General features: G+C 43.0%; 1 protein-coding gene across 3 annotated transcripts; it reads right to left on the reverse strand.

The window, feature by feature from the left end:
- Window positions 1-16208: 16208 nt before the first annotated feature.
- On the reverse strand, window positions 16209-104675 carry ahr1a (aryl hydrocarbon receptor 1a). Of its 3 annotated transcripts, XM_060921790.1 has the most exons (12): window positions 104072-104675; window positions 89703-89890; window positions 65117-65208; window positions 64843-64932; window positions 64577-64700; window positions 61039-61169; window positions 38364-38566; window positions 36139-36248; window positions 35746-35887; window positions 34264-35644; window positions 26093-26239; window positions 16209-18758 (listed from the first exon to the last, which is right to left on the reverse strand). In XM_060921790.1, the coding sequence occupies exons 1-11, from the start codon at window positions 104134-104136 to the stop codon at window positions 26111-26113; spliced, it is 2655 nt and encodes an 884-aa protein (XP_060777773.1). In that variant the 5' UTR covers window positions 104137-104675; the 3' UTR covers window positions 16209-18758; window positions 26093-26110. The 3 variants fall into 3 exon arrangements, with proteins under 3 accessions (XP_060777773.1, XP_060777774.1, XP_060777772.1); XM_060921791.1 differs by lacking the exon at window positions 16209-18758 and having other exon boundaries at window positions 24005-26239; window positions 65117-65205; XM_060921789.1 differs by lacking the exon at window positions 16209-18758 and having other exon boundaries at window positions 24005-26239.
- Between the last annotated feature and the right edge of the window lie 10023 nt (window positions 104676-114698).

The following is a 114698-nucleotide window of genomic DNA, read 5'->3' on the forward strand; positions in this document are numbered from 1 at the left end:
GGGAACCCTGTTTTATTTAAAGAACAGGGATCTATCAAAGTCTGATCTTCACAACACGTTTGTGGAAGTGTATCATGGCACGAACAAAGGAGATTTCTGAGGACCTCAGAAAAAGCGTTGTTGATGCTCATCAGGCTGGAAAAGGTTACAAAACCATCTCTAAAGAGTTTGGACTCCACCAATCCACAGTCAGACAGATTGTGTACAAATGGAGGAAATTCAAGACCACTGTTACCCTCCCCAGGAGTGGACGACCAACAAAGATCACTCCGAGAGCAAGGCATGTAATAGTCGGTGAGGTCACAAAGGACCCCAGGGTAACTTCTAAGCAACTGAAGGCCTCTCTCACATTGGCTAATGTTAATGTTCATGAGTCCACCATCAGGAGAACACTGAACAACAATGGTGTGCATGGCAGGGTTGCAAGGAGAAAGCCACTGCTCTCCAAAAAGAACATTGCTGTTCGTCTGCAGTTTGCTAAAGGTCACATGGACAAGCCAGAAGGCTATTGGAAAAATGTTTTGTGGACGGATGAGACCAAAATAGAACTTTTTGGTTTAAATGAGAAGCGTTATGTTTGGAGAAAGGAAAACACTGCATTCCAGCATAAGAATCTTAACCCCTTCTGTGAAACATGGTGGTGGTAGTATCATGGTTTGGGCCTGTCTTGCTGCACCTGGGCCAGGACAGCTTGCCATCATTGATGGAACAATGAATTCTGAATTATACCAGCAAATTCTAAAGGAAAATGTCAGGACATCTGTCCATGAACTGAATCTCAAGAGAAGGTGGGTCATGCAGCAAGACAACGACCCTAAGCACACAAGTCGTTCTACCAAAGAATGGTTAAAGAAGAATAAAGTTAATGTTTTGGAATGGCCAAGTCAAAGTCCTGACCTTAATCCAATCAAAATGTTGTGGAAGGACCTGAAGCGAGCAGTTCATGTGAGGAAACCCACCAACATCCCAGAGTTGAAGCTGTTCTGTATGGAGGAACGGGCTAAAATTCCTCCAAGCCGGTGTGCAGGACTGATCAACAGTTACCGCAAACGTTTAGTTGCAGTTATTGCTGCACAAGGGGGTCACACCAGATACTGAAAGCAAACGTTCGCATACTTTTGCCACTCACAGATATGTAATGTTGGATCATTTTCCTCAATGAATAAATGACCAAGTATAATATTTTTGTCTCATTTCTTTAACTGGGTTCTCTTTATCTACTTTTAGGACTTGTGTGAAAATCTGATGATGTTTTAGGTCATATTTATGCAGAAATATAGAAAATCCAAAAGGGTTCGCAAACTTTCAAGCACCACTGTAAGTGTGATGAGCAGGTGCCCACATACTTTGGCTCTATAGCGGAGTTAGTTAGTTTTTCATAATTCACATATACATCATACAAATCAACAATTTGTTTAAAAAAGGATTTTATTAAGCCAGAGTATTACCTACTAAGCTAACTACAGGTTGGTTTGTACAGCATGGTTTAATGACAGTACACAGGCCGTAAACGGATTCCATTCACGATGACGTTCTGTTGTTTGCTGGGAATTGTTTTGACAATCATGTCTGAACCTTGGTCATAAAAAGCATATCTGTAAGTTATTGCTCTGTTGAGTAACAGAACAGAACAGTGTGAAGGATAGTGGTTGTACAACATGTTCTGTGTAATGAAATTGTTTTTTGGCAGGCTTAAGTAAATAAAGGATAAATAAGTTGTTGAGGATACAATCATGCAAACTGTTCCCCTGATACGAGAGAAAAAAAAAACATTTTTTTGAGCTAGTTTACTAAGTGTTACGTCTCAGCCTAGCCTAGAGAACACAGCTGTATAGATAGCATCAACTTTAAACCGAACCATTATAGACATGAAATTGTATTGAGATGCTGAAAATTAAACGGCAAGACTGGATTGTACTGTACTGTAATTTCACCAACATTCCATTTCTGCACTTTTTTTTTCAGAAAAAATAAGCAAATAGCTAATATTTTACTACTATTACTGATGTGCTTTGTGTGCTTTTGTGATTATTGGCTAAGGTTCAGGACTGATCTTTTGGCTCAGTGCATGCGTCCCATTAATGTCGGGCGCATGTTGACTCAGGTCTGTACTTCATGTCTTTATCTCTAATCAAAAGCTTTTTGTTTCTATGTCACTGCTAGCTGCATTTCTCGCATGAAACGTTTGTATTCCTGTCCCTCAGTCCCAAAGCTTACTCCTACTCCCTCGTTTAGTTGGATGTCTCAGGGGCTCCACAAGAAGCAGAAATGAAATAAATTTCGTCAGCACACATTCCGTTCCATCCTCAATCATGCATAATTTTTGTCTCGCTGTAAAAAAAGGAGAGCGGGTGGTGTAATGAATGGTGCAGTTTATTGTGCTGAGGACATGTTGTAGGAGTGGGAGAGCGGGTGTGCTGGTTTGTGCAGGTGGAGGAATGCTGCATTAGTGTTTATTCTGGCTCTGCATTGTGTCTGGAGCAGACTCTCGGGCTGAGGCTAAACATTTCCCCACGGCCTCGCTGTGCACTATTCAGAAAGGAAAGAGGTGCAACTCACAGTCGTAAGTAGTGGGTCAATGCTGGTTGCATGCAAGTGTCAAAAAGTCTTTGAGCTCAAGACCAGGAGTGCACAGTTAATCCTTTGTTTAAAAAAAAAAAACACACACAAACAAACCGAAAAACTGTATTTTTCCGTCCACACCGCTTATCCAGCAGGGTTGCGGGTGAGCCGGAGCCAATCCCAACAGACTTCAGGCGAGAGTTCACCCTGGACAGGTCACCTAACTGTCACAGGGCTAACACAGACAGACAGCCATGCACACCTATGGGCAATTTAGAGCAGCTAGTTGACCTAATCTGCATGTCTGTAGGAGAAAACCCACACAGACACAAGGAGAACGTGCAAACTCTACACAGAAAGGCGCCAGTCAGCCATGAGGTTCGAACCCAGAACCCTCTTGCAGGTTCTGGGTTGCTCTTGAGGCAACAGCACTAACCATTGTGCCGCCTGTATTTTATTTATTTTATATTTTTTGTATTTTTAAATCAATTATCTGCAACTTTATGGAGTTATGAAACAGCAAACTATTTTTGCAACTATATTTAATGTCCAAGTCAAATCAGTTTATTCGTATAGCCCTTTTAACAACGGGCATTGTCGCAAAGCAGCTTTCGAGAAAAATAAAGTCTTTAAATATATGAGCTAATTTTACCCCTAATAAATATTTATTTAGCCCTAATGAGCAAGCCTGTGGCAACGGTGGCAAGGAAAAACTCCCCCAGACAACATGAGGAAGAAACCTTGACAGGAAGCAGAGTCAAAAGGGAACCCATCCTTATCTGGGCGATAACAGATAGCACGATTATAAAGAACTCACATGTGCATAAAGCTTATTTTATTAGATCATTAAATAATATTGGCTGGCGTTGAGTGGTCTATCAGATATATTTCATTCAGCTAGTATGATATTTGAACGAGTCGAAGACGAATCTAGATGAATGGAATATATCTGATATACCATGAAAAAAGCCATTATTATTATTATTATTATACATACACATTCCTTTCAGGAGGTGGCATGGTGGTGTAGTGGTTAGCACTGCTGTCTCACAGCAAGAAGGTTCTGGGTTCGAGCCCAGCAGCTGGCGAGGGCCTTTCTGTGTGGAGTTTGCATGTTCTCCCCATGTTTGCATGGGTTTCCTCCGGGTGCTCCGGTTTCCCCCACAGTCCAAAGACATGCAGGTTAGGTTAACTGGTGGCTGAGTGTGAATGGTTGTTTGTCTCTATGTGTCAGCCCTGGCGACTTGTCCAGGGTGTACCCCGCCTCTTTCCCATAGTCAGCTGGGATAGGCCCCAGCGACACTGCACGGGATAAGTGATTACTGATAATGGATGGAGGATAGATTCCTTTCAGGTGCTCAACACGTCTTTCAAAATCTTCTGTACTTAACGAAGCAAACCTGGCGACCATGCTTGTTTACAAATTGTCGCTCGCTAGCACGGAAGTTTTACGTCTCCGACGTAATGTGCGACGTCATGTTGTCTTGACAACCATGCAATATCGTAAACCATATTGAACGCTCATTCTCCATCGGGTAGAGTGGCATAATACACATAGGATAAGCGATATGCTAACAATATTGCATGCTATCAAACCAAATGAATGAAACCCGCTAGAAGGGACTATCAGATATATTTCATTCAGCTAGTATGATATTTGAACGAGTCGAAGACGAATCTAGCTGAATGGAATATCTCTGATATACCATGAAAAAAGCCAGCTATTATTATTATTATTATACATACACATTCCTTTCGGGAGGCGGCATGGTGGTGTAGTGGTTAGCACTGTCGTCTCACACCAAGAAGGTTCTGGGTTCAAGCCCAGCAGCCGGCAAGGGCCTTTCTGTGTGGAGTTTGCATGTTCTCCCCATGTTTGCATGGGTTTCCTCCAGGTGCTCCGGTTTCCCCCACAGTCCAAAGACATGCATGTTAGGCTAACTGGTGGCTGAGTGTGAATGGTTGTTTGTCTCTATGTGTCAGCCCTGGCGACTTGTCCAGGGTGTACCCCGCCTCTTTCCCATAGTCAGCTGGGATAGGCCCTAGGGCGTAATTTTGGGTAGGGACACTAGGGACGTGTCCCTACCAATATTCAGCCGTTACTGTGTAATCACGATCAATAAAACCGATGTCCTAACCTGAGCAATGATTATATGGCACACAAAGGGTTAAATGTATGACACTGCTAATAATCCCCCCCTCTAACGTAGATATACATTCTCTGATTAGCTACCTGTTTCTCGCTAACTTACATGGTTGGCTATCCCAGCTGTCACTCCATCTGCTGTAAAAGCAGCACACTTCCCACAGCAGCCATGACTACCCGCCCATCAACCCCTTGTATCTCACATGTACACACACAGCCATGGATGGAGATGTATGGAGAGGTAAGGTAATTTGAACCTAGGATCCAAAGACCAACTCCCTAACCATTAGGCCACAGCTGCCCTCATTAACCTATAAGATCTGCATGACATGAAATTATGATTGCTAATAGAAAAAAAACACCTTTTGGAAGCTCTGCCTTGGATCACTTTTGTGTCCCCACCAATGTCAAAATCAAAGTTACTCCCTTGGATAGGCCCCAGCGACACCGCACAGGATAAGTGGTTACTGATAATGGATGGAGGATGGATTCCTTTCAGGTGCTCAACACGTCTTTCAAAATCTTCTGTATTTAACGAAGCAAACCTGGCGACCATGCTTGTTTACAAATTGTCACAGTCGCTCGCTAGCGCGGAAGTTTTACGTCTCTGACGTCATGTCTTGACAACCATGCAATATCGTAAACCATATTGAACGCTCATTCTCCATCGGGTAGAGTGGCATAATACACATAGGATAAGCGATATGCTAACAATATTGCATGCTATCAAACCAAATGAATGAAACCCGCTAGAAGGGACTAGAACACATGTTCCATCGAAAAAGTGTCCTCATCTCATCTCATCTAGCCGCTTTATCCTTCTACAGGGTCACAGGAGCCTATCCCAGCTGACTACGGGCGAAAGGCGGGGTACACCCTGGACAAGTCGCCAGGTCATCACAGGGCTGACACATAGACACAGACAACCATTCACACTCACATTCACACCTACACTCAATTTAGAGTCACCAGTTAACCTAACCTGCATGGCTTTGGACTGTGGGGAAACCGGAGCACCACCGTGCCGCCGAAAAAGTGTCCTGTATGTATAATAATATACTGTATATCGGGTAATAAAGTGTTTACATGGTGAGAATTTCAGTAATACAAATGCTTCTCTCTCTCAGACACACACACACACACACACACACACACCTGTTGCTCAAATAAACTCCTTGGACACAGGGAAGAGGAGCACTGCCACCTTCTGTCTGAAACATGAACATGGGTTTACTGACGTTGGTAATCCTCACAAATTGAGAGAAATTTAATTTCTTAATGAAAATTGCAAATTTCACTGAAGCGAAACGCACAGTTAAATTGTTAACAGTTAATAAACTGCCAGTCGGGATTTTGTGTTTTTCACGAAAGCAGCCGTTTCCATTGTTCTTTATCCAGCCTGTGATGGTTACTGGGATAGCAGGAGGACAGGGACTCTTTTATCTCTCCAGAAGGAGGATGGGTACACCATTAGCTCTGATTTTATGCAGATTTGTCATTGTCATAAAGCCACAGCTGTTGGGGGTATTCACAATTTCATGTGTCACTTCAAAGGCATTCCTATCTGTCTCGAGCGCCTCCACAACTCCTGTTGGACTGCTTAGGAATGGCTTCACACCACCGCAGGACCAGCTTGCTAGTCACGTTCTTCTCTGTGCTGCCTGAACGACAGTGGCCCTGTGTTTTGTTTCACATGTGCAACGCATTAGCCAAAGGTGGCTTTTGAATCACTTCTGGAATGTGTCATTAGCGAGCTGGTTCTGAGTCTCTTCTATTCGGAGTAGCTGAGAGGGACCTAGTGGTCTGTGGTCAGTCAGAGAGAGAGCGAGAGAGAGATAGTCTACGATGTCTTCTTGCCAGCTGTTTGCAGTTTCTCATAATGACGGCCTGTGAATCTCCCAAGCCGAACTGAAGAGTGTCAGGCTGTAGCTTGTAAGTGGTTTAAAAACATTTCTCTCCACAAAACACTCCAACAGCAAGCAGAAGTCAAGTGTAGGGCAGTTGCCTGAAAGTTGCCTTGGACTACCACTGAGCGAGAAAGATAATGCAGGTACTTTCGTAAGGTTGTAGACAAGAACAGTCTTCTATTATTAACTGGACTTACGTTATAATCTAAAATACATTTTACCACTCAACTGATTTCATCATTCTGCTGAGTGTCAAAAAAAAAAAATTTCCAGCATTTAAACTGTGTGTGTGATTCACACCCAGGGCATCATGGAATTTTTCACAATTTAGCACAACAGGAAAGTATTCTGATGACACCTACAGTATCAAACAACCAGTCCAGTTGTCTGACTGGAAATGTTTATACCATGATATTATTAACTAGTTTTAATTATTCATGATATGAGCAATCACGCACTCTGATTGGCTACTCTACAACTAGGATATTAGCTCATGTACCCTGAGTAGAGAAAAACTCTACTTGAAAACAAACCCCCCAAAAATAAAAAGCAACGAAATATGGACTGAAAGTCTTTCATGGTAAGAACACCCATCCATCCATCCATCCATCCATCATCTGTAGCCGCTTTATCCTGTTCTACAGGGTCGCAGGCAAGCTGGAGCCTATCCCAGCTGACTACGGGCGAAAGGCGGGGTACACCCTGGACAAGTCGCCAGGCCATCACAGGGCTGACACATAGACACAGACAACCATTCACACTCACATTCACACCTACGCTCAATTTAGAGTCACCAGTTAACCTAACCTAGCCTGGCAAGCCAGACTAAATGTGAATATTTAGTCTGGCCTCGATCCGTAGACATTTCCGACGGGGGTGGGAGGAACAAACCGCTGTCTTTCAAACTGTCTCTGTGCGTATAGGCCAACGCTCTGACCAATCAGCGCAACAGTGACTGTGACGTAGTCAGAGCGACAGAAAGCAGTGGGGGAGGCCTTGAAATAAATAATTTTTCAAAATGCGTATTAATTAATAAACAGGTTCTAGATATTAAGAAGTTTGGAGATAATGACCACAAGTTTGGAGTCTGTACCACATACTTAACATACACTCTTATTTTTTTCAAGTGTTTTTCAAGGGTTTGCTTAAACTGTTTTTGAGAGTTTTTATTTAGTGGTGTTTGGTGAAATAATTTCCCTTAAATTTAAAATAACGGGAAAATAAGAAACAATCAAAAAGTAATGTTTCAAAGCTGTTTATTAATTCTTCGTACTGCACAAACTAGCCCCATCCTTTTGGCTATGAGCGGAGCCAGCTGGTAGATCAGACTTTTGCCATAGCCGGTCGGCAAAACAGCGAAAACGTCCTTCTTGAAAAGGAATGAGCGGAGAGCATCTTCCTGCTCATGTTTCAACAAAAACTCCAAGTCTAATTCTTCTAAAACTGATTCCAAAGCAGAGTCAAACGAGCGCTGTTCTCTAGCCGTAGCCATCTTCCCTGTTGCGCTTTCTCCTGCGTCGCGCAGCTTTGTCGTCACTCCTGCAAAAGCCCTCCCAAAGAATCCAAACAAAAACCTTGCGTTGTGATTGGCGGGCATGATTTGATGCCCGGGGTGTTTTTGTTTATATGGTGCGAGGCTAGACCCATTCGCTAGGCAAAAATATTTTTGGCCGCTAGGCGGGTGGGTCTAGTTTACTAGGCTAAACCTAACCTGCATGTCTTTGGACTGTGGGGGAAACCAGAGCACCCGGAGGAAACCCACGCGGACACGGGGAGAACATGCAAACTCCACACAGAAAGGCCCTCGCCAGCCACAGGGCTCGAACCCGGACCTTCACTACACCACCGGAAGCGGAAATGATTTTGTCGGCTGTTTTGTATAAAGTTTTGATGTATCGACTTTGCAAAAATTAAAAATAAAAATGCTCCGTTTCTCAAAATCCAGCGAATGTGGACAGAATAAAAGAGTTATTCCACTCAATCTCGTCGTACATGGCTCATAGCCGACTACGCGCCTCATCAGCTAGCAGCTCACGCACAACTCAATTTCGTGGAATAACCGTTAAATGTAGGCCCATTTTACACGGGGATGGTCTGAAACAAAAACGCAAAAGTCCGTTTTCGTTCTCACTTTTTTCCGCGTCTACACGACCGTTTTCAAGGAGGAAATCTGCGTCTATACGGTGACGCATAAATGTGTGGAATTCAATTGGATGTGCATGCCAGGCGGCTAGGTGGTGCTGTGAAAGACCTCCGCTATGTCTGCACGCATTCGCATCGTCTTCCGTCTTGTCTGATCTGCACATCTGCGCCGCGAAAACTTTGGCTACTCTGGCTATGGTAAGTAAGAAAGTAAGTAAAAAAGTAAGAGCATACTATACCCGCCTCTGTTCATTAACGGTATATGTGCAGATTCGGTATAGATGTTCGAAGGACTCCTGGACGTTTATTAAAGCTGCCAGAGCAGCTTGAAGGTCCGTTGGATCGATGTAATCAGACATGTTCTTACTTTTTTACTTACTTTCTTACTTCCCAGGCTGGCATGTACAGCATATAACATATGTATGACGTAAATGCGTACCCGACGTGAGCAGATCCGAGCAGAGTTTCGCGTATTGGGTAGTTTAGACGGATATGCAACGGGGGCTGTTTTTAACTTATCCACTCTGGAAGGCGTTTTCAATTTTTTCCGTTTTTCAGCCTCGGAAACGCCGTCCCCGTGTAGACGAAAGGCACTTCCGATAAAATATTTAGTCGTTTTTACCCGACAGCGTCCTCGTGTAAACGGGCGCGTAGTTACTAGAGCGATGTGTGTAAATCTAAACAAACCAACAGATTCTGAAGTTTTAAGAGGTTAATAAAAGAAAAGTTTTGTGATTCTTCCTTCAGTAAGAGCACGATGAAAAGGCCTGAAGAAAGACACACCCCTATTTCTTAAGAATTTATTTATTAAGACTGAAATACCATCAGCCTGCAGTTAGTCATGGTTTCAGACTGACATGAGTTGAACTTGTGCAATACTAGAAGAAATACTAGAAGAAATGTAATTGCTGACTTCGGTCTCGAGCAGCCTGCTTTAGTGTGGTTTGTGTTTCCTGAGGTTCCTCTTAGGCTGGTGGTAAATTAGTCTGGTTTCTTCATTTGGGTATTCCCGATAATCACCGCATTTAAATCCCCCATCACGTACCCATACACGAAGGTAATGAGCTTCGGTTGACATTTGTTCCTTCTGACCTGCGGAGCCACTGTGTTCAAGATGACAACTACTAGGACCCTTTTGCACCAAACTTCTAAACATGACACATAATCATAAAGTTGGTCATATCTGAAAGCAAAAACACTGTGTTTACGTACACAGGCTCCATCGTGAAACTCACATGGTGCAAAAACAGTTCAGTTCTGAAAAGTAATGAAGTGTGATTTAGTTGCTCCCTTGAGCAAACCACATTCACATAGCCTTCTTTTTTTTTTCCTTTCTGTTTCTCTTGCGTCTGTCGGCCTGTATGTTTTCCCACAGGAAAATCTGCTGCACTCGCATCATTTATACAAGGCCATTGTCTATTTTAGAGAAGTATTTTCTGGCATGTGGATAAGGATGTGTGGCTTCCTTTGAGCACACTTCCTAATCATTACCCCAGGGAAAGGCAGACAAGGTCTTAAGCAAACAGAAAGATGAGAAAGATGAAGGCGATTACTTGCATCAAATATGTCATTATGTGGTTCTTTAACAAGTCTGGTCACTTACAGTGCATTACGGTTACATCTTTTCACATAGCATAAAGCAACCAACTAGTGCCAGAGCTGTGTCTAAACGCGTGTTCACACGGCACATATTTGCATTGATGCTGCACCGATGGATTTTGTTGCAATATATGGCTGCGTTCAGACTGCACCCTGAAACGACCCATATCCGATTTGTTATTGACAATCTGAACGACACTGATCCGATTTTTTCACATGCGACCCAGGCCGCTTGGATATGTGGTCCTAATTCCGATGCATATCCGTTATTTTCACATGCGACTGCAGTCTGACCGGACAGGTCGCATTCATGTGACCTGCACGTCATCAACAAGAGACAAACGTCACTATTCTGCGTTGGCTAGTCCCGCCTCTTTGGTGGAAAACAACAACATTTGTACAGTTTTCAGAATTTAAATAGACTTTTATAGAATTGATCAAGCTAATGGTGGATTTGGTAGGGACCTGGATGTTGATCTGTTAGCCTGATTAAATAAAACAGTTTCTATAACTGATTTATAACTTAAACCATCCTGTATTACAAGATTATAAGATTGTTCTGGAAATTTCCAGTAATTTGACACCTTCGGTCTCATTAGTCTGCTGCCCACATTAATCAGATTATTGTGTGAGTTCCGCCGCCGCCACAAAAACCACATCGCCAGGTCTCGCCTCATCTCCATGCTTTACTTGCAAACTTGAAGAGTGCGCTTTTTTTTTGTTTACGTATTACGTAGATGTGCTTATTACGTGTCAATTTGCGCATGCGGGACACTTTTGGGTCGTTTTCCGTTCATATTGGAGATCGCATACAAGTCTCATATAATTGGTAATGTGAACGGCCTAACAAAAAAATCGGATTTCACAACAAATCGGATATGGGTTGTTTCAGGTTGCAGTCTGAACATAGTGCATCTTACACCGGTGTAAATTTTGTGGAGCGTTCACACGTCACAAACCTGCTTACTAGAGAGAAGCGTGTTAGCACCGGTGCAGCCCCACTTGCGTTCACACGGCAGTTTTTGCGACCGTGCTATACGATAGTAATAATGCGGAAATGAAATATGCGCATGCGTGAAAATGTACTTCCTTTTCCCGGTTGTCATGGCATCACCAAGTGCCGGGAAAACAACGTGGATGAAGACACCAGTGTTGCCAGATACTGCTGACGATTTCCAGCCCTAAATATGTTCAAATCCGCCAAAATGCACTTAAAACCGCCCAATCTGGCAACACTGGAAGACACGCAGTTCTGTTGTTGTTGATATTCGCCATTTTGGAAGCGTAAAATAGCAGGATACAAATTATGCAACGCCCGTATGTAATCAACTCTCCTCACGCGTAGCGAGTCTACCCCTGTAGTGTTCAGGCGTCCCATTTTATATCGGTGCTGCCCCGCAAACTAGCATTTACTCCGGAGTAAATTTCTTAAACCACCTCCCGAGCAGGGTTAGATTTGCACCGGTTTAAGCAGCTTTCAGGGGCTACACCGGTATAACTTTGTACCATGTGAACGCTCTACCGGGGCAGCCCCGGTGCTACACCGGAGTAAAAGTTGCCGTGTGAACACCCCTTAAGTGGAAAAACTACTCCAATTTGCTTCAACTCTCATTTTAGTAAGCATCTCTGCAGCCAGTAGAGGGAGCCACAGCACTTTGACTTGTGGTTATTTTGAGGACATGTTGTGGTTTTTTAAATCACAAAATAGTGACCGGGCGGCACGGTGGTGTAGTGGTTAGCGCTGTCGCCTCACAGCAAGAAGGTCCTGGGTTCGAGCCCCGGGGCCGGCGAGGGCCTTTCTGTGTGGAGTTTGCATGTTCTCCCCGTGTCCGCGTGGGTTTCCTCCGGGTGCTCCGGTTTCCCCCACAGTCCAAAGACATGCAGGTTAGGTTAACTGGTGACTCTAAATTGACCGTAGGTGTGAATGTGAGTGTGAATGGTTGTCTGTGTCTATGTGTCAGCCCTGTGATGACCTGGCGACTTGTCCAGGGTGTACCCCACCTTTCGCCCGTAGTCAGCTGGGATAGGCTCCAGCTTGCCTGCGACCCTGTAGAAGGATAAAGCGGCTAGAGATAATGAGATGAGATGAGATGAAAATAGTGACCTACATCGTAACCACACAGCCAGACAGTCTTTTGAGTGCAATAACCACATCTTTCATTCATCTCTTTGGAGGAAAAATAGGACAGAATCACATGAGAAGCCTAATCAAATTACAGCGGTCATGTGGAGGCCTCAGAAGCTCAAAAAGAGCTGAGAAGTTCGCAGTGTTGGCACAGGAAGCCCTGGTTCACAAGTCACAGGGGAAAGGCGAGACTGTGTATAAGAGGCATTGTGAGGATGAATCATGTCAAAGAATGAACAAAAACCCGAATAGTGCAGAGTCAGTGATCTCGTTCTAGTCAGCAACACATTTTAGTTTCTCCTTAAGACCAGCTCCCAGCAAACAGCTCTGAAATATGTCAGAAAAGCAGAAGTGTAGATTATTATATCAACTATCAACACCAATCTGTTCATCCACTGCATAATTTGCTTGTCACTGAATGTATAGAGGCGGCACGGTGGTGTAGTGGTTCGCACTGTTGCCTCACAGCAAGAAGGTCCGGGTTCAAGCCCCGTGGCCGGCGAGGGCCTTTCTGTGTGGAGTTTACATGTTCTCCCCGTGTCCGCGTGGGTTTCCTCCGGGCGCTCCGGTTTCCCCCACAGTCCAAAGACATGCAGGTTAGGTTAACTGGTGACTCTAAATTGACCGTAGGTGTGTGTGAGAGTGTGAATGGTTGTCTGTGTCTATGTGTCAGCCCTGTGATGACCTGGCGACTTGTCCAGGGTGTACCCCGCCTTTCACCCGTAGTCAGCTGGGATAGGCTCCAGCTTGGCTGTGACCCTGACTAGGATAAGTGGTTATGGATAATGGATGGATGGATGGATGGATGGAAAAGTCACATTGATTCTCATCTCATTATCTGTAGCCGCTTTATCCTGTTCTACAGGGTCGCAGGCAAGCTGGAGCCTATCCCAGCTGACTACGGGCGAAAGGCGGGGTACACCCTGGACAAGTCGCCAGGTCATCACAGGGCTGACACATAGACACAGACAACCATTCACACTCACATTCACACCTACGGTCAATTTAGAGTCACCAGTTAACCTAACCTGCATGTCTTTGGACTGTGGGGGAAAACGGAGCACCCGGAGGAAACCCACGCGGACACGGGGAGAACATGCAAACTCCACACAGAAAGGCCCTCGCCGGCCACGGGGCTCGAACCCGGATCTTCTTGCTGTGAGGCGACAGCGCTAACCACTACACCACCGTGCCGCCGCCAGTTATTGTATTTAACTTTATTGTATTGTCACTGGTTGATGGTGGGGGTGTGTACATGGGTGTGGGTATTTAAGATTTGTAGTAACACTGATGTACTTGAGCACACTGAGGAAAGCACACGCCAAAACAGGTCAATTAAAGAGCACGCTGAGGAAGGCACATGCCGAAACGCATCTGTGTGAAAAAAATATAGTACGGTATTTAAAGTAAAATCATAGGATTTTTCAGAGTTGCATATCTTCAGTTAGTTATTTATCTATTTTGCTTTGGTGGTGCCTCTGAATGAAAGTGCATAATTGTTTATCTTCTTTACTCTGATCTGTTTAAAGTGCTCCTCTTTTCTTAGTATTCTCATGTTCAATCTTCAGATTAGCTTTGCTACCTGTGGTACCAGGACCATGTATAATATTAACTTGCAAAATCAATAAAGTCTTGAATGTATCTATTGTATGGCCATAAGTGTTTATTTATATATATATATATATATACACAATGTCTTGCAGGATCATGTGAAATCCAAAACGTGTCAAATACATGAATGAGAGCACGACTGCGCACAGCAAGAGCTCAATCTCCTGTTACAGTGCTGAGCGTAAATGAGTGCACCCCCTTTGAAAAGTAACATTTTAAACAATATCTCAATGAACACAAACAATTTCCAAAATGTTGACAAGACAAAGTTTAATATAACATCTGTTTAACTTATAACGTGAAAGTAAGGTTAATAATATAAACTTAGATCACACATTTTTCAGTTTTACTCAAATTAGGGTGGTGCAAAAATGAGTACACCCCACAACAAAAACTACTACATCTAGTACTTTGTATGGCCTCCATGATTTTTAATGACAGCACCAAGTCTTCTAGGCATGGAATGAACAAGTTGGCGACATTTTGCAACATCAATCTTTTTCCATTCTTCAACAATGACCTCTTTTAGTGACTGGATGCTGGATGGAGAGTGATGCTCAACTTGTCTCTTCAGAATTCCCCAAAGAAAATAATTTCTTTACACCACAAAGGTGAAGGCTACAAGAAGATCAGCAAAGCTTTACTTATCAGTCAGAATACTGTAGCAAAAGTGGTACAAAAATTTAAGAAAGCTGGAACTGCAACCATCTCACAGAGACGTCCAGGTCGTCCACGGAAGTTAACACCTCGACAGGAGCGTCTTCTGATGACAAGGGTTGAAGAAAATCGGCATGCAAGTTCACTGCAGTTATCTAAAGAAGTAGAAAACCAAACTGGGGTGACTATTTCCCGTGACACAATACGGCGTACACTGCAGAGGAATGGCATGCATGGATGCCGTCCACGAAAGAAGCCTCTCCTAAAGCCCAGGCACAAAAAAGCCCACCTAGAGTTTGCCAGGACCCATGCTGACAAAGATGAAGACTACTGGGACTCTATACTCTGGAGTGATGAGACCAAGATAAATGTTTTTGGAACTGATGGCTTCAAAACTGTATGGCATCGCAAAGGTGAGGAATGCAAAGAAAAATGCATGGTGCCTACAGTGAAACATGGTGGTGGCAGTGTCCTTATGTGGGGCTGCATGAGTGCTGCTGGTGTCGGGGAGCTGCATTTCACTAATGGCATCATGAATTCACAGATGTATTGTTCTATACTGAAAGAGAAGATGCTACCATCACTTCGTGCCCTTGGTCATCGTGCACTTTTCCAACATGAATAAACACACATCTAAGGCCACTGTTGGATTTCTGAAGAAGAACAGGGTGAAAGTGATTCAGTGGCCAAGTACCGTATGTCTCCTGATCTGAACCCAATCGAACACCTATGGGGAATTCTGAAGAGACAAGTTGAGCATCACTCTCCATCCAGCATCCAGTCACTAAAAGAGGTCATTGTTGAAGAATGGAAAAAGATTGATGTTGCAAAATGTCGCCAACTTGTTCATTCCATGCCTAGAAGACTTGGTGCTGTCATTAAAAATCATGGAGGCCAGACAAAGTACTAGATGTAGTAGTTTTTGTTGTGGGGTGTACTCATTTTTGCACCACCCTAATTTGAGTAAAACTGAAAAAATGTGTAATCCAAGTTATATTATTAACCTTACTTTCACATTATAAGTTAAACAGATGTTATATTAAACTTTGTCTTTTCAACATTTTGGAAATTAATTGTGTTCGAGATATTGTTTAAAATGTTACTTTTCAAAGGGGGTGCACTCATTTACGCTCAGCACTGTAGATTATCTTGTCAGCTGGTGATAATGTGGTTCTGTGAAGGATTTTTACAGAATATCACCAGGACCAAATCAATAAAACTTCACTGGTACTGTACAAAAAGTGCTCAATGTTGAAACATGAGCAACCGCATGACGAATGTAGTCTGTAGATTAATATTAATTAATCCAAATTAGCATTCATTTTAATTTCATTAAACAGAAGAAATTAAAGATCATACACCCTGTACCACCTTCTAATTTTTTAATCAATGATCTGCAGAATGCAGGTATACTTTTGAAAGGGGGAAAAAAAAAAAGAGTCGATATGTTTTCAGTCAGTTTTAATCTCAGTCATATGGAAAGTGTCGAGGTACAAATTAAAATAATGATACATTATGTAACTGAAAGAATACACATATACAACAAAATAATTTTGACCAAAGAGGCAGACGGTTCAAAAGACACGTTTAAATCAAGAGCTACTGAAGGAGGACAAACTGTTGGGTGTTGTGTGTAAAATGTTGGACGCAAGAGATTTTTTGTTACAAGTAGAGGTGGGACTGGGACTCAGGCACAAACATTCAGGTATAAACACAACCCCGATTTTCAAAAAAAGTTGGGACGCTGTGTAAAACATAAATTAAAAACAGAATGAAATCATCTGCAGATCATTTTCAATGTATATTCAACGCAAGATATTTAAATGTTCAAACTTGCCTGTAATATGTTCCAAAAAAGTTGGGACCGGGGCATGTTTACACCTGTGTTACATCACCTTTTCTTTTAACAACACTCAGTAAGTGTTTGGGAACAGAGGACACAAACTGCTGAAGGTCTGAACATGAAATTTTTTCCCATCCTTGCTTGATATACGACTTCAGTTGCTCAACAGTCCAGGATCTCCGCTATCGTATTTTGTGCTTCATAATGCACCACACATTTTCAAAGGGAGGCAGGCCAGTTTAGCACCTGCACTCTTTACTATGCAGCCATGCTGTTGTAACACATGTAGAATGTGACTTGGCACTGTCTTGCTGGAATAAGCAGGGATGTCCCTGTAAAAGATGCCGTCTGGATGGCAGCATATGGTGCTCCAAAACCCGTATGTCCCTTTCAGCATTAATGGTGCCTTCACAGATGGCCATGGGTAATAACACACCCCCGTACCATCACAGATGTTGGCTTTTATACTTTGCACTGGTAACAATCTGGATGGTCCTTTTCCTCTTCAGCCCGGAGGACACAATGTCCATGATTTCCCAAAACAATTAAAAGTGTTGACTTCTCAGACCACAGCACACATTTCCAATTTGCGTCAGTTCATCTCAGATTAGCGCAGACCCAGGGAATTCGGCGGCATTTCTGGATGCTGAATGTTGTTAATATATGGCTTTGCTTTGCGATAGATGCAGGGACGAGCTGTATTTACAGACAACGGTTTTCCGAAGTGTTCCTGAGCCCACGTAGTAATTTCCTTCATACGAACATGTCGGTTTTTAATGCAGTGCCACTTGAGGGATCGAAGGTCACAGTTGTTCAGTGTTGGTTTTTGGCCTTGCCCCTAATGTGCAGAGATTTCTCTGGATTCTCTGAATCTTTTGATGATATTATGGATTGCTGATGGTGAAATCCATAAATTCCTTGCAACTGTACATTGAAAAACATCGTTCTTAAACTGTTGGACTATTTGCCCATGCAGTTTTTCACAAAGTGATGAACCTCGCCCCTTCCTTGCTTGTGAACAACTGAGCCTTTCCAATTACCAATTAACATGTTTACCTGTAGAATGTTCCAAACAGGTGTTTGAGCTTCTACAACTTTCCCAGTCTTTTGCTGCCCTGTCACAACTTTTTTTTTTGAATGACTAACAGGCATCAAATTCAGAATAAGTGCATATTTCCAAAAAATCAAAACAATCAAGTTTATCAGCCTGAACATTAAATATCTTGTCTTTGTATTATATTCAACTGACTATAGCTCAAAAAGGATTTGCAAATCGCTGTTTTCAAATTCGGTTATTACCATTTTATAAAAGTTTATAATTTTTAATAACGCATCTCAACGTTTTTGGAACTGGGGTTGTATTTACTTTGGAATACAAAGTATGAATAACACACTCATACCTATATTTGCACTCACACTTTTTTTTTAGTGACCTATTCCTCATTACCTTCCCCTCAGGTTTGTTTGGCCCTATGAAATTAGAAATGTAAACCATTTGGGTTATGAATGCCATTCTTTTGTTTCATAGGAGAAAATTCAGGAGGGCAAATCCAAAGTGCAACACTGTGTACACACACGATACGTGATGACAACAATAATCAAGTTGAACAAAATAAAAACAATAAATTAACAAATTTACCAATATCTTCCAATAATCAATTTAAAGAACTGAATCAATATTAAATTTAGTCATCATGTAGATATGTAATTTGTACAGAAATAAATTGCTTTAAACAACAGCATGGTGGAAAAATAAAGTTTCCAAATGCATAAGTAATTTACGCCAATGTTTTTTAGGGTTCAATTAATTATTGCTATGTAATTAACACAATAATACATGAATACAATGGTCATCCAACCAAATGCAGTACAAATATTATCTGTCCTTTAAAAGAACGCCAACAGTTTAGTTTGGTGTTCATGGGTCTCTGGACGTATAAAGGGACGGCGCGGTGGTGCAGCAGGTTGCGATACTGCTTCACAGCTCCAAGGTCCCTGGTTCAATCCTGAGCTTGAGTTCTTGAGACGTAGCAAATGTTCTTAATGTCCATCTGAATTCCCTCCCAAAACACATGCCAGTGAAGTGGCTACTCTAGACTGCTCCTGCAATGGACTGGTGTCCTATTAAGGGTGTATTCCCATGCCAACTGTTCCCGGGACATTCATCTGGAAGATGGATGTGTATGTGTGAAGAATATTACGTTTCCTCCATACCTACTGCACCAAGTCACTATCTGAGCTCACAGATGCCTGTTTGGAAGTGCTACATGTTTTAGCAACAGGTTTATCCAAAGTGCAACAGATTACAAAGTGTTAAATTTCTGTATAAAACAAACTGCTAAGATGATTGTCAAATATATAGGATTATCTTTTATCCAACTGCCAACACAGTCATATAAATAGTGCTGAGGAAATACCACAAAATATTATTTGCAATTAACTTCCATTGTTCGTGTTAATGATGTAAGAGAAGCAGCATAATTCTGCCACTAACTGTACAACGCTTAAACCCTTTCTCTGCTTCAAACTACTACAATGCAAAATACTGCAGAAGTGTAATTGTCACTTGTTTTGTTAAAAAAAAAATACAGTTTACAGAAACAAAAATTCACAATTTTTTTTAATCCAGGTAAAATATTTGGCCTCGCCTATCTTCAAAAAACAGTGAAACACAGCAGTCCACATTAGAAGTAAATTAATAACATTAGAATCATGTGTCATAAATCATATCCCATATTAAAATTATTGAGCTTCCATAGTATAATGGGTTATTTGTCATCATAGCTATGAAAATTATGTGCTTTAGCCTTTTGTACCATAAGTGCAGTTTCACTCACTCACTCACAGTGCTCTGACCTGCATTACTCTGGGGTGGGTTTCCCGACAGCATTGCCCTTTAGGGCTAAAGAGCGAGTTGAAAGACTCTCTGAAGCAAGAACGTTGTCTCTGTATGTGGTTTTCCCGAAATCACTCATAAGAAGGAGACTAAAGAGCAACAGGACGAAAAGCACCTTTGCAGTACACGTCCCCAATACAGGCATTAGTGGTTGCCAAATCCAGTCGATGAGGTCACATTGTGTTCGTTTTTTACCAAAAAACAATGAAACGTGTGTAAAATATGTTAATATATTGTATCATGTGCGGCACGGTGGTGTAGTGGTTAGCGCTGTCGCCTCACAGCAAGAAGGTCCGGGTTCGAGCCCAGCGGCCGGCGAGGGCCTTTCTGTGTGGAGTTTGCATGTTCTCCCCGTGTCCGCGTGGGTTTCCTCCGGGTGCTCCGGTTTCCCCCACAGTCCAAAGACATGCAGGTTAGGTTAACTGGTGACTCTAAATTGACCGTAGGTGTGAATGTGAGTGTGAATGGTTGTCTGTGTCTATGTGCAGCCCTGTGATGACCTGGCGACTTGTCCAGGGTGTACCCCGCCTTCGCCCGTAGTCAGCTGGGATAGGCTCCAGCTTGCCTGCGACCCTGTAGAACAGGATAAAGCGGCTACAGATAATTAGATGAGATATTGTATCATCATTAAGCATTACAGATATAATGTGATAATTAATAAATGAAACTATTTAACATTTCTGGCCCCCCCAAGCGTGGTTTTTAATTAAATGAAAAAAAAAATGTTCACCCGACAGAAGAAGAAACCTTTGTCACATGCACAGTGAAATTCATCCTCTGCATTTAACCCATCTGAAGCAGTGAACACACGCACTCAGAGCAGTGGGCAGCCACACCAGAGCGCCCGGGGAGCAGTCGGGGTCAGGTACCTTGCTCAAGGCCGCCCCATGTTAACTTAACTGCATGTCTTTGGGGGAAACCGGAGCACCCGGAGGAAACCCACGCAGACACGGGGAGAACATGCAAACTCCACACAGAAAGGCCTTTGCTGGCCTCGAACCCAGAACCTTCTTGCTGTGAGGCAGCAGTGCTAACCACTACACCACCATGCCGCCCTATGAGCAAATAATAAATTAAACAATTAACCCTTTCACTACAGCACAACTTTTTTCCAGAAGGGGTTTACCTACTACAGTGAGGTTGCAATAGCAGGTGTGCAGTAGTGAAAGGGTTAATGATTAAAGAGTAAAATGTTTTCCCTGTGCTCGCTCGTTAGTTAAGTAATCAAGAGCTTAATTTCCCCTGTAAATTGGCATGCAGCTGAGTGGTACCTGGTATGTGCAATGGAGGAGAGAAGAAAAAAAAAAAACACGGAAATCCGCCTTCACAAAGGAGGACTTGAACATTTTGTTGGATGCCGTGGAACACCATAAGGACGTGCTTTTCACAAAATCGAAGAGCCACTCGACAAATAAGATGAAAAAGCAATTGTGGAAGTCCATCGCAGCGCAAATAAGTGCTTTAAGCACTCAGCCAAGGAGTGCAGAGGACGTCAGGAAGAAGGGGCAGAACTTCTCCAGCCTAGCTAAGAGGCGAGGAGCAGTGGTGAAGACAGAGATAGAGACAGGGTGACCGGAAGTGGCATGTCCACTGTGGCTCTACTGACTTCGGAGGAAGAACGCGTCCTCGCGATGCTGAGGCAAACAGCCACAGAGGGCATACCTGGGGGCATTGATGTCTGTGGGAAGGAGGTGTCTGTGCCAACACCTGCATCCCTCTCCTACGACCACAGTGTCTCCCCATCCCTCAGCTCCCACAGCCCCGCTGCCTCCTCATCCCCAGGCCCCTCTCAGCAGACCACTTCCCTGGCTGCAGGCAGCCAGAGTACAGCTGGCATCGAGTGTCGGTGCAGCCGGTAGCTGCTGAACATTGAGTAGGAGCGGCTCCAGATAGAGAAGGATCGGCTGCAGTGCATTCGAGACGGGCATGGCCAAAAGGAGAGGCATCATAATGAACGGATGGGCCTTAAACAGGCAAAAGTGGACCTGATGGCCAGACAGGTGGACCTGGCAGAGGCAGTTTCAGAGGCCCTCTATTTCAGTGCCCATTCTTCTGCCCTCTCAGCAAGCGAAGCCATTAATGTAATTGCACAGTTTATATGGGGCAATTTTATATGATAATGAATGCTAACATCCTCTTCTATTCCTGTAGATGCTGCACCTGCTGACCAGCATACTTTATCCGAAACCTAAACGCTTTTCTCTGCTCAATAAATGTCTTCATTTCACTTGAGTGCTGTTTTTGTTTAGTTTTTCTGCCTTGTTCTTAAAAACCTCACATGCAATATTCATTCATCACACCTGGGGTAAGCCTACATTGAGCCACTTTCTATAATACCACCGAGCTTAATATCATATTTTACAGTGTACGTTAACGAAGTCAAGTCTGAAGTACAATATTTAAGCCATGCTATAATCGCCATGCTTTTATAGAAGCCACTGTATTATATTCTTGGGTGTCATGGTTAGGAAGGCTCTCTGTAAACAACAAGAACTCTCTTAAGCCCGGCGCACATGGGCGATTTTCCGCCGCTTGGTCGCGCAACTTTTTGACGCAAGCAAAAAATTGCTTCGCATGCGGATATTTGCAACGGTGTTTTTTTGTTGCTTGCGACAGATCGCTGGTGTCAAACATGCTTGAAATTCTGGGACCAAAAAAAAAAGTCGCCAGTCACTGACTTGTTGCGGCGATATCGCCTCCAAAGGCTACGCCAATCCCCGCCCGCAAGGTAGTCACATGATTTCCATATGACTTGCATCCCCCTCCCTGGGCCATTATTAAAAAAATGTTCTGTTTCCGGTCCACCGGCCGGGTGAGTGCTGTTTGTGCGGTTGAAATTTTTTTTTTAACGCCCGTTTTTCGACATTTTTTTCGGGTTCGTAAATCTAAAATCGAACTTGACATTTATGCATCCCGCGCAGAATATAGAATCGAATCAGCTCTGCGCATGCGCCGTGCGGCACAAAAAAATGGCAGCCACCATGAAGGAAGGAGATCCAGAGTTTTCAAACATTTGCTTAAGTGTGAAATCCCAAAATGGTATTCTAGCGAACAACAAAATAGTAAAGATTCAGAAAAACAAATCATTCAGTGATCATTTTAATAGTGTAATTTCATCCGAACTAGGCCTAACGCTCGATTTAGAACTACAAAAAGTCCGTGTGTCGGACCATCACAAACCGTTACTGGAAAATTCGTTTGATCTTGATCCATCCGAGACGTTACAAACAGCTTTTGAGTTTTGTTATGCGAAATTCATTACCTACTTTGTTAACGACCCTGACAGATCTGTAGGAGAACCTAATAGATCTATTCAAAATGAGAACGGAACTGAACAAAAAAAATGCGTTTACGGAACTAATGCAGGTTGGCTGGACGGAATTAAAAACTGTGTCTGTAGCAAATAAAAAGAACGAATTACACAACGAAATTATAAAAGACATCCAGAGAGAAGGACCTTGTCTATCTAGACATACTGGCCAAACTGAAGGAACAAATGTAGTAATGAACATTACAAACTGCTTGTGGTATTTAGACGGCCGCCAGGACATAATCAAAGAGGCAGTGAAATGCCGAGGACCATCTGTGGTGACGCCTGTTCCTGCACGGTAGGTTTTATAATAATAAAGTTTTTGTACAAGTTTCAGTTGATTAAACTGTCATATTATTAAATGTGTCTGCTTTTGTAATAAAAGTACTGAAAGAAAAAGCAAACACAGCATTGCGATTTCTTATCCATCCATATTATATTAGTGCTGTCAAAAATGTCGCGTTATTAACGTGGTAACTTGACTCAATTTTAACGGCGATAATTTTTTTATCGCGAGATTAACGCTCTGTGACATGATGCCACGCCCCGCACAGCCAGAGTCCTCTGCCCTCCCCCGAAGAGCCACGGTGCTCGGCTTAGGTTTCGTTTTCCCATCGGCGGCTCCAGCCGCACTTTGCAGTGGCTGTGACAAGACGTGTTATGCTCTGCAATAAAAAAAAAAAAAAAAAAACATTGGTACAACCAGTGCTCGAACTATGCCGATATTTTTGGGGGGTCCCTTTTTTTCCCTGGGGGGTGGGGGGGGTGCTTGCGCTTGTCTCAGAGCGCGGATCTCCATCGTGCGCTCACTTCGGATATGCAAATGCTTCCCGTTACACACGATTGCTATGTCAATAAACATCATTTTGCCAATATTTTAGAGACTCCCCAACATTTCCCAAATCATGTTTTCAAGGGATCTCATGTCTGTTTCAGGGGATCTCGGATCCCCCGAGTATCCCCGTAGTTCGAACGGTGAGCAAGCCCATTCACTTTTTTATGCTGATAAGAGAATTACATGGTTTTTCATGTGACAAAAATGTGCGATTAAATTGCGATTAATCGCGAGTTAACTATGACAGTCGCGACATTAATCGCGATTAAATATTTTAATCGCTTGACAGCACTAATATATATATATATATATATATATATATATATATATATATATATATATATATAAAAATAATTTTTAAAAAATCCCTCCCTTCCTCACCCGGTGGACAGGAAACGGATTTTTTTTTTAAGGATGGCCTAACATATCGAAATACATTCATAAATGTTTTCCGTATATTTATTTAATAATTAATTTGATGTATTTGCAATGTACAAGAAAAATAATTGAACACCGGCAGCAGATTCAATACCAGTTTCCCCCGTTGACTGTGAGAGTCCCTCAGAGGCGCATCGCATTCTGTGTATTCGGCTGTAAGCGAGTTGCTCTTTGTTGTGAACGAGTGGTCCGGATCTGTCGTAAATTCTGAGCAAACTAAAGGACGACTTGGTCTACGATGTCGTTTGGGAAAACCACGTTACCTTGACGATAGCTCTTAAGAGGTAATTTTAGACTCTTTTGGCCTTAAGAGGCTTTCGGGGAAACCCACCCCTGTTGTGATATGATTGATTGATAGATACACTACCGTTCAAAAGTTTGGGGTCACTCTGAAATGTCCTTATTTTTGAAAGAAAAGCACTGTTCTTTTCAATGAAGATCACTTTAAACTAATCAGAAATCCACTCTATACATTGCTAATGTGGTAAATGACTATTCTAGCTGCAAATGTCTGGTTTTTGGTGCAATATCTCCATAGGTGTATAGAGGCCCATTTCCAGCGACTCTCACTCCAGTGTTCTAATGGTACAATGTGTTTGCTCATTGCCTCAGAAGGCTAATGGAGGATTAGAAAACCCTTGTACAATCATGTTAGCACAGCTGAAAACAGTTGAGCTCTTTAGAGAAGCGATAAAACTGACCTTCCTTTGAGCAGATTGAGTTTCTGGAGCATCACATTTGTGGGGTCGATTAAATGCTCAAAATGGCCAGAAAAATGGCTCGACTATATTTTCTATTCATTTTACAACTTATGGTGGGAAATAAAAGTGTGACTTTTCATGGAAAACACAAAATTGTCTGGGTGACCCCAAACTTTTGAACGGTAGTGTATTTTTGTTTGGTTTGTTTGGATAAGGTTGCACATTTTACACTGTATGTAATCCTGTGTACCATGCGCTTGTGTTGTACATTTGCATGATGATCCTGAAGGAACATTTCAGACCACTGTATGCAGGTGGGATGATAGGAATCAACTTGACAAAAGGTTCAAATGAAAAGACAAGTGAACGAGTGTGACTTGTTCACTGATACCCCTTTTCCACCAAATCAGTTCCAGGGCTGGTTCGGGGCCGGTGCTGGTGCTGGTTCACAACTCGTTCAACTTGCGAGCCAGCTGAGAACCAGTTTGCTTTTCCATCGCTCATGGTGCCACATCATTATGTCGCTGTATATGTCATTACGTCGTTGTGTACGTCAGTTACATCGCTACATTTGCTTAAACCTTGGCGCGAATATCGAAGCAAAAACAACACGGAAGAAGCAGCATCAGCAACAACAATAATAATGGATGACTTCGCGTTTGTACAGCTGCTGCTTCTCGCCGCTTAAAAATGGCGATCTTTCGCGGTCTTGCTATTGTTGTTGGTCTTAACAACTCGGCCTCCCCGCTGACGTAAGCGGTTCTTTCCTCTGGCCCAGCAGAGAGGTGGTGCTAGCCTGGAACCGTTTTTTCTGGCCCCAGAGCCAGTTCTTTGTCAGTGGAAACAGAAAACCCGGTTCCAAACTAAGCACTGGCCGCGAACCAGCCCTGGAACTGCTTTGGTGGAAAAGGGGCATCAGAAGGCAGCTTCCACATTCTATGATACATCCACTCACCTCTCACACACAGAGATAGGTGATACCTAGTATTCATTAGATGGAACTGACTAGGGTTCAGTCACAGCTCGGTTAATCTGACTCACAGGATAATATTTCACATATTCACTCAGGTATTTTCTTCCATTGCTTTTTCGATTCAGTATCTCTGCTCAGTTCCAGCACCTTTTTAGTTCTGTTCTTGTCTGCTGTTGCACAGAACCTCTTACACACCCACCCTGTTTCCCACTCCTACTTCCTCCATTTCTATTCTTTTCTTTATTATTGCTTTGTGTAAATTCCTGACTGGGCTTCTCATCCTCACGTCTCCGAGTATGAGCGCTGCTCGGCTCGGAGCTCCTCGTGCTCTGCTCTACACTACTCACACGTATGTAGCCGTATGTTCACATGGATCCCGTGGACAGGTCTGGGTGGGGCCTGCTGTCGTTAAAATGCAGCTGAGGAGGTTGGGCAGCGAGGTCGTCAATACCCTCCTCTTCAAAGCTCCCCTGCAGATTTCCAAGTGCACCATTCTGAAATAAGCAAAAGGAAACTGGTTTTTAAATCTATAACAGCAAACGCAAGAACGCATTTTTAGATAAATCAATAATATTGCACTCCTGAGCAGCCCAACCTTGCAAGGTCATGATTTCTCAAACATCAATTCACAAGGGTAACCGAGCTGCTGGCTTCCTCCCTTTAACCTAAGCCAAAATTCGTGCAACGGCAAGAGATTCCACCTGATCAGCTGGTTCATAAGACGCCTACCAGCCGGGAAGGGTGAAGGCTACCGTGCTTCTCCCAAGTCATGTGAAGGTACTGCATCAACTGCATCTTTCAGAACTGCTGCTGATGCTATGTCACATGGCAGTGTAACCAGACGTGGACAGTAACCAAGTACATTTACTTGAGTACTGTACTTAAGTACACTTTGAGTATCTGTACGTTACTTGAGTAATTTTTTTTGGAAACTTATGACTTTAACTTCACTACATTTGAAAGGCAAATATCATACATTTTACTCCACTACATTTCTATCAAGGTCCTCGTTACTCGTTACTATGAAGCGGGTTTGAAGGTGGATGTTTTTTCTTTTCTTTTCTAAAACGTGATGGTTTTTTCGCAGGTGACACTGAGACAGCCGATCAGTAATCACTAGGGTCACGTCACGTCCATAGACTGGATAAAATCAAGTTCAGTGATTTCTCAGCAGCGTTATTTAACACGATCAGTTGATGGCAGAACATAAGAAGGCGGTTCTTCTGGAGAACGCATACACTCATGGCTTTACCTAGAACCCATGTTTCAGTTTTCTGAAAGGATTAAAGATTCGTTTCGTTTTAAAAGTTTGCTTTGTTTACCTAAAACAAACCACATCGCGGCCTACAAAAACTTTCCGTCCAACCTGCGGAAGCATTAAGGTGTGTAAACATTTTATTCCAAGAGAAAGCTTGCAATGAAGTTGTCTGTGTTTTTAGAGCTAGCGATAACGTTGCAATAGCTATGCAGTCTGGTCAGTCAAATGACTTTCTATGGATTTGCCTGCCAAGTTGCCGTAGCCTTGTCCACGGCTAACGCTAACACATAGCTAGTTAACTTGGACACTGTTAGTTAGCGTGTAAAAATGGAGTTACGCCCCTCATTTCACCGAGTACGATCTGGAAAAATCGCACGTGACCACGCGTGACTATGATCGCAGCTATGTTTTCCTGTAGTCGCGGGCAAAATCTGTGCGACCTAAACCCTTTATTTCTGTGTACGCTCTATGTTCAATGTTCTCGTTCGACCTTCGATGTGTACGCTCTACCTGCGTCCTATACGCTCTGTAGACGCTTTACATACGCTCTACTTGCATCTATCCACTCAATCTGATGCGATCTTAACCCGACCAAGGCTCATTCTGTTCGACCAATCTGCGACATAGCATCGATCTCTCGGCAATCTATCCTCGCAAGTGCGCGACCTCGGCCGATCAAGGCTCAATCTTGGCCGACCTAGCTACGTACGAGTTGCAATGTACCCTTGATCAATACGATTTAGCCTGCGATATAAACATTCTAGCCTCGCTCTGTACGCTCAATTCTCAATCTTTTCTAGAAAATTCTTGCCTGAGCTACGCGCAAATTTGTCACGGTCCCCCGGATTTGCGTGCGACCCACTGTGACCATATAAAAAGGCCCGGCGATCGGTGGCCGACCATCAGTTTTTGACCAGCCTCCGAAGGGACAACATGGACCCATTCGCTCTGCATCATGCTATTGCGCCCTATTTATATGACGTTCAGTAGGCGTAGCTTAACCGGATTAGGCAAATGTAGGTCACAATTTAAGTGATGGTCGATCTTTATTGGTTGAAGTAGGTCGCACCTTAATCCTCTTTAGAATCCAATCGTGCCCATGGGAAGAATAGGGAGCGTACGGGTCTAGGGAAGGTCTGGGACAGGTTGCACGGAGCGAGGCTTGATCGCAAAAGAGTGAAGCTAGATCGCACGGATTGAGTGAGTGTCGAGGACGGGCCGAGCAGCACAACCATGCGCGCAATCAGTTCTCGCTCGAGAAGACTGAGCATCGCTCATCCCCGTTCTAACCTCGATTGTCTTTCGACAAATGCATCCTTTCCTCGACCTTGTTCGCTCTTTTGATGCTCTCTGTGCGACTTTTAGGTCGAGGCTCAGTTTTTTTGACATGTCAAAAAACCGAGCTACGATCTCTTTGTCGGGGAGACCATTCCTCGACCACGTGCAACCACGGAAGACCAAGGCGTAACCAACCCTCGGTCAACCGTCGACTGCGTACGACCTGCGGCAACCAAGCCACGCTCTGAGATCGCAGCTCGGTCTTCCGGGAAGATTTCTCGGTGAAATGACCCCCTATGTTAACATGAATAATGTTAACTTATCTGAAGTCCTTTCAGAAATAGGTTTTAGCATAATCTTGCCAAATAAACAATGTAGAAATATTTTTTTTCTAGTAGCATTAGCTACCCCAGGGTTTTTTCTAGAAAAATTTAGTATGAGGGCGCTCACCATGGCGAGGGAGCGAAGCGGGGGGGGATGGTGCCGGTTGTCCCCCCCCCCACCGTGCAAAGCCTTTGAAAAATGCTCCAATGGGACATTCTGAGTATCTGAGAGGGAAATTGTAACAAATTGTCTGTCAACATTGAAAAAGAAAGAAGTAATCTTCTTCTGCCCCGGACAGTCTTTGGCTTTCTTCCGCTTTGTGCCGCGGGATGACATCTTTAAATGCCCAAGTGTCAACAAAAACAACTCGCGAACTACTTCTGTCAAAAGCTCCCGCGCCAGTGGGTGAAAGGTCATTCAGTCTCGAGAAATCTCGCTCTACAAGTCAGCTGACCTTGTATGTAACCCATGTCAAATCTCGCGAGAGCAGCCGCGACAAGTAAACAACTAAACAACATGGAGCCTCAGTCTGGAAAACGCCAATTCGGATTGTTTTTGCACCGTCTGGCGGTGTATCTACTATGATTGGAATATTTTTGGAGCAATTATAACGTATTTGATGATCAGACACATTGTCACGTAGTGTTGCTGGGATGTTTTCACGGAGTCGGTAAGGGGGCGCACGCCGAGAGTAAGAGGGCGCAGCGCCCCTGTTCCCCCGTTTAGACGAAAGCCTGTACCCAATATGATTTTGAGTTTGAAAAGAGTTTGCTAGCATGTCAGGTGGAGCTTCACTGACTAGCTAGCTTAACATTAAACCACCATGATGCACAGAATGCGTTCATTTTGAGAATTCACAAAATAATCCAGTCGGTTGCTTCAGAGGCATGAGGTATTATAAGCGTTGTGGCAATAATGCAACGTGTTGACAGAAAATGTACTTTTAATACTTAAGTATTTTTAAAAGCAAGTACTGCAGTACTGTAACTTAAGTAAAAAATTTGACTGGACAACTTTCACTTGTATCGGAGTAACATTTGACCAGCGGGATCTGTGCTTTGACTTAAGTAATGAAGTTGGGCACTTTGTCCACCTTGGAGTGTAACACAGAGGAAAGCACTATCTAACCTCTCCCACATACATGGGCTCACGGACGTCCATGATTGACGAGCGTCACTCAGTGCGTTTACATGCACATCCAAATCGAGCTACTGTCGGTAATCGAGCTGAGGGTCCCAGCAGGGGTGCCAGAGAAATCCAATCCTACATGCACACAAGGAACTTGAGCTATTGTGTGAGGTACATTGTGCACCCGAGCCACAGGTGGCGCTACACGCCCCATCGTGTTGGTACACTTCCGGTTGTCGTCATGAAGAAGAGCTATTCAAGAGTATAAACAAAGTTATCAGTTCCGTGTTCACAAGAAGAACGACGACGAGGACTACTGTTGTCATGCCGACCGAGGCTGTTGTGTTTCCCGCTTGTGGTCTTGTCACTTCCGGAAGGGGCAGTGCTGAAGCAAGTAGCTCGACTACGTAGCTTGATAGGGTTTACATGCACCAAGTAGCTCGGCTACAATCGCATAATCTAGGTCGCGTAGCTCGATTATGAGAAATCCAGTTCGGTTCGATTTCAGCCGAGCTAAGGTGTTTCCATGGCATTTAGAACTTCGATTTCAGTCGAGCTACGGCAGAAATTCGATTTTCTCCATGTGCATGTAAACGCACTGACTGTGATTGACAGGAGAGAGAGAGAGAGAGAGAGAGAGAGAGAGAGAGAGAGTATGCCATCTCTCCCACTCAGACAATATGACCAAATTTGGTTCCTTGGCTCCTGGCCATGAATGGCTGCATCATCATCAGAATTTGAACTCAATCTCCTGACAGTCAGTGCGTTTACATGCACATCCAAATCGAGCTACTGTCGGTAATCGAGTTAAGGGTCCCAGCAGGGGTGCCAGAGAAATCCAATCCTACATGCACACAAGGAAATCGAGCTATTGTGTGAGGTACATTGTGCACCCGAGCCACAGGTGGCGCTACACGCCCCATTGTGTTGGTACACTTCCGGTTGTCGTCATGAAGAAGAGCTATTCAAGAGTATAAACAAAAGTTATCAGTTCCGTGTTCACAAGAAGAACAAGAAGTTCGTTCTCCTTGTTCCTCCTGACCTCTTCTGCTGCTCGCTACTACTACTGTTGTCATGCCGACCGAGGCTGTTGTGTTTCCCGCTTGTGGTCTCGTCACTTCCAGAAGGGGCAGTGCTGAAGTAAGTAGCTCGACTCCGTAGCTCGATAGGGTTTACATGCACTAAGTAGCTCGGCTACAATCGCATAATCTAGGTCGCGTAGCTCGATTACGAGAAATCCAGTTCGGTTCGATTTCAGCTGAGCTAAGGTGTTTCCATGGCATTTAGAACTTCGATTTCAGTCGAGCTACGGCAGAAATTCGATTTTCTCCATGTGCATGTAAACGCACTGACTAGGGCAAGTGCTTTTCTGTTTTTCCACTCGTGAGACCGAAATTAACATTTGAATTCTGTATAGATTTGTTAGGACACTGTAAAGTGAAAAATCCAAATAAATGGCTGCAGTAAATTTCTCAGACAGATCCTGGGACCCCAAACTTTAAAAACAATAATATGAATATGAGATAAAAGGTGACAATTTTGTGTACCAACCCAAATTTTGCAAAATATTCCTACATTCATGTATGAGGGGTGTTTTATACAAACATACAATTATTAAAAATGCGTATTAGTAAAATACCTGACAGTAGACATACAACGATACAGCTTGCGATGATAAATCATGATATAAACTTATGACGATTCGAATTGATGAAATTAAAAAACGAATCACAATTATTACCAGGCTGCGTAATCTCTTACTTTTTCCGAGCTGTAATTGCATTGCTTAGACAGCAGAGGGTAGAATAACATACAATAGTGGGAATATGCATGACTTCAGAAGTAACACAGCTTTAATGGCACGAAAACGCACAAAAAAGCAGACCTAAAATGGGGGGAAAAAGCTTGTGTGTCACTGACTGCACAAATACAGTGGATATAAAAAGTTTACACACCCCGTTAAAATGACAGGCTTTTCTGTTGTAAAAAATGAGACCACAATAAATAATTTAAAAACGTTTCCCAGCTTTAATGTGACCTATAACCTGTAACAGATTTGTTTGTTTGTTGAAAAGCAAACAAATGTGTTAGGGGGAAAAACAAAAAATAAAAAACTTACAATAAGTTGGTTGCATAAGTGTGCACACCCTTAAACTAATACTTCGTTGAAGCACCTTTTGATTTAATTACAGCGTTCAGTCTTTTTGGGTCGGAGTCTATCAGCCTGCCACATCTAGACTTGGCAATATTTGCCCACTCTTCCTTGCAAAAGTGCTCCAAATCTGTCAGATTGCGAGGGCGTCTCTTGTGCACAGCCCTCTTCAGGTCACCCCACAGATTTTCAATTGGATTTCGGTCTGGGCTCTGGCTGGGCCGTTCCAGAACTTTAACTTTCTTCTGGTGAAGTCATTCTTTTGTTGATTTCGATGTGTGCTTGGAGTCATTGTCGTGCTGAAAGATGAAATTCCTCTTCATCTTCAGCTTTCTAACAGACACCTGAAGGTTTTGAGCCAAAATTGACTGGTATTTAGAACCGTTCATAATTCCCTCCACCTTGACTAAAGCCCCTGTTCCAGCTGAAGAAAAACAACCCCAAAACATGACGCTGCCACCACCATGCTTCACTGTGGGTATGGTGGTCTTTTGGTGATGCGCAGTGTTGTTTTTGCACCAAACATACCTTTTGGAATTGTGGCCAAAAAGTTCAGCCTTGGTTTCATCAGACCATAACACATTTTCCCACATGCTTTTGGGAGAGTTGATGTTTTTTGTTTTTTTGCAAAATTTAGCCGGGCCTGGATGTTTTTCTTTGTAAGGAAAGGCTTCCGTCTCGCGACCCAACCCCATAGTCCAGACATATGGAGAATACAGGAGATTGTTGTCACATGTAGTACACAACCAGTACATGCCATGAATCCCTGCAGCTCCTTCAGTGTTGCTGTCGGCCTCTCGGCAGCCTCCCTGACCAGTTTCCGTCTCGTCTTTTCATCAATTTTGGAGGGACGTCCAGTTCTCGGTAATGCCACTATTGTCCCATATTTTCTCCACTTCTTGATGACTGTCTTCACTGTGCTCCATGGTATATCTAATGCTGTGGAAATGTTTTTGTCCCCTTCTCCTGACTGATACCTTTCAATAGTGAGATCCCTGTGACGCTTTGTAAGCTCTCTGTGAACGCTGGCTTTTGCTGGAGGATGGAACTGAGGAAATGCCTGAACTTTATTTGGGGTTAATCAGAGTCAGTTTAATTGATGGCAGGTGTGAACCCAAAAAGACTGAACGCTGTAATTAAATCAAAAGCTGCTTCAACAAAGTTTAAGGGTGTGCACACTTACACAACCAGCTTATTACCTCCGCCAAGGAGGTTATGTTTTAGGTAGCGTTGGTTTGTTTGTTTGTTGGTTTGTCTGTTAGCAACATTACGGAAAAAGTTATGAATGGAAAATTTTTCCCAGGGGTGTGACTGGGCACAAGTAACAATCCATTAAATTTTGGCGGTGATCCGGATCACCGTCTGGATCCCGGAATTTTTTAAAGGATTCTTGGCGGAGGTCTGTGCTCTCCGAGTGCTTTTCTAGTTGTATGTTTTTTTATTTTTTATGTTTTTCTCCCTAACAGATTTGTTTGTTTTTCAACTGAATTGTACAGGTTAAAGGTGGGTAAAGTTTTGAAATTATTTATCGTGGTCTCATTTTTTTTTACATCAGAAAAACCTGTCATTTTAATGGGTGTGTAGACGTTTTTATATCCACTGTAGACTTAAAAATAAACTAGAGCTCTCTTTTTACAGACTGCTAAAAGCTAAAGAAAAGAGAAGAACAATGAAGGTAGTAGAAATGTTTCTAAAGGCCTATTTGTTATAAATTTTTTCCATTTTTAATAAAAGGAATATTTTCATTAATAGACCATTATCTTTTTCCAATCTTTACAAATGTGGGTAAATAATTGTTGGTTATTAAGAAAATGAAACAAAACGTTTTTTTTTTTTAACAAATGGAATATTTAAGTGGGGCGGCACGGTGGTGTAGTGGTTAGCGCTGTCGCCTCACAGCAAGAAGGTCCGGGTTCGAGCCCCATGGCCGGCGAGGGCCTTTCTGTGTGGAGTTTGCATGTTCTCCCCGTGTCCGCGTGGGTTTCCTCCGGGTGCTCCGGTTTCCCCCACAGTCCAAAGACATGCAGGTTAGGTTAACTGGTGACTCTAAATTGACCGTAGGTGTGAATGTGAGTGTGAATGGTTGTCTGTGTCTATGTGCAGCCCTGTGATGACCTGGCGACTTGTCCAGGGTGTACCCCGCCTTTCGCCCGTAGTCAGCTGGGATAGGCTCCAGCTTGCCTGCGACCCTGTAGAACAGGATAAAGCGGCTACAGATAATGAGATGAGATGAATATTTAAGTTTATAAAAATCAGAAAAATTTTCAGTTCATATTTTTTTCAAAAATATTGTGGAAAAATCGAATCGTGAACCCAATATCATGAATTGAGTCAAATCGTGAATGGGATAAATCATTACGTTTATCTGACAGTCTTACCTGGCCTATGCATGGCTGCTGGAGCATGCTATGGTCATGGTTAGACTGTGCACAGTGCGCATGACTTCCTCCACGGAGCTCTCCAGACTGCCCACGCTTCTCCTGACCCACAGAATCCAAGCAGGTTAGCAGCTCCTCCAGATACTCACCCACATGTGAGTGCCCTGTAGGAATGCAGGAAGGGGCAAGTTCTTGGTTGCAGTTCACAGCCACAGTGCTTACTTGGTTCATATAGGAAAGTCCCTGAGGCAAATGGTTAGTTTCCAGGTAAAAGCTTCCAGGCTGCTGCAATCCAGACTGCAAGTCAGCTGGCAGCCGCTGGTCAACGGAGCTGCTCTCTGTAACAGAAACACTGTCACTGCCATTCACCTCAGTGTGCTTCAGTCCAGGATATACTTTCTTCTCTGGGCAAAAGGAGCATGAAAACTCCGGTTGGTGTCCATGCTTGTGGCTCGCTGGATGAGGTGACTGCTGTTGAAGAGTCAAGTGGAGTCCAGGTGGTGTTGAACTTGGCTGTTTGCATAGAGGAGACTGAGCTTGAAGAGACCCCTGATGATTTTGCTGCCTATCTTGCATAGAAATGGATTGCTGAGGTTGTGAATAGCTTTGCTTTGGTAGAAACTGTTGCATCTTTGGCGTTTTAGGCTCAACAAGAAACGACGAGTGCTGTTGCTGGGACTGTGACGTTAGAAGACTATGTAAACGCAGCTGCTGACCCTGTGACCATGGAATGATTGATGGCTGTGATGGAGGCTGTGGTTGAGGTGCAATACTAGGGAGACACCTCTCCCCCAGACTGCTGTTGGGAAGTGCAAAGTCCACCTTCTTCTGAAGAGACTCTTGCACATAGGTGAGAACGTCATCAGTAAAGTCTTCAAAGCCATATCGACCATCTAGCTCTATGTTAAGGAACAGCTCTTCTTGTTGTAGAAGCTCAAAGTCTTCTGGAGTGATCCCCAGACTGGCCATGAAGCTCATGAGCTCACTGTTGCTCTCTTCCCCTCTAGAGCTGATGGCAGGATCAGGTTTAAAGAGAGAAGTCTCAGGGAGAGAAAGAATGTTCTTCTGCCAGTAACTGGAGAAGATCCCACCAAGCTCCTCCTCCTGTTCCTCAGTGTCCTGCGCTCTCACTGAAGGGCACGCATAGATAGACTCATCTTGTTTCAGTATGGAGCCCAAGAGAGAGTTAGGATCTAGTCCACTAGGGAGTTTCAGTTGGTTACTGTCTCCTGAAGCAACAGATGCAACACATTCTGTACTGGAAGGAGTGCCACCAAGGGACTTGGTCAAGTTTGCATCATACAACACAGCCTCTCCTGTGGTGAAGCTGAAGGGGAGCATGAGGCTACGCTTCTTCAGGATCTCTTCTCCTTCTTCATCCCTGCAAGAGGACAATATGTGACTGTGTGTGTATCGAAGTGCATTTGAATATATCGTCTTATGGACATAAAATATCTAATAAATAAGACGAATGGGACCTACGTGAGTACTCTTTGAGAGGCGATGATAAAGTCAGGTTGGCCATTTTTGTAGATGAGTCTGGCATTAGACTGCACCCAAACCCAGCCACTCTGTTTGGTAAGCAGCCTAAATACAGTCAACCCACTCTCACCTGTCCTTATCACTGCAGAAGAGAAGAGAAGGAAGATTGTATACATTAATAACCTGGTATTACTTGTTTTGATTTACATATATCAGGACAACTAAACCAGTCACACAAATGTTGACATAAGATACAAAAGAATGCTACTCTATATGCTACTCTTAAGTAATACAATTAAAAACGCAGTACAGGACAAAGTTACCTTCGTGCCCTTAATAGATATCGTATAAGGTGCATTACTGAATGTCTGCAACAGCAGCCCAGGAACTTACTGCGTACGTGGCCCTCAGCACAGTGTAGCATGTCTGCTGCATGAATAAATTGGTAGCCCGAGCCATGGTCGCACAGCTCTGCCTCTGTGTAACCCAGCACAATTTTCGCTCTGTGTAGCGACAAACAGAAACAAATAAGTGGCCAAACAGGCGTTACTTAAAACCTACAATTCCAAGAGCAAAAGAGTCATTATCTGGAGGAGTCAGGGTGTTGTAGATAGTATGACTGCTGTACTGCGGTAGATAAAAGAATCTGCTAGCAGCCAGCACAAAAAGCACCTGATAGAACTGAGGAGATAAATGACATTATCATGTGGTGGCTCACATTTTTCTCTTTAAATAGAAACGTTTAAAGGTCAGTGAATACTGGATTAAATGTGACAAATAATAATTCTGACGTTGGTATTAACTCAAGGGAAAATCTAACTGCAAAGTCTCCTTTTGCACATTAAAAAAAATTAAAACACAAAAGAGCAAATACATATACATACAGTGGGGCAAAAAAGTATTTAGTCAGTCACCAATTGTGCAAGTTCTCCCACTTACAAAGATGAGAGAGGCCTGTAATTTTCATCATAGGTACACTTCAACTATGAGAGACAAAATGAGAAAAAAAAAATCCAGAAAATCACATTGTCTGATTTTTAAAGAATTTATTTGCAAATTATGGTGGAAAATAAGTATTTGGTCAATAACAAAAGTTCATCTCAATACTTTGTTATATACCCTTTGTTGGCAATGACAGAGGTCAAACGTTTTCTGTAAGTCTTCACAAGGTTTTCACACACTGTTGCTGGTATTTTGGCCCATTCCTCCATGCAGATCTCCTCTAGAGCAGTGATGTTTTGGGGCTGTCGCTGGGCAACACGGACTTTCAACTCCCTCCAAAGATTTTCTATGGGGTTGAGATCTGGAGACTGGCTAGGCCACTCCAGGACCTTGAAATGCTTCTTACGAAGCCACTCCTTCGTTGCCCGGGCGGTGTGTTTGGGATCACTGTCATGCTGAAAGACCCAGCCATGTTTCATCTTCAATGCCCTTGCTGATGGAAGGAGGTTTTCACTCAAAATCTCACGATACATGGCCCCATTCATTCTTTCCTTTACACGGATCAGTCGTCCTGGTCCCTTTGCAGAAAAACAGCCCCAAAGCATGATGTTTCCACCCCCATGCTTCACAGTAGGTATGGTGTTCTTTGGATGCAACTCAGCATTCTTTCTCCTCCAAACACGACAAGTTGAGTTTTTACCAAAAAGTTCTATTTTGGTTTCATCTGACCATATGACATTCTCCCAATCCTCTTCTGGATCACCCAAATGCTCTCTAGCAAACTTCAGACGGGCCTGGACATGTACTGGCTTAAGCAGGGGGACACGTCTGGCACTGCAGGATTTGAGTCCCTGGCGGCGTAGTGTGTTACTGATGGTAGCCTTTGTTACTTTGGTCCCAGCTCTCTGCAGGTCATTCACTAGGTCCCCCCGTGTGGTTCTGGGATTTCTGCTCACCGTTCTTGTGATCATTTTGACCCCACGGGGTGAGATCTTGCGTGGAGCCCCAGATCGAGGGAGATTATCAGTGGTCTTGTATGTCTTCCATTTTCTAATAATTGCTCCCACAGCTGATTTCTTCACACCAAGCTGCTTACCTATTGCAGATTCAGTCTTCCCAGCCTGGTGCAGGTCTACAATTTTGTTTCTGGTGTCCTTTGACAGCTCTTTGGTCTTGGCCATAGTGGAGTTTGGAGTGTGACTGTTTGAGGTTGTGGACAGGTGTCTTTTATACTGATAACGAGTTCAAACAGGTGCCATTAATACAGGTAACGAGTGGAGGACAGAGGAGCCTCTTAAAGAAGTTGTTACAGGTCTGTGAGAGCCAGGAATCTTGCTTGTTTGTAGGTGACCAAATACTTATTTTACAGAGGAATTTACCAATTAATTCATTAAAAATCCTACAATGTGATTTCCTGGATTCTTTCCCCCCATTCTGTCTCTCATAGTTGAAGTGTACCTATGATGAAAATTACAGGCCTCTCTCATCTTTTTAAGTGGGAGAACTTGCACAATTGATGGCTGACTAAACACTTTTTTGCCCCACTCTGTGTGTGTGTGTGTGTGTGTATACACACACACACATACATACATACATACATACATACATACATACACACATGCATGCACACAAAAAAAATAAACAGTCATAAGTGCTAAATGAAGTGTGTCACTCACTTGGCATCACATCCAGTTGGGGTAAAGTCCAGTTTGTGTTTGGTCCTGAAAATGAAGTTTTTGGCACGGATCTCCAGAATGGAGGGTGACTGGATTGGGCAGGCCAGGGCAAATAAGGCCAGCTGAGGTGGAATGGGTTTGCCTTCATGAGTCTTTTCATTCTGCCCATGCAGGAACTTTAAACGGCCCTGAAAGTTCACGGCCTGAAGATATCAAGGCCAACAGACAGTGTGTCAGCCATGTTAGCCACCAAAAGAGCATATAGTAGTGATTAGAGGGGAAAAAAACAACACTGCTGCTCACTTAAAACCAGTAACTATGCATTACCATAAACTATCATTGAAAACTGATGGGCTTTCCAAACTAAAAATCTTTTACGTGGCAATATACTTGAAATAAATCTCAAGAGCTCAAAATTCACATTTATGTCGATAAATATTTTTGAGTGTTGCAGAAGCTTCGGTTGCGATTTAAAAAGCTGTAATCTATAGCCCTTAAAGTGAAACTCTAATATGACAGTTATACTGAAAAGTTTTACATTTGCAACAGGCAGTCATAGTGATTAGTTTCCTCTGTTGCACGTCATTAAAAGTATGGTTTGGTAACTGTGGTTTGGAGAATTTATGACTAAATGACTCAGCTTCAACTTTTGCCCACATACAACTGGTAGCAGAAAAGGATAATTAATAGGCTAAAACCTAAGAACCAGAAAAGCTTCCAAAGAAAATACAAGTTCATAATTAGTTAAGTACTCTCTGACCGCTCATCGAACACAAAATAGGTACAGTATTAGAGGATCTACAAGCTAAATTCCACTTTACTTTAATTAACCACTTTATTTATTACCTAAAATATAAAGGGCTACTTTCCTGGCCATGACTCTAAAATCAAATGTCAACTGCAAAAGTGCAAGCAGGAATAATCGAGTTAATGGTGATACTGTAATGTTAATCCAGGGTAACATCAATGCAAATGTACTGGCTAAAAAAAAAAAAACACTGAAGTTTTGTAGCAGTCATTAAGCCTTACCACCTATTAATTTAATTATAAAACATTTTAATTATTGAGCGTGAAGCATATAAAGTATATAAAGCAGTAACTATTTAGGGCGCCATTCAGAGCTGCCAACTTGAGTCCAAAAGATACATGTCGATATTTACAGGAATAAAGTTCTCCTTTAGCTTACACGGGCGTTTATTTTGATGTGCTGGATGGCCCATTCAGGTTATTAAAAGTACCTGCGTGTAGTTGATTGGTTCTAGATTTTTCTTGAGTCCAGATGTCTAAGACAGGGGTTTTCAGTGGGGACTAGACCAGTGGTTCTCAAACTTTTTTCACCAAGTACCACCTCAGAAAATACTTGGCTCTCCAAGTACCACCATAATGACCAACATTATGGTGGTCATAGCGTAGTCGGCCTAAGTATTCATTAAAAACAAGGCGGAGGTTTTATTTAACAAGTATATTTAATATTGTTGGCCACTGTAACATTACGCACAGTACTTTGAACAGTAACACTGTGTTTAAATATAGGAAAATAAAACACTGTACTTAAATAATGAATCAAATAAATTGGCCAAATCTGCAACATCTGTAGTCTCATCAAGCTGTATGGTAAAATATCTACTGCTCTTAATGCGCTCAATCAGTGTCTTTTTAACATCGTCAGCCATGTCGTTTATCCTCCTTGACACGGTGTCATTTGAAAGCGGCACCAAGTTTAACTCTCTGGCAGCTTTCTCTCCACACGTGATACGTGTCATCTCTTTGGCTAATGGCAAACACAGCAGTTCCCCGATTGTGTGCGGCTTACCGGCTCTGGCGATCAGGAGGCTGGCACGATATGAAGCTTCCTGTGCTTTGGCTACGGGTGTACCATAGGACAGAATGGAGGACTTGGACTGCTTCAGTTCATCACGTTTTCGTAAAAAAAAAAAAATCCATTGGTTTGTCCTTTAGTGCTGTGTGTTTGGTTGTAAGATGCCGTTTGAGATGTGATGGTTTCATGGACTCATTGCTCAGAACGTCGCCGAATACAACACACTGCGGCCTGGGCAGCTCCTCTGTCCCGCTCCAAATTAATCCCAGTTTTATGTATTTTTCGTCATACTTCCTCCTCACTGGTTTCTGCCGTTTGCTAGCAGTTCTGGGGCTGGTTTTGCCACTGTCGTTAGCATCCGCGCTCGGCTCACACACGTCCTCTTCAGTTCTCCCTCTCTCCTGATCCACGCTCCCATTCGCGGATTTAAGCCACGACAGTAATTTTGTCCTACTCGTCATGATTAGCAAAGCCACCTCCACCTTTTCCCATCACAGCCTAGTCTACCCATGGCGGATAACCGTCTGTCAGCGGAACCGGCGGGAATGCGTACGTACGCTACGTATGGCTACCCAGAAGCACTTGCAAACTTTTTAAAATTATTAACTTAATTTGTATCTCCTTTCATTTTCTTGTCATCGGTTGATGAGATATTTTCATCCATTCGGATATTATGGATAGTATTTCACGTTTTATTTTATTTTTTAAATTTTATTTATATTTAATTAAGTGACTCTTTGGCGTACCACTAGAATGGAGCCCGCGTACCACAGTTTGAGAATCACTGGACTAGACCATTGCCTTTAAACATAAGTCCTTGCATTTGAGCCCAAAAATATAAAATGGCTATATAAAATGGGATTGAAAAAGCACATATGATGACAGCAACTGTAAGTCTTTTAAAATTACACTGAACCAAATAAATGAAGTTAGCAACAACACAAGTAGCTACCATAATTTGAGCTAGAAATGTTACATGATCATCTACCTTTGTGTTAGCAACCTTTCGATCTATCTTACTAGTAGTTACATGGACGAGGACCAGCGTTCGGGAGCACGCATTAACTAATTGTCCTACTTCAGTTTGGCTCCTTTTGTCTGGTTGACCAAGCATTCAATTCTCCTCTGGGCTCTACTTTGTACTAAATACAGACATAATTGCTGTTTTCGTCAGCATCTTGTTCAGCGGAAAAAACCCAACAACTGTGTTTAAAGTGCTGGTAGCACGTTCATAAATATTTATCATTTTTCAGTAAGCTATAGACCCCGTTAGTGTTTGTACATAAAAAATGTTTTTTTTTTTTAAAAGATGTGCATGCAGTTGACTGCAAAAAGACCCAAATACACTAGCAACCTGACAATACTTGCTTTTAGGAAAAATACAGAGGTGGTTATAGGAACGCGCACTGATTGGTCGAGAGATTCGGACTATTTCTCAATAATCACCTCAAGCGACTTGGCAAAATGGTGATCAATCACTTTGTCACTGTAAGCGAGGAAGAATTAGAAATTATGAAAGAAAATGCTGTTCCTAAAAGCGCTAAAGATGCTACAAAGTTTGGTCTAAAACTATTCAAAGGTGAGGTGGAATTGAGATTTATTTTATCCGTTTCAAAACAAAGTATTTTATGTGAGTTGGCATAGATAAGTGGCACAAGCCTGTACTGCGCAGTTATTACAGTGCTATGCAAAAGTTTGGCCACCCCGGTCAAAATTGCTGTTACTGTGAACAGTTAAGCAAGTTGAAGATGAAATGATCTCCAAAAGGCATAAAGTTAAAGATGACTCGTTCCCTTTATATTTTAAGCAAAAACAATTTTTTATTTTCATCTTTTACTTTTTCAAAATGACAAAAACGGAAAAGGGCCCAAAGCAAAAGTTTGGGCACCCTGCATGGTTAGTACCTAGTAACACCCCCTTTGGCAAGTATCACAGCTTGTAAACACTTTTTGTAGCCAGCTAATAATCTTTCAGTTCTTACCTGGGGGATTTTCACACATTCGTCCTTGCAAAAGGCTTCCAGTTCTACAAGTTTCCTGGGCTGTCTTGCATGCACTGCTCTTTTGAGATCTATCCACAGATTTTCAATGATGTTTAGGTCGGGGGACTGTGAGGGCCAGGGCAAAACCTTCAGCTTGTGCCTCTTGAGGTATTCCATTGTAGATTTTGAGGTGTGTTTTGGATCATCGTCTTATTGTAGGACCCGTCCTCTTTTTAACAGATGGTGTGATGTTTGCTTCCAGAATTTGCTGGTATTTATTCGAATCCATGCTTCCCTCGACCAATGAAATGTGCCCTGTGCCACTGGCTGCAACACAACCCCAAAGCATGATCGATCCACACCCATGCTTCAGAGTTGGAGAGGTGTTCTTTTCCTGGAATTCAGCACCCTTTTTTCTCCAAACATACCTTTGCACATTGTGGCCAAAAAGTTCTATTTTGATTTCATCAGTCCAGAGGACTTGTTTCCAAAATGCATCAGGCTTATTTCGATGTTCATTTGCAAACTTCAGACGCTGAATTTTGTGGCTCGGACGCAGGAAAGGTTTTCTTCTGATGACTCTTCCATGAAGGTCATATTTGTTCAGGTGTCGCTGCATAGTAGAACAGTGCACCACCACTCCAGGGTCTGCTGAATCTTTCTGAAGGTCTTTTGCAGTCAAACAGGGTTTTTTATTTGCCTTTCTAGCAATCCAACGAGCAGTTCTTTCAGAAAGTTTTCTTCATCTTCCAGACCTCACCTTGATCTCCACTGTTTCTGTTAACTGCCATTTCTTAATAACATTACAGTCTGAGGAAACAGCTACCTGAAAACACTTTGCTACGTTCTTGTAGCCTTCTCCTGCTTTGTGAGCTCAATCAGAATGCGAGGGAGTTGCTTAGAGGAGCCCATGGCTGTTGATTTTAGGGACAAGTTTGAGGAGTCAGAGAATTTATACAGCTTTGAAATCTGCATCATCTGACCTTTCCTAACGAAGAATTTGAACAAGCCACAGCTCAATAAGCTAATTAAGGTCTGGAACCTTGGTAAAAGTTACCTGAGAACCCAAATATATTGGGGTGCCCAAACTTTCGCATGGTGCTCCTTTTCTTTTTTCACTCTCCAATTGTACAAAACAAAAACAATACACATCTTGCAGAAAATGCTGAAAAGAAATGTGTCGTCTTTACCTTTATGGCTTTTGGTGATCAGTTCATCTTCTGCTCACTTAACTATTCACAGTAACAGACATTTTCAGTAGGGGTGCCCAAACTTTTGCATGCCACTGTACATTTGCATGCCGCATTTGAAGTTTGAAATAAATTATTTTTTAATAGAATAAACACATGTGTATTTATACTAAAACAATTATCCACCTCAGGCTCAGTTGTCAACTTCATCTCGGTTATTAGTCATCGATATTCACTTCGCCTTCAGCGAATAATTAAATAATCTGACTGAAGAATCTATCAAGAATGTTATTTAGGAATTAGACTGAAATTAGCTAAAATGTTATCCACTTATTATTATGGATTAAAACTAAAAGACAGGGGTGCTCTTCAGCTAAATTAGGATTTTCAAACAAGTTTAACTCCTTTAGCTTGGTGTCCTGTCAGTGGCTAAGTGGTAGCCTAGCCTGCAATGACTGGACGGACGGACGGACATGCATGCATGCATGCATGCATACATACATACGCACATACACACATATAAGGGTTGTTTTACAATCAGGGTGCGCAAGCTAAAAATCACATTTAACACTTATTATCTTCAATATCAAAAGGCTTGACTAAATAAACTTGGTTGTTTATTGTAGCCCTGTGATCACTCTATTTACCATGCAAAATAAAATTTGATCACGTTATTTTTAGTGAATGTATGGCAATACATGTCATATTTAGCAAAATTACTCGTGTCATTTAGAAAAAGTGCTTTTTTGACCACAGGTAGCTCCAAAAGGGATGCACTTACATCATTCTTTATACCATAAAACACATATTTGGTTCCATATCATTGGAAACATAGTTAAGTTTTAATGTTGAATGCCAGTAAGTTTTCAGACTATTTTGATCAAATTAGTATGCAATTGTGTCAAAAAATGTCCTCTCCGAGACAGCTAATTTTTCAATATAAAATAGCATATCTAAAATGATTATTTTCATCCTAAAATGTGGTCAAGATATTGGGACATAAATATTAGAGATAACTAACACAAAGCTTACAGCCTTATATTTAAAAGCACTATGGAAGTAGTGGATTCTGAATTGTCAAAAAAAAAGTCCTCTCCGAGAATCACTTCATTTGTTTCTCCCAGCCCTGCTTAAAGCTACACTTAATCTTGTTATAATACAAACTATTACACATGCCTGTCTGTTCTTTAACTTGTCCTTCACTTAAAAACTGGTACAAGAACCAGTTTGAATCAATTTGAATTTTGGACCCCTGTGACACAAACTTTGTACCCTGATTGTAAAACAACCCATATACACACACACATATATAGTGTGTTATATATATATATATATTACACACACACACACACACACACACATACATACATACATACATGTATGTATGTATGTGTATATAAAACTCTGAGTGATTATACTGGAGAGAAACTGTAGGCATACTTTTGATGCTCTCAGGTCTCTGGATGCTTACAACTTTGTTCTTTGGTGTTTTCATGTGCCAGACATAACATCAGCGTCAAGAACTCATTTGTAAACTGAACAAAATTAGCTAGTTAAACCTGTCTATTGTAGTTTTTATGCCTGGAACGGTTCTTTCTTGCAAAGATACCTTATATTTGAAGAAACTAAAAATTTAAATAAAATAAAAGTAATTGTGGCATGTGCAACAGTTTGGACACCCTTCCTGCTGTAAAGTCTCAGAACTTATTTAACTCATTCGGCCTTAACTGACTCATTAGCACTCATTAGGAAGGTCAAGAATTACAGTAATAATAGTAATTACAATCCCAGAGCATATTAAATTCTCTAACTCCTAAAACCCTGTGCGATCACTCAACAACCATGGGCTCCTCCAAGCAGCTGTCTGAGGACCTGAAATTTATTTTTGATCAATGAAGGCCTACAAAACAGAGGAAGACTATGAAACGATATCAGTGCTTCCAATTCACAATTTCCACTGTCAAATGTCAAGAGCTGTCAAGGCAAAACCTAAAACGCCAAGAAAACTTTCAGATGGAATTGCCCATATGATGGGCAGAAAGGCAAAGAAAACTCCCCAAATTAGACGAATGACCTGCAGAAAGGTTTAGCTCACATAGGAGTGGTGGTGCACCATTCTACTGTGCAGTGTTGCTTGTACAAACCTGATCTGTATGGAAGAGCCATCAGGAAATGTTATCTACAACCTCATCACTAAAGTGAATGCCTGATATATGTAAAACAATATCTAGATTAGCCTGGAGACATTTTGAAATCATGAAAAAATGGAACTATTTAGTCACAATCACCAATGGTATGCTTGGAGAAAAAGGCATTTGATGAAAACACCTGCATAACACCTTGTCAACTGTGAAGCATGACGGTGAATCTATTCTGCCTTGGGGTTGTGTGATAGCCAGTGACACAGTACATTTTGTACAGACGGAAGAAGAGATTCCAGTAAATATCAGCAAATTATGGAAGCAAATGTGACAAAATTGATCAAGAAACAAGAAGACATGGTCATCACTATCCCTCGCCACACGCGTTTTATGAAAACCTCTAAACACTTACGCCCTGATAAGCCCATTGCTTTAATATTGACTTATGATGTCGTAAGTGCTACGACACCTTCATGAAACGCTACCCAGCTTTTTTCAGTAGTATGAGCACGCAAAGTTTCGTTGACGTAGCTTATATAGTTTCTGAGAGAACCTGTCCAGATTGAGTCCACTTGTACAAAGTCCAACAACAAAAATCAAGGGCCCTAACTCTGAAAATAATAATTTCTCGTAAATTATTTTCGAACTCAACTAAAATCATGACCAGTAATATGAGCACGCAAAGTTTCAGTGATGTAGCTTATGTAGTTTCTGAGAAAACCTGTCCAGATTGAAACGGATGGAAGGACGGACTCCATTCCTATATCCCCCTGCGCACTTCGTGGCGGGGGATAATGATGAAAATCAAGGGCCCTAACTCTGAAAATAATAATAATGTCTCGTAAATGATTTTCAAACTCAAGTAAAATCATGAGCAGTAGTACGAGCACGCAAAGTTTCAGTGATGTCGCTTATGTAGTTTCTGAGAAAACTTGTCCAGATTGAAACGGATGGAAGGATGGACTCCATTCCTATATCCCCTGCTCACTTTGTGGTGGGGGATGATAAAAATAATTTCTCATAAATTATTTTCAAACTCAGCTTAGATCATGAATGGTAATATGAGCACGCAAAGTTTCACTGACGAAGCTTACGTAGTTTCTGAGAAAACCTGTCCAGATTGAAACGGATGGAAGGACGGACTCCATTCCTATATCCCCCTGCGCACTTCGTGGCGGGGGATAACGATGAAAATCAAGGGCCCTAACTCTGAAAATAATAATAATTTCTCGTAAATGATTTTCAAACTCAAGTAAAATCATGAGCAGTAGTACGAGCACGCAAAGTTTCAGTGATGTCGCTTATGTAGTTTCTGAGAAAACTTGTCCAGATTGAAACGGATGGAAGGATGGACTCCATTCCTATATCCCCCTGCTCACTTTGTGGTGGGGGATAATAAAAATAATTTCTCGTAAATTATTTTCAAACTCAGCTTAGATCATGAATGGTAATATGAGCACGCAAAGTTTCACTGACGAAGCTTACGTAGTTTCTGAGAAAACCTGTCCAGATTGAAACGGACGGAAGGACGGACTCCATTCCTATATCCCCCTGTGCACTTCGTGGCGGGGGATAAAAACTGAAACTAAAAAGAAGCTTCCACAACAGGACAATGATCCAAAACATACCTCAAAAACTACCATAAACTACTTCAAGAAAGACAAGCTGAAGCTTTTGGAATGGCCTTCACAAACCCTGACTGGAACATCACTGAAAAGATGCAGATAGCTCAATAATATCTTAGTACCAAACCCATTCTGCAAGTAGTTGTGGTTGAAAATCCAGGAAACAAAAAAGACAATGACTCATAGCTGACTACAAAATGCGTCTGCAAGATGTGATATCTGCCAAAGATAGGCTTCTAAGTAGTGACTTAGAAGGGTGCCCAAACTTTCGCATATGCAACAATTAGGGGAGAACGGTGAGACTTGGGGCAAGTTTTCAGTTTTTGCAGATTGTGTGAAATTCTTTGCAGGTCGCGTCACATTCATATTGCATTAGAGAGGATTTACTCTACCCTCTTACCACAACACTGGTTTCTCAGCTTGTCACATATACTGGCCTTCAGACTTCACCTTTTCTGTCATTATATTTTGCAGCGAGACATGAGACATTGAGGGAAGATATGGGACAAAAATAAAATCCCTAAGCCTACAGGTTTCATTTTTATTTATTATCAAAACCTGTAACATATGGACTGTATGACACACAGTGCTGTACAGCTACAGGAAAATATCAGTTTACCCAAAACCTGACGAGACAAAACAGTTCCGTTCTCAAGAAGGAATGAAATAAGTTTAATCCTCATGCAGGTACACTCACATTTTTAACGATTTTATTTTTGTCAACCACAAGAAAAAAAATCTGTAGCATGATGAACTGTCCCAACTCTCCCCATCTGACCATTTTGAAAAAAATCCTTAAATGTTTTCCCCCAGAATTTATGTTTAATAAATAATACTATACAGGTAGTCGTCGACTTACGACCTATGCGATTTACGACCGATCGACTTTACGACCGTCTGGTTATGACTGGCAAGTGTTTCCCAGCTGAGCGTACAACAGTTTCCGCCCCAGCTCCCGGCAGCACCCAGCATCCAGCCAGTGTTGCCAGATACTGCTGATGGTTTCCAGCCCAAAATATGTTCAAAACCCGCCAAAATGCACTTAAAACCGCCCAATCTGGCAACACTGCATCCAGCCTCTTCTATTATGTGTGCAGTGTTTCGCTGGACAAACAACGAGTGAGCTACAGCACGCGTACGGCTTAACCAGATCTTGTGCTATAACGTGCGCAGCTGGTAATCAAAGTAACTTTCAATTTTCTGTTCTGTTACACTGTTCTGTGTCTAAAACGAAAAGTTAGTTTTCAACTGTCCACCTAAAAAAAAATGTAATTAAAGCGATTGTGTTGTTGAAATGATGTGTTTGCAATTTATTTATAATTAAAAATTGCTACAGGTGGATGAGAGAGTGATAGTGTGATAAAGTACTATACTAGTACTACTGAGTGATAAGAAGTCCTAGTGAATGCTTGATAAGTAGACAATAATAAATAATTAGGTGTATTTTTGGGCGCGCGCTGTGTGCACGCACTATGACTCAAAATAATATACCGGCAAGAAATAAAAGTTACTTTCACCCCTGAGTATGCAGTGTTTGACTTAAACCAAATAATGAGCCAAGGTAATGAAATAAGAAAGTGTTGATAAATTAAGACTTTAAGATGATTACAATATCATTACACATCACAATATACTTGCGTTCAGTTAACATAGGCCGACTTACGACCAGATCGGTTTACGACCGGTCAGTCGTAACCAAACGCAGTCGTAAGTCGACGACTATCTGTATATGATGACTCTAGGCTACAGACTTTAATTCCTAACAAATCCCGAATTCACCAGCGTACATTACACCATAGAATGGAGATGACGGTGGAGTAGAAAATATAAAGTTTTGGTTGACAGAAATATTGAACTGCACAGACCTTACTGCAGTGTCCAGCTTCGTGGCTCCAAAGGAAGTCGGTTACTCTCAGGGGCAACATCTAACTTCTGATGTCATCTAAAACCTGACTGTTTGAAATTAAAGGGGAACTGAAGACAAATTTATCATCAAAATTCTATTTCTCTCATTTTATTAAATATAGGAATGCATTTCTGACAGCTATTTTGTCACTGCTATAGCATGTTATGAGTCTCGTAAACAAGATTCGCTGAGACCTGTGCGAGACATCGTAGGACGGAAGTAAAATGTACAGCGGAAATCAAAGTCACCAACATCTGCCAACGTTGTCAAAAGACGCACGCGCCCTCTTTCGAATGCTGATGTAATCAAGCCGGAAGTTTTCCCTGTGTCCGAAATAGCTCCCTACTCACTATATAGTGCGGACCTCATTTTGTAGTGCTGTCCGAAACCTTAGTGAGGATTATGTGGGAAATGCGCTCAGTAGAATATCTATTTATCACAAAAATACAGTGGTGCTTGAAAGTTTGTGAACCCTTTAGAATTGTCTATATTTCTGCATAAATATGACCTAAAACATCATCAGATTTTCACACAAGTCCTAAAAGTAGATAAAGAGAACCCAGTTAAACAAATGAGACAAAAATATTATACTTGGTCATTTATTTATTGAGGAAAATGATCCAATATTACATATCTGTGAGCGGCAAAAGTATGTGACCCTTTGCTTTCAGTATCTGGTGTGACCCCCTTGTACAGCAATAACTGCAACTAAACGTTTGCGGTAACTGTTGATCAGTCCTGCACACCGGCTTGGAGGAATTTTAGCCCGTTACTCCGTACAGAACAGCTTCAACTCTGGGATGTTGGTGGGTTTCCTCACATGAACTGCTCGCTTCAGGTCCTTCCACAACATTTCGATTGGATTAAGGTCAGGACTTTGACTTGGCCATTCCAAAACATTAACTTTATTCTTCTTTAACCATTCTTTGGTCGAACGACTTGTGTGCTGAGGGTCGTTGTCTTGCTGCATGACCCACCTTCTCTTGAGATTCAGTTCATGGGCAGATGTTCTGACATTTTCCTTTTGAATTCGCTGGTATAATTCAGAACTCATTGTTCCATCAATGATGGCAAGCCGTTCTGGCCCAGATGCAGCAAAACAGGCCCAAACCGTGATACTACCACCACCATGTTTCACAGATGGGATAAGGTTCTTATGCTGGAATGCAGTGTTTTCCTTTCTCCAAACATAACACTTTTCATTTAAACCAAAAAGTTCTATTTTGGTCTCATCCGTCCACAAAACATTTTTCCAAAAGCCTTCTGGCTTGTACACGTGATCTTTAGCAAACTGCAGACGAGCAGCAATGTTCTTTTTGGAGAGCAGTGGCTTTCTCCTTGCAACCCTGCCATGCACACCATTGTTGTTCAGTGTTCTCCTGATGGTGGACTCATGAACATTAACATTAGCCAATGTGAGAGAGGCCTTCAGTTGCTTAGAAGTTACCCTGGGCTCCTTTGTGACCTCGCCAACTATTACACGCCTTGCTCTTGGAGTGATCTTTGTTGGTCAACCACTCCTGGGGAGGGTAACAATGGTCTTGAATTTCCTCCATTTGTACACAATCTGTCTGACTGTGGATTGGTGGAGCCCAAACTCTTTATAGATGGTTTTGTAACCTTTTCCAGCCTGATGAGCATCAACAACGCTTTTTCTGAGGTCCTCAGAAATCTCATTTGTTCTTGTCATGATACGCTTCCACAAACATGTGTTGTGAAGATCAGACTTTGATAGATCCCTGTTCTTTAAATAAAACAGGGTGCCCACTCACACCTGATTGTCATCCCATTGATTGAAAACACCTGACTCTAATTTCACCTTCAAATTAACTGCTAATCCTAGAGGTTCACATACTTTTGCCACTCACAGATATGTAATATTGGATCATTTTCCTCAATAAATAAAAGACCAAGTATAATATTTTTGTCTCATTTGTTTAACTGGGTTCTCTTTCTCTACTTTTAGGACTTGTGTGAAAATCTGATGATGTTTTAGGTCATATTTATGCAGAAATATAGAAAATTCTAAAAGGTTCACAAACTTTCAAGCACCACTGTACATGCATGTATTTATTATTTTGAAAACCTACCAGCCGCCTGATCTGGCATGTTTTAATTGTGCGACAGTAATGACGTAAATACCAGCATGACGGACTTGTCCTTATCCTGTCATCTTTCCGACGCTTCTCTACTCCACGTTATTTCGAAGTCGTATGGAATAATCTCCATGTCATGTACGCGAGGGAGGCGGATGCATGTACAGAAGTATACAGTTTAATAAAGTGCAGAATATATATATATATACAGTGAGACAATATACACACAGGCAAACAATCCAAAATGGCAGGCTAGATCAAAAACAAGAATACAGGCAGAAGGGTCGGTCGAGGCGCAAACAGGACATGAAAGGCTAAACGAGGACAAGAACAAGAAACAGGAAATCAAGACAACGGGTAGAAAAGCTTGGTAATGCGTATCGTAATACTTCACGATGCAAATGCATCGGCACAGTCCTTAAATAGGCAAACGCATAGTTCCTTAATTGAGCTCAGGTGCATAGGAATGATATGGCAATCTAGCTGCTGTGTAAACAGTTTTCAAAATGGCGGCGCCAACACTTCACGTTTGAAGTCTCGCACATGAAGACTGCGCGGATAAGCGACGCCTGCCGTGGACCAAACGAACTACAACCCCGATTCCAAAAAAGTTGGGACAAAGTACAAATTGTAAATAAAAACGGAATGCAATAATTTACAAATCTCAAAAACTGATATTGTATTCACAGTAGATCATAGACAACATATCAAATGTCGAAAGTGAGACATTTTGAAATTTCATGACAGCAACACATTTCAAAAAAGTTGGGACGGGGGCAATAAGAGGCTGGAAAAGTTAAAGGTACAAAAAAGGAACAGCTGGAGGACCAAACTGCAACTCATTAGGTCAATTGGCAATAGGTCATTAACATGACTGGGTATAAAAAGAGCATCTTGGAGTGGCAGCGGCTCTCAGAAGTAAAGATGGGAAGAGGATCACCAATCCCCCTAATTCTGCACCGACAAATAGTGGAGCAATATCAGAAAGGAGTTCGACAGTGTACAATTGCAAAGAGTTTGAACATACCATCATCTACAGTGCATAATATCATCAAAAGATTCAGAGAATCTGGAAGAATCTCTGTGCATAAGGGTCAAGGCCGGAAAACCATACTGGCTGCCCGTGATCTTTGAGACCTTAGACAGCACTGCATCACATACAGGCATGCTTCTGTATTGGAAATCACAAAATGGGCTCAGGAATATTTCCAGAGAACATTATCTGTGAACACAATTCACCGTGCCATCCGCCGTTGCCAGCTAAAACTCTATAGTTCAAAGAAGAAGCCGTATCGAAACATGATCCAGAAGCGCAGACGTCTTCTCTGGGCCAAGGCTCATTTAAAATGGACTGTGGCAAAGTGGAAAACTGTTCTGTGGTCAGACGAATCAAAATTTGAAGTTCTTTATGGAAATCAGGGACGCCGTGTCATTCGGACTAAAGAGGAGAAGGACGACCCAAGTTGTTATCAGCGCTCAGTTCAGAAGCCTGCATCTCTGATGGTATGGGGTTGCATTAGTGCGTGTGGCATGGGCAGCTCACACATCTGGAAAGACACCATCAATGCTGAAAGGTATATCCAGGTTCTAGAGCAACATATGCTCCCATCCAGACGACGTCTCTTTCAGGGAAGACCTTGCATTTTCCAACATGACAATGCCAAACCACATACTGCATCAATTACAGCATCATGGCTGTGTAGAAGAAGGGTCCGGGTACTGAACTGGCCAGCCTGCAGTCCAGATCTTTCACCCATAGAAAACATTTGGCGCATCATAAAACGGAAGATACGACAAAAAAGACCTAAGACAGTTGAGCAACTAGAATCCTACATTAGACAAGAATGGGTTAACATTCCTATCCCTAAACTTGAGCAACTTGTCTCCTCAGTCCCCAGACGTTTACAGACTGTTGTAAAGAGAAAAGGGGATGTCTCACAGTGGGAAACATGGCCTTGTCCCAACTTTGAGATGTGTTGTTGTCATGAAATTTAAAATCACCTCATTTTTCTCTTTAAATGATACATTTTCTCAGTTTAAAAAGTTGATATGTCATCTATGTTTTATTCTGAATAAAATATGGAATTTTGAAACTTCCACATCATTGCATTCCGTTTTTATTTACAATTTGTACTTTGTCCCAACTTTTTTGGAATCGGGGTTGTACATTCAACATGGCTAAAAACCGAAAAGACTGATAAGGGCAATTCCAGCATTACTCACGTTACATTTAAAGCACGGGACTCTTGAATAAAGGTGTCTCCCTATTTTGTGAATGGACTAAACACTTATTTTTTCACCATGAAGGTCCACATATAACAACATTAGAAAAATTCTGCTGAATGGTTCTTCCAGGCTGACTTTTGTCAGCATTACTCACATTATGCAAAAATCTCATGGTGTTTTTTACGCTAAATTTGCTTTCAATATCTCGCTAAACTAGAAAAGACACAGCAAAATGATTGATAATATTTTGAACTTTTATTACTAAACTTAAGAGAACAAAGCAATTGGCATAGGTTAATGAACTATTATCTCTACAAACAGAGAAAAAAAGGTCACGTTACTCACATTACGTTACTCACGTTACATTACTCACGTTACAGGTACAATGGAAGAACACATGCATTGAAACCTCATTCCCTAGGATATCAATTCTAAAGAGTGATATAAATGATTACATTTGCAGTACTACAAGTAGAGTGATGATACTCAGAGTTGACTCCCGCCCCCCAATCACACATTCGTCCTTCACCCATGGCAATGACAACTTCAGAACACTGTCGTCATCACTGGCGGTGACTAATAAAGGTCCAATATTCTTTCTAGGTTCCTGGTATTTCTGCTGGATATATTTCACAGGAGACTGCTCCCTCCCCCTCGATCTTTCAAACATTCATCCTTCACCCATGGCACTACAAACTATAGAACCTATAGAACACTGTTATCACCTGTAACTTATACACGAGTGTCCAATATTTTATGCTGAGTGCAGTTTCTTTCGGAGTTCCTGCCATTTCAGGGTATCTGCACATTTCTGATAACCAAAAATAATACTTTTTAAGGCCATTTTAAGACCTGTGAGAATAAAAAATAAGACTACTACCGCGGGGAAAAATATTTTAAAAAATCAGACTCTAGGCTATTATGGTCAAAGCATATTTATATTTTAATCAGTGCATCTCCAGTTTACGAACAGAATCTTGTCTTTCCCACAAGTAAACGATTTTGCATATTCAGAATCAGGGAACATTGCCCTGAAGACGGTGCCCAAGTCTTTGTTTGAATTGTAGGAGTGGTGTCGGTCAATCGTTTGCAGAACCCACAGTATTTCAGCCTTAAGTGTAGCGGTCGAGGCGAAAGCACCGAAGGCACTTGTGCTGGGAGAAGTAGGCACCGAAGGGAAAGTGGGCTTTGCGCTAACGTTTGCAACCGGTGCTGCAAACATCTGCATGGGAACTGTTGTTACCTGACTGGCGGCAAAGCATTTATGCTTTTCTCCTTTCATGTGAGCGTCAAGGGCAGTAGAGCCCATTGTTCCATTGAACTTTATGTCTTTCTTGCAGAGTTTACACCGAGCTTCATTTTCGGACGTTGCTTTTGACAACCAACCGCTATATTTCTGGTCCTCAAGCCACTTGTCCCTAAACTTACACTTCCCCATCCTACATGTCTGCCACGCTAAAGAAACCACTTCTTCATCTTTTCCCACAACACTATAAGGAAAACACTGCCCCCTAAGTGTTGTGTGACGCCTGTACTTTTAGGTATAGAGCGGTCTTTTTGCCATCTTCTTGTTACACATTGACGTGCGCTGTTTGAACAACGTTAGCACGGAAAAAAAAAATGTACAAACATATATTTTTGTGCCCCGATGAAATTTAATGCCACCCATATGAAAATTAATGCCACACTTCGAAATATTAGCAAAATATAAGGCTATTTAAGGCCTTAAACGCCATATACTGTATATCAGACTTTTTCAGACTTTTTAAGGATCCGCGGACACCCTGCATTTCTGTCGTATTTCTTTCAGCACTCTTTCATCAGTGGAGAAGGGATCATGTCCTACCAGGCAGACAAGGACCATGGAAGATCCTTTCCAACTCAGATATTGTTTCTTGTTCTCGATCAGACCTTGAATTCTTTGGCCATCGAAACTGGGATGCACCAATGGACTGCAGGAATTTGAAGTGCATCCCATTGCCTCGTTTTTCCACTGCCTTACCAATGTAGAATGCATTGCTGAAATAAACAGGATGGTATGCCTGGAGTTCGATCTTTTCTTCCTTGTTGTTTTGAGTTGCTTCTAAGCTGTGAGTAGTTTCTTCCAGTGGAGTTTCTGTGTAATCAACTTCACGATCTCGGGAATCCGTGGACTCGTGTGAAGTTTCACCCTGTTGATCATCTGAGACCAAGACTGGTGTTGGACTGCCTCTTTCTGTGATATTTTGCGACCTTTTCTCTTCAGCTTCAGCAACTGGGATATCCTTTTGCTTGGTTTGAACGTCCTCAGTGTCCAGGAAAGGTACAGCCTGTGGGTCATCATCTTCTAATAGTGGCAAGGGATCTTGTGTTCTCTCTTTGGTTAGGGTGAAGATCTCAACTTCACCATTCACAGTGACACAGTGGGCATCGGCAACACCAGGAAGTGGTTTGCAATTGTTGAAGATGTCTTCCAGGCCAAGGTCTTGGTTGGTCTTCCCAATTGACTCATTTCAATGACCTCCACATTCGACATTGACTGGGCTGCTCTGGTGAATGATGCGGCGTTACTGACTTGATGTTTGCGTGTCTTCATCATCTGCCAAACATGGCGTTTCACCGCTCCTCCTATTCCAACAACTGGGCCCTTACTGTGGGATGTCGCAAAAAAAAAAATTCCTTGTTATTTTTATGCCATGCTTCTTTTCGAGGGTGGCGACTGCTGCAAGAGTGTATTTGTTCTTAAACTGCGAACGTGCCCCATCAGACCAAATTGAGAGTTCTTTCAGGTTGTCTGGTTTGCTTTCAAGAATACGATCAAGGTAGGCAATAACTGTGTCCTTCGAATGGGTGAGGTTGTCTGATGTGATAACCATCGAGTGGAGCCTCTACGAATGCCAAAATGCCGCTGTAAAAAGGCTGACCTGACTCTGTTGCCAATGGGCACTCTATATTTCATCCTGTGCTTGGCAGGTGTAGTTCTCGGAGAAATCCACTTGATGAAGAACCACGGTCAGCAGTTCCGCGCTGCTTTTGGTAAGATGTTGCCTGTTCCCTCTTCTTCTGGCTGGTCACTTCAGGTCCATGAGGTCTGCTTCTTCCATGCAGCTCCTGTTGCACTGTGGGTGAACATGCTGCCACCTTTGTCTCAGAACAATAACTAATTGCTCCCTCTCACTGACAAACAGGAAAGTAAACTTCAGTCTTTAGATCTCAGTGATGGTGTGTTACTCACGTTACAGAATTTGATACAGTTCCACTCGGAGCTTATGAGGGGTTTTCCTTATTTTGTTTCATAAATGTAACTAGTGGAGGTAGAAGAGATGAATACAGGAATCTGACAGTCCTATCTAACAGCAGTGTGAAACGAGGGAAACGTTCATAATTTTTTTGTTACTCACGTTACGGAAAGAGACTGCGCCATTTCGGTCATCCAGCCCAAGAAAAATCATACTTACTTCCGAAATTTAGATGATGCTCCTTACACACTGGCATTCATACAATCAAACAATAACAATAAATCCTGTGGTAAGCTAGAGGCTAGAGTAAGGGTGTAAGGAAGAAAAGAGGTGGTTTGGGGTTGAAAAATGCTATTTTTCAGTGGCTGAAATTGGATGTGTAGTACAAATCCTAAGTTCAGTCAAACTGCTTGAAATCCTTATTTTCCTTACAGTTAGGTAGCCAAAGTACATGACCAAATAGTATCTCATCTCATTATCTGTAGCCACTTTATCCTGTTCTACAGGGTCGCAGGCAAGCTGGAGCCTATCCCAGCTGACTACGGGCGAAAGGCGGGGTACATCCTGGACAAGTCGCCAGGTCATCACAGGGCTGACACACAGACACAGACAACCATTCACACTCACATTCACACCTACGGTCAATAAATGCCGCTTTTCCACTACAAACGCGGCTGAGTTGGGCTGAGCCGTGCCGTGCTGAGTCGAGCTGAGCGGGGCTGTTGGAGTTGCATTTCGACTACAACCGTGCTGAACCGTGCTGGCTGGAAGTGGGTGGACACATTGGGTGGAGTTAGCGAAAGTGGGTGGACGTCACGTGATGTCGTTAAGCAGCGCAAACAGTGACATCAGTGAGCTTTTAAGCGGTAGTCTCACGACCCGAATAGTAAACAATAAACATGGAGGACATGGGGTCGTTAGTGTTGCTGGTCTTGGTGCTGTGGCTTGTTGTCACCGACAACGCCAACAGATACTGGCAAGAGCGTATAGATGAGGCGAGGCGCATAAGGCTTCAGAAATTCTCGTAATTCGTAATTATTCTTCTTCCGGGTTTACGGTGTTTACAGATCCCAGCGTGCTCGCGGGGCGTGTGTGGGCATGTGAGGACACTCCTCCCCACCAATCAGTGCACAGGGGAGTGTCTCCTCACGCCCCCAGCCTCACTCGGCTCGCTTCGGCCCCACTCCAAAACGGTGCGAGTTTTAGGGGCTAAGCAGGGCTGAAGCGAGCTGAGTCGTGCTGTTTTTTGGTAGTCGAAACGCGAGCCGTGTCGGGCTGAAGTGAGCTGAAAAAGGGTAGTGGAAAAGGGCCATTAGAGTCACCAGTTAACCTAACCTGCATGTCTTTGGACTGTGGGGGAAACCGGAGCACCCGGAGGAAACCCACGCGGACACGGGGAGAACATGCAAACTCCACACAGAAATGCCCTCGCCGGCCACGGGGCTCGAACCCGGCCCTTCTTGCTGTGAGGCGACAGCGCTAACCACTACACCACCGTGCCGCCACAAATAGTATTTTAAGTGATACTTCTAGTTTGAAATTTCAGTTGTCATGAGATGGTTTTGCTGGAATTGCCCATAAGTGTAATATAATACGCCAATACGAGTCACGATATAAGGTTACTAAAACCGAAAACGTAATTGAATAACGCGTTAATTAAGAAATAAAGCAAGTTTAAAAATGACTTCAGTTCCCCTTTAATTTATGGGAACACAAACTGTCCCAAGTCTACCCACTCTCCTCTTCTGTTTTCTTTTTTGCTATTTTTAAAAGTTCACCAAATATAAAGCAACTGTTCATTCGTTCATTCACACGGAGCCCATAAAGAGACATGTGTAAAGAATTTGAAAGTTTCTTCTGCACAGCGCATGAGAAAGTATCTTGTGGGAACAAGTATCTGGTGCACACGTCATCTGTCAATTGATTTATGATGTCTTCTGGTATATTTCGCATTCTTGCATTTATCCCTGTGTATTGCCATTCTCCTGTCAGGAACACTTCATCATGTTTATAAAGGCTTCTGTCAGCTAGATTCTTGTGCGCACGAGAAACTTTCTAATTCTTCTTTACACATGTGCCTTTCGGGGCTCATGCTGGGTTTTTTTTGTTGTTTTTTTTTAATGGTTTGCTGCAGAGGTTGTGTTTACTTTTTTCACTTAAAAAATCAACAAAATACGTAGCTTGGCCAGGGCCAGGGGCGTGCAAACTTTTACATAAACCTGTACCTTTAAGCAATTTTCGTATCAACCCCTTACTATAAAACATGATTCAACAGCTCTTAATACAAAGATTTAATTTGCTAAAGAAGTTAGTGCATTTTTATTTAAAAAACGTTAACGTGTATAAAGCAGTACCCGTTTTTAATGTAGCAAAAATATTATCTTATATTAAATATATTTTAAGAAAATATTAGCTAATAAAAGATTGATGTGGGCCAAACACCCCTCAGTTTAGGCTTTATGTCCAGCCATGAGAATGGCACCGAGTGTTAGGTTATTCTCATCTCATCTCATTATCTCTAGCCGCTTTATCCTGTTCTACAGGGTCGCAGGCAAGCTGGAGCCTATCCCAGCTGACTACGGGCGAAAGGCAGGGTACACCCTGGACAAGTCGCCAGGTCATCACAGGGCGTGTTAGGTTATTATTACACGCAATTTTTTTTTTCAAGTCAAGTCAACTTTATTGTCAAATATGCTATACATGCTCGACATACAGCACAGATGAAATGTCAGTCCTCTCTGACCCACGGTGCAAACAGGCAATGCAATAAATAAAAATAAAAATAGAATAATTGAAAAAACAAACAATATAAACAGTATAACCACTCTAGACGTAGACTAAACACTTATATATACATACACACACACACACACACACACACACGCGTAAATTGGTGCAATTTATCACTTAAAAGAATTTTAACAGAAACTGTTTTCAGTTTCATACCACATGTGTAATGGGTTGAAATTTCCATGTTAGATGGTTAAAATTAGGACTGGGCTGTAATATTTCGCAAAAACATATTGTGTGAATGTCTGTGATTTGTCAGAACCCTCAGAGGGTATTGAGGAAGAATGCTGAACAAGCTCAGAGTAAGCTAAATAAAAGCTCTGGCATTTGTTACAGCACACTTGCGTTAAGAAGCACGGTTTTAAAAGCGCCAAGTATTCTGTTGATTCACTCGCACAGCCATTGTGTGTAACAAATTAAAGAAAAAATTAGAATTAAAAATAATAATAAAATAAAAAATAGCCCAGCGGCTATATTATGCTGTAAGAAGCATTTTGCTGAAATGGTTTGGGTCCCCTCGTCCTTTAGAGGGGTGAATTAAATTGATTTAGTTTGTCTGTATATGTATGTGATGCTCAAGCCCACATTTAAGCATCACGCCTTCAGGCTTAGACGTTGGAGAACTTTCTTCCCAAGAAAGAATTAGCTGGGACGTTAATTGGTACATTCATAGTTTTCTGGAAGCTATTTAATTCCGAGGACGCCTGCTTCATTTCTCACTAATTTGTGGTTTTGGAAGACAAAGAATGATTCAGAGGACAGAAACTGCTATTTCCTACTTTTTAAACTGATCTTCATTTGTATATTTTCAGCATCTTGTGCCACACTCACAACCCGCCGTAAGTGTTTTGGACACGCACGGGTCGCAGGGTTTGGTAGCTCGCAGCCGTGCCGCAGGGTCGCGGTGAACCCGGGGAAAGGTTTGGGGGAGGAGTACAGGCAAAGTACTTGTCAAGTTTCGGCAGAGGATAAGAGTAGAGGAAGTGATTGGGAAACGATGGGACAGAGGCCACCGCCTCTGCCGCCTTGCGTCCTGACATCGGTGTTCCTGTATTAGCAAAGCCAATATCGCTTCGTGCTGCGCCTCCGCTTCTATCTTCTGCCTATAAAGGTCCAACTCCCTCAGTCATTGCGGCGGTATGGCGACAGCCATCTTCTGCAATGCTACACGCTACATGATCGGTTCCTTCTCAATTTATACACCCAGAGTCTTGCCCCTCGTGTCGCGTCCGGGTCGCGTACGCTGCGTGCACGCCACACGTAGGGGTAGAAAGAGAGACGTACTTCTGTCTCGGGGGCTGCAGAAATAGCACGTGTGGCGTACTGGTGTAGTACTTCTGAGGCACGATACTTGTACAATGACCGTGCGTCACTCATGCGTCTTACTGTCATCGCAAAAAGCCCCTACTAGCCGCGCTGCTGACTTGGTTCAGGCGTACAAAACGAGTACGGGTCCCGTACGTAGTATATGCGTTCTTGATTTTTCACAAAACCTGTAGAATTTGCATGTGCAGGACCAAAAGTCTCCACGGCCAGTCTGCGACCTTCTACAGCGCTGAACACATGCAAGTCTCAAGCACGGTTTTGCCAAATTTTTTACCGTAGACCGTCCGTAGCAGCACGTACGGCGGGTTGTGAGCGTGGTTTTAGCTTCCTTTTCATGTCTGACATTTTCCAACTTACCAGAAAGCCAGATGAGTTGTTCAGTAGACATCTTAACCTGCACGTGAAATTCCGTTCCAGAAAGGCAGAGTTTTCTGGTGGTAGCTGCTCGGGGTTGTAATGTGTACAGGGTATCTGTACAGTTTGGGTAGCTGCAGAAAAAAAAAGCATCATGCTTTTGATGTTTAACCAGCTATTGATGTATATTCCAATCACATGTTAATCAATGCAATATGAAGCTATTTAGGATCTGGCTATGGGTAATTTATTACATACTGTACACAATTCAATGCATGTTCACTGTTCAGAATGCACACTAGCTGCATACAGCTGTTATCTGTGTAAATATAAAACAGCAGACGGTCTTTCTGTCAGCAAGTTCTGGTCCGCTGCCGAACAACACTACAGTATTTGTGGGTTGGAAAATCAGCCATTTCGCAAAGAATATGTGGACTGGCACTGTATTTCAAACAGTGACCTGGAAGGATGCAACTCACTTGCCTTGGTGTAACTACATCTCTGAGGCGTCACAAAAAGATCAATCAAAAAGCGCATATGAGCAAATCATAAGCGCTATAAACACTTAAATCAACTGCATACACAGCTGACATTAACATTATGCCACACCCTTATGGAAAGCACGAAGGCCATAGTTCACAAAGTGGGGTTCAGAGACCCGAAGGAATCTGCAAAGTAATTTATTTCACTTGTTACAGCTGTGAGTTTCAGTGCACAATTATAAACATTATTATTCTAGCCACGTTCACTGGATATGAACAACCGTATCAGCTCATATACCATGAGTAGAGAAAAACAAAATGGCGGATCGTGTTGCTGAACCAACCGAGGACGAAATAAAAACTGCTCAAAAATAAAATACAAAAAAAAAAAAGCAACAAAATATGGAATGAAAGTATTTGATGGTAAGAATACATCTTTTTTTATTTTTCAAAAATTATTATTATAGCATTTTTCACAAATTGCTACATTAAGCAAAAATGATTCTGTCTGACGTTTTGTATAAAGCTTTTATTTATCGAATTTGCAAAAAAAAAAAAAAATGCTCGGTTTCTCAAAATCCAGTGAATGTGGATAGAATAAAACAGTTATTCCACTCAGTCTCGTCGTACGTGGCTCATAGCCGACTCTGCGCATATCAGCTCATGTACAACTCGATTTCGTGGAATAATTGTGAATTATATTTATTTTTGAGTTATTAGCCCATATGCCTGGTCATGTGAACTGAACAGGTTTAATCCAAACCTCAATAACTCAAAAACAATTTATGAATAAACTGGAATTTAATGCTAATAAAAATGTTATGCGAGTAGATAGTTCAGAAAAACAGTTAACCAATATCCTACTGAATACATTTAAATAATGAACATGATATTTTAACAGGGATTCGGTAAATAATAGGTATTATTTTTTTCGCAGTGCGGTTTCCATCAAATCCTGCGCTCTGACTGGCTGGCAAGCGGCTCCGTATCCCATGATACAGACCCCAGTTACGGACCTCTGGCGACTCGCTCGTTCACAACAACAAACATAGTAGAATTTCTTGTCAACATTTATAATATTTATTTATAAGATTATCAAAAATCTTATAAATTTTTGCAGCATTTCTCAGGAGAATAGCATTAAAGGAACAGTCCACCGTACTTACATAATGAAATATGCTCTTATCTGAATTGAGACGAGCTGCTCCGTACCTCTCCGAGCTTTGCGCAACCTCCCAGTCAGTCAGACGCAGTCAGACGCGCTGTCACTCCTGTTGGCAATGTAGCTAGGCTCAGTATGGCCAATGGTATTTTTTGGGGCTGTAGTTAGATGCGACCAAACTCTTCCGCGTTTTTCCTGTTTACATAGGTTTATATGACCAGTGATATGAAACAAGTTCAGTTACACAAATTGAAACGTAGCGATTTTCTATGCTATGGAAAGTCCGCACTATAATGACAGGCGTACTAACACCTTCTGCGCGCTTCGGCAGCGCATTGATACGGAGCTCAGATATCAATGCGCTGCCGAAGCGCGCAGAAGGTGTTAGTACGCCTGTCATTATAGTGCGGACTTTCCATAGCATAGAAAATCGCTACGTTTCAATTTGTGTAACTGAACTTGTTTCATATCACTGGTCATATAAACCTATGTAAACAGGAAAAACGCGGAAGAGTTTGGTCGCATCTAACTACAGCCCCAAAAAATACCGTTGGCCATACTGAGCCTAGCTACATTGCTAACAGGAGTGACAGCGCGTCTGACTGCGTCTGACTGACTGGGAGGTTGCGCAAAGCTCGGAGAGGTACGGAGCAGCTCGTCTCAATTCAGATAAGAGCATATTTCATTATGGAAGTACGGTGGACTGTTCCTTTAATTTTACAGCATGGATAGCGATAACGACAGTGTTCACAGCGAAAGCGAGTTTTACTGCCCTGAGGAAGAAGAAATAAAAGAAAACGTTTAAGGAGAAAGCTAAAAACCTCTAACTGTTGCTAACGCCGAGCAAAAACATGGCTGAATCCTGAATGACTCCTATTTGTATAAATAGGGGACTACATAGGCAGCAAAATGTAGTTTTTTTCCTGCCATGGAAGTGCACTTGTATACCGAGGAGGAAGCCATTTGCATTACAGCCGTGAATGAGGATTCAAAATGGCGGCTCGGCTCGGTTTTCCCTTTCGGGCGCTCTCGTTTTCTGTTAGAATTTGGTAAAGAAAAAAATAAATATATTATTTACCAGCTTAAGGTCGGTCCGTATGGTGAAATACCGTCACCTCGGCCTTGAATACTGACCTTGACACAGAGGGCCTCGCTCAGTACTTTCAAGACCTCGGTCACAGTATTTCACAATATGGACTGACCTTAAGCTGGTAAATAACATATTTCTTCTTTACAGTTAAAAGGCTCTGCGAGTGCAAAAAGAACCCCTGAAGGCCAATTTATGCTGACAACGCAATCCTCGCAGACAGTGTCGCAGATAGCGTCTGCGTAGCCCCCCCACCTTCGCAGACGCTCTGCGCGCACCTCCCAAAAATTGTGACAACCGCAGAAGCCTCGCAGACAGCGTCGCAGACAAGAGGGCTCTGATTGGTCCACTCTACATCTGCTGTACACGCACTTCCGCTTCCCTACTTCCCCGGTTTGGTTTGTTTTCACGACCGCCATTTTTAAAAACACGAGCGAAGATGGAGCAGCACGAAGAGCGGTTGATCGAGGAAGTGAGGAAGTACGTACATCTATACGACTCCAGTTCTAGTCATTATAAGTAACCGGAGGATAAACACTCCACTAACCACACCCACCAACTACTCCTAGCGATTTCGCGACTTCGCGCCCCCTTGCGTTGTAGCGGTGAATAACATCGCGCACGCCTATTACTCCGATAAACGATAAATTACAACTGTCTGCGAAAAGCTGTCTACAAAAGCCTTGTCGCAAGAGCATGCAGAGGCCTTGAGAACACAGTGGAGTTGTGTCCCTTGCCTCAGTTTTTTTTTCATGGTATAAAAAGGATCTCAGCTTCTACTTATGAAGTGAAAAGGCTGATTAATCTTACTTTGCACTAGTTGCCCAGTGTCAGGAGGGTTACTGGGGTTGAGAGCCCAGTGGAGTTGCCGGTGAAACTCAGCCCTGTCTTCTGTGTGAATAAGCTCGTAAACACTCTGATGGACGATATCTGACTGTGAATGCGAAAATACACACAACCCACTGAAACAAGTGCTTAAATAAATAGCATCCATCAGTTAAGCGACATGATAGCATTAACACATGCGCTGAACTAAGTAAAGAATAACTGAGCTTTAGAGCATAACTGAGGCCAACCTGATGGAACCCAAGATAATCCTGAACAGTTGAAGAGACATAAAAAACTGTTCCGGTAGAGGTGACCACCAATACAAATCCATTTATGACCTACAAGAAGAAAAAAAGGTTGAGCATGGATGTCTGTTTTAATATGTACTGTGACAGGTACAGTGACTGATAGCAAGGTAAACATTAACAATATTAATAATAACGAGAGCTATACTGTAAATGAGAGCAATTAGGCAATAAAGTGCCATCAAAAGGTATTAGTTTGAGCAGAGACACAGATTACCTGTAACAGTAGTTCACCTTCTGGCAATTCCTGAACATGCTTTTGTGTGTCACTGTTTGCTCGTTGATTCGAGCTGCTGGTTTTCAGGACTGCTAGAAAACAGAACACAGTTGATGAGTACTTCAGTATCCAGATCAATGGCTCTTCCTAATGAGCATAATGAAGTTTGGTAAGGACCTTTTCTAATACCCTGTCCACACTAGCAATTTTGTACCGATACGAAACTACTTTCGTACCGCAACACCTGTCCACACTAGCAACTATACCGGTACTGTAGCGGTATAACTATCAGAACGAAACCCACAAATGTATGGGTTTCGTACCGGTACAGTATCGGTACTGTAGCGCTTCGCTGTAGTGTGGACAGATGAAGCGGCTCTGTATCAATACAAATATAATGCGCATGCGTAAAGTCACACACCTCAATCGATGTCTTCGCTGAATAAAATAGTGAAGAACGGAGATTCGTTTGTTTCTTTCTCAACTGCCTCGCGCGTTTTATACGATTCGACTGAATAAATGACCACCAGGAATACAGACTGTACATTGACAACAAAAAGCGCACACACGTTGTTTCATCCGCCATATTCTCAGAAGGATGTTACTCGGTAACCACGGAAACATTTCGCACACGCGCATTTCAACTACCGTGAAAGAAAACTGCAAACATTTCTCGCTAGTGTGGACAGAAGCACTAAACTGTACCGGTATACTTTGTATCGATACAGTTATACCACTTTCGTACCGGTATAAGTGTGAACACAGCATAATGGGATATATCCATTCGTTCATTATCTATTTCACTTATCCGTCACCAATCTACCACAGGGCTGAGACTAACACAGAGACAAACAACCACATTCACACCTATGGATGAATTTAAAATGGACAGTTGACCTCATGTGCATGTCTCTGAACTGTGGGAGGAAACCAGAGCACCCAGAGGAAACTCACAAAGGAACATGCAAACTCCACACAGAAAGGCGGTATTCAGCTATGAGCGTAAAGGTCAGAACCTTCTTGTTGTGAGGTGACAGTGCTAACCACTGCACCACCGTGCTGCCCCAAATGGGATATAGATTTATACAAAAATTTTATCATTTTGATGACATCACTATCATAACAAACTCAGGGCTCGACATTAACAGTAGCCCGATTGCCCGGGGCAACCATTCAATAGATTCGGACAACCAGACTCTCACAAATGCTTGCCCGATCGGGCAACTACCCAAATATGTCAACTTACGTGAAAAACGATGTTTATTCATTCATATTATGATGAAATTCCATCACTATTTGCGATTGTTTGACTCGGAAAGACCGCGTCCATGTTATCATTACGGGATGTTCAACAACTAGCGGAATTCACATTTGCACATCGCGGGCTCGCGATGCAGTTTCCCATTGCTAATAATTATCGCCAGGCTTTCGTCTAAACGGGGGAACAGGGACGCTGTGCCCTCTTATGGTGATGATACACGGGGCAACTTTTTGGGCAATGTTGCCGAGCAAAGTTGCTGGCAATGGGCAACTAGGTGAGACACAGGGCAACTTTTCAGGACAACAACAGTTAGCAATGGCAGTTTACAGTTAGCTATAAAAAAAAAAAAAATCGATGTCTTAATTTTTGCTGTGACCATTTAATCAAGCTGTCTGTTGTTTTTTAGAGCTTTGGTGAGGTAAATTCCTCCATATAGAATATTAAAATAACAACTTACCGGCGTAAAAACAGATGGGGAGTCTCTTCACTCCACTGACACTGCAGCCGCCATATTTGTTTGAAATTTCTGATCCGAACCTCACCGGAGGTCACATGACTCGATACTCGCGTTCTGATTGGCTTATCTCAAAAAGTTGCCAGAGATTATCAAAACCATTCAGAAAGAAGCAATGTTGCCCAATCTCAATAGAAAAGAGTCAAAACGCAATTGCCCAGCAACATTGCTCGGCAACATTGCCCAAAAAGTTGCCCCGTGTATCATCACCATTACTCTCGGCGTGCGCCCCCTTACCGACTCCGTGAAAACATCCCAGCAACACTACGTGACAATCTGTCTGATCATCAAATACGTTATAATTGCTCCAAAAATATTCCAATCATAGTAGATACACCGCCAGACGGTGCAAAAACAATCCGAATTGGCGTTTTCCAGACTGAGGCGCCATGTTGTTTAGTTGTTTACTTGTCGCGGCTGCTCTCGCGAGATTTGACATGGGTTACATACAAGGTCAGCTGACTTGTAGAGCGAGATTTCTCGAGACTGAATGACCTTTCACCCACCGGCGCGGGAGCTTTTGACAGAAGTAGTTCGCGAGTTGTTTTTGTTGACACTTGGGCATTTAAAGATGTCATCCCGCGGCACAAAGCGGAAGAAAGCAAAAGACTGTCCGGGACAAAAGAAGATTACTTCTTTCTTTTTCAATGTTGACAGACAATTTCCCTCTCAGATACTCAGAATGTCCCATTGGAGCATTTTTCAAAGGCTTTACACGGCGGGGGGGGGACAACCGGCACCATCCCCCCCCCCCCCGCTTCGCTCCCTCGCCATGGTGAGCGCCCTCATACTAAATTTTTCTAGAAAAAACCCTGATCGCGTAGTGCATATTCAGTGTTCTATTGGTATGTCCTTCACTACATGACTAATTACCGCATTACTCGCACGGGGCGCTAGTGTCAATGCTTGTTGATACAGACAGCGTCTGAGAAGGTTGAATAATAAATAAAAAAAATAAACATTAAAGTCAAACTTTGGCATTATGTCTGGTTTGGAGAAATTTGGTTTTAAAATAAACAAAGACAAGGAAGAGAAGAAAAAGAAAACTCAATTTGAAACCAATTCTTTTGTTCAAATGGCGTAGAAATGAAAACTTAATGGTACCATCACCAGAGAGCAAATTGTAATTGTGGAATTATAGAATTATGAGCACACAAAAGAAGAACACAATGCACATTCATGGTGGTTTACACAACAAGTGGTTAGACACGATCTAATTGAACCCAGAAACCAAGGGAACATAAAGAAGGATAAGAAAATCAACAAAATAAGCTTTTAAGAGGCATTAGTACCGTAGAGCATGCGAGTGAACATTGTGCTGTAAGCATACGTGTTTGTGGCATATTCAAAGGAAAAAAGTATGTAATATTTGGGCAACCATGTTCTGAGTTCGGGCAACCAGATTTCTACAAATGGTTGCCCGAATGGGCAACCATGTCTCAAAGTTAACGTAGAGCCCTGTAACTACAAAACCATGTCCGTTCTGCCTGGTACAAGATCCCTATAACTGTTCTTAAGGGGTGTTCACACGGCACATATTTGCACTAATGCTGCACCGATGTATTTTGTTGCGATATGTCTTACACTGGTGTAAATTTTGTGGAGCGTTCACACGTCATAACCCTGCTTACTAGAGAGAAGCGTGTTAGCACCGGTGCAGCCCCACTTGCGTTCACACGGCAGTTTTTGCGACCGTGCTATAAGATAGTAATAATGCGGAAATGAAATACGCGCATGCGTGAAAATGTACTTCCTTTTCCCGGTTGTCATGGCATCACCAAGCGCCGGGAAAACAACGTAGATGAAGACACCAGTGTTGCCAGATACTGCTGACGTTTTCCAGCCCAAAATATGTTCAAATCTGCCAAAATGCACTTAAAACCGCCCAATCTGGCAACACTGGAAGACACGCAGTTCTGTTGTTGTTGTTGATATTCGCCATTTTGGAAGCGCAAAATTCCAGGGTGCAAATTATGCAATGCCCGTATGTAATCAACTCTCCTCACGCGTAGCGAGTCTACCCCTGTAGCGTTCGGACGTCCCATTTTATATCGGTGCTGCCCCGCAAACTAGCATTTACTCCGGAGTAAATTTCTTAAACCACCTCCCGAGCAGGGTTAGATTTGCACCGGTTTAAGCAGCTTTCAGGGGCTACACCGGTATAACTTTGTACCGTGTGAACGCTCTACCGGGGCAGCCCCGGTGCTACACCGGAGTACAAGTTGCCGTGTGAACACCCCTTTAGACACTACAGAATGAGGCTCTGTGCCATTATTCTCCCGTCAGTTATGAATTGTGCCGTACCAAATACTAAAAGTGCCGTCGTTAAAATGAAAGTATGTCAGGTCAAAGTGCTTCCCATGCCACAAGGCAGATCAGGCGGCGCTGATCTCCGTTTCAGTCGCCCTCAGCCTGTCGGATATTACGTAGCTAGGGTTACAGTGGGTGGCTGGCCCTCTCATAACCGCGAGAGTTTGACTCTCATGTCTTCCATATTCACATCTGTATTGCAGCATGCCTCGTACCATTTTATCATGGTCTTTGGTATGACCCGACTGCGAGTAGAACTCATGATCGAGAAGCAGACACGCTAACCACTAGGCCAACTCACGGTTATGAAAAAGTGTGTAGTGTCCTCAAATATTTACACTCAAAATATTACTCAACTGCATGTGTTATTCATGTTATACTGTATATTAATTAATATTTGCTCATTCATGAAGTTTGCCAATAATTCTGCAGCTAGCACTATACTGTGTTAGTTTAATCAGTTTATTTGTTCACAAAACAAATCATAAAAATAATACACTTTTTAGCTTGTCACATAACAGACCCCTTTGTGCTTAATGTAGAAGAACATGTAGTGAAGGATAAATAGCGATTTGATTGATGCTTTGTTTGCCTATGGTGTGGTGTTGAAAACAGAAAGTTCAACATCTACATAAGCTCTACCACATTCACATGGTGCGATACAAAACAGGAATCAGGAAAAACAATCACAAACCCTTGAAATGGAAACTATGATTTTCATTATACAAAAAGAATTATGAATAAGACTGTCATAATTAGTCATTTAAATAAACTTGGTTCATTTGAAAAATAAGCAATTACAATTTAACTTCTTTATAAATCTGCAGTGGGGGCGGCACGGTGGTGTAGTGGTTAGCGCTGTCGCCTCACAGCAAGAAGGTCCTGGGTTCGAGCCCCGTGGCCGGCGAGGGCCTTTCTGTGCGGAGTTTGCATGTTCTCCCCGTGTCCGCGTGGGTTTCCTCCGGGTGCTCCGGTTTCCCCCACAGTCCAAAGACATGCAGGTTAGGTTAACTGGTGACTCTAAATTGACCGTAGGTGTGAATGTGAGTGTGAATGGTTGTCTGTGTCTCTGTGTCAGCCCTGTGATGACCTGGCGACTTGTCCAGGGTGTACCCCGCCTTTCGCCCGTAGTCAGCTGGGATAGGCTCCAGCTTGCCTGCGACCCTGTAGAAGGATAAAGAAGGATAAATTCTGTTAGAATTTGGTAAAGAAAAAAAATAATAAATATTATTTACCAGCTTACCGGGTCCATGAACATAAATCTGACAGCTGACAAGGTCGGGATATAAACGAATCGAATACAAACCACCCGCCGGGACTCCTACTTATGCGGCTCCAGCTTATCCTTGAAGCTGGAGCCGCAGCTGGATGAAGCCGGCAGCGCGCAGTGATAAGAAGGGAGAGAAAATAGTGCCAAGCGATTTCGAGGTCTGACTTTTTATTTGGCAACGGTTTTGTGATGCAAATATATCACTCTTTTGAACACATACTGTTTTGAGACGAAAAACGTTTTACTTTCGTGACCCCAACAAACTTGCCGGACTACTTTCGTCTGGAACAAAACTGGACAAGAACTGGACTCCCAGGATGCTGTCAGGGGTAAGTCAGTGTGTTTGCACGACACTATTGATGGGGATGCCATACAGATTCATGTCAAAAATCCCAAACTATCCCTTTAAATTTAGGGCTATGTGGCCCTAAATTCTCCGCTATATTTTCCTGCTTCACCATGACCCAATTCAAGATACTACGTCATGCATGACGTGGTGGGCTTTCCCTGTTTGCACAAGGCATTGTGGGATACAAATTTGAAACAGGAGAGGGAAATGGAAGATGTGAGTGTGGGAATGAAACGTGAAAGACCGACTACAGTAACAGAGAGTGAAAAGAAAAGACGTCATGTTGCGAAGGAAAGGAAACGCAGGACCAAACTAATAAATATCGGCGGTCAGCGAGCACCTCGGTGTGAGCAGCTGTTCGTTTAGCGACAGAATGATGGAACTGTCAGTGCACGGTCAAGGGAAACCTGTAGATGGCAGTAATGCAACATTGGATGCTGCATGACGGAAAACCCAACAGAAGAAGGAAAAGAAAAAGAAGGTAAACCTAAGCATGCGCACAGGGACTTCCTCTGTCTGCTTGACTGCGCGAAGCGAGTGATTTCATGCACATGATTTTCTCGGGAATCCCTTCAAATTAAATAACTTCCCAGCCACAGAATGGCCTGGATTTTTTTTTAGATATTACAGAAATAAACATATATCACAATGACCAAATTTCAGAGAACTAAATTTCACCGATTTTATGAAATCGAAAGGCCATCTAGCTTTCAATTACACAGTATCAAAATTTGACAGAAGTTATTACAAATAAGGTAGTTTAGCTGTGTACAGAATATTTAGGCCTTCCTTGGCTCTTCAGTCACTCCATAGTCTCAAAGCCAGCAGGAGATTATAGACTGGATGGTGTGTAGGGCACCATGCACACACACAGGGGGAATTTACATACTAACCCCATTTCCGGAAAAGTTGGGATATTTTCTAAAATGCAATAAAAACAAAAATCTGTGATTTCTTAATTCACCTGAACGTTTATTTAACTGACAAAAGTACAAAGAAAAGCTTTTCAATCATTTTACTTACCAACTTAATTGTATTTTGTAAATATAAACGAACTTTGAATTTGATGCCTGCAACACACTCAAAAAAGTTGGGAGACAGGCAAAATAAGACAGAAAAGTTCATAGGATATTCAAGTAACTCCATTTGGGAAGATTCCACAATAAGCAGGTTAGCTGGTAACATGACTGGGTATAAAAGGAGCAGCACAATAGGATGGATCATGGTTCACTCCTTTGTGCCAAAATTTGTGAGAGAATTGTGAGTCAATTTTTAGTAGGGCTGTCGAACTTAATGCGTTATTAGTGCGTTAATGCAATTTAATTTTTGAATGAATGAATTTTGAATGAATTTATTTTTATTTCGAACATGTATAAAAAATGTAACTATTTGTACATACAAAAGAAAGAAAACGAGAAATAAAAAATAAATTAAATAAAGAGCTAAGACATTACAAAACATCGCACATTGTTCAAAAAAAAGGAGTGGGAAGAAGTACAATACTTTTTTTAATTTCCCACCCCTTTTTAACTACCCCAAAATCCAAACTACATTAATACACCTATAATAATATATACCATATATACACTTCATGAATATCTATATAAATATATAATTACAAAAATAAATATATATACTACATACCATATATACACTTCATAAATATCTATATAAATATCTCGTCTCGTCTCGTCTTCTTCCACTTTATCCGGGACCGGGTCGCGGAGGCAGCAGTCTAAGCATGGAAGCCCAAACTTCCCTCTCCCCAGACACCTCGGTCAGCTCCTCGGGAAGAACACCGAGGCGTTCCCAGGCCAGCCGAGAGACGTAGTCCCTCCAGCGTGTCCTGGGTCTTCCCCGGGGCCTCCTCCCATGGGGACATGCCTGGAACACCTCCCCAGGGAAGCGTCCAGGAGGCATCCGAAAAAGATGCCCGAGCCACCTCAGCTGGTTCCTCTCGATGTGGAGGAGCACCGGCTCTACTCCGAGCTCCTCCCGAGTGACTGTGCTTCTCACCCTATCTCTGAGGGAGCGTCCAGCCACCCTGTGACGGAAACTCATTTCGGCCGCTTGTATCCGCAATCTTGTTCTTTCGGTCATTACCCTAAGCTCATGACCATAGGTGAGAGTCGGAACATAGATCGACCGGTAAATTGAGAGCTTCACCTTTTGGCTCAGCTCCATCTTCACCACGACGGACTGGTAAAGCGACCGCATCACTGCAGAGGCTGCACCGATCCGCCTGTCGATCTCACTCTCCATCCTTCCCTCACTCGTGAACAAGATCCCGAGATACTTAAACTCTTCCACTTGAGGCAGGACTTCTCCACCAACCTGGAGAGGGCAAGCCACCCTTTTCCGGTCGAGAACCATGGCCTCGGACTTGGAGGTGCTGATTCTCATCCCAGCCGCTTCACACTCGACTGCAAACCGCCCCAGTGCATGCTGGAGGTCCTGGTTTGAAGAAGCCAACAGGACATCATCCTCCGCAAAAAGCAGAGATGAAATCCTGTGGTTCCTAAACAGGATTCCTTCTGGCCCCTGGCTGCGCCTAGAAATTCTGTCCATAAAAATTATGAACAGAACCGGTGACAAAGGGCAGCCCTGCCGGAGTCCAACATGCACTGGGAACAGGTCTGACTTACTGCCGGCAATGCGAACCAGACTCCTGCTCCGTTCGTACAGGGACCAGACAGCCCTTAGCAAAGAGCCCCGAACCCCATACTCCCGAAGCACCCCCCACAGAATACCACGGGGGACATGGTCAAATGCCTTCTCCAGATCCACAAAGCACATGTGGACTGGTTGGGCAAACTCCCATGAACCCTCGAGCACCCTATGAAGGGTATAGAGCTGGTCCAGTGTTCCGCGACCAGGACGAAAACCGCATTGTTCCTCCTGGATCCGAGGTTCGACTATTGGTCGAATTCTCCTCTCCAGTACCCTAGAGTAAACTTTCCCCGGGAGGCTGAGAAGTGTGATTCCCCTATAATTGGAGCACACTCTCCAGTCCCCTTTCTTAAAAAGAGGGACCACCACCCCAGTCTGCCACTCCAGAGGCACTGTCCCCAACCGCCACGCGATGTTGCAGAGGCGTGTCAACCAAGACAGCTCCACAACATCCAGAGACTTGAGATACTCAGGGCAGATCTCATCCACCCCCGGTGCCTTGCCACCGAGGAGCTTGCAAACCACCTCAGTGACTTCGGCTTGGGTAATGGACGAGTCCACCTCTGAGTCATCAGCCTCAGTCTCCTCAATGGAAGACATGACGGTGGGATTGAGGAGATCCTCAAAGTATTCCTTCCACCGCCCGACAATGTCCCCAGTCGAGGTCAACAGCTCCCCACCCGCACTGTAAACAGTGTTGGCAGAGTACTGCTTCCCCCTCCTGAGGCGCCGGACGGTTTGCCAGAATTTCTTCGAGGCCAACCGATAGTCCTTCTCCATGGCCTCCCCGAACTCCTAGGGTGTGCAAGCTAAAAATCGCATTTAACACTTATTATCTTCAATATCAAAAGGCTTGACTAAATAAACTTGGTTGTTTATTGTAGCCCTGTGATCGCTCTATTTCCCATGCAAAAAAAAATTTGGTGATAACGTTATTTTTGGTGAATGTAGGGCAATATATGTCATATTTAGCAAAATTACTCGTGTCATTTAGAAAAAGTGCTTTTTTGACCATAGGTAGCTCCAAAAGGGATGCACTTAAATCATTCTTTATACCATAAAACACATATTTGGTTCCATATCATTGGAAACATAGTTAAGTTTTAATGTTGAATGCCAGTACGTTTTCAGACTATTTTGATCAAATTAGGATGCAATTGTGTCAAAAAAATGTCCTCTCCGAGACAGCTAATTTTTCAATATAAAATAACATATCTAAAATGATTATTTTCATCCTAAAATGTGGTCAAGATATTGGGACATAAATATTAGAGACAACTAACACAAAGCTTACAGCCTTATATTTAAAAGCACTATGGAAGTAGTGGATTCTGAATTGTCAAAAAAAAAAGTCCTCTCCGAGAATCACTTCATTTGTTTCTCCCAGCCCTGCTTAAAGCTACACTTAATCTTGTTATAATACAAACTATTACACATGCCTGTCTGTTCTTTAACTTGTCCTTCACTTAAAAACTGGTACAAGAACCAGTTTGAATCAATCTGAATTTTGGACCCCTGTGACACAAACTTTGTACCCTGATTGTAAAACAACCCAGAGAGAAGATGAGCTTGAGATGTTTGACATGGAGCATCAGAGCATATATTCAAATGTTTGCTCTGATGTAGAAATGTATTTGAGTACAATTTAAACAGATGTTTAAAGATTTTTTTTTTGCGATTAATCGCGATTAACTACATAATTTTATGAGATTAATCGCGATTAAAAATGTTAATCGTTTGACAGCCCTAATTTTTAGTTAAAAAGAACATCTCAAGGAAAGACTGTAGGTCTTTCAAAATCTACAATACATAATATTGTGAAAAAGTTTCAGGGAATTCCCAGACATCTCAGTGTGTAAAGGGCAAGGTCGGAAACCACTGCTGAATGTGCGTGACTTTCGAGCCCCCAAGCAGCACTGCCTGAGAAACTGTCATGATAATGTGACAAGTATAGCCACATGGGCTCAGGAGTACATCGGAAAACCATTGTTACTTAACACAGTCCGCTGCTGCCTCCAGAAATGCAACCTGAGACTGCATTACACAAGGAGGAAGCCATTCATCAATTCTATGCAGAAACACTGTTGATGTCTCTGGGCCCAAACTCATCTCAGATGAGCCAAAAGACAGTGGAAATGTGTGCTGTGGTCAGATGAGTCCACATTTCAGCTTGTTTTCAGGAAAACCCGATACCGAGTTCTCAGTGCCAAAGGTGAACACGGCCATCCAGTTTATTATCAGAGGAAGGTGTAAAATCCAGCATCTGTGATGATGGGGGGGCATCAGTGCCCACGGCATGGCTGAGTTGCATGTGTGTGAAGGACCATTGATATATTGGAGCATATATTGGGATTTTAGAGAGACATATTAACCAAGGCAATGTCTCTTCCTGGGAAGCCCATGCTTATTTGAGCAGGACAATGTCAGGCCTCATTCTGCACAGGCTACAACAGCGTGGCTTTGTAGACACAGTGTGTGTGCTTGACTGGCCTGCTGCCAGTCCAGATCTGTCTCCAATTGAGAATGCATGGTGCATCATGAAGAGGAGAATCAGACAACGGCAATCACGGACTGTTGAGCAGCTGAAGTCTTGCATCAAGCAGGAATGGACAAAAATTCCAATTGCAAAACTACAACAATTAGTATCCTCAGGTCCCATATGATTAAAAAGTGTTATTAAAGGAAAGGTGATGTGATACAATGGTAATAATACCTCTGTCCCAACTTTTTTTGAGTGTGTTGCAGGCATCAAATTCTAACTGTGTTTATATTTACAAAACACAATTAAGTTGGTCAGTAAAACGATTGAAAATCTTTTCTTTGTACTTCTGTCAGTTAAATAAAGGTTCATGTGAATTACCAAATCACAGATTTCTGTTTTTATTGTATTTTGGAAAATATCCCAACTTCTCTGGAACTGGAGTTAGTACATAAACATATGTAACTATTAAACTTCAGGAGGTCAAAACAAATATGGAACAAAATGGGTTATTCACTGAGCTCACTTGAACTTCAGTAGATCCCTTTAAAGTATGACCAGCATAAAACAAAGGTTAAGCCATGCGCTCTGGAATAAATAACAAAAATGCATGATATTTTAAAAAATCATGCAAGCAAGAGTTGCTGTTATAGTAAATATCAGAGAGGTTATGACTGAGGTAATCACAGCTGTGCTGATGTTTAGTACAAAAGGAATGGAAAAACCTGAAATATTATACAGTGGGGCAAAAAAGTATTTAGTCAGTCACCAATTGTGCAAGTTCTCCCACTTAAAAAGATGAGAGAGGCCTGTAATTTTCATCATAGGTACACTTCAACTATGAGAGACAGAATGAGAAAAAAAAAATCCAGAAAATCACATTGTCTGATTTTTAAAGAATTTATTTGCAAATTATGGTGGAAAATAAGTATTTGGTCAATAACAAAAGTTCATCTCAATACTTTGTTATATACCCTTTGTTGGCAATGGCAGAGGTCAAACGTTTTCTGTAAGTCTTCACAAGGTTTTCACACACTGTTGCTGGTATTTTGGCCCATTCCTCCATGCAGATCTCCTCTAGAGCAGTGATGTTTTGGGGCTGTCGCTGGGCAACACGGACTTTCAACTCCCTCCAAAGATTTTCTATGGGGTTGAGATCTGGAGACTGGCTAGGCCACTCCAGGACCTTGAAATGCTTCTTACGAAGCCACTCCTTCGTTGCCCGGGCGGTGTGTTTGGGATCATTGTCATGCTGAAAGACCCAGCCACGTTTCATCTTCAATGCCCTTGCTGATGGAAGGAGGTTTTCACTCAAAATCTCACGATACATGGCCCCATTCATTCTTTCCTTTACACGGATCAGTCGTCCTGGTCCCTTTGCAGAAAAACAGCCCCAAAGCATGATGTTTCCACCCCCATGCTTCACAGTAGGTATGGTGTTCTTTGGATGCAACTCAGCATTCTTTCTCCTCCAAACACGACAAGTTGAGTTTTGACCAAAAAGTTCTATTTTGGTTTCATCTGACCATATGACATTCTCCCAGTCCTCTTCTGGATCATCCAAATGCTCTCTAGCAAACTTCAGACGGGCCTGGACATGTACTGGCTTAAGCAGGGGGACACGTCTGGCACTGCAGGATTTGAGTCCCTGGCGGCGTAGTGTGTTACTGATGGTAGCCTTTGTTACTTTGGTCCCAGCTCTCTGCAGGTCATTCACTAGGTCCCCCCGTGTGGTTCTGGGATTTTTGCTCACCGGTCTTGTGATCATTTTGACCCCACGGGGTGAGATCTTGCGTGGAGCTCCAGATCGAGGGAGATTATCAGTGGTCTTGTGTGTCTTCCATTTTCTAATAATTGCTCCCACAGTTGATTTCTTCACACCAAGCTGCTTACCTATTGCAGATTCAGTCTTCCCAGCCTGGTGCAGGTCTACAATTTTGTTTCTGGTGTCCTTTGACAGCTCTTTGGTCTTGGCCATAGTGGAGTTTGGAGTGTGACTGTTTGAGGTTGTGGACAGGTGTCTTTTTTACTGATAACGAGTTCAAACAGGTGCCATTAATACAGGTAACGAGTGGAGGACAGAGGAGCCTCTTAAAGAAGTTGTTACAGGTCTGTGAGAGCCAGAAATCTTGCTTGTTTGTAGGTGACCAAATACTTATTTTACCGAGGAATTTACCAATTAATTCATTAAAAATCCTACAATGTGATTTCCTGGATTCTTTCCCCCCATTCTGTCTCTCATAGTTGAAGTGGACCTATGATGTAAATTACAGGCCTCTCTCATCTTTTTAAGTGGGAGAACTTGCACAATTGGTGGCTGACTAAATACTTTTTTGCCCCACTGTAAATCGAGAAGTTTTTCACTCAAATGTACAAGTGTAATGCAAAGCCAGGATCCCTTCATAGCAGCACACATCAGAAACATCAGAAACCAGGCCCCATGCGATAATCAACGAGATACACTGAATGGGGTACTGCGTCAGAGACTGGAAGAAGAGAAAGGTAAAACAATGACTAAAGAAACAGTCATTTTCTACAGTTTCTTTACAGTTATTGAGGTAGACACAGGTGTATCTCTGCATGGATGCTTTCCATGTTTTCAGACACTTCTAGTAATATTATGAAACTGTCAGTAGCAAAAACAAGCGGTTAACTTTGACACTGATTATTTCCCCGTAGAATTATATTCTAATTTCTATAGCTATTTTGTGGTTGCCAATTGCAGCGTTCTCACGCAATACTGGACCCGATTTCAATGTTTTTGACCCTAGTAAATATTTGGACCCAAAGAGATGGGAAAATAGGGCACAGGTTAAAAAATCCTGGAATTTTCCTTCAATAGTAAAACAGCTTAATAGTTTAATTTGGCCTGTCAAGTTTAGTCTGCTTTAAATGCGTACGATTTAGTACCACATGTATAAACACACAGAAAAATAAACGTAATCAATTTTGTTTAATTTTCAAGATTAACGTTGTCATTATTTCATTTTAAATTAGCTGCTGTAATTGGAACAGGGAACGAGACCGTCAATGACGGCGTAGCTCAGTCCAGTCCTGTCTAGTCCTGAAGGAACGATTTAAAGTGGGCCACCTTACGCGATAAATGTTGCAAGCTATATACACTGTATACAAGCTATATATAGAAGTTATATACACCCTAGGAATACTGACCGATTTGTCAGAAAGAGTCCAAAATGGCGAGGAATTGACCGAGAAGAAGCGATTTTTTTAAACTACTCATTAAGGATTAATTAGTCTGTAACTTCATTAATAATTGTAATTAAGCAAATCTGGGTAGAAGTTCTATGCACCCTAGGTACCCCTACCTTCACGCCAGAAAGAATCAAAATCAGTGAAGAACTGAGGGAGGGGTGTGGAAACTGCTCGTCAGGGCTTAATTACTCCGTGTCCTCATTATTAATTGCAATTATGCAAATTTGAGTAGAAGCTATATGCACCCCAGGCAGACCCACCTTCCTGCCAAAAAGAATAAAAATCGATGAAGAATTGAGAGAGAAGACGCGATTTTCATGAAATTTGGACAACACGTGATGGGATAAGCTTCTCACCTGTCGGCCAGATGAGCTAATAATATTCATTAGATTAGTGATTATCCAAAAAATAGCTGACAGATTGATCAGTTAAAAAGCTATTTGTTGTCGCCTTACACCCAATAGCATGGCAGACCCCTGTGGCGTAATGACACATTCTCAATCCTTATAATGTTTGTGAAAAAAATAGTGCCAATTTTTTTTTTTTTTGGGGGGGGGGGGGGGGGGGGGATTCCTTTACTAAGAAGCCAAGGCTATATGTAATAAGACCCCAGTCTGCATGGCATGACAGACCCCTGTGACATAATGACACATTCTCAATCCTTATAAGGCCATTATTAAAAAATGTTCTGTTTCCGGTCCACCGGCCGGGTGCGTGCCGTTTGTGCGGTTGAAATTTTTTTTTAACGCCGGTTTTTCGCCATTTTTTTCGGGTTCGTAAATCTAAAATCGAACTTGACATTTACGCATTCCCAGGGCTTTCCACTAAGGCTCATGCTAGCCAGCCATGACAAATAAGTAGCACAAAATAAACTCCTGTGCACGCAGTTCCCAGGATTAAATGCATTTTCCACAGACCATTTATTTATTCACTTTACTCAAATACAAAGTAAAATGGCAGTAAATCTTCTTTCTTTTCTTGCGTATTGCATCATGAGGCGTTCCTGGCTTGTAAATCTCTTATTTTCGGTGCATGACACATTCACGCAGCTGAACATGCTATGAATTAACAACGACAACGGTCTGCAGTGGGGCTACACAATTAAACACTCAGCAAACATTTCTCCATTTGTGTATGAAAATACACTCCAACCACTCAGTTTGGGTTCATTTACAACCAACGGTGTCTTTTGATGCCAGCACGTAATTGAACGAGAGAAGACTGGTTTACCGGAGACAAAATAAGCGTCATCTCTGCTTCTGTTCCCTCCCCGACACACTACTGCCTCCGCCGAGTGCGCGCACACTCTGAACTGAATCAGCTCTGCGCATGCGCCGTGCGGCACAAAAAAATGGCAGCCACCATGAAGGAAGGAGATCCGGAGTTTTCAAACATTTGCTTACGTGTGAAATCGCAAAATGGTATTCTAGCGAACAACAAAATAGTAAAGATTCAGAAAAACAAATCATTCAGTGATCATTTTAATAGTGTAATTTCATCCGAACTAGGCCTAACGCTCGATTTAGAACTACAAAAAGTCCGTGTGTCGGACATTTTAAGTACCTTTGTAAAAGTTTTGCAAATGTTGCAGTCAGCATTTAAAATGCTAACTTACAGTTTTTGTACAAGTTTCAGTTGATTAAACTGTCACTTTATTAAATGTGTCTGCTTTTGTAATAAAGTACTGAAAGAAAAAGCAAACACAGCATTGCGATTTCTTATCCATCCATATAAATAAAAAAAAATTAAAAAATCCCTCCCTCCCGACTGAAAATTTTTTTGCTCACCCGGTGGACAGGAAACGGATTTTTTTTAAGGATAGCCTAATGTTTGTGAAAAAAATAGCGCCAATTTTTTTTTTCTTTGGGGGGGGGGGGGGGGGGATTCCTTTACTGAGAAGCCAGTGCTATATGTAATAAGACCCCAGTCTGCTGTTTGATATGACAAAGTACTTTTAGACTCTTTAGTAAACAGAGTTGTATACAAGAGGAAATGTGTGCTAGTAAAACATTAAGATCATATCTCAGCAGGCCTCCCTGCACTGTTCGCATGCAATAAGTTTCGAGCAGGGCCCTGAAGAATTCCTCTCAGTCCACCACTGGCTCACATCAAGACTTGGCAGTATCCCTGATGTTCAATGAGACGGGTCAAAGTTTGGAGCTGGAGACAGTGAATATCAAACTCTTTCGTAATTCTCCTCTGCAATGTCAAGAGTTCACGGAGTCTGTTCAAGATTACTCACGCAAGCTCTCTGGGCCAACCCTCATGAGACCAGGCATAATGGTGCATATATAATACACAACAATAATCAGTGGCGCTCAGGGCCCATGAAGAAAACTCAGGCATTGAATGGGCAATCTTGCTGGACCATTTTCTCATGCCATTTCCCAGTCACCTCTGGTTTCAACCTGACTCAGTAGTGACCTGCTCAGTCTCTGCGAGACCTTTGCACGGCCACAGCGCTTCTTTTTCTTCGCATTTCACTTTTGGTTACTTATTTGTTGGGATGCTGGTCCATAAGTATTGGGACAGCGACGCCATTTTCGTACCATTAGATCTGTACACCACCACCATGGGCTTGAACTGATGCAATCAAGATGTGATTGAAGTGTCGACTTTCATCTTTATGTTGTAATTCAAAGCATTTAAAGCTTGGGGAGGCGTTTTTTAATTTAGTATTTTTTGCTATATTTCTTGAAATTCTCTTTACATACCGACAGCAATTAATAAATCAAATGCTCCGACAATAAAAAGAAAAAAATGCCATCTGTGGCAGTCGCAAGGCTATAAAATCCCGTCCAATCATTTCAATCAGTCCGAATGAAATGAATGGATGGCCTACCAGCCTGTCTACCTACCCGCCTACGTGCACTCACTTTGCTGTTCATCGCACGTGGCCAGAGTCTTCCGCAAAGCAAGGCTGACATATTGCTAAATCTAGCGAGCTAGTCACACAAGAATGGCAAAAAAAAAAAAAAAGGGGCAGCCAAAGGTTACAGTTACATCTAATGTTCTACCCATTACAGCTTGCATTGCTAAACAAAGCAAGAAAGGAAAGGCTGAAGTAGAAAAGAGGCTAGACCAGAGTGAACACTGGTATGGCTTTTCAACCGTGGCAGCAACTTGAAGGGCCTGAAAAGTGATACCATGTTTGCTGAATTTCTGTTGGACAGGTAATAATCTGGTTTGTTTTGTTTTGCGGGGGAATTTATTTTCCTTGTCCTCCATCAGGGCAGCACGGTGGTGTAGTGGTTAGCGCTGTCGCCTCACAGCAAGAAGGTCCGGGTTCCAGCCCCGTGGCCGGCGAAGGCCTTTCTGTGCGGAGTTTGCATGTTCTCCCCGTGTCCACGTGGGTTTCCTCCGGGTGCTCCGGTTTCCCCCACAGTCCAAAGACATGCAGGTTAGGTTAACTGGTGACTCTAAATTGACCGTAGGTGTGAATGTGAGTGTGAATGGTTGTCTGTGTCTATGTGTCAGCCCTGTGATGACCTGGCGACTTGTCCGGGGTGTACCCCGCCTTTCGCCCGTAGTCAGCTGGGATAGGCTCCAGCTTGCCTGCGACCCTGTAGAACAGGATAAAGCGGCTAGAGATGATGAGATGAGATGAGGTGTCTTCCATCAGCAGTCATGCAGCACTCATTCATGTGTTTTGGACGAGTGGCTTTGGAGAGAGGCCTGAAGGAAGAGCTTGGGATTTTTCACTTGTATACTTTCAAAATCAAGCTTTGCTGGTTTGTCTAATGTTGCATACCCTACCTTGAACAAAAATAATGCATTAAACAGTATTAATTAATTCATTCATTCATTCATTATCTCTAGCCGCTTTATCCTTCTACAGGGTCACAGGCAAGCTGGAGCCTATCCCAGCTGACTACGGGCGAAAGGCGGGGTACACCCTGGACAAGTCGCCAGGTCATCACAGGGCTGACACATAGACACAGACAACCATTCACACTCACATTCACACCTACGGTCAATTTAGAGTCACCAGTTAACCTAACCTGCATGTCTTTGGACTGTGGGGGAAACCGGAGCACCCGGAGGAAACCCACGCGGACACGGGGAGAACATGCAAACTCCACACAGAAAGGCCCTTGCCGGCCACGGGGCTCGAACCCAGGACCTTCTTGCTGTGAGGCGACAGCGCTAACCACTACACCACCGTGCCGCCCTAGTATTAATTCAATTAAATAAAATTAAACTGCTTTAATGTTTTAGCAAGCTTAATTGGACATCCAGGCAACCAAATCATAAGACTGGGCAAGTACACTGGAGCTTTGATTTGCCTGGAGGGCTAGCAGTACTTTCAATTACATGAAACCTGTGACGGATAACATCGTAGGCACCCAAATTAAAAAGGCGCCCAAATTAAACTGCATATTCTGGACCAATTTCAGGTTTTTTTATATGAAAGAATGTCCCTTTACACACTCATCCAGAAGGGTAATTTTGCACAAGGCCGTCTGTCTACAGCAGAAAAAAATAAAATAACAAAACGCGTCTGGAAAAATCCCAAGCGAGTCTGGAGCCAGATTCGTGACGTCACCTGTGGAAGCGCCAGCAGGCTGCGCGAGCTTTGCACGGTTTCAGTGCACAGCCTGTGTAGACCAAGCGCTCCCATTTCTCTCTCATTGTCCGGTCTTTTGGGAAACGATGAGTACTAATCCCATCATGATTGGTGTTGCTACACCCTCCTACGATGCATCTATTAACCATTTTAATAATTACGTGATAACGTTGAAGAAATTTGCAGAAAACCACCAGGTCGTTTTCTCATAAACAAACCAGCGCTGACGTAGGATTCAGAGGGAGGCGTCCCGCACGCGACGTCACGAAAATCAATGTTTGCCGGGAAATCCAAATGCCAAGTTTTTTCAGAGGCGGACCAATTCGCCTCAAATGCCTTGATTTCAACTGAATTTTTCTGGTATTGCGCAAGGTAAAAAAAATTGCACAAAATGCAAAATGTGACAGATATTTGACCCAAGTTTAATATAAAATAGGAGAATTACATTGATCTTGCTCCTGAATTTACCCGTGATGTGCACTTTAAGGTCAAGCGCCCAAAAGTAAAAGTAACGAAATGTTGATTAAATAAACTTGGCTGCATAAAACCCAATGTCTTGACTTTCTTCTTTAAAAACACAGAAATTAGAGAGAATTAGCGTGTATTTCTCGTAATTGACGTGAAATCCGAACCATTCCCATGTTGTTCCGGGTTCGTCGAACTAGCCATAAGCCTCGCGCAGAGCACGAGTTCTCCATCAACGGCGATCGACACGCCATGATTTCGTGGAGGAGCGAGACTCGCGTACCAATGACCAGAACGGGATTTCCACATTAGGTAAATCATCTTTCTTCTTCTTTTATATTGTTTTATGGCAGTTGGCAAGCAGCTTTTAGGTGCATTATCGCCACCTTCTGGCCTGGAGTGTGAACCAGAACGTTTACCCTATTGTGCTAAATTTTCTTAATAATTCCTGTATCATTTAAAAACCTAAAAATAGCCCTATATCCCACATGATCTGAGCTCAACTGCAATACCTCTCTGATCGCTAGTGTCATATGATTTAAATCAGGTAAAAGACTGAATAAAAGAGAGCTATTCAGGACACAACTCTGTGTATTTAAGATACAGCTTGCATCTTAAATCCACACAGTTGTGTAAGTGTGGGTGGAATAAGTGACTTGGAGCTTGGTCCTCTTGTTGATGATGGTCTTAGACACTGGCCTTTCATTTAAACTAAGATCTTTTACTCGACTACATGCTGTAAATTGCGCTGCCGATTCTTATGATGTGACTGAAAAACCTTTTGTGTCGCAGGTCTGCTACAGGTTTGTCTCTTTGATGGCAACAGCGCAGAACTTGCTTTTTCATTCCCAGGCTCCTTCCCTCCAGGCTCTCCTCAGGACCCAACACGGCTTTTAAATATTAACTATATTCTAATTATTTTTGTCATGTACATGTACATCAAGAGGGATTAATGCTGTAGACAATTTGCAATAAAAGGTAAAAATAACATTCATAGATTTCTTTATTTATGAATAAATAAATAAATCTATGAATGTTATTTTTACCTTTAGGTGTGAATGAGTGTGTGAATGGTTGTCTGCTGCATTTTTAGCTACAAAGTTATGAATAACTTTGTAGATAAAAATGCAGCAGCAGGTTTAAACACCGAGAGCTGGGAAAACAGCACTTTGCACGTGCAGAAAAGCCCAAATTACCCTGGATCATGACGGAAAAAGCCCAAATTCAGAAATACAGGGTGTAGCCCCATGTCATCTCATCTCATCATGTCTAGCCGTTTATCCTGTTCTACAGGGTCGCAGGCAAGCTGGAGCCTATCCCAGCTGACTACGGGCGAAAGGCCGGGTACACCCTGGACAAGTCGCCAGGTCATCACAGGGCTGACACATAGACACAGACAACCATTCACACTCACATTCACACCTACGGTCAATTTAGGCCCTGTCCACACAGCAACGGATTCAGATGAATCTGATAAAATTGTTTATCGTTTTGGCCTGGCGTCCACACGGCACCGGCGTTTTGGGTGCCCCAAAACGAAATCTTTTGAGAACGGGTTCCAGAGTGGAAAGATCTGGCAATGGCGCCATTGCGAAGTCGTCTGGATGAGTAGAACGGATTTGTTTACGATGACGTCACAACCACATGTGCTTCACGCCGGGTAGAAGTGTAACGAAATCGATGCGAGTTGTCAACAAATCCCATAACTTGGTTCATGAAACGCGCTTACAAAATATTTTCACTGTGAATATTTATTGTGCAATGGTGCAAAGTGAGAGAGAGAGAGAGAGAGAGAGAGAGAGAGAGAGAGAGAGAGAGAGAGAGTCAATCCCGCCAGCAAAAATAGGGAAAAAAAAAGGAGCGATCTCACCTCTTCAGATGTTGGTTTAAGTCCTACAATACATTCCTCAAAAAGGGCGTAGAAGAACAAATTAATCCATCAACGTGTAGCATTCAATTTATTCCGGACCATTAAAGACGCCGCCTTCCGCGTAGAATCATACGTCATCCTCGCCGCCATATTGGATGGGTCAAAGCGGAGAATAAAGATGCCTCATTCATGTGCTGCGTTTAACTGTACCAACAGGTTTGCCGTCCAAACGAGATCACATGGGATTACCTTTCACAGGTGAGACTGGAAAAATACTTTTCATTGTATTTGGCCATTATAATGTAATTTTACGAACAGATTTTTCTGACTTTGTGGCTAATATGAAGTCTCGCGCATAATAGTTTATGCGCATGCGTCCTTACTTCTATTGTTCTGGTGTCCCCGAAGGGACCGTCTTACAGCGCCCCTAGAGGTGTGGCATGTGTATTGCATCGTTTTCAGCAAGCGTTGCGTTGCCATATGTACCTGATATTTTACTCATCCGTTGCCCATGTGGACGCGATATTTTTTTTAATAACATCTCGTTGCCGTTGTCGTGTGGATGTAGCCTTAGAGTCACCAGTTAACCTAACCTGCATGTCTTTGGACTGTGGGAGAAACCGGAGCACCCGGAGGAAACCCACGCGGAGAACATGCAAACTCCGCACAGAAAGGCCCTCGCCGGCCACGGGGCTCGAACCCGGACCTTCTTGCTGTGAGGCGGCAGTGCTAACCACTAGGGTGTAGCCCAAATTATGTAATTGAAAGGCCTGGCTAGCTGATGGATTTGAGTTGTTCACCCTTAAAACTGCAGACACTACTTGAAAATTAATACAACAGCTTCATTCATTACGGTGCAACTTTTTTGGAACAGAAAGACCAATGTGACTGCACATTTATTTTCTACAACTGTACATCCTGCAAGCTCTCACACTCCCAGGTGACATCCTGTTATTTGAGAGTTTCACTTCTTCCATTTTCAGTTACTTACTGCTAAGAACTAACAGAAGAAGCACACCGGTAAACGGTGTGGATCCTTTAGTGGTAGCTTACGATGGACTAATCACCATTTTGACAAGAGTCATGTTTTCACATTGTGTGTCAAGTTCTTACAGAAGCTATTTTGAGAAGATAGAACGTGTGAGAGATTCATTTCCAGGATGAACAGTGTGGATATTATCTGAGAAGTGTGCTTTGGGCAATATCAAAATCCTCACAGCTGGAAATAGTAGAAGATTTTCATAATTCTGTAGTATACAACCCAGGAATACGTTGTCAATTAACTGTTTCATTTGCAAGCGCTATATAAATAAAGTTAAGAAATTTAGCCTTGTTTAACATGAAGCACAAGATGAATGGACAAGTTGTGAGAACTCAGATTAAAGGATTGTGTATTGTGCAAGATGTATAAACTAGGGATGTTAACCGAGGACCGTTTGACCGGTGGTTGACCGGTTAACCGGTCAACGTCAACCGGTTAATTTTTTTTTGGTTGTCGGTGAAAAAAAAAAATCAATCGTTTTGAAGCTGCCGATTTTGGAGCGGAGAACCTGGAATTCTGTGTTGTAAACACTTGGGCCATGCCATGTGGTGTAAGGACGACAGCTGACAAATCAGAAACACCCATTCAGTCATGTCCCGCCCTCCCGCCCCAGTTAAAGACAGCTGACAAATCAGAAACACCCATTCAGTCATGTCCCGCCCCAGTTGAACACAGCTGCCACTCGGCGAAAGAAAAGAAGTGTAGACACAGGCTTTTTAGCTTACAAATTACTATTCTGTTTTGGGTTTTTTTAATTATTATTAGAAGGCACATGGAGTTTAGTCCTGCCTTGGCCAGTGCATTCTGAAAGTATGTTTCGGTCTGTAGCCAACAGTGCATGTTACTGCAGATCAGATCTCTCCACACAAACTAAAGGCGCAGAAGCCGACTTTTTCACGGCTTTTTCATGGACTGTAACGGCATTTGCTTATGTAGTAATTTTAATACAGAATTTACTCTGATGAAATTATTCAGACACTCCAACGCCCCCCCTAAAAAATCGGATCTGCACGAGCCGTGAAAAAGGCGGGCCGTTTGCATCCCTGTTTAAACTCATAGGTTAACCGTCTTTAACCGGCTAATGAGGCTCGGTGGTCGATCAAGATTTTTTTTGGTTTTCGCCATCCCTAGTATAAACCAAATAATGTACAGAAACATGAACTAAAGCTAAACTACCACCCGACCCTACTCGAGTTTGCTGTCGGTGTAATGGCTGCTGCTTTATGTCCCGGGGCTCCCTCATGCCTGTGTTACCTTCTGGCTCTCCCCTTTTAGTTATGCTGTCATAGTTAGTTTGGCCAGAGCCCCTGCTTGTACTCGGCGCAAAATGTATGCTGTTTCTACTTATTCAGGTGACGTTGGGCACACCTAACAACCTGTGTTTTCTCTCTCTCTCTCTCTCTCTCTCTCTCTCCCCCTTCTCTATCTGTCCCTCTGAGTTAATCCAATGTCAATCCTGAGATTGAGATGCTGACCTCTTCTGCTCCTCGGACCTGCCTGATCCATCCTGATGCCCTGTGTCTGGTTGGAGTCTCATCGCATCGCTCCTGTAGAGGACGGCCTCATATGGACAGTTGAAAGTCACACTTGGAAGACGCTCTGGACACTTACAGTAATGCTTTTATGGCTGAGGACTGCAGTTGACTTGCTAACTTTAGGACTGCAGTTGTCATGAACAGTTTTGCACTCAACTTTCCATCAATGAAGAGTTATAACGTCAACGAAACTGACTTCATGTTAAAACTGTCAATGTTGTCTGTTGTCGCCCAAATGAGGATGGGTTCCCTTTTGAGTCTGGTTCCTCTCGAGGTTTCTTCCTCGTGTCGTCTGAGGGAGTTTTTCCTTGCCACCGTCGCCACAGGCTTCTCATTGGGGATAGATTAGGGATAAAATTAGCTCATGTTTAAAGTCGTTCAAATTCTGTAAAGCTGCTTTGCGAAAATGTTTATTGTTAAAAGCGCTGTAGAAATAAACTTCACTTGACTATCATAAAACCATCTGGGACGTGAACATTGCAGTATTCCCTGGTGACAGAAAATACAACACTCTAGTAACAAATCCAAATCCCCTTATCATGTCTTACTTGTATCATCTCCAGGTTTAGCTCATAGTGCCTCCAATTAAGACCCTTAATCAGAGATGTCCACAAGCACCGGCGACCAGCGGTTTTCTCCGCCGACACAGACGGTCTGCGCTGGCTACTCGATCCCAGAAAATAATAAAAACTTGCTTTTCAATGTTCAAGCGATTTATATCCTCTCCGCTGCACATAATTTGCTGCAAATCCAATTATTCCACCACAAAACTGTCTTCGATTCGGGTCTGTCATGACCGGAAGCGATGCCATATTTGTTGATTGATTCTGATTGGCTGAGCTGAACCACACTGTAGCGTATGTATTTAGTGTATGTTACAGAGCCAGGCAGCGTACTACAGAGGGTAACTGAGAAAGCCAAGCACACATCCATCTGGAGGGAAATTTCATACATATTTTGCAAGTATTTTATAAGGAAACGGTTAGTAATGACTGACCTGAGCTGAATGACTACTGTCAGGTGTGTGCAGCTTAAACTTACTATTGAAGTGACTCTTAGCTCGCAGACAGCCAACACTCAGCTTGAGAACCGTGAGTTTGTCCAGTTTACTGATGACATCCTGAGGAAATGGCAGCAGGCTGGCCAGCCGGTCCAGTTCTACATTCAGTCGATCACGGTGCCTCTTCGAGGGATTTAACTTTGCAGCTCCAGCTGAAGTTTCCTTCACACTACACGAAACAAATGAGAGAAAATAAAATGAGCTTCATATCCTTAGTAATACTGCATAATCAAACTCGTGTACAGACTCACCTCACACACTGTGCACACAGGGCGGCTGTGTCGGTTACACCTCATCTCATTATCTCTAGCCGCTTTATCCTGTTCTACAGGGTCGCAGGCAAGCTGGAGCCTATCCCAGCTGACTACGGGCGAAAGGCGGGGTACACCCTGGACAAGTCGCCAGGTCATCACAGGGCCGACACATAGACAAACAACCATTCACACTCACATTCACACCTACGCTCAATTTAGAGTCACCAGTTAACCTAACCTGCATGTCTTTGGACTGTGGGGGAAACCGGAGCACCCGGAGGAAACCCACGCGGACACGGGGAGAACATGCAAACTCCACACAGAAAGGCCCTCGCCGGCCACGGGGCTCGAACCCGGACCTTCTTGCTGTGGCGACAGCGCTAACCACTATACCACCGTGCTGCCCTGTCGGTTATATACCACACAATATTTGTGTAAGATCTCAACTGTGTTGCGTACTCTGCGTAAGATTTCTCAGTTTTCTTAATGTCTGCTCGCTGTGAATTGGTGTTGTTTATTACCAACTCGCAAAATGTCGACATTTAACACACGACAAAAAACAAAACTATATTCAGAAAAGAGCTTGCTCAACTCACACAAGCGCACGCTAACACACATTCCTGAAGTGTCTTTTAATGAATAAAGACAAACCATTGAATTAGGAGGTGTGTCCAAACTTTTGACTGGTACTTAGCCCAGTCAATAACTTTTGGAGTTGTGGCATTTGGAAAAGAGTAGCAGGTAGACCCAAAGTATAAGCAGAACTGTGGTGGTGAAAATATTTAAACGTTTTCAAAATATAGATAGAAAATAGTGCATTCTGAGTGATCCAGTATACAACATTTTGCATCTCAGAGTGAATTAAATGTTATTCCTGATCTCATGATTTAAGCCTAGGTCACAACCGGACGTACGATTTTTTGGCCGTGCGATTTTTGGCGTTTCCCAAATCGCTGCGTTTTTTTGTTCATGGAGAAAGACGCACATTGGCCGTAAGTTTGTCTTGCAACCTGAAAAAAACGTAAGTGCCCGTAGAGTCTGACTACGTTCAGACTGCACCCTGAAACGACCCATATCCGATTTTTTTTGCCCATATGCGACCTGTATCCAATTTGTTATTGACAATCTGAACGACACAGATCCGATTTTTTCACATGCGACCCAGGCCACTTGGATATGTGGTCCTAATTCCGATGCATATCCGATATTTTCACATGCGACTGCAGTCTGACCGGACAGGTCGCATTCATGCGACCTACACGTCATCAACAAGAGACAAACGTCACTATTCTGCGTTGGCTAATCCCGCCTCTTTGGTGGAAAACAACAACATTTGTACAGTTTTCAGAATTTAAATAGACTTTTATAGAATTGATCAAGCTAATGGTGGATTTGGTAGGGACCTGGATGTTGATCTGTTAGCCTGATTAAATAAAACAGTTTCTATAACTGATTTATAACTTAAACCATCCTGTATTACAAGATTATAAGATTGTTCTGGAAATTTCCAGTAATTTGATACCTTCGGTCTCATTAGTCTGCTGTTAATCAGATTATTGTGTGAGTTCCGCCGCCGCCACAAAAACCACATCACCAGGTCTTGCCTCATCTCCATAGCAAACTGCACTGGTGTTTCTGCACCTTGAGCCAGCGCTGAGAGAAGTTGCAGGATTCAGCTGGCTATAAACAATCTAAATAAATATTTATAAAAATGTAGAAAAAGTTTATTAATATGACGAAATAAATATGTGCAAATTATTAAGCCTGAATTAAGAGTTTGGTAATACAGCGGCCGTATCCCAAATGACTGCCTATTAGGGCTGTAACGATATGCGTATCGAAATCGAAATTGCGATACGCAGAGCCACGATCCGTATCGCGATACAAGAAGGCAGAATCGCGGTACACCCTTTCAAACTTCTCCTCAGCCCAAAAACAGAGTCGCTTCCAAACTTCAATTTATGAATACTTTTTATTTAAATTACATTTTAAACTTACTTAAATTACTTTTATTTTTTTATATCTATTAGTAAGTCGTTTTTTCGCCGACCTGCAACAATCTTCTGCGAGTCACGCAACGTCCACACTCGCCACTGGCACAGCATTCATTTCTTTTAAGCGGTCGCCATTCTGGTTGCGACGCGGGGAGCGAATCTGTAAACGAGCAGCTCATTGGCTGGCTAGGTGTGCCACAAGCCAATCACAATCACTTGACCGGAAAGGCATGCAGTGTTGCCAGATTGGGCAGGTTTAGGTGCTTTTTGGCTGGTTTTGAACATATTTTGGGGTGGAAAACGTTAGCAATATCTGGCAACACTGAAGGCATGTCTGCTTGGGCGGAAGCCTTCTGCGGCAGTTACATTTTGACACGCGAGCAATGTTTCACCATAAAAATTCCGTAATTTCCATCTGTTTTCCGCGATCACAGAAAATCATTGGCCCTATGAGAGTGAGACAGTGAGAGAGCCACCCCCCCCAAAAAAAATCTTAACGGATTTACACGATTTGGAAAAATGACTTTTTCAGAACCGAAAAAAACAGAGCTTCCGGCTCAACAGTATTATTTTGAGAAATAAAACAGTCTTTGGATATACATTTGTTCATTTTTGCATACATATTACTCATTCTCTGCAGTGGTCTGAATTATTTGTTATTAAATAGTTAATGTAAGTAAGTAAATGTTAATAAGTCAAATTTACTACTTTAAAAAAACATTTTTTAAAAATCGTGGGCGTATCGAATCGTGGGTCAAAAATCGCGATACGAATCGAATCGTGAGTTGGGTGTATTGTTACAGCCCTACTGCCTACTGAAGCTCGAGTGCACTATATAGAGTTTAAAAATCCATTACTTCCTAGTAACATGTAGTGCACTTATATAGAAATTAGAGAGACATTTAGGAGTCAACCCTCGTTACCAGGCTACACGTTTTCATTTCAGTTCAGAAACAAAAACACACACGAGACCTCACACTTTAACACTAACCAGATAATTAAACAAACAAACAAAAAAAAAGAAAATCATTAAACTTGAAGTGTGTGCTTTTTTTTGTTTACGTATTACGTAGATGTGCTTATCACGTGTCAATTTGCGCATGCGGGACACTTTTGGGTCGTTTTCCGTTCATATTGGAGATCGCATACAAGTCTCATTTTAATTGGTAATGTGAACGGCCTGACAAAAAAATCGGATTTCACAACAAATCGGATATGGGTCGTTTCAGGGTGCAGTCTGAACGTAGTGTTTGTTTGACATGACGAAGAACCTCTGCGGCCAGTCTACGGCTCGAAAATCAGCACGTCACACGCGCGCCCTCCATGCGGTTCACGCGCGCCCTCCGTGCGTTTCTTGCGTTTTTTGCACGTAGACCGGCCGTAGGAGCACGTGCAGCCGGTTGTGACCGAGGCATTAGGTGGGTAATTATGTGAAAAATATTAAATTAATGAAAATGAAAGTAAAGCCTCCCTGATGATTTCATGCCAATTTGACCTATTTTCAAGTTTTGTAGATCAATCGTGATTCAACTTCTACATAATATACAGGGGGCTGCAAAAGTAGGTATACAGTAATGAAAAACAAAATGTTTGCACAGAACATTATTTTACTGATTATACAAGCATATTAATAATAAACATATTAATCCCTCAAACGTTCAAACTGTTCGCCCCCAGCATTCACACACTCCACTAGTCGAGTGTGGACACCCATGCACACACTGGCACAAAGATCTTTATCAGCATCAATTTCCTGGCAAGCCTCCTGTATGAACTGAATCATGGCATCAACAGAACGTGGCTTAGGTTAATATGGGACGGCCTTGGGCTGAGGTGCCCTTGAGCGAGGCACCTAACTCCCGACTGCTCCCCGGGTGCTGCTAGCATGGCTGCTCACTGCTCTGGGTGTGTGTGTGTGCTCACTGCTCACGTGTGTGTGTGTGCGCGCGCGCATGTGTGTGTTCACTGCTTCAGATGGGTTAAATGCAGAGAGGAAATTTCACAAGTGTGTGATGAATAAAGTTGTTGTTGTTCTTACGTGCGAAAACCCTATCTTTTACACATCCCCAGAAAAAGAAGTCCATAGGGGTGAGATCCGGCAAACATGGTGGCCAGTCAACGGTTCCCTGAAGTCCAATCCACCTGTTGGGAAATTCTGTCAAGTAACTCACGCACATTGAGTGCGAAGTGTGGTGGCGCCCCATCCTGCTAAAAGTAGAAGTCGTCCTGCTGCTGTTGTTTGCGTATAATCCTTACTGTATACCTACTTTTGCAGCCCCCAGTGCGTAATAAATTCTTGAATCAGAGGTCTCAAAAGTAGCTGGTCGGTGGCAGCAAATCCTACTACAGACGCCGATTTGCCACTGCCAACTGGCTACTTTTAATATGATTTATAAAATAAAAATAAGTAGGTTTATTTTTTTTTCGCGGTCCGGGTTCCATCAAATCCTGCGCTCTGATTAGCTGGCGAGCGGGTCCGTATCCTATGGTACGGACCCCAGTTACGGACCTCTGGCGACTCGCTCGTTCACAACAACAAACATAGTAGCAATTTTTGTCAACATTTATAAGAATTATAAGATTATCAAAAATCTTATAAATTGTTGCCAGCATTTCTCAGGAGAATAGCATTAATTTTACATCATGGATAGTGATAACAGTGTTCACAGCGAAAGCGAGTTTTACTGCCCTGAGGAAGAAGAAATAAAACATTTCAGGAGAAAGCTAAAAACCTCTAACTGTTGCTAACACCGAGCAAAAGCATGGCTGAATCCTGAATGACTCCTATTTGTATAAATAGGGGACTACATAGGCGGCAAAATGTAGTTTTTTCCTGCCATGGAAGTGCACTTGTATACCGAGGAGGAAGCCATTTGCATTACAGCCGTGAATGAGGATTCAAAAATAGCGGCTCGGCTTGGTTTTCCCTTTCGGGCGCTCTCGTTTTCTGTTAGAATTTGGTAAAGAAAAAAATATATATATTATTTACCAGCTTAAGGTCGGTCCGTATGCTGAAATACCGTCACCTCGGCCTTGAATACTGACCTCGGCCCAGAGGGCCTCGCTCAGTACTTTCAAGACCTCGGTCACGGTATTTCACCATACGGACCTCCCAGCTGGTAAATAATATATTTATTTATTTATTTATTTAATTCATCCCTCATAGAGTGTAAATACTTGTGTGTGTATAGTCAAATGTACATATTTAGGTGTATTATTCCAGTGCTGTTATTTATATGATATAGCTTGCTCCTTCAAACTTCACCATACAAACATAATGAACAAACACAACAAAGTGGTCTATTGATTTAAGATTGTTTTTTTTTTATTAAAATTAGAAATTTGTAAAAATTGATCTAAAATTGTAAAATCTACTTTATATGTGTGTGATATACTTTAGCCTGTGTGTGTGAACCACTCTGATACAAAACAACTAATAATCTGTTTATAGAGGTATTTATTATCTGCATCCAGTACATCTATAATCTAATATAAACACACACACACACACACACACACACACATTAGCTATAAGGATCACACATTCAACCACAAATTAGCTAGTTTTAGTGCCTTCACAATCACCCCCTGGGCAGGGCACCACTTACCCATGCCTTGCTACAACCCTGACTGACACACACACACACACACACGCACACACACACATGCCTATATGTGGAAGCGCTAGCTACCCATATATCCCATATTATACTTACTGGCCCATATACAGTATTATCTAATCTAATCACACACACACACACACACACACAAGCTATAAGGATCACACATTCAACCACAAATTAGCTAGTTTTGGCGCCTTCACAAACCCCCCCCTGGGCAGGGCACCACCACTTACCCATGCCTTGCTACAACCCTGACTGACACACACACACACACTCACAGGCCTATATGTGGAACCACTCGCTACCCATGTGATACCCTCTATTTCACCTGCTGGCCCATACCTTATATAACAAAACACTGCTTGTTTGCCTCTTATCGCTCTAAAAGTCATCCTGGCTCTCTGGAGGAAATCTATTCATGCATAATTTGTTATACGCTCTTAGTATAAATACAGAGGTGATTACAGGAAATCACGCACGCCGATTGGTCGAGAGATTTGGGATATTTCTCGATAATCACCTCGAGCAACTCGGCAAAATACCGGTCAATCGCTTTGAAACCGTAAGTGAGGAAGAATTACAAATTATGAAAGAAAATGCTGTTCCTAAAAGCACTAAAGATGCTACGAAGTTTGGTCTAAAACTATTCATAAGTAAGGTGGAATCATGATTTATTTTATCCGTTTCAAGACAAAGTATTTTATGTGACTCGGCGTACATAAGTGACAAGTCTGCGTGTGCCGTTATTACATTTGCATGCCACTTTTGAAGTTTGAAAAAATTTATTATTTTAAAAAAAATTATCACTTGTGTATTTACTAAATACTAAAACAATTATCCGACACAGGTTCAGTGAATAATTGTTAAACAGCAGTCACCGCGAGACTTGCCCTGTGTTAATTACCTTGTGTTTTGAATAGTTTTTGCAGTGTTACATTTGTTAAAGAAGTCAGTAATATTCACTTGCCGTTTCGACACATTGGCTGTCGTAAGCTTAAGGGCCTCTGCATGCTCTTGCGACAAGGCTTTCGCAGATAGCTTTTCGCAGACAGTTGTAATTTATCGCTGAGCGGGGAGTAATAGGCGTGTGCGATGTTATTCACCGCCACAACGCAAGGGGGCGCGAAGTCACGAAATCGCTAGGAGTAGTTGGTGGGTGTGGTTAGTGGAGTGTTTATCTTCCGGTTACTGAGCAACAGGTCATTCAACACCGCTGTCCTTATAATGCGCTGTCCTTATAATGACTAGAATTGGAGTCGTATAGATGTACGTACTTCCTCACTTCCTCGATCAACCGCTCTTCGTGCTGCTCCATCTTCGCCCGTGTTTTTAAAAATGGCGGTCGTGAAAACAAAACAAACCGGGGAAGTAGGGAAGCGGAAGTGTGTGTACAGCGGATGTAGAGTGGACCAATCAGAGCCCTCTTGTCTGCGACGCTGTCTGCGAGGCTTCTGCGGTGGTCACAAATTTTGGGAGGTGCGCACAGAGCGTCTGCGAATGGGGGGGCTACGCAGACGCCATCTGCGAGGACTGGGTTGTCAGCATAAATTGGCCCTAACGTGTGCAGTTGCATTCGTTTTCTGTCTAATCTTACCTGCATAACCAAACCTCGATACCTCAATTATGGGAGCACAATGGAATAAGTTTATAACTTTCTGGTGCTATGCTTTGTCACGTTTTATTTGTTTATTAACTTTGTACTTCATTAATAACAATAAAGATCTCAAATCAATCATACCATGGTGTTTTTACTGGCAACAAAATACGCAAATCAACAGACTTCACTTGTATGAAGTGTAAATGTCACTCGGCTAGATAATGCATGGGCAGTACTGATACAGACACTCGTAAACAATATCCGGTGTCAGAGCACAAACGCGATTCTTGCTGTCTAAAAAGATCACTTTTGTCAGTGACTAAGCATGTCACATAAAAATACAAGGAAATTTTCAATTCTTTGAAAAAAAAAACAGAGTAGGTGGTGATGCAGCGTTTAGACAGTGCTGACTCATTTAAAGGTAACAAGCACTACTTTGTTTACTGCTGACTCGGTGCACAGCCACGTTCATTTGACACTACATGCTGAACATGGAGGAGCTCAGAGTTGAGAAGGCCACCGCGAGTTCCTGAATAAGGACACGGAGTTGAGTGGGCGTTTTCTTTGTTTCTTCCTGTTTGGAGGTCAGGAATTACAAGTTACAGCATGGCGCTGAATGCGGCATTAGTGCTTTGTAACCAACGGCCCACTGAATGGCTAAACGGTGAAGCATGTGGAAAATAGGACAGTGGCAGCTGTACAAAACGTAGCAAGCTTAATAACCACAAGCAGCGGTATACTGAGGGGGACTATTCAATCACTCAACCACTAACCACAGGCCCAATAGGGAGGAGACTGTGGGGCTGAGTTCAAGCACAGAGGAAAGGCAACTCGAATGATAAGGCAATTCCAGGCCCGGTATGCATGTTAACTAGGCCAGCTAACATTTCAAGCTCAGTGGTGAAGAGCTTCGAGGTCTGTGCCATACTGAGCAATTGTAAACTCACAGACAGCACGAGTGATAAATAACAAGGAGTGCTAATGAGGAAACTCAAGTAAGCAGCTCCCTCTGCACTCTTCTCATCTCCTCCTTGTTGCCAGATTTAAAAACCCTCTTCTTCGCGTTTAATAGGGCTTTCAGTTCAGAGGTCACCCAGGGTTTATTGTTGGGAAAACACCGTACCTTCCTGACTGGCACAGTGTTTTCAACACAGAAATTAATGTAATCCATGATGCAGGTTGTCAGGCTATCAATGTCATCCCCGTGAGGTTCACACAACACATCCCAGTCCGTGGTGTCAAAGCAGTCCCTCAGTGCCACACTGGTCTCCTCAGACCAGCTCCTTACATACCTCTTGGTGGGTGGTTGCTTATTCACCATACGCAGGGTTTTTTCTAGAAAAATTTAGTATGAGGGCGCTCACCATGGCGAGGGAGCCAAGCGGGGGGGGGGGGATGGTGCCGGTTGTCCCCCCCCGCCGTGCAAAGCCTTTGAAAAATGCTCCAATGGGACATTCTGAGGCTATCTGAGAGGGAAATTGTAACAAATTGTCTGTCAACATTGAAAAAGAAAGAAGTAATCTTCTTCTGCCCCGGACAGTCTTTGGCTTTCTTCCATTTCGTGCCATGGGATGACATCTTTAAATGCCCAAGTGTCAACAAAATCAACTCGCGAACTACTTCTGTCAAAAGCTCCCGCGCCGGTGGGTGAAAGGTCATTCAGTCTCGAGAAATCTCGCTCTACAAGTCAGCTGACCTTGTATGTAACCCATGTCAAATCTCGCGAGAGCAGCCGCGACAAGTAAACAACTAAACAACATGGAGCCTCGGTCTGGAAAACGCCAATTCGGATTGTTTTTGCACCGTCTGGCGGTGTATCTACTATGATTGGAATATTTTTGGAGTAATTATAACGTATTTGATGATCAGACACATTGTCACGTAGTGTTGCTGGGATGTTTTCACGGAGTTGGTAAGGGGCCGCACGCCGAGAGTAAGAGGGCGCAGCGCCCCTGTTCCCCCGTTTAGACGAAAGCCTGATAGGTATGTATGTAGGGGACAAGTGAACCAGGTTGTGGTCAGAACGGCCCAGCGGGGGGAGGGGTGATGAACTATATGCGTCCTTGGTGTTCACATACATTAAATCCAAAGTTCTCTTGTCTCTGGTGTGGCATTTCACATACTGAGAGTGGAGGACAGGGAAGCATGATTGAAGTCACCGGAGATTAGTAGCAGGGACTGGGGGTGCGATGTCTGAAGCTTTGACACTGTAGTGTGTAAAGGCCTCTGCATGCTCTTGCGACAAGGCTTTCGCAGATAGCTTTTCGCAGACAGTTGTAATTTATCGTTGAGCGGGGAGTATAGGTGTGTATAGGCGTGCGCAATGTTATTCACCGCGACAACGCAAGGGGGCGCGAAGTCGCGAAATCGCTAGGAGTAGTTGGTGGGTGTGGTTAGTGGAGTGTTTATCTTCCGGTTACTGAGCAACAGGTCATTCAACACCGCTGTCCTTATAATGACTAGAACTGGAGTCGTATAGATGTACGTACTTCCTCATTTCCTCGATCAACCGCTCTTCGTGCTGCTCCATCTTCGCTCGTGTTTTTAAAAATGGCGGTAGTGAAAACAAACCAAACCGGGAAAGTAGGGAAGCGGAAGTGCGTGTACAGCGGATGTAGAGTGGACCAATCAGAGCCCTCTTGTCTGCGACGCTGTCTGCGAGGCTTCTGCGGTGGTCACAAATTTTGGGAGGTGCGCGCAGAGCGTCTGCGAAGGTGGGGGGGCTACGCAGACGCTGTCTGTGACGCCATCTGCGAAGACTGGGTTGTCAGCATAAATTGGCCTTAAGAGCTCACAGGCTGCAGCAGCATCGGCCGCTGGGGGGGGATGTACACAGTTATCGCCATAACGTGTGAGAATTCCCTAGGGAGGTAATATGGCCGAATGCTAACCACTAACAGTTCAATGTTTTTACTGCAATACCGCTCCTTTACCCTGATGTGCCCCGGGTTACACCAACTGTCATTCACAAACATCGCTATACCCGCTCCTTTCCTCTTACCGCTCTCCTTGGCTTTCCCGTCCGGTCTCACGAGTTGAAATCCATCCAGAGTGACAGGTGAGTCAGGTGAGAGTTCATTCAGCCAAGTCTCTGTGAAGCACATAAGGCTACACTCCCGGTACTCCCTCTGCAGCCTGGTTAGCGCTGTTAGCTCATCCATCTTATTAGGGAGAGATCTTACATTTCCCATGATGACAGACGGTATACATGGTTTATACCGTTATCCCCGCGCCGAAATCGAACCAGAGTCCCCGGATCCATGGTATGGCGCCCCAGCCACCTGAACCATAAAATACTCGATAGTTACGATATAATAATTTTATGTATCGCACACAGAATTTTCGGCGATATATCGAGTATATTCGATATATCACACAGCCCTAGGAGAAATGTTCGCTGAGTGTGTAATTGTGTAGCCCCACTGCAGACCGTTGTCGTTGTTAATTCATAGCATGCTCAGCTGCGTGAATGTGTCATGCACCGAAAATAAGAGATTTACAAGCCAGGAACGCCTCATGATGCAATACACAAGAAAAGAAAGAAGATTTACTGCCATTTTACTTTGTATTTGAGTAAAGTGAATAAATAAATGGTCTGTGGAAAATACATTTAATCTTGGGAACTGCGTGCACAGGAGTTTATTTTGTGTTTACCCCCCTCCCGGCTGGCTACTTATTTGTCATGGCTGGCTAGTATGAGCCTTAAGGCCAATTTATGCTGACAACCCAGTCCTCGCAGATAGCGTCGCAGACAGTGTCTGCGTAGCCCCCCCACCTTCGCAGACGCTCTGTGCGCACCTCCCAAAAATTGTGACCACCGCAGAAGCCTCGCAGACAGCGCCACAGACAAGAGGGCTCTGATTGGTCCACTCTACATCCGCTGTACACGCACTTCCGCTTCCCTGCTTTCCTGATTTGGTTTGTTTTCACGACCGGCATTTTTAAAAACACGAGCGAAGATGGAGCAGCACGAAGAGCGGTTGATTGAGGAAGTACGTACATCTATACGACTCCAGTTCTAATCATTATAAAAAAAAAAAAGTTCTAGTCATTATAAGTAACCGGAGGATAAACACTCCACTAACCACACCCACCAACTACTCCTAGCGACTTCGCGCCCCCTTGCGTTGTGCCGGTGAATAACATCGCGCACGCCTATTACTCCCCGCTCAATAATAAATTACAACTGTCTGCGAAAAGCTATCTGCGAAAGCCTTGTCGCAAGAGCATGCAGAGGCCTTTAGTGGAAAGCTCTGGGAATGCATAAATGTCAAGTTCGATTTTAGATTTACGAACCAGAAAAAAAAAAAAATGTAGAAAAACCGGCGTTAAAAAAAAAAATTTCAACCGCACAAACGGCACTCACCCGGCCGGTGGACCGGAAACAGAACATTTTTTAATAATGGCCCCATTTCTCTCTCATTGTCCGGTCTTTTGGGAAACAATGAGTACTAATCCCATCATGATTGGTGTTGCTACACCCTCCTACAATACATCTGTTAACCATTTTAATAATTACATGAAATGTTGAAGAAATTTGCAGAAAACCACCAGGTTGTTTTCTCAAAAACAAACCAGCGCTGACGTAGGATTCAGAGGGAGGCGTCCCGCACACGACGTCACGAAAATCAACATTTCCTGGGAAATCCAAATGCCAAGTTTTTTCAGAGGCGGACCAATTCGCCTCAAATGGCTTGAGTTCAACTGAATTTTTCTGGTATTGCGCAAGGTAAAAAAATAGCACAAAATGTGACAGATATTTGACCAAAGTTTAATATAAAATAGGAGAATTACATTGATCTTGCTCCTGAATTTACCCGTGATGTGCACTTTAAGACAGCCCTTGCACCAACTAAGTTAAAACAACAAATCATTTTTTACAGTCTACACCACCCAGCTAAGACTCTTTTCTTGTTAAGCCTGCTAATTAGTAAATATTGGGTTCTTTTACTTGATAGCAAAATCTATTGCCTGGTAATAACCTATAGCTAAACAGAACTAGCATAGAGGGTCCGTTTACTGATAGTGATATTAAATGATTATTACAGCGTAACACACACACACACACACACACACACACACACACGTGTGTGTATGTATATATATATATGTGTGTGTGTGTGTGTGTGTGTGTGTGTGCGCACGTGTGTGTATATACACAGTGGGGCAAAAAAGTATTTAGTCAGTCACCAATTGTGCAAGTTCTCCCACTTAAAAAGATGAGAGAGGCCTGTAATTTTCATCAGAAGTACACTTCAACTATGAGAGACAGAATGGGGGGAAAGAATCCAGGAAATCACATTGTAGGATTTTTAAAGAATTTATTTGCAAATTATGGTGGAAAATAAGTATTTGGTCAATAACAAAAGTTCATCTCAATACTTTGTTATATACCCTTTGTTGGCAATGACAGAGGTCAAACGTTTTCTGTAAGTCTTCACAAGGTTTTCACACACTGTTGCTGGTATTTTGGCCCATTCCTCCATGCAGATCTCCTCTAGAGCAGTCATGTTTTGGGGCTGTCGCTGGGCAACACGGACTTTCAACTCCCTCCAAAGATTTTCTATGGGGTTGAGATCTGGAGACTGGCTAGGCCACTCCAGGACCTTGAAATGCTTCTTACGAAGCCACTCCTTCGTTGCCCGGGCGGTGTGTTTGGGATCATTGTCATGCTGAAAGACCCAGCCACATTTCATCTTCAATGCCCTTGCTGATGGAAGGAGGTTTTCACTCAAAATCTCACGATACATGGCCCCATTCATTCTTTCCTTTACACGGATCAGTCGTCCTGGTCCCTTTGCAGAAAAACAGCCCCAAAGCATGATGTTTCCACCCCCATGCTTCACAGTAGGTATGGTGTTCTTTGGATGCAACTCAGCATTATTTCTCCTCCAAACACGACAAGTTGAGTTTTTACCAAAAAGTTCTATTTTGGTTTCATCTGACCATATGACATTCTCCCAATCCTCTTCTGGATCATCCAAATGCTCTCTAGCAAACTTCAGACGGGCCTGGACATGTACTGGCTTAAGCAGGGGGACACGTCTGGCACTGCAGGATTTGAGTCCCTGGCGGCGTAGTGTGTTACTGATGGTAGCCTTTGTTACTTTGGTCCCAGCTCTCTGCAGGTCATTCACTAGGTCCCCCCGTGTGGTTCTGGGATTTTTGCTCACCGTTCTTGTGATCATTTTGACCCCACGGGGTGAGATCTTGCGTGGAGCCCCAGATCGAGGGAGATTATCAGTGGTCTTGTATGTCTTCCATTTTCTAATAATTGCTCCCACAGTTGATTTCTTCATACCAAGCTGCTTACCTATTGCAGATTCAGTCTTCCCAGCCTGGTGCAGGGCTACAATTTTGTTTCTGGTGTCCTTTGACAGCTCTTTGGTCTTGGCCATAGTGGAGTTTGGAGTGTGACTGTTTGAGGTTGTGGACAGGTGTCTTTTATACTGATAACGAGTTCAAACAGGTGCCATTAATACAGGTAACGAGTGGAGGACAGAGGAGCCTCTTAAAGAAGAAGTTACAGGTCTGTGAGAGCCAGAAATCTTGCTTGTTTGTAGGTGACCAAATACTTATTTTACTGAGGAATTTACCAATTAATTCATTAAAAATCCTACAATGTGATTTCCTGGATTCTTTCCCCCCATTCTGTCTCTCATAGTTGAAGTGGACCTATGATGAAAATTACAGGCCTCTCTCAACTTTTTAAGTGGGAGAACTTGCACAATTGGTGGCTGACTAAATACTTTTTTGCCCCACTGTGTGTGTGTGTATAACAATGTTGTGCTGAGAGGAAAGCTAGCAAACTGACCTCAGTGAAGCTGAACCACACTAACCATGATAAGGCTGTTATAAGGTGTTGTTGTTGTTGTTATTTACCTTTTCAGGGCGGGTTTTCTCCTTTTGCGACTTGCATACAAGCTTTTCGTGCTCGTGGTTTCCATTGTTTAATCCTTGGTTCCTAGTAGTCAGCTCAAAACAATCCTCCGGTGACTTGTTTAGCTGCAGCGTCCTCACACTGAGCTAGCTACACAGCTAACAGTCCACCCGAGCAGCTCCTGCTCCACACAGCGCACACACACGGCTCGCTGGGCCACAACACGCTGCCATTCGGGGCATGTAGACCTTTTCTTTCTTTCCCTTACACATTCACATCGCTTTGCATGATTTCTAACAGCCGTCTCAAAAGTTCCAGTCCGCCTCGCTGCTAACCCTCACAGCCCCAGAGCACCGCTCGCTAGCCACTCAGCTTCCACTCGCGTTTCCTCACAGACGGAACCTGCTGCCCCGAATGGCGCACACGGGCATTTTGCTTTGCAAATGAATCACAAGCGACTCCCTGTTTCCACAGCAGTCAGTCAGTCTCATGTGTTAAATATTACTACAAATACAAACCGGTTGCCAACAAACGCCGGTACCGCAGCACCCCCAGCTCCTGAGTCGCGCTCGCCAACTGCGATATCAAGCACTCACGCGCCACACTGATGTGTCGTTCGGGAATGAGTCGATTCTTAGATTCGACTCTTTAAGTTGAGCTTTTTCACGGAGTCGACTCACATGTTTGAATCCTTTTACTGGGATTTCAAGGCACATGCAGAGAAATACTGCAGAGTAAACAGTAATACACTAAACAAAGTCAATATCTGGTGTGACAGTATCCCTTTGGGTTTTTTTTTCTTAAATAGTAGTCTCAATTACAGTGAGTGCAGTTATGTAAGGAAATGAGCCGTAGGTTTTAAGATAAGATGAGATAAGATAAGATAAGATAAGGGCGGCACGGTGGTGTAGTGGTTAGCACTGTCGCCTCACAGCAAGAAGGTTATGGGTTCGAGCCCCGTGGCCGACGAGGGCCTTTCTGCGTGGAGTTTGCATGTTCTCCCTGTGCCCGCGTGGGTTTCCTCCGGGTGCTCCGGTTTCCCCCACAGTCCAAAGACATGCAGGTTAGGTTAACTGTCTGTGAATATTCTCAATCATCCAGGTCATAGTAAACTGTGGGTGGTAGAAATGGGCAACTGGACTTGCTTGAAGATTCTTGAAAACGTTTCACCTCTCGTCCAAAAGGCTTCCTCAGTTCTGTCTGACTAATAGGGAGTATCAGATATTTATCCTCTCCTGGATCAGAATCAGAATTCTGATGACCAGGGGCCTCATGTACAAAGCTTGCGTACGCACAAAAAAGCTACGTACGTCACTTTCTGTGCAAACATTCGTATGTACAAAGATTGACTTGACGTGGAAAAGTGCGGTACTACGCAAACCTCATGGCTGGCGTACGCACATTTCTGGTGCATCTTGGTACTTGGCGACACTTAGAGGCAGAGCAACGCAACTACATTTAGGCCTACTCGGTCAAGAGTCATGACATGGCGATAAGAGGCATCCAAAAATGCATCGGAACATCAGGATGCGTGAATTGAAATGTATGTCAGTCATACGACATTGTCGAGACACATAATGCGAGACTGTTGGGTAAATGCCAACAGATCCATCAACCATCCCTTCCATATTGTAATTACGGGAAATGAGAAACCCCAGCAATATCATTTCGATATTATTCCCATTGACTATTGGTTAATTAATTAAATTAAAGAATGCACATGCAGGACCATGCATTGCAGCTAGCTTAATAGATCTTCCTCGCGCATTTGCCGCGAGGTGTCAGACTGAAATATTATTAGTTGATGTTGCGTGGGGTAGCTTTATCTCATAATTACCAAGATCAATATATGAAACGATTTCCAAGTGCGGACAAATCAGACTCAACCGCGGTGTGTGGCGTGTTACACAATGTGGCACAGCGGCACGGCGTGCCAATAATGGAGCGAGACCTGCTGGAGGACCCAGACCCTGGGCCTCACAACGAGGTGCCACAGCGACATGGCATACAAACCCGGCAGCGCTTAATAGCCACAATGTGAAAAGGTAAGGACAGACGGGACACAGGACACCATTCATTTTTTAAGATATTCTTTTAATGTGTTATTCAGTTCCTTCAATTCCTCGCGGATTCCCTCGAGGTTGTCATTAATTGCCTCTATCCCCTTTAAAATTTCCCCCTGCGACTCAAGGACCGCACGCGTCAGCACCCGGCCTGTGGACCCGGCGACAGGGGCAGGCGGTGGAGAAGGGGGGCAGGTGACAGTGATGCTGGATCCACTCAGCTGGGGGTCCTCTTCCTGCTCGGGTGGGATGGACTGGGGGCCTCCTGTTGTTCCCTGGCACCCTGCTAGAATACATTTGTCATTAAAATCCTATTGTGGAAAATATGTGCACATGTTTTATTTCTGGTTACATGTGGCTAGGAATATTGGGCCTACTAAGAGAGGAAGACATTTCCTCAAATACAGGGTGTCCCCGAAAAAATTTACACATTAGAGCACTAAAGGTGTTTTTTTGTTTTCAAAACCCATGTAACTCAAATAGACACTCATTGTGGCGCAGGCACTGCGGACGATGCGAATCATACCGTTATCTTGGTATAGGCTACATTCACATTCAGTGGCATACAATCAGTGACCGTTGCATGTCTCATAGCATACACTTTGAACATCACTTTAATTGGAGGTGACAGAACAATTAAGTGATGTATGTGAATTCTATTACACTGTGCTAAAGGCAGGGATTAACGCGAATAAATGTTAATGTTAAATGTTAATTTGATTAACGCGAGATTTCTAACATTTAATTAACATTAACGCGTTAGTAAAAGTTGCCATGTCTTTTACCTAACGCGGGCCTTACTGCAGGTCTATTTATACTAATTAACATATTCAGTGTGGAATAATTGAGGGAGGAGACGGGGCGGGGAACGGGGCTCGTGCATGTGCGCCGAATTCCACGTTGATTGGGATGTATAACAGGAGAGTGCGTGGAAACCTTCGTACGCACTGATTGATACATCCGGATTTTTTTGGTCATACGCAAATTTCCCGATTTTGACGTGCGCACATATTTAGTGGGAAATCCACGCAGGTCTTTGTACATGAGGCCCCAGCTCATCTAAGGTGTCATTGAGGCATCATGTTGGTGTGGGTCACTGGAGGCTGGGAGACTCGCCATTCACACCCAGCCTCCAGTGACCCACATCAACATGATGCCTCAATGACACCTTAGATGAGCTGGTCATCAGAATTCTGATTCTGATCCAGGAGAGGATAAATATCTGATACTCCCTATTAGTCAGACAGAACTGAGGAAGCCTTTTGGACGAGAGGTGAAACATTTTCAAGAATCTTCAAGCAAGTCCAGTTGCCCATTTCTACCACCCACAGTTAGGTTAACTGGTGACTCTAAATTGACCGTAGGTGTGAATGTGAGTGTGAATGGTTGTCTGTGTCTATGTGTCAGCCCTGTGATGACCTGGCGACTTGTCCAGGGTGTACCCCGCCTTTCACCCGTAGTCAGCTGGGATGGGCTCCAGCTTGCCTGCGACCCTGTAGAACAGGATAAGCAGCTAGAGATAATGGATGGATGGAAGATAAGATAGCCTTCTATTATCCCACAAGGGGAAATTTATATTATTTGAGCAGCAAAATAGTAATACACAGTAATACACTAAACAAAGTCAATACCTGGTGTGACAATATCCCTTTGGGTTTTTTTTTTTCTTAAATAGTAGTCTCAGTTACAGTGAGTGCAGTTATGTAAGGAAATGAGCCGTAGGTTTTAAGATAAGATGAGATAAGATAAGGGCGGCACGGTGGTGTAGTGGTTAGCACAGTCGCCTCACAGCAAGAAGATTCTGGGTTTGAGCCCAGCAGCCGACGAGGGCCTTTCTGTGTGGAGTTTGCATGTTCTCCCCGTGTCCGCGTGGGTTTCCTCCGGGTGCTCCGGTTTCCCCCACAGTCCAAAGACATGCAGGTTAGATTAACTGGTGGCTCTAAATTGACCGTGAGTGTGAATGGTTGTTTGTCTCTATGTGTCAGCCCTGAGATGAGCTGGCAACTTGTCCAGGGTGTACCCCGCCTCTCGCCCATAGTCAGCTGGGATAGGCTCCAGCTTGCCCCCCGTGACCTTACATGGGATAAGCGGTTACAGATAAAACAAACAAACAAGGGCAGCACGGTGGTGTAGTGGTTAGCACTGTCGCCTCACAGCAAGAAGATTCTGAATTTGAGCCCAGTGGCCGATGAAGGCCTTTCTGTGTGGAGTTTGCATGTTCTCCCCATCTGGGTTTCCTCCGGGTGCTCCGGTCTCCCCCACAGTCCAAAGACTGCAGGTTAGGCTAATTGGTGATTCTAAATTGACCGTAGGTGTGAATGTGAGTGTGAATGGTTGTCTGTGTCTATGTGTCAGCCCTGTGATGATCTGGCGACTTGTCCAGGGTGTACCCCGCCTTTCGTCCGTAGTCAGCTGGGATAGGCTCCAGCTTGCCTGCGACCCTGTAGAACAGGATAAAGCAGCGAGAGATAATGGATGGATATAAGATAAGATAAGATAAGATAAGATAAGATAAGATAAGGGCGGCACGGTGGTGTAGTGGTTAGCACTGTTGCCTCACAGCAAGAAGGTTATGGGTTTGAGCCCAGCAGCCGGCGAGGCCCTTTCTGTGTGGAGTTTGCATGTTCTCCCCATGTCCGCGTGGGTTTCCTCCGGGTGCTCCGGTTTCCCCCACAGTCCAAAGACATGCAGGTTAGGTTAACTGGTGACTCTAAATTGACCGTAGGTGTGAATGTGAGTGTGAATGGTTGTCTGTGTCTATGTGTCAGCCCTGTGATGACCTGGCGACTTGTCCAGGGTGTACCCCGCCTTTCGCCCGTAGTCAGCTGGGATAGGCTCCAGCTTGCCTGCGACCCTGTAGAACAGGATAAAGTGGCTAGAGATAATGAGATGAGATGAGAAGATAGGACAAGATAAGATAGCCTTTTATCAAGTCAAGTCAAGTCAACTTTATTGTCAAATATGCTATTGTAGGTACAACACAGTCCCTTTAAGAAACTACATTTCCCATCAGCCAACTTCCGCGTTGACCTACGTCACGCCGGGGCGGGATCACCAACGTCACATCCTCCAGGAAGGCATAAGTGACCCGGAAATCCACCATACTTTCTCTCTCTCGTCTTGGATCCCAAGCCGTCCAGACACAAAGAGATACCCTGCACCAGAAAACCAGATAAAGACGTCTTTTCTGTTCTTTTCCACAAGAATCAGAGTTTCGCACTTTTCTTTCACCTTTGGCCACGGTAGATTCTGGAATCGCGCGATTTTAAACTCAGATTGAGTTACAGCCGGTTTTGTTTGTCTATTATAGTAACGTTACGAACTGCAGCCCGGAACAGTTCATTTAAAGTTTAGAAGCGACTGGATCCTTCTAATATTAAAAAGCTGTGCACATTGTCTGATCAGAGACCTTCTTTCATCACGAGCGACCACGCGTCGGACCAAGAAATTCTCTGCGACTCACGTGCTCCACAACGGTGAAACTTCAAAAGTCTCGGAACATCTTCTCATAATCTTGCGTAGAGGCGAGATACTGAAGTAAGACTGGCATTTGGGCAAAACCTAGTCTTAGGAATTAGCTTTTATGAAGCAATGTGAATTTAAACTCAGGAACGGTTTAATTGTGTACACTGTAAACACTTAGGATGTTGAACTGATTTTGTGTTCCATAATTGTTTTTGTTCTCTCAGTCAATTGTTTAATAGATAGGTTGCATGCTCTCTCTCTCTCTCTATTCCTTACTAACATCCTCAATTTCCTTATTACACATTTTGACCTCATCAAGATTTCAGTGGATTTAGTAGTGTTATGAGCTAGTGGGTTAGCTACCGGCTAGTCCTTTGTTACTTAGAAACACGTGGCCACAGGCCTCACAACACACCTTAGCTAAACACACGGCTAATTCCTTTGTCTCGTTAGCAAGCTAGGCTAACCTTTTTGCTGAGGCCACAGGCCACACACAAACACACCTTAGCTAGCAATCCATGCTAACTTTTTGTTCAGGCCACACACAGGCTAACTCTTTATCAGGCCACGTGGACATACACAAACACACCTCAGTCTCATTGGATCTGTCTCATTAATTAATACCATTAATTTTGGTATTAATTAATGAGACAGATCCAATGAGACTGATTTAATGAGATTAATTAATGAGACTGATTTAATATTTAATGAGATTGATCACTCAATTACCAATTGCACCTACACTATACATGCTCGACATACAGCACAGATGAAATTACAGTCCTCTCTGACCCACGGTGCAAACAGGCAATGCAATAAATAAAAAATAGAATAATTGAAATAAACAATACAAACAGTATAAACACTCTCGATAAGAACTGGACATAGACTAAACACTCACAAATAAAAATAGAATAAATGAAATAAACAACACAAACAGTATAAACACTCTAGATAAGAACTCGACAGACTAAACACTCATAAATAAAAAGAGAATAATTGAAATAAACAACACAAACAGTATAAACAGTCTAGATAAGAAATATTATCCCACAAGGGGAAATTTACATTGTTACAGCAGCAAAATATAGAAAGAGAAAAAGATAAGGCAGTGAAGGAGTAGTGCAAAAGTACGACGTATACAAAAAAGGGTATATATAAAAAGAAATAAACTACAAATTTGCATAAAGTAGCAGGTTTGCAGATATACAGTTAACATAAGTGTATTACACAGGTGGTATTGCATGTGTAAGTATTACTCAGGTAGTATTGCACAAGTAAGTAGGTGTATTGCACAAGAGCCATTTTAACAGTGTGTACAGTGGTGCTTGAAAGTTTGTGAACCCTTTAGAATTTTCTATATTTCTGCATAAATATGACCTAAAACATCATCAGATTTTCACACAAGTCCTAGAAGTAGATAAAGAGAACCACTGTACAGTTAACATAAGTGTATTACCCAGGTAGTATTGCACAGGTAAGTAGGTATGTTGCACAAGAGCCATTTTAACAGTGTGTAGCTAACAGTTCACTGTGAAGTACTGATGCTGATAGTCAGTGAACACAGTATACATTCAGAGGGGTTTCTATGGATGTAGAAGTGATCTGGACAGTATTGTTCATTATTGTGAGGAGTGTCTGGTGCTGTGCTTGGTGAGGTGCCGGTTGTTGGGAGGAAGGAGCTGCTATATCTCTCCTTAACACACCGCAAATGGAGGAGCCGGTCACTGAAAGAGCTTCCCAGTGCTGCTACTGTCTCCTGCAGTGGATGGGAGGTGTTCGCCATTAAGGATGACAACTTGGCCAACATCCTCCTGTCCCCCACTATGTCCACTGAGTCCAGTGCACAGCCCAAGACAGATCCTGCCTTCCTAATCAGCTTGTTAAGTTTTTTCCTCTCTGCTGTTGTGATACTGCTTCTCCAACAGACAACTCCATAGAATATGGCTGATGCCACCAAAGAGTCATAAAAAGAGTTCAGAAGTGGACCCTGAGCATCTTACAGAACCAGCCACAGTTCTTCTGGACACTTTGACTGTCACACTCGCTTCTTAATTTTGCACCTAAACCCAGTAGCTTTCATTATGTTTTCTTTCTTAATCTGAAAAGTGGTCTCTTATGTAACTTCATTCAACAGTCACTTCATTACTTTGTTGAAGGTCTCAGTGTGTGTGTCCTGGTGATTCTCATTACTCCTGATGGTTAGGAAGGGTGAACTAGAGCTGGTTATAATACTTTCTTAACTGTCACTAGGAAACAGCTACAACTGGACTATAGTGAATGGTATTGAATGTACTATCACAGCTAAGACTATCCATCCATCCATGCATCCATCCATTATCCATAACCGCTTATCCTGTACAGGGTCATGAGCCTATCCCAGCTGACGATGGGCGAGAGGCGGGGTACACCCTGGTCAAGTCGCCAGGTCATCGCAGGGCTGACACACAGAGACAAACAACCATTCACACTCACATTCACACCTACGGTCAATTTAGAGCCACTAATTAGCCTAACCTGCATGCATTTGGGCTGTGGGGGAAACCGGAGCACCCGGAGGAAACCCATGCAGACACGACGAGAACATGCAAACTCCGCACAGAAAGGCTCCCATCGGCTACTGGGCTTGAACCCAGACCCTTCTTGCTGTGAGGTGACAGCACTAACCACTGCACGACTGTGCCACCCCAAACCTACTTGTACTGACTGGATAATATAGAAATCATAAAATAAAAATACATAACAAAATATGTACTAAGACTTTTACACTGTACCGTATATACTGCAACAAGTGACTCTTATCAGCATCTGAATTGTTTGGGACAGCTTATTAATAATTATTCATTCAGCTTTTCTTAGAATGCTATTTGAAATTTATTTTTTAAGTGAAATAAATAAATAAATAAAGCCCAGACAAAACAGCACTGTAATTTTAATGCAGGGACACTTACTGTATGTGAATGCATATACAGTATGAACTGCCTTGCAGTGTAGTGCAAATTTCAATAGATTTTACAGCAAACACAATGCAAAGTGCTGTGCCACTCAGATGGTAAAGTAATCTTTTGTTGAACATTTAAAGCCATCGATATATGCAGGGGCGGCACAGTGGTGTAGTGGTTAGCGCTGTCGCCTCACAGCAAGAAGGCCCGGGTTCGAGCCCCGTGGCCAGCGAGGGCCTTTCTGTGTGGAGTTTGCATGCTCTCCCTGTGTCCGCGTGGGTTTCCTCCGGGTGCTCTGGTTTCCCCCACAGTCCAAAGACATGCAGGTTAGGTTAACTGGTGACTCTAAATTGACCATAGGTGTGAATGTGAGTGTGAATAGTTATCTGTGTCTATGTGTCAGCCCTGTGATGACCTGGCGACTTGGGTGTACCCCGCCTTTCGCCCGTAGTCAGCTGGGATAGGCTCCAGCTTGCCTGCGACCCTGTAGAACAGGATAAAGTGGCTAGAGATAATGAGATGAGAATGAGATGATATATGCAGATTTTATAGGTTTAAAATAAAATGACAGTGAGCCGTTAGGGAGTCGAAAGACTCGGCTCTTACTGGTGAGTTACTCCAAGTGATCTGACTCAGTGAAAAGAACCGGAATTCTTATCATAAGTTTGCACACAACACAAACTCAATCAGTGATAGTGTGTGTGTGTTTTCAATAAGAGTAAAATAAAACCTACAAGCATAATATAAGACAGGTGTTACCATATCATCGAACACAATAACACAGTGAAAACTTGTGTAACATAACAGTTCCCAACATTGTTCCTTGTTCCCACCCACGTCAGGCCTGACTAACCGAATAAATCTCATGGTAAACACAGCCATGCTTAAAATGACAGATTCTTGGCATCAGAAGAAACTGGCTAAAAGCATATATTTGTAAAAGAAAGCATTGTGAAGGCAGGATCAAGCACTGGGCTATGAATGGATTTGAAGCTGTCCATATGGTAGGTGAGTCGCAAAGAGTTGCACATGTGATGGATTAATGCTAATGAGTGTGTTCTGTGTTGCAGTGAGCGGGTGAAGGCATAAAAGAGAGAGAGCCGAGAGCCATGAGAGTGGAGAGAGAACCGAGAGACATGGAATTGTGTGTGTGTCAGTGGTGTGTGTGTGCAGCTGATGTGTGTGTTGAGTGAGTGGGTCTCTGTAGAGGTCAGAGCAGGTGGGTGGAGCACAGAAGTACGGCAGGACAGAACTGAGTTCCAAAAACTATTTTATTTTGCTCTTTTCAGCAGCAATATCTACTCTCCCAGCCACATGCATACACACACACACAAGTCCTCTGGTGCGGGAGAGAGCTCACTTCCTCTGCTCTCTCTCTCCTTATATAGGGCGTGGTTGCTGGGAAGACACACAAACACAGGTTAATTGCTCTCAGGTGAAGTGATTCTGCCACTTACCTTCCCTGACTCCGCCCTCCCGTCATAGACCGGTGCTTGACCACGCCCCCGCTGCCACATACCCCCACCGCCCGACTCAGGCCGGGCGCCCGTCCGGCCTGCAGCCGACTCCCCCCCCTTGACGGGAGAGGAAGTCCGCCACGACCATCTGCGCCCCCGGCCTGTGGACCACCTTGAAGTTGAAGGGTTGGAGTGCCAGATACCAACGGGTGATCCGCGCGTTGGCATCCTTCATGTGGTGGAGCCACTGGAGGGGCGCGTGGTCCGAACAGAGGGTGAAAGAGCGCCCCAGCAGGTAGTAACGGAGGGCGAGGACCGCCCACTTGATTGCCAGGCACTCCTTCTCAATCGTGCTGTAGCGCCCCTCACGCACTGACAGCTTCCGACTGATGTAAAGGACCGGGCGGTCCTCCCCCTCCACCTGCTGGGACAAAACGGCCCCCAGCCCTCTGTCCGACGCATCCGTCTGTAACGTAAAAGGGAGAGAGAAGTCAGGGGAGTGTAAAAGTGGCCCCCCACACAGTGCAGCCTTTACCTCAGAGAAAGCCCGCTGACACTGCTCCGTCCACTGGACCGGATCTGGCACCCCCTTTTTAGTGAGGTCAGCCAGCGGGCTGGTGACGTCCGAATAATTAGGTATAAACCTACGATAGTAGCCAGCCAGCCCCAGGAACTGTCTCACCCCCTTTTTGGTCTTGGGCC

Source organism: Neoarius graeffei, chromosome 5, assembly GCF_027579695.1.
Source record: "Neoarius graeffei isolate fNeoGra1 chromosome 5, fNeoGra1.pri, whole genome shotgun sequence".
Taxonomy (NCBI): domain Eukaryota; kingdom Metazoa; phylum Chordata; class Actinopteri; order Siluriformes; family Ariidae; genus Neoarius; species Neoarius graeffei.

Excerpts from the sequence above, each read along its gene's own strand:
- ahr1a (XM_060921790.1), bottom strand. The coding sequence starts at position 104,136 with ATGGAAACCACGAGCACGAAAAGCTTGTATGCAAGTCGCAAAAGGAGA. Across the intron at positions 35,645-35,745 it reads GCCTCTCAAAGAGTACTCAC|GGATGAAGAAGGAGAAGAGA; the intron begins GTAGGTCCCATT and ends GTCCTCTTGCAG. Across the intron at positions 26,240-34,263 it reads AGCAGCCATGCATAGGCCAG|AATGGTGCACTTGGAAATCT; the intron begins GTAAGACTGTCA and ends TGCTTATTTCAG.